At 32.6% G+C, this 144,179-nt stretch overlaps 9 protein-coding genes and 7 non-coding genes across 18 annotated transcripts; 9 read left to right on the top strand and 7 right to left on the bottom strand.

Annotated features, from left to right (window-relative positions):
- Positions 1–7,699: 7,699 nt before the first annotated feature.
- LOC105770715 (protein ZINC INDUCED FACILITATOR-LIKE 1) lies at positions 7,700–13,293 on the bottom strand. The gene is made up of 18 exons (XM_012592035.2): positions 13,176–13,293; positions 12,845–13,085; positions 12,565–12,605; positions 12,188–12,248; positions 11,983–12,085; positions 11,786–11,888; positions 11,639–11,692; positions 11,492–11,554; positions 10,993–11,042; positions 10,800–10,875; positions 10,332–10,547; positions 10,131–10,218; positions 9,444–9,529; positions 9,233–9,340; positions 8,866–8,910; positions 8,691–8,779; positions 8,518–8,561; positions 7,700–8,067 (listed from the first exon to the last, which is right to left on the bottom strand). The coding sequence occupies exons 2-18, from the start codon at positions 12,987–12,989 to the stop codon at positions 7,976–7,978; spliced, it is 1,464 nt and encodes a 487-aa protein (XP_012447489.1). The 5' UTR covers positions 12,990–13,085; positions 13,176–13,293; the 3' UTR covers positions 7,700–7,975.
- Positions 13,294–39,384: 26,091 nt separating this feature from the next.
- Positions 39,385–42,065, bottom strand: LOC128041019 (serine/threonine-protein phosphatase 7 long form homolog). The gene is made up of 4 exons (XM_052630301.1): positions 41,955–42,065; positions 40,768–40,952; positions 40,605–40,689; positions 39,385–40,487 (listed from the first exon to the last, which is right to left on the bottom strand). The coding sequence occupies exons 1-4, from the start codon at positions 42,063–42,065 to the stop codon at positions 39,918–39,920; spliced, it is 951 nt and encodes a 316-aa protein (XP_052486261.1). The 3' UTR covers positions 39,385–39,917.
- A 22,313-nt stretch (positions 42,066–64,378) lies between these two features.
- LOC105770707 (serine/threonine-protein kinase CTR1) lies at positions 64,379–70,746 on the bottom strand. 2 transcript variants are annotated; one of them, XM_012592024.2, is made up of 15 exons: positions 70,298–70,738; positions 69,467–69,768; positions 69,237–69,378; positions 68,975–69,078; positions 68,508–68,716; positions 67,760–68,176; positions 67,568–67,608; positions 67,187–67,255; positions 67,001–67,101; positions 66,816–66,900; positions 66,209–66,307; positions 65,655–65,723; positions 65,445–65,576; positions 64,756–64,850; positions 64,379–64,616 (listed from the first exon to the last, which is right to left on the bottom strand). In XM_012592024.2, the coding sequence occupies exons 1-15, from the start codon at positions 70,691–70,693 to the stop codon at positions 64,517–64,519; spliced, it is 2,361 nt and encodes a 786-aa protein (XP_012447478.1). In that variant the 5' UTR covers positions 70,694–70,738; the 3' UTR covers positions 64,379–64,516. The 2 variants fall into 2 exon arrangements, with proteins under 2 accessions (XP_012447478.1, XP_052487405.1); XM_052631445.1 differs by lacking the exons at positions 64,379–64,616; positions 64,756–64,850; positions 65,445–65,576; positions 65,655–65,723; positions 66,209–66,307 and adding an exon at positions 66,316–66,716 and having other exon boundaries at positions 70,298–70,746.
- Positions 70,747–75,434: 4,688 nt separating this feature from the next.
- LOC105770709 (nicastrin) lies at positions 75,435–86,682 on the bottom strand. Of its 2 annotated transcripts, XM_012592027.2 has the most exons (16): positions 86,488–86,680; positions 86,087–86,200; positions 85,842–85,956; positions 83,886–83,968; positions 83,705–83,781; positions 83,494–83,571; positions 82,542–82,613; positions 82,356–82,429; positions 80,311–80,443; positions 80,151–80,222; positions 79,936–80,055; positions 79,638–79,706; positions 78,713–78,853; positions 77,046–77,130; positions 76,511–76,949; positions 75,435–75,822 (listed from the first exon to the last, which is right to left on the bottom strand). In XM_012592027.2, the coding sequence occupies exons 1-16, from the start codon at positions 86,555–86,557 to the stop codon at positions 75,558–75,560; spliced, it is 2,007 nt and encodes a 668-aa protein (XP_012447481.1). In that variant the 5' UTR covers positions 86,558–86,680; the 3' UTR covers positions 75,435–75,557. The 2 variants fall into 2 exon arrangements, with proteins under 2 accessions (XP_012447481.1, XP_012447480.1); XM_012592026.2 differs by having other exon boundaries at positions 76,511–77,130; positions 86,488–86,682.
- Positions 86,683–88,670: 1,988 nt separating this feature from the next.
- LOC105770704 (uncharacterized) lies at positions 88,671–91,633 on the top strand. Its single transcript, XM_012592022.2, has 5 exons — positions 88,671–89,004; positions 89,104–89,238; positions 90,209–90,313; positions 90,849–90,953; positions 91,278–91,633. The coding sequence occupies exons 1-5, from the start codon at positions 88,858–88,860 to the stop codon at positions 91,440–91,442; spliced, it is 657 nt and encodes a 218-aa protein (XP_012447476.1). The 5' UTR covers positions 88,671–88,857; the 3' UTR covers positions 91,443–91,633.
- A 1,118-nt stretch (positions 91,634–92,751) lies between these two features.
- Positions 92,752–97,920, bottom strand: LOC105770702 (ribonuclease H2 subunit A). The gene is made up of 8 exons (XM_012592019.2): positions 97,676–97,920; positions 97,486–97,557; positions 96,838–96,961; positions 96,660–96,747; positions 94,195–94,332; positions 94,024–94,111; positions 93,806–93,926; positions 92,752–93,118 (listed from the first exon to the last, which is right to left on the bottom strand). Exons 1-8 carry the CDS (start codon positions 97,758–97,760, stop codon positions 92,941–92,943), a joined length of 894 nt encoding a protein of 297 aa, XP_012447473.1. The 5' UTR covers positions 97,761–97,920; the 3' UTR covers positions 92,752–92,940.
- A 101-nt stretch (positions 97,921–98,021) lies between these two features.
- Positions 98,022–98,095, top strand: TRNAI-AAU (transfer RNA isoleucine (anticodon AAU)). The gene has a single exon. It is a non-coding gene; the product is annotated as a tRNA-Ile (tRNA).
- A 91-nt stretch (positions 98,096–98,186) lies between these two features.
- On the top strand, positions 98,187–98,264 carry TRNAI-AAU (transfer RNA isoleucine (anticodon AAU)). Its single transcript has one exon. It is a non-coding gene; the product is annotated as a tRNA-Ile (tRNA).
- Positions 98,265–98,357: 93 nt separating this feature from the next.
- TRNAI-AAU (transfer RNA isoleucine (anticodon AAU)) lies at positions 98,358–98,431 on the top strand. Its single transcript has one exon. It is a non-coding gene; the product is annotated as a tRNA-Ile (tRNA).
- Positions 98,432–98,524: 93 nt separating this feature from the next.
- On the top strand, positions 98,525–98,598 carry TRNAI-AAU (transfer RNA isoleucine (anticodon AAU)). Its single transcript has one exon. It is a non-coding gene; the product is annotated as a tRNA-Ile (tRNA).
- Positions 98,599–98,691: 93 nt separating this feature from the next.
- Positions 98,692–98,765, top strand: TRNAI-AAU (transfer RNA isoleucine (anticodon AAU)). Its single transcript has one exon. It is a non-coding gene; the product is annotated as a tRNA-Ile (tRNA).
- Positions 98,766–98,853: 88 nt separating this feature from the next.
- Positions 98,854–98,927, top strand: TRNAI-AAU (transfer RNA isoleucine (anticodon AAU)). The gene has a single exon. It is a non-coding gene; the product is annotated as a tRNA-Ile (tRNA).
- An 88-nt stretch (positions 98,928–99,015) lies between these two features.
- TRNAI-AAU (transfer RNA isoleucine (anticodon AAU)) lies at positions 99,016–99,089 on the top strand. Its single transcript has one exon. It is a non-coding gene; the product is annotated as a tRNA-Ile (tRNA).
- Positions 99,090–99,790: 701 nt separating this feature from the next.
- On the bottom strand, positions 99,791–105,363 carry LOC105770703 (nifU-like protein 4, mitochondrial). Its single transcript, XM_012592021.2, has 6 exons — positions 105,068–105,363; positions 104,798–104,959; positions 102,922–103,097; positions 101,088–101,191; positions 100,861–100,972; positions 99,791–100,105 (listed from the first exon to the last, which is right to left on the bottom strand). The coding sequence occupies exons 1-6, from the start codon at positions 105,276–105,278 to the stop codon at positions 100,037–100,039; spliced, it is 834 nt and encodes a 277-aa protein (XP_012447475.1). The 5' UTR covers positions 105,279–105,363; the 3' UTR covers positions 99,791–100,036.
- Positions 105,364–112,379: 7,016 nt separating this feature from the next.
- Positions 112,380–116,547, top strand: LOC105770701 (ALA-interacting subunit 3). Its single transcript, XM_012592017.2, has 9 exons — positions 112,380–112,537; positions 112,779–112,886; positions 113,284–113,342; positions 113,446–113,520; positions 113,621–113,734; positions 114,062–114,132; positions 114,728–115,025; positions 115,323–115,612; positions 116,224–116,547. Exons 2-9 carry the CDS (start codon positions 112,799–112,801, stop codon positions 116,276–116,278), a joined length of 1,050 nt encoding a protein of 349 aa, XP_012447471.1. The 5' UTR covers positions 112,380–112,537; positions 112,779–112,798; the 3' UTR covers positions 116,279–116,547.
- An 11,993-nt stretch (positions 116,548–128,540) lies between these two features.
- On the bottom strand, positions 128,541–132,976 carry LOC105770705 (uncharacterized). The gene is made up of 2 exons (XM_012592023.2): positions 132,676–132,976; positions 128,541–128,755 (listed from the first exon to the last, which is right to left on the bottom strand). Exons 1-2 carry the CDS (start codon positions 132,955–132,957, stop codon positions 128,633–128,635), a joined length of 405 nt encoding a protein of 134 aa, XP_012447477.1. The 5' UTR covers positions 132,958–132,976; the 3' UTR covers positions 128,541–128,632.
- Positions 132,977–144,179: the final 11,203 nt, after the last annotated feature.

The following is a 144,179-nucleotide window of genomic DNA, read 5'->3' as shown; positions in this document are numbered from 1 at the left end:
AAATTAGAATTAATAAAGTGAAATTCCTAATATAGTAATAATGTGAATTTACTTTGGACTTGGTTAATATTATTTTATCTTAATATGGGTCGGGCCAAACCCAAGTTAACATATTAAGTTTTTAATAATAAGATATTAAATTGAACATTAAGTTTAACTTGAGTTTTATTTAAAGTTGTATTAAATTTTAATTATGATGATAAAATCTTGTTTGTCATGTTATCATATTTGAAAGAGTATACAAGTTTAATTTATTTATTTTAAACTTACTTTGAATTGTATGCTTATATATATGTGTGAGTGTGAGTTGAATTTATTTTTAAACATGATTTATTATGAATATATATATTTGGATTGGTTACGGGCCCAAAACAAAATTTCAGAAAAGAAAAAAAAAAAAGGAAAATTATTTTGTGTGTGGTAAATCAATAACTAGTTGCTAGAAATAATTATGATGTTGTGCAAGTGTATGTTTAGGAACGATTCTAGCTAGGAAAGACTTGGTACTTAAGAATGTCATGTACACCACCTCTCTTTCTTAGAAACCTACTTAGTGTTTTATTCATCTATACTCATTATTTTAGTATCCAATTGTGATGGGCCACTATATAACTTTGTGCAAAAATTAAGGGCACGTTTGGTTCGCTGTATTGGATTAGAGGTGTAATGGAATAGAGGTGTAATAGCAAATCAACTGTTTGGTTGAATGTAATGGAATAGAGGCGTAATAGTAATCTTGTGTTTGGTTGAATGGAATAGAGGTCTAATAGCATAATGGAAAAAACTAAAATGACTAGAATACCCTTAGCATAAATTTGCTTGGGTAAATGATTATTGTTATTGTTATTTAAAATTTAATAAGATTATTAATATCAATAATAAATAATTTAATCATATTTAAACATAATTATTATTAAATATATTATAATTAAAATATATAATTTAATAAAATTCTTAATAATTAATATTCTTATATGAATTTACTCAAATCATAATATAGATAATTTAACATAATTATTATTAAATATATTATAATTAAAATATATAATTTAATAAAATTCTTAATAATCAATATTCTTATATGAATTTACTAAAATCATAATATATAATACTGTAAAATATAATTTGAAATAATTAATATTAAATATATTTTAATTAAAATATATGATTTAATAAAATTTAAAATAATTATAACTAACAAATTTTTCTCATTAGAAATGCATTGTACAAAATGCCGGTCAGCTCATTTCAACCTTCCAGCTACCAGCTAATATGTTTTCCAATTTTCTAGCCCACCCAAACTTTACAAAATGCTAGATAGCATATTAGTCACAATCATATTCACATCACTAACTATATCCGAAAATGAATGACCCTGGGAAAAATTACAAATATTACATGGATTTCATTCAATCAATGTTGATGCGTACATCCTTGCCCTCTGCTGAAGTTGAGTCAATGACCTAATACAAGTGCCCTCCTCCCATGTCTTTAAGCGTGTAAGGTTGATTAGTTCCGAATAAAACTACCATTTCGTCAAGACTACTTTGCATTGGCAACTTGTCTTCGATCCCTTGCTTCGTGTTTCCGTGATCTGACCTCAAATTCTCTAGACTTCTTGGCAAATTGTCAGTAGTAATCGAGTCGTGGTGCCTGAAATGATTACCGGTCGGTGACATTCATCATAGCAGATGCTAAAATTTTGCAATTCAATCGATTCTCTATAAACAAAGATCTAGATATATTCAGAATTAACGCTCATAATAATAGTCTGATGAATTAACGCTCATAAAATACATACCAAAAACAAAATTATGATAGTAAGGTTCCATCACCACCTATCCATATTGGCCTTACACGATGTTAATAATACCACAGGTATATTATGAATAAAAGTATAATCATTAATGTAATTCACAAAGGCTTTTACTTAAGAATATGGATCATGTATAAGAGTGTACCATAGGAATTCTCTTTGTTTCAAAAAAACTTTACATATCATTAGAAAAGAATGGCTAGAATTTGGTTGAAATTTACTCCTTGTTAAAATAAAAGTTTGAAAATGAAAAAATTGAGCAACAAAATTTATTCACACGTGCAGAGGTAGCAAGTGTACACCCCAACCATTTGCATGCACATACAAAAATAAACCCTAAAATATATAGGAAGAAATTTGCTGCAGCAGTGTGAGATAACTCTGGTTAAAACTCATTTAAAAATCATAGAAAATTTGATAAATAATAACTACTAGAAAAACAAGCCAACAAAACTCATTCATACATGCAGAAGTAACAAATGTACACCAATCACTTTTGTCTATTCATTTCTTATCTCTCTCTTTTGAAATCATTGCTCATAAGTCATAAGCCTGCCACTCATTGCTTGAGCTTTAGACTGTTATTTTCAACCTCTTAAGCAATTAATAGAAAGAGCTAATTTGTGGTTAATCTCTACTTAAAAATTTGATACACCATGGTAGTACATCAAAATCTTTGAAAGATAGATTCCGTTAAAAGGATTCTACAATTTTTGGTGGAAAAGACAACAACAACAACATTCAGTAACAGTAAAGAGTAAGACTAATTACTCTAAACAATATAGAAAATAGAACTTGAGATCTCTCCACTGGAAAATAAAACCTCACCTGCACTATGAAGGCATTAGGAGGAAGAACTTTGAAGCAAAGAAACCAAAGAAGTATTACAAACTGAATGATTGGCTTCAGCAAGAGCATTAGTGGATAAAGTATCTTTGGTAGGCAATGAGAGTGCTTTTGCCATTGTATCTGTGAATTAATTAAAAAAATTAAACAATAGATATTGATATCCTAGTAATAATACCTTAGCCTAAAGATGCTCCTCCAAACAAGTACCATTGTGTGAATATGAAAAGATTCATTCTCTATAACAAAGAGTGGGGTTGGAACCTATCAAAACATTTAAATCCACATTCAATTAGTATATTTATTAATATAAGAAATTCTTAAGATAGTCTATCTAAATTTAGAGTTCAAACAGAATAAGCTTTCGTATATGGTGCATAATGTAAAATTTAGGTTCACAAAATCTCCCATCATACAGGAAAACATCTCTTTTATCATAATTACTATCATAATTTTATTCATCAATTAGTATCAACTACTTCAGCTGAATAGTCTGAGCAGAATTAACGCTCTGCATCCCCAAAGGATAACATCTCTTTTGCCCAATAGAAACATAACGTTTGTTTCTCCATTGAAAATTCTCTGGAAAATTCAACACCACCAAGGGAAAAAAGGAAGCGTATGTAATAGTTAGGTAATAATCTCAAATATACATCATCTCAAATTCCCCCAAGAACAGAAGAGTAAAAATACTCTACAACAACTATTATGAAACAGAGATATTTTAGAGCCATCACTTGAAAACGGTTATTACACAAGAGCATGACACGGCCAATGAACATATTGATGAACTCAGATATTGCACAATGCATGGAGATGCCTAAAATAATACGATGGAATGGTACAAGATTAGCAAAAGACTTTAAAACCAACTAGCTATGGATCTTTCCGGATTGCAAATTAAAGCACAAGCACTTATCTTTTATTGCTTCACTTCCTTCCCATACTCCTTGAATTTATATTCATCTTGTTTAAAGTTAGGGGAACCTTACCTCATCAGTAGCATTGATTACAAAGACTTAAAATGAGATTTTACTTCTTTAGAGCGAGAACCAATAATTGGGTAACGCAAACCGAAAGGCACATGGCGTTCATGACGATTCCTATCTCCGTTTCTAGCTTCAGGAGAGTGGACAAAATACCAAAGCCCCAATCAGGATCATTGAACATGATAAGGAACTCATTGAAAGATACCATTGAGGTATCTGTTTCTCCATGAACTTCCAGCATTTCACTAGCTCCATGAGAAGGGATAAATATAACCCTCAACAATTTGATGTGCTGAACTGCATCTACCTTTCTAATATGAGAACCACCTTCATTTACAGCCCTCAACAAAATATAAACAGATAAAAGAGTACCGAAAAAGAGAGAAAGAGGTGAAAGCAACCATAGATTTGAGCGAAACAAAACAACAGCCCTGAGAAGAGAAGATATGCGACGGACAAAGCTAAGGAAAATTGGAAATAAAAGATGAAGAACGGAAGAAGTAAGAGGAAAGTTACTTGGATGAAGAATGAGAAGAAGATGAAGAACGGAAGAAGGAGTAGGAGGAAAAAATAAAAGAAGCGATCAGGAGGTTAAAACAGGGAGGCTAAACTTAAGCGGCACCTAAATTGAGCAAAAGGAGGGGATTAGAAATCGGTGGATTTCACCGATTAGGTCAGGAATGTATTAGGGGTGTATTACCAATACTATGAACCAAACAACAGAATAAAGGGAGATTAGGTGGGGCCCACCGATTAGGGGTGTATTGGCATACCCAATACACCCAACCAAACATGATGTAAGAATGGAGAAATGATAAGCTTTTTTCGTGTGGTACCATCAATGGCAATAGCAATTGGTCAATTCCACTTATTTTCAATAGCTTCCCAAGCTACTTTATTAATAGACATGATAAAAATACTTATATGAGCCTTCCAATATGCATAGTTTTTCGAATCGAGTAATAAAAGGGTTCGAGTAATTAAACTCCCTTCAACATGATGACAAACCAAACTTAGAATTTCCTTCACATGTGTCTAAAGCCCACTCTGATACCAATTGAAAAGCCTTGGTTTGTCGTTATCCCAAATTATTGTCCTAACTTCAGTTGGAACAGAGAGTGGAATAATGAGTTGGAACAAATTGCTTATCAACAAATTAATGAAAAGTGCAAAGTAAAGAGAGAAATAACAAACAATATTTGTTAATGTAGCTCAGATCAACAATTCTACTCCATGAAACCTTACTTAACAAATAACATTATTTAACAATTGTTTTGGATCATCTATTAGCTTAAACACAATCTACCTGTAATGGATAACTGTAGCCCCAATAATGAACTCAATTATTACAATTGCTCACCCCAAAATATCCTCACATATAAATCATAAAAAATTTCTCCAATAAAACCTATAAAGTGTCAAACAAATTTATCAATAAAAGCACAAAGTAACTATCGAAATAAGCACTCCAAAAACTATATTTTGCAAGTCGACAATGTTGCCTATTTATAAGCTTCTTCAAGAGTCCCTTCAATAATGTTTTGGTAGACTTTAAACTATCATTTAAAAGTTGAATTTATCACTTAATTATCTTTAATAATTACCTCATAAATTCTATTCAAAGCAAATCTTCCAGTAGCTTCAAATACTTTAATCAAGATAAGGATAGAAATCTTAGAAAAGACAAACTATTCTCCTCCCTTAAGTAAGCCACTCAAATGATCTAAGAGTCCTCACATGGACTTGGTTTTCATTATCACCAACCACCTACTCATTTGTTGGACTAAATACAATTATACACAATCAAATCTGTCAACAATCTCGCAACCTTTGACAGTCCCAACTTATTATTTCAACTATTGTTCCGACATATGATGGAACAAATAGTCAAAGCTTTCGTTGCAATGTTGATGATAGTCACATTAGAGGCAATGGGTGATGAGTGAAGGGCTCTAATTACCATAAAGAGTTTTAATAAATGAAGAAAGATTGAGATGATTTTATTCAAATTGTTTATATACATGTTTGATGTAATCATATGCTAAAGGAATCTAGATAAAAGGAGAATTATTCAAATAAAAAACAACCAAATTAAAATTATTCAAATAAAAAATTACCAATATGAAAAATATAAATATTATAGATGAGTTAAAGCATAATCACGTTATGCGCTAATACCTACCACTCTTTGGTATTATTGGATATCTTCTAGAGATTTACCATGTGATGCAAGCATTTATTGTGCACCCACTATAAAAATAGGAACATGATGTACTTCATGTATAGAGGCTTTAATTAACAAGTCCATGATATGTGTTCTTTGATTGAGAAATATAGGTGTTGCCGTGTGTTGAACCTCCACACTAGGAAAAGGAATTCAGACTATCCTAGTCTTTAAGAAAAACTCACCATTTAGTTGTTGAACTAAATTGTTAATCTCAATGTTAGAATCCCCAATCTCAATTATATCAACCACATACACCATAACCTATATCTTGGAGTGTGGAGTGATCCTTATAACGTGAATGTATAGACTTGGAAAGATGTAAATTTGAGCTATGATGTGAGATAAGTCTTTAGCCTTTCAAACCGGCCGGCCCTTGGTGCCTGTATAAGGCCACAAATGCCTCGTGAAGCCTATAATCTAGTTGTTGACCATCAAATGTTTCAACATCGAACCTTGGAGGTTGACTCGTGAAATTTTCTTTTAATAATGAACCATTCAAAAAACCATTGATGACAACAACTTGCCTTAATGTTCATCCATTCAATACTGTAACAGCTAGGATTATTTTAGTGGTACCTTCTCTTTCTATAGGACTGAAATTCTCATAAAAATCATATCCAATTGAGTGTATCCTTTTGCCACTAGCCTAGTCTTATAACAATTGAGCCATCAAGATTTTTCTTAATTTTGAACCCTAATTACTTTTGTAAGAGGGAGAGGTTGTAGGATCGTGCCAGTTTTTTTACCATGCTTAGTTGAATAAGAAAAATCGAAAAATTAAAAGATTAATCTGAACTAATGTGTTTGTATAATTTATGAAATATATATTAAAAAAACTATGATTATTTGAAATCGACCAAATTTTATATTTATTTACTTTATAATTAATTTAATTTATTATAATATTAAATAAATATTTTATATTTAAAATAATAAAAATAACTTAAAAATTCTATACAATTATTTTAAAATCATATAAAAGTTATTTTTTATTTACTTGAAAATTTATTATTTAAAAATATTTATGAAACTTTGTTAATTAATATTCAAAAGCTATAAAAAAAGAAGAAGCTGAAAACTGAACCAAATCAGACGCGGCAAGCTGGATATTTCATTGCTTCATGAATAGAAATTTCATTTGAGATGATGTGGCCATATAGATCTTTGGTTTAAGACCGCCTGCTTTACTCCTAGTTGTTATGGGATGTGGATGATTTCTAGTGTGCTTTACTGACTTGTGATGAAGAGTTGGTGGCTGTGATGGTTTGAGATATGTAGTGAATTGGCTGTTAATAAGGTTGATGCATTAGATAGGTTGTTTGGTGCTAATGATTGTGTATCAGCATGTTGCATATGATGTATTATAGGGATGATGTGCACTCCTATGAATCAAAAGGATGAGGTATATGCTAAAGAACATAAGCCTACTTGGTTGCTTGATGTGCTTCAAAACAAGGCTTGACATTTTGTAAGTTTAATGCTTTATGTAAGTTGCACATACAGATTCTTAGGTAACATGCAGAGTAGTACCTTTGGATATTGTTCAAATTTTGGATATTATTTTTTGTTAAACCATGTTGTTATGTCTAAGACTCTAAGTGAATGGTAATTAAGTCATGTTTTCACGTTGCTGATAAAAAAAAAAAAAAAACCATGACTTTGGTTGCATTGGCAATTTTCTAATAGAGCAGAATAAATATCAAAGCAGAAGCATACATCAAAAACTGCTAAACAGTCTTTATATTAAAAGCAATCACATTTTGCCAAAACCTTGTTGGGAGCAATAAATGACTAGATATCATCATTAGACAAGAATGAATATACTTATAAGCTACGTTATTCAGATTCAGTGGTAAGTACACGATACAAATATGCCTTGACATAGGTGTGTTCATTTTTGGGGGGGCTGTTATTTTCATACCTATATTTAACATAGTGTCGTACATGAATATTCAAAAAGAATTAAGAACCCGAGTGACATAGCTGGTATCTGGATACTTTGTTGACCAAGATTTAAGCCTTTGGAGTATTCTCTTCTTTTTTGCATTCTTAAAATAAAATAAAAGATCATTATCCCAACCATTGGGATCCCTTGTTTTATTGCCTACGTTGAGCTAGAAATGGTTCGAATGTCAACAAAAATCCAACTGCCTCAACTATATTCAAGACGAAAAATACCATCTGAGTACCTGTAATCAAATAACAATAATTAGATTCTAAATTCTTGTATCTATACAATGTAAACCTGCTTATGCTATAAACACATTCATGGAAACAAGCAATAGTAAAGCCATGCGCTACAACCTACGGTGCGTGAACCGAGCATGGGGTTTAAAGACCCTACTGCTTTCTTGCTACCTAGACTATCCATTCCCCCTAGAATATCCTTGTTTCAAGACATGATCAAGAAAATCTTCAACTTATTGATGTCAGCATTCGTTTTTAATCAAGTCTAAGTTGAAATGCTTGAAGGTCACTTTCACTTTGATCAACACTCTTAAATTATAGACGTGCGGACTGATACGGACCTAACGATGAAAGTTTCCAAAGATATGCTAAAAGTTCACAACATGCTTCGATTCTATTCTAACCAAGCCTTCCCCGAAATTTCATAGTGAAACTTAGTTGATTTAGCATACCTGGCAGAAATGAAGCGTCTAGACGCTTTTCCGACCAAGAAAACCTGTGAAAAAAAAAGATTATGAGATTTGATTATTATAGAAATCGAAAAAAAAAGAAAACATTCAACATGATCGAAAAATGGTGAATACTAGCTTACTAGCAGCAAGGGATAAAATCTAGAGGAACTTACAATGCACCACCTCCTGCAGGGCCAACTGCTTTGAAAAGAGACATTCCAGTCATGGCAATGCCATTAGCAGCTCCTCTTTGGTGCTGGTCCTGTTTTCCCAGATTTAATCGTATTAAGAAGAGGTGGATTCTAGTTCTATAATTAGAAGAAAGAATAATCCAGAGTGAAGACTTACCACAGCTCGATTTTGCAGAATGAATAATCCGGTTATGACCGATACCTAGTTGTGTCGAAAACTTTATAATTAGAAGTCATATAAGTCCAAAAATACAAGTTCTGAAGAAATTTAAAGCACCAGTGAAATCTAACAGTTAAATGATCATTTCTAAAAACGAGTTATATATTTGTTGTTAACCATTGACTATTGACAGACTTGTATTTATTTATTCTATTTATTGTGAAGATTGTATTTCCTTTAAGTAGTTCAACATAGTTGTGTATATATATCCATGTAAATACTCAAGTTAATGGACAAGGAAAAAGAATTCCTATTTTCAACATATATATACATTGATATAAATGCCTCTCAATATTTCACTTACTGATAGAACATTCTTGAGGACTGATGCACAGTTTATCACCAAGGTAAGAGTGAAGCCAGATAACATGGCTATCCAAGGATAACTTTGCAAGAGAGGTATGGCTAAGATCTGCAAGTAGGAAATCATGTAACCAGGAAAAAAAAATATTATAAACCAACAAATAGATAAAACAGGGAAATACGATAAATGTAACGAGGTTTTGGAGACTTACACTTCCAATCCGAGACACCATTACAGGTCCAAGAAGCCTCTCTATAAATGGATATAAGGAAATTTGAAAGACAAGAAGGCTGAAACCTAAGATAAATTGAAGAATTGATCAATTTAAAACTTTACTCCATAGGAAGCACATGTTTTGCTCGGACACGATAATCTCAAAACTCTTTCAGCTATCCATATTTACTAAGTATATTAATTCCATTTTCTTGATATAAAATATATAATCATAGATTTTATGGAATTTAATGAACTACTCGTAATTGGTGGAGACTCCAAACCTAAGCACGAAGACACAATATATGAACTTAATGGATGTGGAATAACACCGCTTAACAAATTGAATAGTGGAGTTATAGTTGTGATTGCAGAAGTTTATACTTTTATTTTGCCAAGACATGGCAGCTTATATGAAGTGAAGAGAATACAGTTGCGGGAAAAAGCTATATTGCTTAGACTTGGATGTGAGTGTTGGACATAGGTCTGTTTCTGACACGGGAATGTTCAATTTTTTTTCCAGGATTTCAACCTATTTGGAGAGTCTTTGGAGGATCATATCCTCATACACAAGTGTGCATAAGCGTCGGGTACTTAAATAAAAATGGAGAGTTAGAGCGACATCCGAAAAATGTATTACGATGATCTTAAACATGCGGAACATTAATATGATCAATATTAACACCTGAGACTGCAAGAACTTCCCCGACTTGCTCCGTCGAATAACTCAAGCCTCCATACTTCCTAGGGCTAACAGCCCATAGAGAAAATATCTGCAGCATGAAGATGAGTCGCAACAAATTTTGATTAGATTGATTATTATAGCTTATGGAACCATGAAGTTTTCGACAAGCTTGTATGAATCTAAGTTAAATATGATCAGTACCTCTGTGTAGGCCATATCATGAAGGGAGAAAACACAATAGACGATGACAGATGACATTAAAGGCCAATTCTTTAGGAGGCTTTGCTTAGAAGTTGATTCTCTTCCTTCATCCTTTTCTGTTATATCTTTTGTGTTAGATTCATTAGATGCAGCTTCCAAAGCATCGTATGAATCATCAGATGATTGATCATTGTCATTGTGTTTATGAAGTGTTTCCTGCAATAAAAGGAGATTTTTGTTTTTTAAGAATCTGCAATGGAGTAAACTGCCAACCATATCAAGCCATTACAAGAACAAGCAAATATTTTTCTTACAAATAAAGATCCAAATAACTCATGGTTGTATGCTCATTTTTTCCCCTCAATATTTGGAGGTTGCTTAGAGGATTACATCCTCGTACTCATATCCAGAAATGTTTTGGGGCATAGGTTTGATGGAAATTAGGGACTAAACCGAATGAATACGTACCGGAAGCCAGCAGGTAGCAATGGTTACTGCCAAGGCAAAAATTGATATGGCCAAGCATGGTAAGAAATATGGAAATCTGCAACAATGAATATCATCATATTTAAACAATATAGAGTTAGTACTAATACAGAACGTGAAAAGTTCTAAAATCTTACAGTGTAGGAGATAAAGCAGAATATGTTCATTCACTTACCTTCCAAACAATGAATCTCTGGAAAAGAGATTTGGATACTTCTCAGCTGGCTGAATCATAAAATTTAGAAAATGAATACTTTGAAGTGCAGGGGAACGTATATCAAAATCAGGTGAGAAACTAGTTGTATAGACACAATTTCCATAAAAAGTTTCAAAAATTTTAGATTAAGCATAAAACTTTTTTTTTTTCTCAGTTTTAACATGATTACAATCTTGGCTTCTGAACTGTGAGTTGAAGTTAAAGATGCTATGGACTAATACCATGATGACGTAATTATAGAATATGTTGCTCCAACTCACATCTGTATCCAACGTAAATCCAGATATAAGTATGGGGATATATATGATTATGAAAATCATTGAAAAAGTTGAACATAACCGGTCACATTTCCATATCCAACAGTAACACTCAAGTCCGAGTAATATAGATTATAAAAGATCATTTATAGAATTTAATAAATGGTCTACACTGTATTTGAAGCCTTAAATGGAAGTACCTGAGCTAGAAAACCTCCCAGAGCAGGGCCAATGATCAATCCTATGCCCCAAGCTGTGCTAACCTGAGATCGAGTAATACTTCTTAAATTGATGCAGAAGCAAAAGTTCATGCTACCAAAGCATGTAAAAAGTCAATAAAAGCTTACGGTTGATAGGCCTAATGCTTGGTATTCATCTCGAAAAATTTCGACTGCATATGCCTGGAGGTTGTGAGGGGAGTAGTCAAATAGTTATCGAGAAACAAATGCAATGAAATTTGGGTTTGAACCATTTCGTGCTGAATGCGAACGAACCTTTATTGGTCCAAGTAAGCCATTCAAACTTCCAAGAAGAAATCTTGTAATTACAGCCATCCAAAAATTTACACTAAGGCCAAAAAGGGTGTTGAAAATAACCCTGAGAAGCATTTTCAATGAAAATTAAGAAAATTTCCACCATTACTTTAGAAACGTCAACTAGAAGTATGAACTATGATAGAAGTTTCACTAACACTGAAGTAGTTCCCATAATTATTACAGGCTTTCGACCATAACGATCGGCAAATATTCCCCATGATACGGATGTTAAAGCTCTTCCAAGCATAAATGCAGATCCTTCAAAGATATTGAGCATTGTGTTAGGATCATATGTTTGATTGAAAACAAAAGAAAAAAACGAATGCAGCAATGAAGAGAAAGCAGTGAACATAAGCTCACCCACATAACCAGCATAGGAGCCAATATCTTCCTCTCTTTCAGCAATATGAAAGTCCCTTATCTGGAAACAGAAGAATGAAAGGAAAACTACTACAGTAAGCAACACATTAACTTAAGTAAACCTGCTTTCATTTTTCTTGAAGTATACGTGTCTGACACTCTTGATTCATACATGGGTACAGGGATATGACTTCTATGAACCCTCCAACTACACTGAGAAACTTTAAAAAATCTAACCATACCCATTTGGATACATAACTGTATTGGACACTTCCACTCTTGAACTGGGTTTAACTTAGTGCACAATCATTAACTTTTTGCTTACATAAACTTGCAAAAAGATAAAAGGTCATAAAGAAGAAATTATCCAAACTCACCATGAAGTATAGGAAAGGAAAGAGAGATGATATCGGCAGAGCTGGAAACATTTTACAGTAGGAAATTAGGACCAATAAAGATAAAAGGAAATCAATGAAAGAGGCATTCTACATAAAATCCCCTTAAAACTTATGTTGCTGTGTCCGACATGAATACGAAGATATGACTTCCAGCAAATCTTTCATACAAACTTTTAAAGAAAAATTGATCATATCAATGTCAGACACACCCGTATCCGACTTTCAAATCCGAGTCCCGAACAACATAGGTTGTCCTTACCAGTGCATAAAACAATAATCCATATGGAAAGCAGTGGCCGAATTGGGAGGCCTTGCTCCAATTCCTTCATTTCATCAACCTTACATCCAGGGCAGTTCTTATAGTGCTTCTTCTTTAAGAGGGGCTCTCTATACTCTGCAGCCATACTTGGTTCTTTGAGCTGAAGTGAATGACTAGATACCTATATTCAAGCTCAATAAACTCTTTTTTTCTTCCTCTTTGATATCCAGCTATCCAAGCCCTTAAATTTCATCAATGAAAAGCAATCAATCAAAACAAAGATAACAAAAGAATATAAAATATATATATATGAAAACGACAGAATAAAAACCTAAAATTGCAGTATGTTAAAAACCATGTGCTCTCTATCAAATCTCGTTTAAGAATAAAAGGGGTGCAGACGTCAAACCTACAAAGACGACAGCATGTATATACATCGTATATATATGGACAATAATTAGATGCAGGAAAGGTGGCTTTTCGAGAAATTACCAGGCAAAATCATGCCAGCGAGGTAATTCAAACGGGTCTCCTTAAAATGTATAAAGACAAGAAAAGAAACGTATGAACGGGTTTGAGACAGAGATATGGCAAGTTACGTGCATTGATTTGCAAGACTACAAAATCACGAAAACGGACAAGGATTTGTTGTTTTCAATGTTACACCAACTTGCTAGTTATTCTAATACTTCCATACTTATGCCTATCCGGTCAGGAAAAAATTTCCAATTTGTGGCTCTCGGCTTTCGTCTACAATTTGTATACTTCCAATTAGATTAAGGTTTTGATCTTCCGGATTTATTGGACGAAATGGTTCACCACTTTTTAATATGATTTTATTTTGAAACATTGTTAATGGAGCTAATTAGGACGAATGACATTATCATTGGAAATAACTTTTATTATCAAAAGTTTTAATTTATAATTAAGAATTTTATATTTACTTCTTGTGTTTCATAAATTTTGATTTTATAAAAAAACAATAAATTATAAATTTGAATTTTAAACAAACTTTAGCATTTATTAATTTATATTATTTATAAAATATAAAATTATATATTTTAAATATAAATACAATAATAAGCATTTATATACAAAATAAGCTTTTTAAAAATAATTTGACTCTTTTTAAATGTTGATGGTCAATTTTAATTCAAAAAGAAATAAGAACTAAATTGACAAAAGATATGTTGAGGCTAAATTTATCATTATGTCAACAAAAAACTAGGCTTATATTTCAAAAATCCCTTAAAATAGAAAAAAAAATCAATTAAGCCCATGTATTAAATTCGCATCCAATTAAGCTCCTATAGTTCACTAAAATAATCAATTAAACCCCTCCATTAATGACTTCCCCCATTGACCATACTGACCCCTAAAATAAATTAACGAATCAATCAAATGGTGACATATGGCAGCTCCTAGTTTAATCTAATATGTTTCTCATCAAAATATTTAAAAATCTTAAATTTTATTTAAAAATCAAAAGAAAAAATCTGAAAAAATACAAAAAAAATATTAAAATTATTACAAATTACAAAATGAAAGTCATTAGACCGAAATCGGCAAGGGTATCTGCCCAAAAAAAGTCATTAGACCGATTTACCTGAGAACTTGATGGTTGAACCATTTTTTTTTATTTTTCAATATTTTTCATGTTTTCATGTGTTATTTAACTTATCTGGACGGATCAATCGAATTGGCAAACCAACAACCTAATCGGTTTGACTATTAGTCCAGTTTCTTAAAATCTTGGTTAGTATATTTCATTTAGACATATGCTAATAGTTGAATAATGAAATTTTGGTTTGATAAAAATATTAAAAAATGAAAATTTAGTTTAACCGCCCAATTTCCAAGTCAACTGGTCTAATGACTTTCCCCAGACTGGTACCCTTACTAATTTTGGGCTAATTGGTCTAGCTCAAGTTTTTATGATTTTTTATAATTTTTATAAGTTTATATAATTTTAATAATTTTAATTTTTTTTTACTTTTTGGTTACTTTCAAGAATTCTAATAAATTTTTTAATTTTTTAATTTCTTATAACTTATTATATATTTTCATATTTTATAATATTTATAATTTTTATAATTTTAGTAAGTTTATATTAATTTTAGTTTTTTATGATTTTTTAATCGTTTTTATGAAGAAAATATTAAATTAAATCATGTATCACCATCTGATTAGACCATCAATTTATTTTAATGTTCAACATGGTCAATGATTGATAACCAAGCAGTGAACTATCAAGCTGTTAAGCTAAGGAAACAAGAAGAATGCATTGAAATATTATTGAAGAAGAAACCCCCCCTCTACAACGTTTACAGAGACAATTATTTATAATACTGTAGGAGAGGTGGTAAAACAGACGGTAAATGGTAATAACAGTGTACTATGGATGCTAACAACCTGGGAATATTTTAACCACGTAGTGTAACTGAATTTGGATTTGAAAATCATTTGTTTGTTTCTAATTCTTCCTCTATCATTCACCCTGCTTCTTTTCCTTCCTTCTTTGCGAAAGTGGCAGCTGTAGTTGAAGGAAGCACACGTAGTTTCGAGCGTTGACTGCAGAAGGCAGATAGCAGCAGAGGTTTTGTAAGTGCATCTGCTATTTGACGATTTGCTGGCATATAGTTGACTTGGAATTTGCCTGCCATAACTTTTTCTCTTACAAAATGAAGGTCCAGATCCACATGTTTTGTTTGGGAATGAAGAACCAGATTTGCAGCCATAGCAACAGTGCTAGTGTTGTCACACCAGATTTTTGACACATTGGCTGTATGCACATCAAGATCAGCAAGAATTGCTTGGACCCACATGAGTTCAGAAGCAGCATCAGCGAGGGATCTATATTCTGCTTCTGCAGTTGACCTGGAGACTGCCCTTTGCTTATTGGAACTCCAAGAGATGATATTTGTACCTAAAAAGAGGCAATAGCCTGAGGTAGATCGTCTGTCATCTGCATCGCTTCCCCAGTCTGCATCTGAGTACATGGTGAGATTCATGGATTTGTCTACTGTAAACCACAGTCTATAGTCAAGAGTACCTCGCAAGTATCTTAAGATTCTTTTAACTGCGGTCCAGTGGGTATCTTTGGGTTGTTGCATGTACTGAGCAGCCTTGTTGACACTGAAATTAATATCAGGACGAGTGTGACATATATACTGTAGTGCACCAATCACACTCCTGTAGAGAGTTGGATCAGAAAAAAGATTTCATTCAGCTTTGGAGAGTTTAGGATATGCTGCCATTGGGGTACTTGCAGTGTTAGCTTCATGCATACCAGCCCTGCCAAGAACATCCAGAATGTATTTCTTCTGATTAAGAAGAAGACCTGTGGTGGACCTGTGAACTTCTATACCAAGGAAGAGTTTTAACTCTCCGAGATCCTTAAGAGAGAAATTTGCATGAAGTTGAGAGACCACAAAGTCTATGAAGGCAGGTGAACCACCTGTAATGAGAATATCATCCACATAGACAATGAGTAAGGTTGTAACACCAGCATGTTTGTGCAGAAATAAGGATGAGTCTGCCTTTGACGAGGTGAACTGAATAGAGGTCAGAAATTGTTTGAGTTTATAGAACCAGTTTCTTGGTGCCTGCCTTAACCCATACAAGGCCTTGTTAAGTTTGCATACTAAGGTTGTTCCATTTGCTGCCAGTTTTTCGAAGCCAGGTGGCTGAGACATATACACATCTTCATGAAGTTCCCCCTTTAAAAAAGTATTATTTATGTCTACTTGTCGGAGAGGCCACGAATTGGAGACAGCAAGAGATATGAAGATGTTAATGGTAGGGGTTTTGACAACTGGACTATAAGTTTCCAGAAAATCAAATCCTGGAACTTGAGAGTAGCCTTTAGCTACAAGGCGAGCTTTGTATCTGAAAATTGAGCCATCAGGGTGTCTCTTGTTTTTGAATAGCCATTTGCATCCAATAGCTTTCCTATTGCTTGGTAGATGGACAAGAGACCATGTGTCATTGTGAAGTAGAGCATTATATTCAGCTAAAACTGCTTCTTTCCAGTGAGGAGTATTCATGGCAGCATAAATATCAGATGGTTCCTGATCACAACTAGCAACTGTAAGGATTCTAGGTTTGAAGATACCTGACTTGCTTCGAGTGGTCATGCCGTGAGTATTAAGGTTAGTTGGTGCAGAATGAGCAGTAGTAGTAATGGTAGGCTGCTCAGAGGGATAAATAGTAGGCGGAGTGGGAGAGGGCAGATGGACAGTTGCGGGTTGAGTGGGCTGCCTGTGATCGAGTGATGTAGGAGGTACAAGTGGCTTAAAGGACCCAAAAACAGGTAATGCAAGAGATAGATATGTGTCAGTTGTGGGTTGAGTAGTAGATGCTGGGGCAGCAGAGAAAGGAAAGACATGTTCATTGAACTTGACATGTCTGTTGATGTAGATTCTGCCAGATGGAGAGAGGCATCTATAACCAAGATGGTTTGGGCTGTAGCCAATGAAGGTACATGGCTCAGTTCTGAAACTCAGCTTATGATTGTGATAAGGCCGCAAATATGGAAAGCATTGGCAGCCAAAGACTTTGAGGAAATCATAGTCCGGAGATGTAGAGTAAAGTGTAGAGTGTGGAGTATCCCCTTGAAGAACTTTGGTGGGAAGTCTGTTAATCAGATATACGGCAGTCTGGAAGGCTTCTGGCCAAAACTTTATAGGCATGGAGGCTTGAGCAAGTAAGGTAAGTCCAAGGTCTACTGTGCTGTGTTTCCTTTCAACTATTCCATTCTCATTGAGAAGTATGTGGACAGTGATTCGATGTTGTATGCCATGTTGAGCAAGGAGTTGGAGGAAGGGTCCGAACTCCCACCCCAATCAGCTTTGTACAAAGAAGAAGGTTGGTGTTTAGTTGTTTTCAACAAGTGTCTTAAACAACTGGAATGCGAAGAGTTTCATCTTTAGATTTCAACAAGTATAGCCAACAATTTCTCAGTATGCATCTATACAGACATATAATAAAGAAAGCCATTAGATCGAGCAGTCTTTGGGCCCCACAGATCAATTTCAACAAGTTCTAATGGTTTGGTATAAAAAATGGTAGATGGTTGAAATGGAAGTCTATGATTTTTACCCGGTGACAAGCAACACAGAGTAAGTTTTTCTTCGCCTAGGTAATCGGTTTATTACAAACTCGCATAGCAAGAGCAAGTGATTCAAAAGTGTGGGTGTCCTAGTCTACGGTGCCATAGCCAGTAAGTGGTATCGTGATCAGCAACTTCGGACTGAAAGGTCGCAGCAGAGACTGAGAACACCTTTGAAGTTGGTTCAAGAAATCTGTACAGGCCATCTTGCTCAATGCCATGGAGTAAAGTGGCTCCTGTGTGCTCATCCCGAGCCAGGAGAGGAATTCCCAAGAGAAAGATTGGAGAGGTCATTTGTTATGTGATGCGTTGCGCCTGAATCGGGGTACCAAGCCTGAGATGAGAGATTCAAGGTGGGGGCTGTAATAGTGTTGGCTTGAGCAGGTAAAGAAGTCTGCGACATACTGGGAGGGTGAAATGAAAGCAATGTAATGACGACCCAGTGAGCATAAGGAGTGTACCCTTCGGAGGAGTACATATTACCGTCGCTATCATAGAGGATGGTGTAGTTGGCAAAGGGATTTGGAGGAGTAGGACGATTTGGTCGAGGTTGGTACGAGAGTGAGTCATTATATCGATCCCAGCAACGATCGGCCAAGTGACCTCTTTTCCCACACAATTGACACTGTGGCCGATTGTTAGGGTTGGAATAACGACCGCGACGGTCGCGAGTTGAAGAGGACGGGTTAGATGGGCGAGGAGGAGCCGGGGAGAAAGTAGTCGAGGGATAGGATTGTTGATTGGGAAAGGTTGGGTTCGGTGAATAATGGGCTGAGTGTGAGGAGACGGGTGATGTAATATGGGCTGTAGTGGATTGAGGGTAGATTTGAGCTTGGGAATTGAAAAGTGAGGCTGAGATAGCTGGGTCGGTGTGGGTGATAGGGTTTGGGGAAGAAAAAGGGTGATACTGAGTTGTGTTGATGGAGATAGGGAATCGAATGGGATCTCTAAGGCGAGTATCAGCGTCGGTGAGAACGGAAACAACACTATCAAGAGTGTACTGTTGCTGGCTGGCGGTGATGACGGCAACAAAGGAATCAAATTCTGTGGGTAGGCCGTTCAAGATGGTGGCGATGTGCTCAAGTTCGGAGACTGGGTTGCCACACGCCGCAAGAGTGTCGGTAATATCTTTTATCTGGGCAAGGTATTAGGCCATTGAAAGGTGATTCTTTTTCATAGCACGGAGTTTGCAGTGCAAGTGCATCATCTTGGTGGTGGAGAGCTTGGAGAATAACCGGAGGAGACAGGCCCCAGATGGCGCAGTCGTATGTCCGCCCGACAAGACGAGGGAGAACATCGTACGACGTTGGATGAAGCCAAGAAGCGAGGCCAGAGTCCTGCTGAAGGTAGTGTTTATATGCGGGGTTACGAGTTTGTTCACCAGAGGCAAGGGTTAAAAACTTTGGTGGAGGAGGAATGGTACTGTCAAGAAAATCCTCCAAGTCATAACTGCGAAGGGTTAAAAGAACTTGTTGCTTCCATAAAAGGAAGTTGGAGTCGTCGAGGCAGATGTTAATCCGTTTGTTGGTGAAGGGTTGAGGTGGGTTGGCTGGGCGAGGGGTGGGAGCGAGGATAGAGTCCTCATTGTCGGTGTCAGACATAGTGCGAAGGGTAAGAAAGGACCGAAGGTGCTGCTAGGCAGTGGCTACTGATACCATGATAACCAAGCAGTGAACTATCAAGCTGTTAAGCTAAGGAAACAAGAAGAATGCATTGAAATATTATTGAAAAAGAAACCCCCCCTTTACAACGTTTACAGAGACAATTATTTATAATACTGTAGGAGAGGTGGTAAAACAGACGGTAAATGGTAATAACAGTGTACTATGGATGCTAACAACCTGGGAATATTTTAGCCACGTAGTGTAACTGAATTTGGATTTAAAAATCATTTGTTTGTTTCTAATTCTTCCTCTATCAATGATGAAAACCGTTAAGGTAAGGGTTTAATTAATTATTTTATTTAACAGTAAAAACTTAATTAGGTGTGACGTTAATACATTTTTAAAAAATTAAACATATTAAAAAACTATTATAATAAACTAAGATATTTCAAAAAAAATGAAACTAAGATATCCAAAAGTATTCCCATATAATAGTTTCATGACTCAACCCAAAATCGATTTTGAGAGAATATTTCAAATTTAGATACGTTGACCCAAAATTATTATTAAACTCTAAAACCTTTTATTTAATTTAATTTATAAAATTATATAACGATTAATAAATAATTCATTTATTTTTAATATTTTTGTCTCGAATAATCAAGCATAATGCCCCAATACATCAAACTGAGATTTACTTAATTGAATAAAATCATATTAAAATTATGAGACATCATCTCAGCAATAAATATTTATCATTTTATTAATTATGTATTAAAATTATTGTCAATATAAATTCAGACTTATTTTTCATTTAAAAATAAATAAAAATTATGAATATTCTTAAAGCTTATATAAATAAATAAAAAATTATCATTCTTTTCAAAAAGAGTAAAAGAAGAAAACACAAATGGAATGAACCTAAAGGAGTCCTATTCATTGAATTTGAACTAATATGATTAGCTTACTTTTAAAACCAGAATTATTTTAATTAAACTTGTGCATTATGAGTTTTGACTTTTTATAACTTTCAATTGAGATAATGAATTTTAATTTATTTTAAATTTATGAATTTATTTTTTTAAAAGTAATTATTTGATACGTAATTAAGAAATTTGTATAATATTTTATATTTTTATATATTATGATCATATTTATGTAAATATTGAAATATAAATATAAATGTAAATATTTTTATTTTTATTTTTATTTTTATTTTTATTTTCAAAAAATATAAGCCAGCAGAGAGAGAGAGAGAGAGATTGTCATTGAAAAAGGACACGCAGTAGGTCCCAGTATTTGTTATCCCCACATGTGGAACATGCGTCAATTCTGCCAATATCCTTCTCCCCATGCCACCAAAAAATAGATTAATTAAAATTAAAAGATTTTTTTAAAGGAAAATAAATGAGTGATTATCTTTTTTTATATATAAAATAATCTGAATTTTTTTATTAATATAAAAATGAGTTATTTTTTTATTATCTACCTAAATGACTGAAATAAATAGTAAAAATGGTGGAGCTAAAGAGATGACGTCACTCAAACCTTAATCTCTCAATGGCTGCTAGAATTAAAAAATTAATTTTTTAGGTGCTACCAATTTATTTGATGTCACCTATAGAAATACCACCTCCAATACCAATATTTTTGTGTATTTTGTGAGACAAAAAATAAATTTTTGGCATGATCAATGATAGAACAGTGGTGGAGCCAAATAGATTAACACCACCACTTTTATTGTGTCAAATTTTTTAAAGTGAATTTTATTTATTTTTAAAACTTAAATTATTTTTTATTTGGTGGTGTCATAGAAAATGGTGTGACCACCATGCTACCAATATTTTTCCTTTTACTTTTTGAGTTTTTAATTTGTTTTAATAAAAATAATTTTTTTATTTTGGTGATGCAATTCTCTTTAATGTCACCAAATAGCTATATATAACCTCAATTGCACTTTAGTTTAAGGTGAAGAATTTTTTTTTTGAATTTTATATGTTAGAGGATGAAGGGGAGGGAGTTCAGGACTGATTTTTATGTTTTTATGTTTATGTTTATTTAGAAAATTTTATAATTTAAATGTATGTTTTATTTAACGATAAATCGGTGGAGCTCTGACACTGGCAAATTTAATGGTCCTTTTTAAAGTGTAGATCTGATTTCTTAATTCATATGCAGTGATAGTTTCAAGTAAAAATAAGAGTATTGGTTGCTAGTGATTTATTGGGTTTAAATTGATTACGCAACTAATGGGTGAATTATTTAAGATTCTCTAGATCAATGGGATGTTTAAAGGTCCACTGAAATCCCAAATCAAACCGTCAAAATAAAAAAAAAATCATTATTAAAAACAATTTTAAAAAACACAAAAAAGTAAATAAAAAAAACACGGTACTGTTGTTTAATAGATGTGGCCCAATCCCCCATAAAGTCATATGAAATTATACACCAGAAAAGTAACTTTGAAGATTAATATTGGTCAAACCGTAGCCAAACATATTTTCACAAATAAGGAATTGATTTGAAAGAAAGGAAAGGCGCGGATAGGAACAGAATAAAACGGAGGGAAGACAGGCATCCCAAGAAACAAAAGAAAATCCAATATTTATATTCAATCTTTAAGCTTATATCACATTATTTGTATTTTCAAATATTTCGTTTAAATTGTCATCAAATTACTATTTTTTAAAGAATCATAACCTGCTCAAATATAGAATATGTATTTATAATCTATATATAGGAGAGAGATTCATTTATACAATATAAAATTAAAGTAATTTTATATATTTTTAACTATTATATCGTTAAAGTTTTAAAGATTTAACTCTTGTGTTTGTTAATCGTCCTTTTATTAAAAAATATATTCTTCTGAGATTATAAATATATTATTTAATAAATTATAAATAAACACATAAAATTACAAACAACACATAACATATATATATATATATATATATAAGAGCTAAAAGATGCGCGTATATGGATAACAATGAAGTAGGGCAAGGGCGAATATTACTGAATCTATCACCTCTCCACAGTTGCCATGCCTCGTTCCACCATGCCTCAGCCCATCTCTTCTCACCTTGCTTCACTTCGCTTTAACTTAATTTTTGCTACTTATATTTAATACTTTCAATCTTTCTAAAATAAAGTAAACATTTAAACATAATTTCTTAAAAATATTTAAACATAAAATTTTTTTTCTACAATACTTTATTACATTTTTACCTTTTAAGAGTTTATATAGATATGGATAAAATGATAATTTCACATATTGGAACAGGATAGGATGAGACAGACAATTATCATAATCGTTCTATACCCACTATCCAAAAGAAAAAAATCAACTCCACCTTCATCTATTTTTCAAAGAAAAAACTTAATTCATTTGAAACGAATTGATTCAAAAATCATTGATTGATTCGAGTCTTTCCATCTCTATGCATATAAAAATTTAACTGAAATGACACATTGGTTATAACAACAACAACAACAACAACAACAATAGGAGGAGGTGATATTTTGTTGGTGCTACTGATAACATTTTAATGAATCAATCTCTCAAAAAAATAAACAATAATATGAAGAGAAATCCGGCTTTTTTACTAAAATAATATTTTTTTTTTTACTCAAAGGGGATAGGGTAGAAATTATTTATAGGAATAGGCAAAGCCAACAGTGGCTCACAATGCCGTCTGACCAACCGGCGACACCACTCTCACCTCCCCCAATCATTACAACATGATTGAATTAAAAAATAATTGGTGTCGCCATTGTGTCAGGCGGCACCTGTATGTATTTTCTAGCTAAATACTCGTATTTTTTTAGTATACAGGATTAAAAAATATTTTTTTAATGGTGCCGACAATTTAATAATATGCTTTTTAAACCATTTGAAAAAAAAATCTAAAAAAAGTGAAATCAGAAAGAAAAAAAGGCTTAAAAGCTTGAAATTACATTGTCCTTGTGACCAATCGGTCATGTCAGGTGGCACCGGCCTGATGGCCTGCCACCGAGGTGATCGGTTAGTCACAGGGACACCAAAATTTTGGGCTTTTCAATTTTTCCTTTTTTCTTTTTATTGTACTTAATTGAATAAAAAAAGAAAAAAAAACTTAATTGGTGCCATCGACATGTTAGGCAGCACCACCAGGCACTATATATACCCCAAACCCGAGCAAAAATCAACAAGCTTTGAAAGTTTATTTTGAAAATTTCTTTTTTTTTTTTAAGTTCTTTTAGAAGAGAAGAAGTTTTTTTAGTAGTTTCAGAGAAAAAAATGGAGAACTAATTTTCCACAACTATTTATTTCGATGGTGTTATTTTAAAAACAACTATTGGTTGTATATTTGAAACTCGCCAGAAAATAAGAATAAGGTTCAATAAGAATTTGTTTGTGGATGTTATGAAAGAAAATATCAAAAACAACTATTATTTCATGAATATCTTGTTTGCACCCGAATTGTCACACCACTCGGTCCCCGTTGTATCACTCAACTATTGAAAAATTCAACACAGGTGCGTTAATGCACCATACGAGTGAGTGGACGTGAGCCGACGGAGGAATGACAGACACAACATCCGACGCAATATATGACATCTACATGAATTGCACAAGTAATAAAATAGTTACGGTGACATGATTAAAATACTTAAAATAACATAAATAATTAAAGTAATTACATGACATTAATATAAATTTATTTTATGAAAATAAATTAGCCCTCCTCGGCGTGTGTCTTGATCCTCTGTCAGTAGATAACGAGGGTTTCCGACTTCCCGATGCTCGAACAAGTATACCATCTAAAAAAACAAATTTCTAAGAACATATTTTCATAATAAAAAAATCTTGATCCAAGTCTCAATTTTTTTTTACCTATTTACAAGTGATAACACATGTGTTTAGTGACCCACTGATGCCAAAAATGACATCTTGTACAGCGCCCAGGACTGTAGCAGTATCAGGCACCCGCCTATATCTTGTGTATCATGCTTTGTCTCCCGACAAAGCTCACAATACAACATTGCTAATATTGTTAAGCTCCAACAGTACGAACGGGCAACTTCCAAATCAGATAATAGAGGCAAGTACATGAAGTAGACTCTATTATTATTTATGTCCGACATAAGTACCCATTATCAGCTGCAATATATATGCCTGAGCAATGCACATATTCTCCCACTCAGTGGCACTACTCGATAAAATTTCAAAATTTTCCTTCAACCACGAAAATTTTAAACTCATAAATCTAGCTTCACCATCACCGAGCGAGCGTCCAAGCAAGTCATAACAGAGTGCCGTAGGTTCGAACAATTTGCTTGAACTCGTGACCGCATCAGTGTCAACTGGGAGCCCTAGTTGCAGTGCGACATCTTCAAGTGTGATGATGCATTCCCCACACGGTAAATGAAATGTGTGTGTCTCTAGGTGCCATCGCTCAACCAAACATCCGAATTAATATCGTTGATCCAAATCCGTTGACATCTAAGTAGGGTATAATTCGTTTGTTCGACCAATAGCTCGGACCATGGACATACACCCTTAATGTGCGGTACTTACCCTGCCCATATTAAATTACCACATTAGTTAAAATCTTCCAATTAAATACAAAATTAAATGCAACTTTATAAATATATTCGTGAATAAAAAAATGTTTTACCGGCACAGTAATTATCATTGTTATGTGATCATTTGCTCTAATCAAAGAACTCATTTCGATATTTGCACAAACAATAAAAATTTAATCATTGACTGAACAAATAAACAATATACAAATAATGAAAACAATCTTTTTTCCTAACCCATTTTCGTAATTAACTTTTTATATATTTTTTGAAAATATAAATTATATCTTATTATTAAAATATACAAATTATTATTACAATATATAAAAAAACATACACCACCAAAACTATCTTAATATATCAATAAACCTTTAACACAAATCTAATCATTAAACTAAAAATATAATGTTCAAAGTTATATCTAAAATTAATAATAATCTAATCTAAAATTAATAAAATACTTATTTTTTCAATTTCAATATTACAAAAAAAGTTAACATTACCTTAATAATCCTTATTTTTCTCTCTTAAACCTATAAAGAAACCCTTCTTTTTTTCAGTGTTGTGGGGGGCTTTTTTTCAGTGATGTTCCCTCTTTTTAGGCTTTTTTACACAGATAATATAACATAATATATTAAATTTGAAAATGGGTTACATGTTGGATTAATTACTAAAATGGTATAGATGGGGTGGTGGAGGGTGGTGCTGCACCACCCTTTTTTCTGACAATTGTCCCAGACAGTTAAAAAAATATTTTAATAGGTGAAGCTTGTTGATGGCCGGCACCTAAATATCGGGTTTAGTATATACCGGCTTCTATACACGAGTATAGTATATATTTGGGTTGGTGCCATATCATTAGGCGACACTAGTGACCTCTAGCTGATAGGCAGCACTAGAGAAGAAGCAGATTTGGGGCACCTTATAACCATGGTCCCCCTTTGTAGTTTTAAAATTGGAGAAGTAGTTAAAAAAAAAGCAGAAGAGAAGAAGAGAGGGAGAAGAAAGAAAGGTAAAAAAAAAACAAAATTAGTAGAGAAGATTAAAGGAAAAGAAAGCTAAAAGAAAGAAAGGAGAAGCAAAAAGAAGAAGAAGAAAGAACAAACATTATGAAAATCAATTAACAGGGATAAGTACATTAAATGGACCTTATTGTTATTTACATTCGGCATGAGTACACCCCCTATAATGTGCATAATGTATGCTCAAGCGGCGCACATCACCTCCCACTCAATGGCATTAATTGGTAAATGCTCAAAATTAGCCTTCAGCTATGAAAACCTCAAACCCATAAATTTCGACTTAGCATCACCAGGCCAAACTCCTAGTAGGTTATCACAAAGGGCGACCGGCTCAGAGATTGTACTTACGCCCATTGCCGCACTCCTGTCTATTGGGAGCCTGAATTGTAGTGCAACATCCTCCAGAGTAATAGTACACTCCCCACACGGTAAATGAAAAGTGTGGGTTTTCAAGCGCCATTGTTCGATCAAAGCAGATATTAAGTTGTATCGTAAATCAAACGTCTGAATCAATGCTGCTGACCCAAATCCGGCTAACTCAAAGTATGACATTAGTCATTCATATGGGGGATATCCTAAACCATTCACATGATCCCTCAATGCGCGGTACGGGCCCTGACATTATTAAATTATAAAAATAGTTAATATAACATAATTTAATTCTATAAATGACATTGAACTTTTTATAAGGGAACCCGTAAGTAACAAATAACAATTTATTACCATCTTATTAATTTTGTTTGATATGTGGTCATCGTTATTAATCAAAGAACCCATTTCAATATCTGCAATTTTAAAACAAAGAGTTCAATTAGTTTGTTGCAAAAACACATTTCAATAATTAATTTGTATTTGGGCATTTTTATCCCACTAATAGAAAAAATATTATTAAAATACAAATGTCCGACACCCTAACACGGAGTTGCGAGTAGCACATTTCGATAATTTATTTTTAAGGTGGTCCATTTTAAATATTTATCAAAATACCTAATTGTGATACAATAAATTTTAAAATAAATACAGTACAAAAATTTCATTACAAAAATACTAAACAGTTTTGTCCACATCACATTTTTAACACCTCAAACGGCCTAGACGTTATGGCCAAATTTAGAGTTGTTACATAAAATGATTGAAAATTTGGTTTTCGTGTATCTTGAAAATCGTCGCAAACTCTTAAAATCCCAAATTATTTGAAAACATATCTTATCTAACAATTTTATTGAAAACAATTTTTGATTATATTTTCTAAAACTTATGATTTTGAAGCGACAATGTTTTTTTGAAAACACAGTTTGTTATTTGAAACCCATTGTTTTTTAGAAAATAATCGTTGTCGATAAAACGTTTAAACAATATTATACGGGAAACGAAAAATAAAGTCTAAAACCCGAAACAGTCCAAAAGTCTAAAATTTACAAAACACTTAAATCCCAAATTAAAAATATTTGAAATGAACACAAAACTTTAATAGCTAAGCTCCTGTTGCACCGACCCGCCTAAGTCTGAGGATTACTTGAAAATACCAATCAAATTGCATATGAGTTTTCGAAACTCAGCGTGTAACACATAACTTAACAGATAATTTATATAAGACAGATTTTACAAAAATCGAAACAAAATCATATTAGAGCAGAACAGATACAAACATGCTTTCTTACCCCTATCTCCTACACACCATCTTCGACCATCCCAACACACCATATGGGGTATGAAACATCCTTCCAACCCTGTACACCACTTAGTGTCATTAAGTCACATTTTAGAATATTTATAGTTGTGCTGCCAGTATAATGGGCGAGATATCACCTCTCACAGAAACACTTCCTCCACATAATATAACCTGACCCAGTTGCAGATATAATTAGAACATAAATCATACATGCTACAGCTATACACGTATGCCATAACAAATAGCCTATTACAAGATTAGCTTATCATATGTTCTTTTAAATATACATACATATAACAGAATTGTACTAATAGATGACTGGATTTCATGTTTTATAGATTCTTTGATCACAAACCAACCCCACAGAAAGCCCACGATTGATCGAAACGATGTGTACGACCCTAGGGAAAAATTTTAAATTTTGGGCCGGCACACTGGTGTGGTCACACGGCCCAAATGGTCAGCCCGTGTGGCTCACACGACTTTACACACACTTGTATGGTCTACACAGCCTAAATTTCCCAGACCGTATGTCACACACGGTCCAGCACATCGCCGCGTAGTGTCAACAATGCCCAATTTCGACTTTCGTTGTTCATTATTTGTTTAGGATTCTCGTTACACACCTGATCCGATTTTGATGTCAAAACTCTCATGAGCCGTCTAGAACCTAGATTTGTCCAATAGTTCACCAAATCAACCACATTTACTATTACCAAATCTAACTCACAAAATCATTACAATCAACCTCACAATTCTAATCGAAAATTTTTTCAACCTAACATCTCAAATTAACCTCTTACCTTCAAGCAAAAATAGTAGCCCACCAACGAGATTAGGTTGTCAAAGAATCAATTGCCTTGCCAACTTTCCTTAAAACTCAACGATTACTTATACGGTACAAAGTTACATTACGTACTAACAAAGAGAGAAAAAAACAATAAGAATAAATTCACTTACCATTGAAAGAAAAACTTAATGGCACAAACACAAGTAATTAATAAAATGATTACTCTCTAATGACGAATGAATTTTGCACAAATAAAAATGAGTAACAATTGTTTCTTGATAACTTATGAAAGATAAAGAAAAGAAAAGAAACATAGTATAGAGTGACTCAAGAAAAACAAAAGAAAGAAACTGGCCAAGTGGGAAAACCAAGAAATGTGGGAATTGAAGGAGAAGAAAGTGGAGAAACAAAATTGAAAAGGAAAAAAAAAACAAGAAGCTCAAAATGCAAAACAGAAGGGAATGATAGTGGGATGTTAGTTAGACTTAGGGAAATACTTTGACTAAACTAATTAATTCAAACAAAAAAACAAAAAGATAATATAAAGATACAATAAAAAAATTAACCAAAATTAACCAAAAGAATTGAGAAATAAAAATGTAGCTTCAGTAAAAGTTCTTTGGCAACGACACGGAATTGAAGAAGCTAAATGGGAACCCGAGGAAACTATGAGAAAGCAATATCCAAACCTCTTTACTGGTAAGATTTTCGAGGACGAAAATTCTTTAGGAGGAGAGTTGTAACAGCCCAGTTTTAGTGAAATCAGAACAGTGATTTCAGGAACACAAATCTGAGGTCAGAAGAAATTTATTTTAATATTATTTTATGGTGTACAGTATGATAAGAATATCGTAGAAAAATTTTGTTAAGAAATTTTACCGATTACATACATGTCTAATCTGATAAAAAGGACTAAATTGCATAAAATGTAAAAGTTAAATTCTAGTAGCTAAAGGTATCAAATAGCTATGGAATTCAAAATTGTAGGTCCTTATATGGCAAATAGACCATTTAGAGGAGTTAGTAGATAAGGATGATTATTCATCATTGGAATTTAGTAAATTATTAAGGTTAATTTTGGAAAGTAAATGATAAATTGATGATAAATAAATAAAATAAAACAAATTTTCATCATTTTCATCATCTTTCCTAAAATAAAACATGGAATCCCTATCCATGGAAACTTAAGTTCAAGCAAGCTTATTTTGCTTAATTAGGTGAGTATTCTTGTCCCCTTTTTAACAATTTTTGTGTTTCCGAGATTGTAATAGCTTAATCTAGCTATCTTGAGGATTAATTTGCAAAATTGTTAAAGTATTAGGGTTTTTTCATGGATGAGTATCGTTGAATTTTGAAGTTTTATGGTGAAAAATGAAAGGTTGTTGTTAGATAAATAACTTTTGTAAAGAGAATTTTGATGAAATTATTATTTAGGGACTAAATTGAAAAGATGAAAATTTATGAAAAAATTCTAAATTTTGTGAAAATATGAGCTATTATTGATATGCATGAAAATTGGTTAGGCTTGAAATAAGGATTAAATTGTATGAATTTCATTTTTCGAGCTTAGAGACAAAATCATAATTAATTAAAAATATAGGGTAAAATAATAATTTTGCCAAAGATGTGATTGAACTGAATTGAATATGAATTATATTAAATTGAGTTAAATTCATTCGTATAGATCTGGATAGACATAATACGGAGTTAGATCAAGAAAAAGAAAAAGTATCGGATTAGTAGCCTACGAATCTACGAACACTTGTCAAGGTAAGTTCGTATAATTAATTTATATATTTATATGTTTAAATTGAATGATATGTATGTGAAATTTATAATTTCCATGTATAAGTATTGATCACATATTCGACAAGTACTAAGTCTCGTTTAAACCTTGGAAATTCGATGGATACAAATGACATGTCATTAAGGGTTCCCGAGTTGGTTGTGGTTTTGCATGTTTTGTGAACACACCACAGCTCGCAAGAGTGTCCTGTTATTTAGCTCTTATAAGCATCCTGTTATATGGTTCTCACGAGCTTCTCGATATTTGGCTCTTATGAGCTTCCTGTTAATGGCTCTCTTGAGCTTCCCGTTTACGGCTCGTATGAGCTTCTTGACAATTGGCTCGTAAGAGCTTCCCGTTATACAGCTCACATGAGCTTTCCGTTACATGACTCGGAAGAGCTTCCCCTTTATATGCTCGTATGAGCATACCTGTACATGAATTGATAGATTACAGTTTTGTACACTTCGTGTGTACAACTCGTGTATCCAACGATATTTTAAATGTTCAACTGGCAAAGTTCTAATATGAGACAATATGAATTTGAGACGAATTATTACGGGTATATACTTGAAATATATGGATATGGTTTATACATGATATATGGACACATGATGTGGAAAGTATATGTATATGGAAATTTGATTATTGTTGAGCTCATACATGTTTCTTGATAGTCATATGAAATATATGATTAACATGGTTGATGAGGATATGTGTTGAGGCTATTGGCCAAATTGCTTTGGGTATATATCTTGTATGCTTACTTTAAATGTAATTAAATGATAAGTTAAATTCCATGTTATAGAAACTTACTAAGCTTAAATGCTTATTCTGTTTTATTTCCCCTGTTTTATAGTAACTCGGAAGCTCGTAAGGGTTGAAAACCAATCGGAGCTACAACACACTATCCATCGACCTTTTTGGTAGATATAGTAAACTAATTTTGGTTATAATGGCATGTATAAGTTAATTTGGCCTAATGTTGGCATGTAAATGTTTTGTTGTGATTAGCTATTTAAATGGCTTGTGTTTGATATATATATATATGGCTTATCATGTTTGATGTGTGTTTGATATGTTTGAGTGATGGTGATTTCATAAGCATTAATAAGAGGTGAGGGTGGTATTGTCGGTTGGTCAGGCGACACTCGTAAGCTACTGTTATAAATTGAGCCTCAAACTTTTATGATTTTAGTCAATTTGACCCTTATCTTTATTTTGACTTTGTTTACTATTTAATTTTAAAAGTGCTTTTCAAATTAAACTAGTTTTTCAAGTGGAAAGCAAATGTGAAGATATAGTTTTTAAGTGAAATCAACTTTTCAACTCCTTTTTCAAGAAAACGAAAAGTTTTTATCTTTTCAATAGTGGTTTGGTGCCTCCTTTATTTATAGTAAATATACACCATAAATATAATTTATTTTTCAAATTAAATTTTTAAATAATTTATATTAATTATTTAAAAGTATTTAAAATAATAAATTAGTCGGTCGAAATAGTTAGACTTAGAATTAATTGGGGGATTGGTCCAATTAGAGATGTAAAATAATTGACTTGTAAATTAGTATAGATCAGTTGAACTGAACTAAAAAATTAGTCGAAACGGTTGAATTGAGTATTGTTAGTTTTTAATATATTTTTTATTTTTAATAATTTTGTAGCACCCTGGATTTTGGGGTTAGAAGTTTTGTGATTTGTAGGTAGGGTCAATGGCTAGATCTGACATTTGAAGTCGTTTCTGCGTTTTAGTGTTAGAATGGTCCTGCTAGTTTGATGGTTGGTTGTGTTAGTTTAGTTTGGGGTTTTGGGTTTGAGTCCTCATGTGTGTGTTTTAAGGAAATAATTTTAGTCTAGTTTTGTTATTGGGTTTTAAAATACTTATTTTATTTTATTTATTATTTTTTTTGGAAAAAGGGGAGTGATTACGGAAACTTCCCAAAAATTCAGTTTCACATTCTTTTACTTTCTTTTCCACATTTTCAAGACAGTTTTTTTTTTCTTTTCTCTTTCTTTCTCTTTTCTCATTCTACTTTACTCTTCTTTGGGATTTTTCAAAAAAAATATCTTGATGTTTTCTCTGCCATTGAATTCTCTGCTTTAATTTTTGTTGTTGATGTTTAAGTAGTTCAAGGAAATCGAGCGGAGGTAAGTGGTGTTCTTGGTTTTGTAGAGCAATTTTTGGTTATTCATTTGGGTTAGATTGGTATGATAATAATATTGGTATTTTTGTGTAATTGAGTTTTCAGAATTGTGTTGATGAGGCGATTTGGTCGAGTTCTGGTGCTAGAGAATCCGTTTTAAGGTGTGTACCTGAACTCATGGTAATTAGGGATCTTTTTGTAATTGCTAACTCATGATTTTTTGGTCATTTCGGTGTGATTTCGTGACCACATAGGCGGTTCACACGGCCATGTACAATTGTGAATTAGGGTTTTTGGGCAAATTTTGGTGCCATACGACTGTGTGGCCAATTTGGGGATTTTAGTTTACTTTCACATGACTGTGTCTCGTGGGCACACGGGCGTGTGCGTTTGGGAATTAGATTTTAGGTGATTTGGTGCTACACGATAATTTGGGGATTAGGGATCCCACACGGCTGTGTCTGGCAGGAACACGGGCGTGTGAGGCCTTCACACAGCCGTGTCTGCCCTACACCCTAATTTAGTACAAACGAACAGAGAATTACATGGCCTGTTCACACGGCCATGTCCCTGGATCACACGGGCATGTGCCTTTACACACGGGCGTACGTCTCCTTCACATTGGCGTGTTGACCCCTACACGGCTGTGTCGCCCTGTTTTGCAAATTTGTTACTTTGAGTTGTAAATAGACTTGTTTCAAATATCTGTGCATCCCACTCTCGGTTATGACTCTGTATCCAATTTAGATTTGTGTATGTATTTGCAATTACCAGGAATACAACTAGTACTGCCACTTTTGATAAATGTGTGAGAGACGTTTACTCATTAACGTATTTTGCGGAAAGTGTACAAACACTAATGATTCTGAATCTGGTTAAATGATTATGTGCACTTTTGATTCCGTCTATTCGATGTATGACTGTTTGTATGTTGTTCCTGTGAGATTTTTTGCGTACATGCATTTGCATAAACTAATTTTTGAGGATTGGTTGTGAAGAGAAGGAAGTTTGTATTCTATTCTGGTTTGGCAGTTTCAACTGCATTACATTAGTATAGCGGTTTATTGCACAGTATTGCACATATGTCAGCTTTGCTGCATATTGATATCTGAGTGGCTTAGCCCACATACCAGGTGTGTAGGGTTGGATGGGCCTTTTGAGGTCCTATAGGGTGTGCATGGTAGGTTGAGCTTCATATAGGTCTTATGGGGTGTGAACGTGGGGCGGAGAGGTGTTTGGTTGGATGGGTGGGATTGTTTTCTAACATGTGACATATCATCTGAATCTATGTACATATTGTTTGTCTGATTGTTGGAAGTTCTAGTACTATTAGGTATTAGCAATATTACTCTGTTTTTGTGGTTAAGTATTATATGTGCTTGAAATTTTGTAAGTGCGGTCTATATGATCTGAGGTATGATTCGTATATATATATATGACCGTATATAGGTTGGATCTTTAGTTCCTTGTTTTTACTTCGGTTTAGACTCACACTGAGCTTGTGTAGCTCACCCCTTAGTTTTTCATTTTCTTTTTCAGGTACGCTCGTTTTCTGTAGATGGATATAGCATGTGGAGGTCTCAGATAGCCGCATTTTAAAACGAGCTAATAAATTATTCTCTAATTTTAAAGTTTTAATAAATGGTTTTGGACTGTAAGGTTTTACAAGAACTGTGGTTTAAGTATCGTTTTGAGATTTCTTTCAAATTTTTTAATTTAGACTATTTTCTTAAACTGCAGACTAATGTTCATGAATACTTTAAACATAACTTAAATCATCCGATTGGAATTTTAAATGATTATACGTTGTGTTCTGAAATTTGGCAACGGAGTTTGTCACTAGATTTTGAAATGATGCGTTTTTGTAAAATTTTCCTACAATCACTTCGCGGATCAATGTAACTTCCGAGGTTCAGTCTAAACTCCTAAACCTATATCATAATATTTATTAAATATTATTTAATAAAGTAGTTTTAATAAATTTATTATAATTGAAGTTTAGACATTTTATATATAAGCACAATTGTGATTCTGGTTTCATGTCTTGGATGGATTTAAATACATAATTTTTATTTCACAATTATGTTTTTAATAAATATTTAGCACTTTTTAATTTTAATGGTAAATTGTCAAACTTTTCAAAATATTTTTTAAAAGTAATTTTGAAAAACTAATCTTTAGTTAAATTAGATAAAATTTAAAGGAAAGGGGCTAATTTACCAAAAAAAGCCCTTTTTTTTCTAAATTTACCGAAATGGGTTGATTTTTTGATTATTTACCTGAATGGTCCATTTTCAGAGAAATCGCGTCCACGTCAGCGCGATGTCAGGGTACGTGTCAGGACATCGCGTCCACGTCAAGGGCGCGATTTCCTTCCACGTCAGTAGGTCGCGCTGACGTGGACGCGATATCCTACCACGTAGCGCGTTCCCGGGGATGCGATTTTGACGTTGATTTCATGTTTGGGTTTTCTGGCTTTTAGGGTTTAGGGTGTAGGCTTTTTAGGGTTTAGGGGTCCCGGAATAAATTATTTCGAGTTGATGTTTCTGGTCAAATAGTATAAAATCGCTTCTACCAGGATGCTATTTGAGAAGAAATTGTGAAATCGTGCCCTCGTGGACGCGATTTCGCTACAGTTGGTCATGTAAGAAATAATTTTTTTTGACGTTTCTGAGCAAATAGTATAAAATCGCTTCTACCAGGATGCTATTTGAGAAGGAATAGTGAAATCGTGCCCTCGTGGACGCAATTTCGCTATAGTTGGTCATGTAAGAAATAATTTTTTTTGACGTTTTTGAGCAAATAGTATAAAATCGCGCCCTCGTGGATGCGATTTTGCTACAGTAGCAAGTTTGGGCTGAGGCTATAAATTAGGCAGAAAATGTTCTTAGAATGCATAAGTCATAGCAGAAACATTTTAGAGAGGCTAAGAAAGTTAGAGTTTCAAAATGAGTGAACGTATTAGTGTTGTTATTTACTGCGATGGTGAGGTTTGCCACACCGAGAATGGTGTTGTTTTTTTCTCGGAGAATACGGTGCGACTGGCATTTAACCAGAACATAGATTTGACAGAACTTCGTAAAAGAATTAGGCGTAAAATATTCGAAACGACGCCAATGAAAGTTCTGTCAATCACGTATCGATTTTGTTCTTGAGTTGATCCGGTGACATATGACTCATTCGACATAAAATGTGCTCGTAGCTTGGAGGCAATGGTGCAGACTCATCTTGCTAGCGGAGCAACTTATATTGAGTTATATGTACAATTTACGTCGCCAACTGATGTACTTCCGTCCGGTGTTCGAGATGTATACACGACCCCTGGCCGACACTCAGTTAGCGGGTTACAAAATACGAAACAGCTCGTGTTCGGTAGCGGTGTCGAATGCACATCCCCGCAAGACACTCTGTCAGTGGATGAGACATGTACGTCGGTGGCTCGACGTTTGACGCTGGAAATACGTACTGGGGAACTGCATCAAGTTTTAGTGGATGGCAATCTACATCCAATTGGGGACGTTATCAAATGCCCAGAAGAAGGGATGACGTACTACCTATGACATTAACCGGTGAGGGGACGTCGTACGCTACAGATGATTATGGGTTAGAAGATGACTCCGATGTGGATCCACCTCGAGAGCCCGGGCCGGATGGTGCAGAGATGGGATTATTTTCTGAACCGGAGCCTATTCCAACAGAAGGTGAAGATGGTGAAAAGAGTTCAGATGATGAAGAAAATCCACGATTCAAATCATATTCACCTCTAGCCCACAGGCATAATGTCGATCTGTCAGCGGATGATGCGTTAGAGTTTCCAGATCTACCACACCGGATGCGCGATCGTACAAGTTCGGGGGTAGATTTCGGTGAACTTGAAGTTGGTAATCAGTTTACCAATAAGGATAGTTTTATTGGTGCTTTGAAACAACATAGCATCAAAAACAGCGTTAATTACCACGTCGTTAAATCAAAATTTGATAAGTTTGAGGCGAAGTGTGCGGTGCAAGACGACACATGTTCATGGAAAATCGTCGCCTCGTTAAGGAAAATGACAGGGTTGTGGGAGATAAAAAAGTACAAAGGTCCACATACATGTGCTTCAGGTACAATATTAAATGTATCTGAATAATAATTTTATTTTGCAATGTTGTATTATTTAATGTACTCCCTCTGTAGGTGTTTTACAAGATCATCCCAAAATGGATTCAGCTATGTTGGCTAGCTTGATACTGCCCACAATAAAAGCAGATCCTAGGACTTCAGTGCCGGTGATAATTGCCAATATCCGTAGCCAAATAGGGTACACGCCCTCTTACCGCAAGGCTTGGATAGCTAAGCGAAAGGCGTTGGAAAAGCTGCATAGTGGGTGGGACACCTCATATAATGAAATATGGCAGTGGTGTCAGGTGTTAGAGAGATACGTCCCAGGTGCCATCACAGACCTTGAAACGGAACATGCGTACTACAACGGCTGATTGCTACGTGGATGCCAAGTGTTCAAACGCCTATTGTGGACCTTTAAGCAATGCCGAAACGTATTTCCATACTGCAAGTCGTTGGTACAAATTGATGGTACCTTCATATTCGGTAGGTATACTCATCGGCTATTGGTTGCAGTGGCACAGGACGGTGGTGGGAGAATTCTTCCAATTGCATTTGCAATAACACCGGGGAGTCGTTTGATGACTGGGATTTCTTTCTCTCTAGGTTAAGGAGGCATGTGTGCCTCCAACCTGATATCTGTGATATTTCAGATCGGGGCGTCGGTATACTAGCTGCATTTGATCGAGGGGGAAGCTTGTGGCAGCGCACACACCATAGATATTGCCTAAGACATGTTGCTTCAAACTACTACAGGCAATATCCATCTAAGAGCGAACGACGACAAGTGACCAACATGGGTATTTACTTTATAACTGTATTATTTCGTTTGTCAATTTGAATTAGTTTTATTGGTAGAAGTGGTATAAAATATTCGCTATGAACTTATATTGGCAGGGTATGAATTAAATAAATATCGTTTTCACGAGATGTTGGCAATTTTACGATCCCAAAATGAACAAGGGGCGGACTACCTTTGTAACATACGCTTCGAACAGTGGGCATAAGCATACAACGGAGGCCTACGATATGACCATATGACGTCGAACCTGGCAGAATGCATAAATTCTTTTCTTAAAGGAACGCGCTATCTACCGATAACATCGGTTGTGCGAGAGACATATTTTCGTTTAGCGGCGCTATTTCCAAAACGAACAGCAACTTATGCAGGCCAGATGCAGGGTGGCCATGTATGATGCAGTAAGGTAGTTCAAGAAATTAACAATGCGAAGGCGATGGCAAACATCATGCACACAGTGTGTCACGATCGAGCCAATTTATGGTTTCGCGTGACGGAGTTTGACAGACCGCACCAAGGTGTTGTTGGCGGGCAATATCGTGTACACTTGCGAAACAGGACTTGTGACTGTGGGAAGTTTGATGCACTTCGTTATCCATGCACTCATGTTATTGCATCTTGTCAGAAACTCCGTCTGGATCCGCTGAGTTATATGGACGAAGTGTACAAATTAGAAAACATGTACAACGTATGGAGACACGTTTTCCCACCGGTCCGAGATGAACATAAGTGGCCGCCCGTATCTCTTGCTCCTTTTAAGCTGTTACCGGATAGAGAATTACGTCGCAAACCAAAAGGTCGACCTTGCTCCACTAGAATACGGAACAATATGGATATCCGAGAAAGAGCTAGTCAACAGAAGTTGTGCGGATGGTGTAGGAACCCAGGCCATACAAGTCGATCATGCCCTAATCACAGTAGTTGAATGTAATTTTAGAAAAAAATATCAAATTAGTTTAATTTCTTAATTGTTAGTACCAGTCAAAACATTTTACCAAATATAACATTATGTAAAACTATGTAAAATTATTAAGCCCAAAAACTTTTGTTAATGGTTAGTAAAATTATCAAACTATGTAAAATTATTAAGCCCAAAACTTTTGTTAATGGTTAGGGTTTTTAATTAAATTAAGTTAGGGTTTAGGGTTTTAATTAAATTAGGTTAAGGTTAGGGTTTTAATTAAATTAGGTTAGGGTTAGGGTTTTTAATTAGATTAGGTTAGGGTTTAGGGTTTTAAAATAAATTAGGTTAGGGTTAGGGTTTTTAATTAAATTAGGTTAGGGTTAGGTTTTTAATTAAATTAGGTTAGGGTTTAGGGTTTTAAAATAAATTAGGTTAGGATTAGGGTTTTAATTAAATTAGGTTAGAGTTAGGGTTTTTAATTAAATTAGGTTAGGGTTTAGGGTTTTAAAATAAATTAGGTTAGGGTTAGGGTTTTTAATAAATTAAGTTAGGGTTAGGGTTTTTAATTAAATTAGGGTAGGGTTAGGGTTTTAACTAAATTAGGTTAGGGTTAGGTTTTAATTAAATTAGGTTAGGGTTAGGGTTTTTAATTAAATTAGGTTAGGGTTAGGGTTTTAATTAAATTAAGTTAGGGTTAGGGTTTTTAATGGTTTTTAATTAAATTAGGTTAGGGTTTTTAATTAAATTATGTTAGGATTAGGGTTTTAATTAAATTAAGTTAAGGTTAGGGTTTTTAATTAAATTAGGTTAGGGTTATGGTTTTTAATTAAATTAAGTTAGGGTTAGGATTTTAATTAAATTAGGGTAGGGTTAGGGTTTTTAATTAAATTAAGTTAGGGTTAGAGTTTTTTATTAAATTAGGTTAGGGTTAGGGTTTTTTATTAAATTAGGTTAGTGTTTAGGGTTTTTAATTAAATTAGGATTTTTTTACATCAAATAGAACTTATATTTAATTAAATCAAATAATATCAAAATAACTCGGAAAAATTTTTATGCGTATTACATAAAATAAACTTCTATTTCATTACATAAAATAATAAATTTTAATACGATAATCAATGTCTATGCCCGGGGGATTCGGTTCCACATGGCGGCCGTCGACGGTTACGCGCTGGATTCCTCATTCCTCTAGCTTTAGGCGACGGTTGTTCTTCCTCCAGTGCTGATTGTTGTTCTTCCGGTTCGGCATCTGGTTGTCGGACTTGGGACGATGATCCACCTTCAAAGAATAGTGTATATGGAGGTGTTTGCATCCTGAACGGCGACGGTGTTTGAAAGCCATGCGTTGCTAGCGATTGGTAAAAAGGAGAGCTCTACAACGGCCCCCCTTGCGACTCCTCCTGCGCCGCTGGTCTAGTTATCGGTGGTCCGCTTGGCATAACAGGAAATGAATCTGATCCGGGCATTTGACTCTAACCTGCCATAGGATTCAGAAAAGGATACATGTACGAGTTAGGGTACATATAAGGGCTAGGAAACACACCTGGCATCATAGGGAAAGGCGATTGCGTGGGTATCATCTGTTGAATTGCTGCGTCAGGTGACTGCGTCGGTGCTCTCGTTGGGGACGGTGATTGCATGGCTGCTGATCATGAGCCGTGTGAATGTCTGGGCCTCGTTGAGGGGCTGCCTTTCCCTTTCGCCTTGGATTTAGAGGCCCGCGCCTTTCCCTTCCGCCACGTATTTGCCGCTGCCTCTCCTCTGGTGTAAGTAAATACGGCTTGCCATGGATCCTAAACCATGGCATGTATTCTGGAACGCACGCTAACTCCAGAACGATGATTTCTTCCCGAGTAGGTAGATATTCATGCCGATTTTCCCACATTTTCGTGTACTTTAACCAGTATCTAGGCCAATCCGTACCTAATAGCCGAAGGTCGATTTTGTGGTGATCGTCAAACACCTCAGGGTCCTCAGGAATCGGTTGTCTACATCCAAACTGTCGTAGGACTCTGTCTGTCTGGTGGGGCTCCACGGTTGCATAGTTGATCAACACCACTTTCGCGTGCCAAGCGTTCGGATTTTGTAAAAACTCTTCCGGGATTATTGGCCGGATTACCGGATCCTCGTATGGTGTCCATTGAAACTACATGAACATGATAGAAATATTAGTTATATACATAATACAAAATACAAAATAATAAATACTAAATATCAATCCACTAGCGAATGTATGGAAATATCTATTTGCAATAATACTTACTTCTGCTTCCGACCGTTGCTCCAATAGAAGCCGTATATCTTCAAGTTCAGACGGTAATCCACGATAACTTGCCGGATGGTTCCACCTAATTAAATAAATTTTTAGCATACGTTTATTCTTACAAAATCTACATAACAATTCCAAAATGTAATATAAAATTTACCTCGTTACGAGTGGGAATGTATATGGGTGGTTCACTCGAGGACGTCGAAATGGAAAGCGAAACCGTGCCCATGATTGCAGTAATGACAGGCAACCTCCGATGTTTGCTCTCCTCGATCGCACACCCCGCACATCTCCCGATATAATGTTGCCAAGACGGCATACCCCACTAAATTCAACGCTCCTCTAAAATCAACGAGTTTTAATACCACCTTAGATGTACGGCTCGGCGTGACGTGTCCGCATCGATAACCTCCAATTATTTGAAGAATGTATGATCGAGCATATCGGATTCTTTCAATTTCGGTTGAATTTGCATTCGAATCGGGGAATGTGGCACGTAACCAGCCCATCTCCACCTTACCTCCATCCATTTTATCTGGAACAACGCCCAAAAGCTCGTAGCACACCGCCTCCCAATTGCTAGATTGGGCAAACCTGGTGACTGGGTGCTAGTCCACCGGCAATCCCAATTGCAGATGGACATCTTCTAGAGTGATAGTGCACTCTCCACATGAAAGACGAAATGTGTGCGTCTCGGGTCTCCACCTCTCGATCAACGCACTGATCAGTTTCGGCTCCAACTTGCATCCTCGGCCTACCGTCGCCACATGCCAAAAACCTACTTCCCGTAGGTAGTTCTCTACTAACGGTGATGGTGGAGCATGCATATTCCGGATATTGCATTCCAATACCCGATCTTCAGACTTTTATAACAAATAATAAATTAATAATTATCTAAAAATACGTAAATAAAAATATCTTAAATAATATTTAAAATTTAAATTTAATACTTACCATTTTTATTTGCTCCACCAATATGTGATTGCTATCAAGACGAATCAATGATCCGGCCATTGATGAAAATATAAAAAAATTTAAAATTGTTTTTAAAAAATATAAAAAAATTTAAAATTATTTTTAAAAAAATGAAATTGAGGGGAAATTGAAATTTAATATGGATTTGAGAGATTTTTGGAAGGAAATTGAGAGGATTTTGGAAGGAAATTGAGAGTTTGAGAGAATTTTGGAAGGAAATTGAGTGAATTTTAGAAGGAAATTGAGATAGGATTTGTTTGTGGAAAAAAAAAGGGGTGGGAGTTTTTATAGTTTTTTTTTTGACCGTTGGGGGTGGGGGGGCAACGGTCAAATTTTTGACCGTTTGGGTACTGTTCACATGCGAGGGACATTGCGTCCACGCCGGTAGCGACTGCCGACGTGGAAGGAAATCGCTCCCTCAAGGACGCGATTTTGCCCACGCCGCCAGTCGCTACCGACGTGGACGCTGATGTCCGACATCGCACTTCGACATTCTTATTTGTCGTGGACGCGATTCTCGGAAAATAGACCATTCCGGTAAATAATAAAAAAATCGGCCCATTTCGGTAAATTTTGAAAAAAAAGGGCTTTTTTTGGTAAATTAACCAAGGAAAGGAGCATAAAAATAGAAATTTTGTCGTGTTTCAAATATCTTTGATTTTTTAATATTATTTTAAAATTCAATAAATTAATGTTTTAAAAAAAAATTAAAGTAACTGCCCACATAATTGCCTCTCGCTACAGCAAAATTCATAACTCAATTCTTCGAAAAATTAAAAGAAATGTTAAATTTCGAGTTGATGGAATCGAGTTCTTTGAGTTACTCAAATTATTTGAATTAAATTAAATATTTCGATTAGAGTTTTGAGTTTGAGTTGAGTTGAATTTCACAATTCAATAACAAATTGATAGAAATACATTTTTGGTTTTGTTAACTTTGAAAATAAATAAATTGATCTCTCTCATAAAATTAAAAAAATTCAAAAATTCAAAACATTTATCAAAATTTCAAATTTTATATTTTAAAAATATATACAAAATTTTAAAAATTTTCTAAAATAATAATTTTGGGTGCTAATTAATGATTCAAATTTATCATACTCAAGTGTCTTATTTTTATTATTTTGCTTTGAAAAATTGTAAAATATATATGGTTTCAATTTCATGTGCTCTAACATGGAATTAGTCATAATGTAACAATATTTTTATTTGACATGTTTAATTTTTTTTAATTTAACTCGAATAATTTCACTCAATTCAACTCGACTCGAATTGAATTTCACTCGACTCAATTCGAAAATTTTTTAAATTGAGTAAGGATGATAAAATAGGACACGTGAACTAAGTTAACTTGAAACTTTTTCACTTGATTTGATTGAACGTTCACCCTTAATTCTATTATTCAATTTATGAGAAAGGATTCAAAAAGCGAAGTTACTTTTAAATAATTTGATGCGATAATGAGATTAAAGTTATGCATGGTTAGGTCGGGTCGGGCCAAGTAAAAAAAATTAGGTTCTGGCTTAGCTCGAAAAAATGGGTTTAAAATTTTGTCCAAGTTTGACCCGAATAAAAATGTTAAAATTCGAGCTCGATTCGGCCCACCCATATTAAAATTTTATATATTATTTTTTTATATCAAAATAAATTTTAAAAAATATAATACATCAAATACACTAAAAAAATATTAAAACAAATATTTCTCAATAAATGGAAAAAAATTAAAAATATATAAAATACTAAGATAAATACAACTAGCAAATACCTCTAAAATAGTAGCAAAATTAATAATAAAACGAGAGTTACACAATATCTAAATAATAACAAAAAAGTAGTAGAAATATAATAATGAAATGATAACAAAATAATGAAGAAAAAACAACAATTCTTTTGTTTGCAAATTTGGGCTGGACCAAGTCTGGGTTCGGATAAAAAAAAACTTATCCGAGACCCAATCCATTTAGAAAATAGATCTTATTTTTTTGTACAAACTTTTTATTTATTTATATTTTTACCTAAACCTTTTACATTTTAAACAAACCTTCAGGCAGCTCTAAGAGTGTTCAAACTTCTGTTAAAATCAAATTCACCAACCGAACTGATCTAATTCGGTTCGAAATTGGATAATTAACCGAACTTAATAAATAATATTATATATTATATGTATTAGACTATTACTAGTTCGGTTAATTCGATCAAATAAATATTATAAATTTATTTATTTTATATATTTTATAATTATTTTAAAAAAACAAAATATAGAAATTTTAATTAATTCAGATAATTAACTTAAATAATTAAAATATTTTGACTCAATTAATTTTAAAAAAATTAATTTAATTAATAATTAAAAAATTAAAAATTCGACTAATTCTATACATACTAATTCAATTTAGAAATATATTTACATGTGCAGAATCGTTCACGTGAACCACGCGTACGAGTATGGAGTGACGTGAATTTTGAGGTGATATGAAATTTCAACAAAAAAGAAGTGAAAAGAAGATTACAAATCAATGGGTGACAACTTCATTAATTATGAAAGTGACTACAGTGGTAGACCTGACAAGACCGGCTGCCACATTGCTAGCTGCTTCTCGATTAAAATGCCTCTAACAGTACGGACAAAATAATTGGGTGATACACATGAGTTATGACCATCGTCCTCTTTTAGTATACACCAAAAAATTTAACCATTTTAAACTTTTTCTTTTAGAAATTTTAATATTGATATAATGTTAAAAATTTTAGTAAATAAATCAGTAAAAGTATTGTAGAAATCTTATATTAAGAGTTATATTGTATTTTATTTTTATTTAAAAAAGGTAAATCAATTATTGTATGTTAAATTAAGAAACAAATATGTCATTTCGTAAAAATTTTATTCATTTTATTATTAAAATCGATTCATGTATATCAACATGATATACACATTACACGTTAAGAGTCACTGTTTATTATTTTGTCTGTTAAATCAATTTTAACAATGTAAATAGATGAAATTTTTAATGAAATGATCGTTTAATATTTAATCTAACATATATTAACTAATTTATTTATTTTTGAAGAATTATAAAATTGGAAATATCTTATCCTCGATGAGAGGTACTTAAAACTTGAAATGTTTACTTAAAAGATAAAACTGTTTATAAGAAATAAAATACTTTTCTCATGATTTCAAAATTAATTACTTCCATAAAAAACACTTTAGGTTTTAAGTACCCTTAAGAAAGTATTTTTTGCATAATTTAGGAATTATTTCATTTCTTATAGTGCTTTTAAGGTTTTAATAACTCTTAAAAATATAAGTAATTTTCTAATGATTTATGAGCTACTTAAATTTTTAAACACCTTTCAAGGTTTTAAATATCCTTTAAGAAATTAAGTAATTTTCACATGGTTTAGGAATTATTAATTTCTTAATGACGCATTTATTCATGCACGGAAGGGTTGGAATACATTAAATTGATTTCACCAAAGTTACCTATTTTTAAGTCTAGAAGAGTAGTCATTTTGTGACTCATTTTTTAATGATGCCTAGGCATTTCTAGGATGAGATGTATTATGACCAATGAAAGAGTCATCTCTTAACTTCGAAATGCACTTTGAATCATCTTATTTCGACTTCAGAAGCTCAAGATATGGTTGTTTTACTAAAGACGTCATAAGCAAAATCTTCTATAGGTGAATAAATCTTGAATTTTGAGTTCTATATGTTAGATAAGCTTTTAAATCATATCAAGTTCAATTACAAGGCTTTATTTTTAGTATGTATGAGCCTAATAATGTATTTATTAATTCTTAAAATTTAAGGAATTATTAGTACAAATTTTAAGTATTTTAGACTAATTTAGCTTAAAGAGTGAGATCATGACTTGGTCAATTGCTTGGAGATAAAGGAATTATTGTTTCTTTGTTTACCAAGTAGTTTAGGTTTGCGGAGAGATCCACTTACACCAATGCAAAGCTATTCTAGTTTTACATCCTTTCTTATCTTTTTGTATGATTAATATTTTAATAATCAAATCGTTGAATTTATTGATATGATAAGGTTTATAGGTTTGGATTGGATCAAGCAAATTGACTTCCCTAGTTTGAAGAGATTGGATTAGAATTAGGGACGGATCCAAGATTTTACTCCAAGGGGGTGAACGACATTTTTTTTAACGCAAAAAAGTGTCAATTCTTTTCAGATACTTTTTTCTTATCAAATAAATCAATTTAATATTTCTTAAAAAGTATGAATGATTTAACTGTAAAAAAAATTAAAAGAAAAAAAATCACATTATATAAAGTTAAATATTTCTTTCCTATGTACCAAAAAGAATAACTAATACTATACTACAAATTTACTCGCTCGTAACTCGGACCCGACCATAACACTAATGTTGTGAAACCACACCTTGAATTTCACAACCCTGAAGGAACTGTGATGATTGACCTTGATTAGCAAAATTATGATAATTCACACTCAACTGCATCCTTTAATTCATATCAGACACACCAGAGAATGTTTGATCAAAATGATAATAACATTTTTGCACCAGATGTCCAATTCTTCCACATAGTTGACATTGAAATCGATTGTGAGAAAAACGACTGCCATGACCTCTACCACGATAGTAACCTCTACCATTTTGAAAACCACCTCTAGATTGTTGACGGTTTCCCTGATTATAACCTTTGTTATAGCTATAACCTGATTCAATATTCTTTGAACCGCACCAGCATTCTTCTGTTATTGAACCATATTGGCTTGCATAGAAACACTAGACACAAACTCTAGTTGTCTTGACTCATAATCAAATAACATCTCAGCAAAAAAGATAAAGAGAAACACTAGTAGCTGATGCCATTGCAAGAACTGATTCATACTTAACCAAGAGCCCTTCAAGAATGATACTCACCTTTTCTTGTTCAGAAACAAGATTTACTATTGCAGTTAAAATATCACAAATGCCTTTAATCTTGGACAAATATTCTTTAATGGTCAATTAACCTTTTTTTCTCAGAATGCAACATATGCCTTAAACTTAAAATCTTGGTATTGAACCTGGTAGCAAACCTTTTCTCAATGGTTGTCCATACATCAAAACTAGTATTGGCACTAGTTAGATATGCTAACACCTCATAACATACTGTAGATAACAGCCATGATGCCAATTGTTTGTCTTGTTGTCTATACATTAGAAATTCAAGGTTATCAACCAATTTATCATATTTATCAACTATAAACTGAGGGGGAATATTAGTGGTACCCAAAACATAACCTTGTAATCCATATCCTTCGAGAATCAACATTATTTGATGCTTCCAAATAAGAAAATTACTTTTACTGAGCTTAATAGTTTCATGTTTTGGAAGTTGCTGAACTCTTTGCGCAATCATACAAGAAGATGAGAGTGGTTCTATGTTGTTAGAGTGCACTTGTTCATCAACATTTGAAGAAGGACATTGCTGGCCACTATTGTTTTCTGAGCTGATTTCAACTTCTTAAGTCATGGAGGAAAAAACTACACTTAAAAACTTGAAAAACACACACCTTAACAGCAACAACCTCTCACAATAACAAAACAACTAGCTCTGATACCATGTTAGAGCTCACATAGAAACAACAAAGAAATAGAAAAAATGTCTACTTATTTTATTTATTTTAGCTCTAATAATCTAAAGGGTCGAGCTATGGTATTTATACAAGAATGTTAATGAATTAGCTAAGTATGATCAGTGCTAACAAGAAACCTAACTGATATTCTTAGCTTTGTAACACCTCTTACTCGTATTCGACACCAAAATAGGATACGAGGCATTTTTGGAGTTTACTAATTAATTTACTGACATTTCATTTTTATCTAACATTCATATTTATAACCAATCAAAATCAAAACATTAATGAGCTAACATTAACTAATTTGACTTATACACACCATTACAATCAGAATCAAATCATCCAAAATTACCGATAGAACCAATAAATAATGTGATATATCTCCAACAAGCTTAGATAATCATTTCAAAGCTTCTAATAATTATACATATTACCAATAATAATTCGGTTCAATATAAAACACACATATATATAATATTCATTACCAAATAGCAATCACTTCAATTGAAATTAAACAAAATATAGTTCATACGAACTTACCGAGGCTAAATTGCGAAATACCAAAATTTAGGGACATTTTAGAAATTTTCTATTTTTCTCTAATTTTCACCCAATCTTGATCTAAATTAATATTTCATTCAATTTACTAATTTAAATAATAAAACAATTCATTTCATGCAATTTGGTCACTTTTTGACATTTTGCAAATTTACCCTTAAATTTTCACATTTGTTCAATTTAGTCCCTGAAACATATAAATTGGTCATTTTAATAAAACTCATGCTAGTTGGATAATCATATGTGTTCATCCTCCTCCTCTCCATTCCACATCCTTTATATATATAACATGCTTATATGTAACATTATCTATAATTTCACATTTATTTATATTCATTCAAAGTTGTCCACTTGAGTCATAGTCACTAAATTATTTATATCTTGAGTTACAGAACTCCAAATTGATATCTGTTAATTTTCTATGAAACTATACTCACATATATTATTACCATAAAATTTTCAGAATTTTTGGTTTAGCCAATAAGTACAGTTTATTCTTTAAAGTCATCCCTATTCTGCTGTCTGACAGTTCCGACCCTTCTTCACTAAAACTTAATTTTCTCCTCATACAGAATTCAAATGATGTTACCGTTTATTTTTATTGAAAATAGACTAATTAAGGATTTAAACATATAAATTTAAAACTCTATTTATTTTTATCCAATTTTTGATGATTTGCCAAAGTCAGAACAGGGGAACCCGAAATGATTCTGACATTATCTCACAAAACCTATTATATCTCATAATTTACAATTTCATTGCTTACACCGTTTCTTCTATGAGAAACTAGACTCAATAATATTTAATTTCATATTTTTTCATACTCTAATTAGATTTCCACAATTTATGGTGATTTTTCAAAGTTAACCTACTGTTGCTGTCCAAAACTGTTTTAGTTCAAAATGTTGATTACTAGGTGTATAACTCTCTTTCTCTATAATATTTTTCATCACTTTCACTTATTTCTCTTTACTAATATATCAAGAACATAAGACCATATATAAGAAAGCTCTACTATAACATTATTTCCATGCTTTTTTTTCAATAACACCAAAATTAAAAATATATTGAAATCTTGATGTTCTTACCTTGTGCTATTGATTTCAATCTTTAACTTGATTTTCTCTCTCCTCCAGCTTCTATTTCTTGAATCTAACTTGATATTCTAGCTCCCCATAGTCTCCTTATCAATTTTCTCTCTTGGTGGCTATGGAAATTTCTTTGATTTCTAAGTGAAAATGGTAAATTTTTGGTAAAAAGGACCAAATTGTAAAGAAAGAAAACTTTTTTTCTTTCTTCTTCTTCTCACGTTGGTTCCATGGAGAAGAGATGATTTCTCATCATCTTTTCTTCCTTTTATATTAATCATTTATTAATAAAATAATACTAAAAACCTTAATAAAATAATAATTAAATAACATTTATCTAATTAATTAATTAAAAATATCACCAACATATCATTACCTTCTAGAATTCTCTCTCCTTCTAATTGACCATTTTGCCCTTCATAATCTTTTGAAATTCCATCCTTGAGTCATCACTTAATTTGGTAAAATTACGATTTAGTCCCTCAAAATTCTTCACCTTTCCATCCATTTTTCTTATTTTCTAGATCATTCCACCCTTAAAATATTTACACTATTGGTCCTTCAACTTTTTCATATTTACACTTTAACCCCTCAAATTTTTAGTATTTACTCTTGGATAACAAAACTTTTCTCACTTTTGCAATTTAATCCTTCCTTGAATTAATATGTCATAAAATACTTTCCAATGTTGACATAACTCAATTACCCTTTTTATCACTTTATTTCCTTATTTTACCATATCAGTATTTTCATGCAACCTTCCTATCATAATACAACCCATGTCATAACTTTAAAATAAATTTTTCCTTGTCGGATTTGTGGCCCCGAAACCACTGTTTCATCTAGACCCAAAATCGGGCTGTTACAAGCTCATTCACTAACTACCTAGAAAACAGTTACAAACTACCAACTACCTATCTAACAGACAAACTGAAAACAATTATATAACTCCAGCTTAACAAAAGCTAACAGTTAACTAATATACCTATACCTTAATAGTTAGCAGTAAATTATTCCGTTAACAGCCTTAGCAGTCTTCACTTTTCTGTACATATACCATTTTCTTTTGCTATTTATTGTATTGTAATGTGATAAAGTATCAATATACACAAAATTCTCTCAATTTCAATCTCTAATACTAAGTGACCAAAACCAAGTTGAGTTCGCATCTTTCGTTGCCTTGAGTTAGAAATATTAGTTCGATTTGGTACGACTTAATTTTCGTTTTTCATATTAATTTTTATTTTGGATTTTAAAACTTAATTTTATTAAATGAGGTTTGATTTAAGACTTTTAATATTATTTATTAAAATTTTAAAGTTGTTTTCATAAATATATATATAACAAAAATATTTTTCTTCAAGTAAATAAAAATAATCAATATATGCTATTTTTAAAAATATATATTTTATATAAAAAATTTAAGTTATTTTTACTGCTTAAATATAAAATATTTATTTTTATATTATAACATTAAAAAAATCTAATTTAATTACAAGGTGTATTCCATAAATAATTTTTCAGTATTCGGCACATGTTAGAATCATGGTGTGCCGCATTATGCCAACCTGTGCTTGTACTTGTACTTGTACTTGTGGGGGCATTTGGGCAAATAAAAGAACCTGTTCTCCTGTTTCTTTCTTCCCATGCATTCCAAGCATTGTTAATAAGCATACCAACAACATACCCGTTCACAGACTTGTCCATTAGAGGAACATTAGAGTCACTTCCCCCAACTAAATTTACCAACAAAATCAAAATTTGTAGACATGCCATGAACCAAGTTATTAAACTTGTCTAAAAATAACATTCCTCATGTCATGTATATGATATAACTTTGGCATATCGATCCAATTACTCAACATTTGCATTAGCATTCGGAGTTGATTTGATAAGTCTTACCATATGAATTTCACCATATTCATCAAATTCCTTCTCCTTGGAAGGAATAGCAACCAACATCGAATATAAAATACTATAAAATATTTAAAAATATCAAATAATGAGATTAAATAAATCTCAAATATAAAATATTATAAAATACTCTCCAATCAATTGCAAAATAAACTCAAAATAAACAAGTAAAAAATATTTCATAAATTAAATAATAAGATGATCTCATACTATACATATAACAATCCATTATTTAATAAATCCAAAATAAATAATAATAAAAATAATTTTAAATTTTAAATTATATTTCAGAATTCATTTTTAGCACATAACAATTACATGTCATTCATGCTAATTTTTTTTGAATTTTTTGAACTTTTTATAATATTTTTAATTATGCATTTTTTTGAATATTTTTATAATTTTTAAACTATTTGTTGGTGTGTCGTATAAGACAAAAAGTGTTATGTTAGCATGAAGTGCATGTGGATTGTCACAAGGGTTGTTAGGCCAACATCAGTAAAAATAAATAAATGTTTTAGTCAGCATTTTTGTTAAAGAAATGCAACTTGATTATTTTTTAAAGGTTAATAGCTAAATTTAACTAAAAAGGAATAAAAGTTAAACTAATAGAAAATATAAATCTTGAACTAAATTTATCAATATGCCATTATTTAATTATAAAAAATGCCACATCAACATTAGTTGTACGAGGCATACCACGTGTCATTGTCACAGGCCGCGGATCAAAGCCAATGACTATTGCGCACAAAACACCCCATAGAGATCAACTTATTAAATGGGGCTCATTTGACCCACATGAACTGGCTCAATTCGTGGAACCTTTGAAGAAACCCATCTACTTGAATCATTGTTGAGTTGAAACACTCCAGTAAATTGTATTTTACTAGAATAATTATTGTAAAATCCTAAAAGATAAACATGTATAGAATTTAAATCCCTTAGGACGCTCTTATTATAGATGGGAACTAATCTTAGTCGTTGATGTAAACCGATCTAAACGTTGGATTTAGGGAGCTCAATTATAAATAGATGTCTCATCATTCATTTGTAATCACTTCACTTCATTCATAGTTTGAATATATTTGAGAGCATTTAATCAAACATTTGGCGTGCTATTTTCCTTCGAATTTTTTGTTATCTGTTGCTCTTTCAGTTCGAGTTTTCTTCCGCTATAATTCGGTGACTTAGAAAAATTCTACGAGAATTCTCACCCTTTCGAGAGTTAGACTGGCTTAGGTAGATTCAAAGCAAAAAAATATCACTTAAAGCCGTGCAGTTTGTGAGACTAAAGTTCTAGTCTTGTGACATTTGGTATTAGAGCTAAGGTTTGAAGACGTTTTTGAAATGACACAAGGAGGAGACGAGTAGAATGTCTCGATGGAGACCCATGAGAGGTCCAAGAAAAATAACAGACCGATGGATATATTGTCAACTTTGGATAGTCGTATGGTCCATCTCGAGGAGCGATCTGTAGTAATTTATTTTAGCAGATTAAACTATTTTTCATACTTAACGAGCTCGTAGGAAAACAAATTAGTTATGTTTTTGTTTAGTTTACATTTGTAGTTCGTAGATAATAAAATGAGCAATTTTGACTATTTATATGTTCGTGTAGGATACCATACGGGGGGCCTAGAGACAGTAGACTACCTACGATGTTACAACATGTAGCTTCGATGTCGCAATACAGTGAACAGAATACTCAAAAGGAGCATATTGCCTTCGGTGTCATGATACAGCCCTAAAGACAAGCCCAAGACTAATAGACTGCCATCGTGTCGCGACACAGACCATAAGGTGCTTTCGTCTAGACAACAACTTTATGGGAAATAGTCAGCCAAATTAGGTCAATGACCGATGACCAACCCTAGGCTTATAAATAGGATTGCTTTGCTTAGTTTATGGACAGTTTTTTTCCAAGTTTAATTTTTCGTTTTCTGCTTAGTTTATTTTCATTTGTAATTTAGGTCTCTTTTCAGTCATAATTATAATTTTAGCTATATTCTATTCTTCATGGAATTTAGATTGTGGATCAATCAAACTCTTCAAAAGATTATTGTTTGCACATTATCAACATATCTATCAGGATTTTTCTAAACTCTTTTCTTAATCTATTCTTATTATTTATGCTTTTAATCAAGTTCATGATGTTTGTTAAATCTATGGGGAACTAATCTGGTAACGGGACAGTAACGAATGGATGTGGGATTAATTAGCTTCTATATAAGGGTTTCTTAGCGGATTAGCTGGTTGGGATAGGAAGAACTTAAAACCCTATGCTAGATGACCTTAAGAAGTCATATAGGTGCGAATGAACCCAAAATGGGTATTGCCTATCTTTGAAAACCTTACCCCAATCTGGTCTGGACTGTGAGGTCAAGAGATAAGTAGTTCTTACTGACTTATTAGGTTAGTGGAAGGCCGAGAGGCACTGCTAGGTTAATAACTAGTTGATTGGATAGAACCCGAAATATGAGTTAATTATGAACACTGAAGCGAGTTAGTCTTCTATCGTTAGATCTGAGAAAATCCACAAATTATTCTCATTAATTATTTTTTTATATTCTTTTAGTATTTTAATAAACTATTATTTTCTATCACCTTAGGAGTAATCGTAATATAGTTTAATTAAATTACTAATTAGACCTATTAGCATAGAAGTTAGATTAGTTTAGTCTAGCCTCCCTTGGGTATGATCCTTGGAGTACTTCCATACTTTGTTATAAAACTATATTACAACCCGGCCCATATACTTGCGGAAATTTCCAAATGTTTATATTTTGGTTGCAGCATTCACACTCTAGACGTTAGTACGTTCAGAGGCAGTCAAGGAGTCTATAGGAGACATGAGGGAGACGCTTGAGATAGTGGATTCATACACTGATTGTTGTACTCGATAAAAAAATAGTTCAAGGAATATATGGTGGAGGCCCTTAGTTCCAATATGGATGTAATAAAAACACTACTCAATACTACTGTGGGTAAGCTGATTGAGAAAAATGATGCTCTTGAAGTTAAGATGACAACTATGAAGAATAAAAATGAAGCCATAATGACGAATTTGAATGCAAAAGTCGAGGAGCTCGAAGGAGAGATTGTTCTTTGTAGAGCTATTGTGGGTAAAGGGGTGTTGAGTGTAACACAAAACCGAGAGATTAATGTCCTCAAACCAGAGAAGTTTAAGGAGGCAAGGTCTGCGAGGAAAGTGGGCAATTTCTTGTGGAAGATGGAGCAATACTTTTATGTCGTGGGCATCAAGGATGATAATGCTAAGGTAAATATTATTGCTCGATAAGTTTACTGATTTTGCTCTTTTTGGTGGAGGCGTAGGTCAACAGATGAAAAGCATGGTCAGGCTGTGATTGGGACTTGAGTGGAGTACTAGAATGAGTTCAATGAGCAATTTTACCCTCAATATGTCGAGAACAAGGCTTAGACTAAGTTGTATCAATTTTCGCAACGAGGCACAATTCGGGAGTATGTGAAGAAGTTCAATAAACTGGTGCTCCAAATTACGGATCTGAGTGAGAATAAGGCATTCTTCTTTTTCATGGATGGTTTAAGTCGTAGGTTAAGTAGAAATTAGAACGTCGAGGGGTTTAAATCTGTCAAAAGACATGATCGTGGCAGAATATTTAATCAAGCTTGTTAAGAGGAAAGACAAGTTCGAGTCTTCCAAACCCAGAGAGAAGTGCGGTGATAGGGACGATAAAGGTGGATAGGTTAAGTTTAGTAATGGTAATAGTGGTCATAATGGTAATGGGGAACCATAAAATTGGAAGAGGAAACCTGACAAATCGTGGGAAAAGAAGAATGGGCCATTGAAATACTTCATTTGTGAGGGCCTATATATGGTGAGAGACTGTCCAAAACGATTTGTGTTTTACACCATCAGAGAGGATGATGATCCAGAAAAAGCTTCAATGAGGCTGCGTGGGGTCAAAACCAAGAGGGGAAATGAAAATAAGAATAAACTAGTGAAGTGTTTATTATGTTGTGGTCTGCATAGGATGCGAGACTGTCCAGAGCGATCTAAGTTGTCCGTAGTCACTAAAGAAGTTGAAACAGAACATATTGAGGTTAATGTGTTGGAGCCTGGATCAATGATGCTCAAATCTGCTAAGGAGAAGAAGGATTATAAGCAGAAAGTTTATGTATGTGGATATCAACATTGTTGGTTAGAAGAAGAGTGTTCTTATTGATACAGGGGCATCACACCTGTTCATATAAGAGAAAGTCGTGGGTAAACTTGGTCTCTCAATTAGTGAATCAACTAAAAGGATCAAGATTTTTAATTCTAAGAAGGTCTCAATCGTGGGAATAACACAATGAGTTCAGCTACAGATCGGTCAGTGGAAAGATAATGAAGACTTTGTGATAATTCACTTGGATGATTATGACTTTGTTCATTGCTTAAAATTTCTTGATAAGATTAATGCTCTATTGGTTCATTTTGGTAACAGTGTTTATGTTCTGGATACTCGAAAAAAACAATGCGTTGTATCGGTGAGTTGAGACATGTAGAGCAGAACGAATGTATTGTCGACAATCCAACTAGCTAAAGATATTCGGTATGGGAGGAATATTTACTTGTTAAATGAGAGTGTTATGAATACTGTAACACCCCTAACCCTTATCTGCTATCGAAACAGGGTTACGGAGCATTAACGGACATTTCCCAACTTTTGTTACACATATTAAGAATCAATCATATAACACTCATATTGCTCATTAGATGGATCTTCAAAGCCCAATATTCACTTTAGAAGTGAATCAGGACTAAACCGGGTACTCAGGGAATATTTCTCAAAATTTCAAAAATTTTCTTAGAAGCAGGGTCACATGCCCGTGTCTCTACCCGTGTGAACGAAAATAGGTCATTTTAAGGCCACTTTCTCACCCATTTTGACATTAACCTGTACTCAACATTCACATACACCAATATATCCAAACCAAGCAATCAATACAAGCTAAAACATGTTCTCAACATGACATAACATCACAAATATTTCATTTACTTATACCTACCTATTTAACTCATTTCATTGATTTATCAGATTCTACTACTAATTACATGCATACAAACATTTAATATTCACAACCACAATTCAAACTATTTCTTTGCCAAACCAACCCTATACATGCCATATAAACCAAAATTTACGTTGCAAAAACTACTGGAATAAACTGGATAGTGTAGCTTGTTGTGTTGGTTCGATCTTCCGACTACATGTTAATCAACAAGAATATTAAACAACACGAGTAAGCTTAATGAAGCTTAGTAAGTTCAATAGGTAAACATTTATCTTACCGAACATAATATAATAAATTAAATTAAATTATAAATAAATCATATAAATTTAATTGTAAATAAATCATACATTTTCTCCGTCAAATACAATATAATCAATAAACACACTTCCTTCAGATCAATATCAATAATAATTTATAAATCTTTCAATTCAATCACATAAGTCTCTTACCATTTCTTACTGAATCGAAGAACGGCTTCCAGATATGAGTACATCATTCTTTTTGTGACATAGTCCAACTATGGTCTTACACATACATTATCATGGCCCTGCCGTGGTCTTACATTTGTAATGCCATAACCTAGTTTTTACAATTTAGTCCCTCACCAATTAACTCATCAAATGAGATAATTTTTCTCAATTAACACTTTATCTAAATATTATAAGCTATTACACAGCCCTTAATAAAAATAATTTAATACCAAACCCTAAGATTTAATCTTTTCACAAATTGGTCCTAAAATCAATTTCTATTGAAATTACTTGATAAAATCTTCATATAACAAAATTAAAACTTCAAATCCATGTTAATTCATCATAAAAATCTAGCACTCATCAATGGTAACTTTTAAAATTACCCATAGAATAAAAAACTAATTAATTAGATAGTTAGACCTAATTGTAAAAGTCTTAAAAACACAAAAATTACAAGAAAAGAGCAAGAATTGAACTCACATGACGCAAAAATATGAAAAACCAGCTTATAGGACCTTCAATCGCATTTTTGAACTGAAAATTAGAAGAAGAATAGCCTAGAAAAATTTAAAATTTAATTTATTTAAGTTAATTTAATAAAATTACAATTTTACCCTTTAATCACATGATTTTTCTTTTCTGCTTATGCCGCCTCATGTCTTTATTTTAGGCATAATTTCTCCTTAAGTCCTCCTTTGTTTACCATTTATACTATTTAATCCTTTTAGCAAGTTTGCACCTTTTTTAATTTAGTCCTTTTTAATTAATTAACTATCAAAACGATAAAATTTTCTAACCGTAAATATTTATAAAAATATTTATAGCTCAGTTTATAAAATATAGGTCTTGATATCTCGTTTTCAAAACCAATTAATCGAACAAATATTTCTAAAGCATAATTCACTAATTCATAAGCCTTCCTAAATTCACAATCGACTCATAAACACTATATAATAAAATTTATGAGCTCACTTGTCGGATTTAGTGGTCTCGAACCACTATTTCTGATCCCACTGAAAATTGGGCTATTACAACTCTCCCCCCTTTAGGAAATTTCGTCCTCGAAATTTGTTACCTAAGAAAAAGTTCGGATATTATGATTTCATCGATTCTTCTATTTCCCAAGTAGCCTCCTTTGAACCATGACGGTGTCATAATACTTAACTAATGGTACTCGTTTATTCCATAGTTCTTTAACCTCTTGAGCCAAAATTCTTATCGGTTCTTCCGAGTACGTCATATCCGATTGTAGCTCAATTTCACTATGAGGAATCACATGTGAAGGATCTGGTCTGTACCATCTCAACATTGATACGTGAAACATGTTGTGAATCTTCTCAAGTTCCGGAGGAAAAGTTAATCTATAAGCTACAAGGCCAATTCTTTCAATAACTTTATACAGTCCAATAAATCTTAGACTCAATTCCCCTTTCCTACCGATTCGTAGTACTTTCTTCCAATGAGAGACTTTTAAAAACACTCGATCACCAACTGAAAATTCTATATCTCTTCTTTTTAAGTCTGCATATGATTTCTGATGATCAGAATCAGCCTTCAAACTGTCCCGGATGATTCGAATTTTATCTTCAGTTTCTTAGATTAAGTCGACTCCCACTAGCTTAGATTCACTCAATTTAGACCAATACAACGGAGTCTTACATTTTCTTCCATAAAGAGCTTCAAATGGTGTCATTTTTATGTTGGATTGATAACTGTTGTTATATACAAATTCAGCTGGCGGTAAATACTTTTCCCAGCTACCTCCAAACTCGAGTAGCAACACCTCAACATATCTTCCAAAATCTGAATCACTCGTTTTGACTGCCTGTCAGTCTGAGGATGAAACGCAGTGCTGAAATTTAGCTTTGTACCTAGAACTTCTTGCAATTTACTCTAAAATCTTGATGTAAACCTCGGATCCTGATCCGAAATAATGGATGTGGGAACCCCATGTAAGTTCACACTATCTGATAGATACAATTTCGCTAACTTCTCAAGTGAAAAGTCTATTCTGACTAGGATAAAATTTGTCGATTTAGTCAATCTATCAACAATCACCCAGATTGAATCTTTCTTTCTCGGAGCCACAGGTAATCCAGATAAAAAATCCATCGTGACATGCTCTCATTTCCACTCAGGTATCATGACAGGTTGTAACAAACCCGTTGGCACCTGATGTTCTGCTTTGACTTGTTGACAAATCAGACACTTTGTCACAAACTCACAAATCTCTCGTTTCATACCCGGCCACTAACATTCTTTTCAAATCACAGTACATTTTTGTATTACTCGGATGAATGGAATACATGCTACTGTGAGCTTCAAAAAGAATGTCATTTTTCAAATTTAAATTATTCGGAACACAAATTCTATTGCGATAACGCAACATACCATTATCATTAATGGTATACTCTAAACTCAACTTGTCCCGAACCATTTGTCGTTTCAACACCAATTTTGGATTATTATCTTGCAACTCCCGAAATGGTTGAAGGAACATAGGTTTCGTTCTCAATTCTACTAATACAGAACCGTCTTCATCAAGAGACAAATGAGCGTTCATCGCTCGAAGTGCAAACAATGACGACTTTCGACTAAGTGCATTTGCAACCACATTAGCCTTCCCTGGGTGGTAGTCAATAACCAATTCATAATCTTTTAGTACCTCTAACCACCGTCTCTGTCTCAAATTCAGCTCTTTCTGAGTCATCAAGTATTTCAAACTTTTGTTCAAACTTTTGTGATTTGTAAACACATAACATTTCTCGCCGTATAAATAATGTCTCCAGATTTTCAAAGCAAACACAATTGCAGCCAACTCAAGATCATGTGTAGGATAATTCTTCTTATGCGATTTTAACTGCCGAGAAGCATAGGCCACTACTTTTCCCGACTACATCAGTACACAACCTAATCTATTTAAAGACGCATCACTGTAAACAATATACGGTACACCCGATTCTGGCTGAGTCAAGACCGGAGCTTCTGTTAGCATTTTCTTCAACTGATCAAAACTCTGTTGACAGTTATTAGACCAAACAAATTCTATGTTTTCTGTAGTAATCGAGTCATCGGTGAAGCAATCATCGAAAAGTTCTTGACAAATCGGCGGTAATATCTTGCTAAACCCAAAAAACTTTGCACTTATATTATATTCTTTGAAGCTTTCCAATTCACCACTGCAGATACTTTACTCAAGTCCACTTGAATCCCTTCGGCTAATACAATATGACCTAAAAATTTGACCTCATGAAGCCAGAATTCACATTTACTAAACTTTGCATACAACTGTTTCTCCCTCAAGATTTGTAGCACAATTCTCAAGTGCTGTACATGCTCGGTTTCTATCTTGGAATAGATTAGTATATCATCAATAAATACAACCACAAATCTATCTAGGTAAGGTTGACATGAAGCCAGAATTCACATTTACTAAACTTTGCATACAACTGTTTCTCCCTCAAGATTTGTAGCACAATTCTCAAGTGTTGTACATGCTCGGTTTCTATCTTGGAATAGATTAGTATATCATCAATAAATACAACCACAAATCTATCTAGGTAAGGTTGAAAAATTCGACTTATTAAATCCATAAAAATAGCAGGAGCATTGGTCAAACCAAATGGCATTACCAGAAACTCATAGTGACCATACCAAGTTCTGAAAGCAGTCTTTGATACATCACACTCTTTAACCTTCAACTGATAATACCCGAATCTGAGATCTATCTTCGAAAATACTGTAGCACCTTTCAGTTGGTCAAACAAATCACCAATACGAGGCAAAGGATATTTATTTTTAATTGTAACATTATTCAACTGTCTATAGTTTATACACAGCCTCAAAGAACCATCTTTCTTTCTCACAAATAAGACAGGTGCACCCCAAGGTGACATACTCGGTCTGATGAACCCTTTGTCCAATAACTCTTGCAACTGTGTCTTTTACTCCTTTAACTTAGCTGGTGCCATACGGTATGGTGTTACCGATATCGGAACTATTCTAGAAATTACATCAATTACAAATTCAACGTCACAATCAGGTGGTAAACTCGGTAACTCCTTAGGAAACACATCATCAAACTCATTAACAACTGGTAACTGTTTGAGCTTTGATTCAGAATTCTGGATATCAAGAATGTAGGCTAAAAATACCTCATTACCTCTCCGCATTAGTTTCTGAGCTGAAAAAGCTGAAATAATTCTAACAATTTCCTTCGGATTCTCACACTCAACAGTAATCATTTCACCTGTCTGACATTTCAGATCAATCCGTTTTTCTCTACAATTTACTACAACATTATGCTTTGTCATCCAATCCATTCCCAAAATAACATTAAATTCCCGAAAGGGTAACAACATCAAATCAGCAAGAAATTCACAGTCTTTTACTTTCAGTGGACAATTTTGACACACTAAATTAACTATCACACTTTGGCCTAATGGATTAGTGACTTGAATATCATAATCAGTAAATTGAACAAGCATTTTCTTTTCTGTTACTAATACAGTGCAAATATAAGAACGCGTTGATCCAGGGTCAATCAATGCATACACAATAGCATAAAAAAAGATAGAATGCACCAGCTATTACGTCCGGAACCATAGCTTCCTCCCTCGCTTGGATGGCATAAGTACGTGAAGGTGCCCTAGCCTCTGACTGGGCAGCAGAATCTCTCATACCCGAACGAGTAGTCCCAGCGGTACTGTTTTGGCCTGAATGTTTACTTTTTTGGGAAGTGGCCATCTGTTTCTCTTTCTGTTCTTCTTCCTCTCTTTGCAACTGAAGGCAATCTCGAATAAAATGATCGTTGGCTCCACATTTATAACAAGCTCATGCCTTGCCTTTATATTCACCGAAGTGATTTTACCCACAATATTTACATTTGGGCTTAGGAACATTTTGCACACTACCCACACTAGCTGTAGGTCTAATAGTCATCCCGTAATCTTATTGAGTCGCCTTATTCTTATTTGATCGTTTCAGCATTGGAGTGGCTCGACTAAAATCATCTCTATAATTTTTAGCCGAAATTGTTGGAAATGACTTAACGGAATTTATCTTGTAAGATTCTTTATTCCTTCTATCTCTCTTCATTTTTCTGTTATATACCTCTTCCAATTTCTGAGCACAATCTAACAAAACGAGTAAATGCTACGAGCGAGGTACATCTTAAACACTTTGGTAGTGTTTTACATTTTAACTTACTATTGGCTTGACAATGGCACAGGAGTCCTTTTAGAGTCCTAAAGCGGGTAAGCCAAAGGACTTACAAACTAGAGTTAGTAGCAAGACTCAAAGTGAAACCGGTGTTTAATGTAGGCATGCCTAAGCTTATTGGTGCGGATCAAGAAGATCCCAATCGAGGCAAGTCACAATGGGGACAAGTAAAAGCGGTGACCTCTTACGATCGAAATGTACAAGAGAGATATAGTTCAAGTTAGGCGACGGTGGAGACATAAACTGAGGCAAATGTTCTGAGGAGCAAAACTACCCAACAGAGAGACTAGTTAGGAAACAGCCCAGGCATCGAGACCGTTCCAAAATGAGTTAAAACAGTGTCATTCCCAAGGACACAACGAGGGCATTGCAAGAATGGGTGGCGGAGAATGTTAAGGACCGCAGATCAAAACCTGTGACCATTGCGCAAAAAATGCCCCATAGAGGTCAACTTGTTAAATGAGGCTCATTCAACCCACATGAGTTGGCTCAATTCGTGAAACCCATGAAAAGGCCCGTCTACTTGAATCCTGGTTGAGTTGAAACACTCCAGTAAATTATATTTTACTGGGATAATTATTGTAAAATCCTAAATGATAAACATGTATGGAATTTACATCCCTTTGGACTCTCTTATTGTAGATGAGAACTAATTTTAATCGTTGATATAAATCGATATGTACCATTGGATTTTGGGGAGCTCAACTATAAATAGAGGTCTTCCCTTTCATTTGTAATCACTTCACTTCATTCATAGTTTGAATATATTTGAGAGTATAACTCAAACACTTGGTGTGCTATTTTCCTTTGGTTTTTCTGTTCTTTGTTACTCTTTCGGTTCAAGTTTGCTTCCGCTATAATTCGATGCCTTAAAGAAATTCTGCGAGAATTCTCACCCTTGCGAGAGTTAGGCTGACTTGAGAATATTCAAAACAAAGAAATCATCTAAAACCGCGCAAGTTGCGAGACTAAAATTCTAGTCCCATGACATCATTGTCTCTTGTCATTGTTTACCACGTTAATAAAATGTAATGATCAACCTTAACATAGAGACTTAATTGATTATTTCTTTGTCAATAAAAACTCAATTAAGTGAAAATTTTCAATAAATGCTTAATTGAATTTTTAAGTTGACCCTTATGCATTTCTTTCTTACTTGAACTTTCTTTCGTGTTAACAAATGAAAGTATCAAATTTTATACTCATAATTTGTTATATGATTACACGATATTTAAGTACAAATAATGTTAACAATGACAGGTACAATTACTATAAAAAAAGTTGTATTCAAACCTTTAATTAATACTCTATCTCTCATAAAAAGAAATATTGTTCCTGATCCTGAATTTTTAAGACCAAATTCATGTTTTCTTTATGATGTAAGGATTGAATCAATGTCTAATTTAAAAAAGCTAACAAATTTCTTTAATTTATGTGTAGATGTAGAAGCTTTCTTTTCTCCTCAACTACCATATATTTTATTTAGTGTCAACTTACTTGACTTTGAAGATTTTGAGAGATTGTCGTATGGAGGGGATTGGTTGTGGACGTGATTAACACATATATGTTGAGGCATTAAAAGGAAAGACAGAAGGTCGGAGAGTTGGAGACTGATAGGGACAGTTGTGAACCTAACCCAAATTATTGTGGTTCGGATGGCGACAATCTACAGATCTTCTACCGTCAGGATAGGATACGTTGCGTTTTTCTTGTAATAATTTAAAATAAGAAGAAAATGTAAAATTATATTACTCATACTGGCTTATATTTTCATTTAAACCATAAAATAAACAAAATGTGGCATATAACCTAAAATATTTAAATAAATAAATAATAATTAAAATAATTAAATTTTATTAGATTATGACACATCCACAGTGAAAAAATTACGTAAAATGTATTTATAAAATTGAAATATAAAAATAAAAAAATCCTCATAATAATATCTTTACTTTGTAAAAATAATTTTTAATCTATTTTTATTTGAGTTGATATTCAACTAACTTTGTGACACCAACTTAATTAACACTTAAACATAATATAAATTAGTGTTACTAATAACTACACCGCAAGGTATTTTATACAAAGAAACAATAATAGATAAAATTTGTTTAATAATAACTAATTTGAATTTAATTTACGCATAAAATTGCCGATTGAGTTTTAATTCGATTGACATTGGCATTGTTGCTGGTGTAGGAGGATCTGAATTTGAGTGTGCTAAAACGCATTGGGGAAATGTTATAAATAGTTCTAGGCATTGTATCAAAAAGAGCAGATATAATAAAAACCTATAATGAGATTAATGTTTAAAAAAATTTGTGCATAAAATCTTTACTCGAGTTTCTTTTTGTGTTTTGAAGCTATTCAATAATTAAATTTAGGTATAAGCGTTTGTAATTATTATTTTGGGTAAAAGATTCATAATCCAGGTAGTAGGAGTCTGATTATTATATTGGGTAAAGCAAATTTGGCATTATTTTCCTAACTTGAATTTTTATTGAATTAATCCATAAACTTGGATTCCATCAAATACTTGAATTATTTTAACACCATTAAAATGCAATATCATGATAGTATGAGATTATATTTTAACCCTTAAAAGTGATAAAAATAATTTAATATTTTAAAATTATAAAGATATAGGCTATTAATGATGAAATTACATTTTACTATCCAGAAAAAATTCTAACTTCTTCCCGTTCCGAATAACCTCAATAATAAACAATCCGACAGCTACTAGCAAATAATAAATTATATTATACTAATTCTTTTTAATCGAAATAACATTTAGAAGAATCGCACATTTGCTCCCAAGACTACATGCATTCAACCTTATTTAATGAACTAATCCTATCAAAGATGTTTGATAATATTTTAAAATAAAATTGAAAATTAGGAGGATATCACCCATGTGATTTGGATTAGGGCAAGTCTTTAATATGGATATGCGTTAATACAATTATGTTGAATTTTGTCTAAAGTTTTCATATATTTGCATGAAAAATTGGACATACCCATATATGTTGTGGATCAAAGACTTAGTCCATTAAGTTCTTGAGATGCAGTATTTTGGATGACTTGCTGCAAACATTGAATGACATGGGAGAAGGGAGGGCGTTCAGAAGCCTCACTGCAGGTTAACCAAAAAAGATATTAGGACCAAGAAGAGAGGGGGGGGGGTCCCAAATAAATAATAATGTTAAACTCAAATGGTTTCCCAAGTTTTGAGATTATGATGTAAACTTTCGGCTGTAAGAAAGCCTACTTACCGAGCCCAACACTGTTCAATCAAGGAAGCTACAACTCGGTTTACATGGCTTGGGATCTCAAGCCTTTCACCTTTGAAACCTACAGCCGCCACAACCTACAGAAACAGATCAGCAAGATTTATATTTATATATGCTTTGGCCTCTAAATTATATTATATAACATCATCCGCAGCTACCTTGCAGTCATTAATAGGTCCAACCCAAAGTCAGACCAAAATTGGCTTAACCGACTTTAATTGATGCTGTTCGAATAGTCATTTTAATAGGTTAAGTTAATCGATTATTGGTTCATAAACTGTAAAACCAAACCGACTGAATTAACTGAAACTATTCTTTAAGAACACAGTAGTAAAGAGCAAAAACTGTTCTTAAGAACACTGTTTCCCCCAACTAGATTTTTTTTCCCCTTAAAACCTACCTTCAGATCTCTTTCATGAAGATACCTTCTATTACTAATCATTTCTTTTCCCTATTTGTGCACACGGGTAAGGCAATGTTACCTGAACTTGGGTGTGTGGGATACAGACATGTCGTCTAACATGTCCTATGTATTTTAAGGATCCTCAGAGATCACATCCCCGTATTTATATGTCAGACATGAGTATTTCAGAAAAAATGAAAAGCAGGAGCAACATAGATGCATGGACCTGTAGATCAATTATTTCTAATTAAATAAAAGATAGATTGACCTGTGGTGGGTTTAAATGCTTCCATGGTTGCTGGAGTGTCATAAGTTCCCACAGAACCACTCCAAAGCTATAAACATCGGATTTCTCATTTGAATTCTCATTGCATAGAACTTCAGGTGCCATCCACTCCGGCTAGACAAAGAATAAGGAAATCTAACTTTTAGTACGTAAATCATCCAAGTGCAAATAATGAATCCAAACAAAACTTACTGTTCCGGCAGCTGTTTTCGATGAAAGAAATGTATTTGCCTTAGAACGTGAAAGACCAAAATCACAGACCTGCATGACCAAAATTGCAGAAAAATATCCAGGTCCTTCTTATCAATGCTGCCCTCTTGCAAAGCATATGAGAAAGGCAGTGTATCACAGTTCATATCAGTTCTTACAGAATTATCACATACAGCTGACTATCTATTCTAAAACTATACAACAAAAGAAATTACACCGGTCCTATGCCCTCTAAGGGTGAGTTTTGATGAAGGTTTCAAGAAGACATTTTCAGAAACTATCCAATAAAATTACCTTGTGTAGAGGTTCTTTTTCAAATAGCATTTCTATTGTAGCTTGAAACATTAAAAGAACAAATGGTAAAATATGATCTTAGTATCTAGATTGTCATATTAAGTTGAAGAACCAAATTGCGCAACAACTGGCTTAGGAAATCTATTCATTGAGCCATTAAAAGAAAAGAAAGATGAAAGAAAAGGAAAAAGAAAAACAAACAGGTATGTAGCATGTAACATGAATTGAATTTTAACACTTACTTTAACCGTATAATTACTGTCTACCAAAAGATTTGGGGATTTCAAGTCCCGATGAACAATGGGAGGCTTAAGTTGATGAAGATAATTCATTCCCCTTGCCTGTCACCAGAAAAAATGTCTCAGCATGTGTTGTGGACGCTTTTATAGGTCGCACATATGAGAGGAAAAAGGCTTTAGTTAAGTCTTTAAAGTAAAACTATTTACTTCGGTTTAGTTTACTTTAAGCTATTTTTAATTATTAAGGTTAAATTGTTTTATCTCCTAGAAACATCTTTCTATGTAACTAGTCTCTATTTAAGAGTCCTATGGTAAAATAAAATAATAAGCAGAATTTCTATCTAATATTCAAGAGATATTGGTTTCTCTCTAAACAAGTCCTAAAGGTTTCAGTCTCCCTTTGACGAGCTGATCATCAAGCAGCATAGGTCGTTCTAGGAATAGTGATAAAGGGAAGGCCATCACTTCCAGCATTCCCGTTAATTGCCTGGTGACTCAATCCTATTCCCACCTTCTCAACGGCATGCAATGGAAATATGACATAATTTCAAATACCGCAAGTTAGAATTCCTGTGAGATTCAATAAAGTTACTTCTTGACAACACATTACCACATCCAATGCCATGTTCAAGCGAAGCTTCTCATTTAAAACCTTCCAAGCATCAGGCATCTGCAAAAGTCGAAAGAGACTCCGTCTAGTTCCAAAGAAACATTCTGTGTATCAGAAGGGCCTCAAATTTAAGATGAAATGCAAGGAAAGCACATAAGAATGATATAAGAGGGAAATCTTGGTACCTTGACAAATATTCAGTAACAATGGACAACTTTGGTGGTTGAGTAACAGCACCCATAAACAGAACAATGTTAGGGTGCCGTAAACATTTCATGATGGAAACCTAGCAAGTAGCAATGGAAATGAGAAAATGGTGATTTAAAACATTAAAAGGGAAAAACAGATGGAAAACAGTAGACTAATCATACCTCCCGTAAAAATTCCCTGAAGCGTTCTATATGAAAATCTTGCTCCATGAGAATTTTGACAGCAACTTCCTGAAGGCACATTTTGTATAAAATAAGTTTAACAGTTCATACACAATGACAGTGGATTCATAAGTTAATTAGGAGTAGTAATCTGATATAAACAATTGAATTGGGTGCCTTCAAAGACAATCAAATGAGGAACCATGTTTTAGAACGGAGATTTAGGATTTTCTATTTAATTTCACAAGTTCTGAACCTCCAAGAAAAGCATGAACTAAGAAAAAAACTCAATTTATGAGCTCCCTCCTTCATACAAGGACAAAAGGGGGAAGTTACGAAAACAAGTAGAAATCCATACAAACACGAGTAAAATGTGCTTACGCAACCACGAAATTCAGCCCGATGAACAGTTCCAAAAGAACCTGAAAAGCATTTATTAGCATCCTTAATGTATGACCTTTGAACATATCATAAGCTAAAATACAATGCACATCTTGAATGAGAAATGAGCAGTGCCCAATGTTACTAAATCATGCAGTTTTTATGTTCTTCAGAGTTTAAAACATCATATACCTGCTCCAATTCTCTCTTTTAAAACAAGTTCGCTCCAAGGAATATTCAGATCTTCCTGATCAAAGCTCATTACTGGATCATCTGATTGCTTGAAGTTAACAGTACATTGCATTGGATCTGAGTATGGAAAAGCTTGATAAACATCTTTGTGCATGTGAGAAGTAACAGAACTTGGCAGAGGAGGACTTCTGATAAAGTGTGTTGAGTTGATGGCTTTTGGCAACAAATTTGAAGAGTTCAGCATCTGAAGATCTTTATCACAGCCAATATTCCACAAAATGCTCTGGTGCAGAGGTGAAAGAGAAGACTCTTTGTTGTTGCTTAAGGTGGAAAAGGGTTTGTTCTTGTTAAAGTAGTTTCTATCAAATGCTTTCCTAGGCTGTGGACCAGTTTGCTCATTTTGATTGCTAGCATTGTCTGCAGTAATCAAAGACCAGAAAAATTGTAAAAACCATGTATTGGGCGGTAGTTAATTTCTCAAGCAAGCTCAATTTATCACTTTTTTAGGTCGTGTTTGACATGCAATTCTAAGAAACCATTTTGAACATCAAAACTATTGATTTTTAGCAATCGCAACGTCAGGGGGTTAAAGAGTGAATGAGGTAGCAAATAATAGATAGATAGATAGATGTTTGACTGAAAAAGCACTTCTTCAATTCAAGTACTTGTCCTAAAATATTTGACTATAAAAAAAATACATCAAGAACATCGTCTTTTCGTAAGTGCACGAATAACTTAAGAGAATAACCTGAGGAAGCATCAAGGCAAGCATGTTTATGGGATTGATCATCAATGAAATAGAGTTTGGCCAATGTCTTGATGTTTGTAGCAATCTCAACCGGTTTAAATCTTGGATGACACAGCGGTGAAGAAACTAAAATTGATGAAGTACCATTGAGTGAGGAATCAGGCTGACTTAAGGCTCCTGGCTCCTCAAACAAATCAACCAAATATTCCCTGGAAATTTGTATGTTAAAGCATGGAATGAGAGGAAAGGGGGCTGGATCTTCTCAATAATAGCTTCATAGAGTTCTAACTTCAAAATAAAATGCCAACAAAAAAGTCTAACTACTATATAAGGATCAATTTGAGACATTAAAAATTCATCATTCAAGAAGCTTTCAATTTGAAAAAATTTGACACATAACCACCTAAATAAAACCTATGTACATTCCAATAAACACTTGTGAAGCGTGAGAGTCAATTACAATTTACCTGTCAGGACCCAACTGCACAAGACAGGATGAAGCATCTTCCCTCCTGCAATATTTGCAACCCTTTGTGATGCGACATGGTAGATTAACCAAGTCTGCTAATATCTGCAAAAGTTATAATTTGACAATGTTTCCGTCCTATAAGCATTTTGATCAACAGTCACTCAGAAATAAAACATCGACTGAAATTAACCGATACGTACTCAAATATATATATGTATACACATATTGAAATGACAGCTAGCTTGTATTCAGAGATATACCTTAAACAGTAACACACGATGGACGCAAAGGCCAACAGATAGGCTTCCAATTGGAAATACGATAGAGCCTGAGCAGTTTTTCAGAACTTCGGTGCACTCCTTCCATTGTCTATAAACATCTTCTTCAGAAGAAGCTGCACCCCTGTCGGTGACAACAAAACTTTATTCCTAAGAGATATGACATAAAACCATTGAATCTAAAACTGATGCAAAATGAAGAACATGCATACCCCATTCGGTTACAGACAAGACATGCAAGCTGATTAATTGCATCTTTTGTGCTGATCCAGCTGCTAGATATTTTGAGAACCCAATTTTGAAGTTCCTTCAAACTAGGATCCCTTAATCTATCAATCAGAACAACAGTAATAGACAAATCAGCATGCGGATCAATGGCCCTCAATGACTCGATGGAGGGCATCAGGCCAATCTCTCCTTGATCAGCACTTATAGTCCATGCATAAGGATCCATCCCATTGACTTGGTAAAATCCATCTGGAAGTCTATCAAAGTAAGATAGAATGCCATTTACCTGAACCAAAGGAACTCAGAGTACCTTAGAAATTCTTCATATGAATCATTAAACTTGTTTTCTGAACTTCTCCAGTCATTGGGATGTAAAATTCATCAACCACCAAGAAAAATAATCCAGAACTACTTTTTCCTACATAAAATACTATTTGCCTGCTTAAACTTGACGAAAAATGTTTTTATTACCATTACAAAGAATACGGTTTCATAGAAATATTCTAAATATAAACACATTGTTCAACCAACAAGAGATAAACTTCACAAAAACTATGAAGGACATGGTCACTCAGATTTTTAATTCCAAAAAATTATAAACATGAAAACTTGAACAAAATGGCCAAGTGAAATTGCAGAAACATTATAGATAGAAAACCCAATATTTAATGTATACGACACAGACATTATCCTCATAATCATGGAAAAATTAGTAACATAAATTCAATCATCAACCATAAAGCATAAAACCCTTTACTAGCCAATAATTCAAGGACAAAAAGAAAATCAAAGAAACAGAAAAAATGAAGTGATACCCAGAATCGATGAGACACATGCTGAGGTGAAGAAGAAGAAGAGGAAGAGGAGGAGGAAACTCTGTTGGTGTTAGTATCAGAATTGAAATCCAAGAAGTTGGAATCAGCAGCAGAAGCAGCCAGCGAAGAAACCCGCAAAGCCAGCGCCAACTGCAATTGGTAACTCTCTTCGGTCTGCTGAGCCCAGCTTCTATTGAAGGAGGCCATCATTTCCGGCTCCAGATCATTCAGTTGGATTTGTAATCTGCAAGTGTTGTCAGATTGATTCCCATACATTGTTTTTTCATTCTCTGAAGAGAATTCACAAAGGAATGGAAATGGAAGTTCGTAAGAAAAGGACAAGTCTGAAACAGGGAATTTGGTGTACGGTGATTGGAGAGGGTAAGGGACGGCCATTTAATATAATGGGAAGTGGGGAGATTCACTGAACTTGGGTTTGTTTTATTACAGGTGATTTTGGTTCGTTGAATGTAGATTCCCGGTAATCTGTCCGTATAGTTTGGATTTATAAATAAGGTTGAAATTTAGGAAACATTGCTTTCATGGCATAGTTAGATATATGCCGTTTGGCATCTTAATTAATATTTCCCATTATTTAATTCTAGAATCAACCTTTCATCCCATAAATTAAGTTATGTTTGATGAAATTAAACAAAGTACATTAAAATATATTTTGCTAATATCCCACAATTTTGTTAACCAAATACCAAAGACTTACCAAAATAAATATATTAAATATTAATATGGATAATTAAAAATCTTTACGCGGTCAATTTATATTTAAATAATTAAAGATAAATAAATCGGATACATGATTTCTTAAAGGTACATTGCATTCTCAATTGAGAAAATATAAGTTCAAACGTTGAAGGTACTATTATTGAGTGAGATAACCATAAACTTCAAATATAATAAAATAAAATAAACTAATTTTATATAATTATGATAAATTATTATATAGGAAAAATATGATGACACAAAAACAATTATGATAAAATTGATATTAAAAATCACGTACAAATCAAGAATACATACTCATTTTAAATTGAATTATCGATTATGTTTTATCAATAGTTTCACAATAATACTAATTATATATGCAAAATATGCTATAAATTGAAACGTAAAAAACAATTACAATACAAAATAAAAATAACATAAATTTATATGAATATAGGATTGTTTTGACCCTTTCAAATAAAATAACATAAAATTAATCTATACTTATATAGGGGTGTTCAAACTTCGGTTAAAATCGAATTAATCGACTGAACCGATCTAATTCGGTTAATCAATCGGTTATAGGATTTCTGGAATTTCGATTAATGGTTAATTCGGTTCGAAATCAAGTAATTAACTGCATTAACTGAACTTAATAAATAATGCTATATATTATATGTATTAGGTGATTACTAATTCGGTTAATTCAGTCAAGTGAACATTATTAATTTATTTTTTGGTATGTTTTATACTTGTTTTAACAAAAACAAAACAAAACATATAAATTTCGATTAATTCGATTAACTGGTCAAATTAACCGAAATATTTCGGTTCAGTTAACCGCTTGAACATCCCTGATTAAAGGAATGTTCAAATGATGTTTCTTCTTAAGACACTTGGGGCATACCCATCACCTCCTTCTTTTGAGTTTTCATTTTATGAAAACTAATTAATTTTTAATTTTGGTCCTTCTAATATGTTTAAATTTGAGATTTAATCATATACTTTAAGTTTTAACATAATTTGGTCGCTATATTTTTATAATTCTATTAATTAGTTGAAATAGTTAAAATTATTAGATTTTCGATTAAAATATTATGTGGTTATATATAATTTGAAAACAAATTTTAAATCCATAAAGTGAGAGACTAAATTCTTGAAAATAAAAGTTGAAGGGCTACATTCCAAATGTACAAAATATAGAGACTTGTTTGAACCACATAAAATAATATGGGCTAATCCTTGAAATTAGTACAACTTAAATACATGAGATAAATAAAATTTCAAATAAACAAATATATGGCATAAGCACAACGTGTAATATATGATTAATATGCAAAACCAACATAATACAAATAAATATGTCAAAATGTATTTAATTTATTAATACGTAAAATATATATATAAATTTATAATAATAAATCTGCAATATTTTAAACATACAAAAATTTTAATTTTATTAAATTGTATGTTATATATATATAAATATTAGCAAATATATCTTAATTAATTCATATACATGTTTTAAATTTATTAATTAGGTTTTATAACTTAATTTAATGATTACATCTTAATTTTAAATGTAATTATAGAAGATAAAAAAATTCAAAGTTGGTATTTGTTTATGACATACCAATCAATAGTGTTACCATATTGACTGCTATGATTGAAATTCGAGTAAAAGATATTTGTTAAATTAAATTAAATTATATATTATTTTCAAAATAAAAAAATACACGTATTATTAATATTACACACATGAAAAGTGGAACAAAGAAACAAATGTTGAATATAGAGTTTTAAGTTGCTTCAAAGAATTAAAGTGGAAGTCATTTTTCTTCTTAAATTACTTCTACAAGCACTAAATTGGCCTCACCAGCATATTTCTTTTATATATGGAATTTTTTTATAGAATTATCAACTAAAATTCTACTATTAAACCAAGAATAAAAGACTAATTTTGAAATTAAAAAGAGGGATTAAATTTTAAATGCGTAAAATAACACAATTAAACATTTCCTTACATTCCTCCTTTCTTCCTCAAAAGTAATTATTTACATTCTTTTAGAATTTTAATTAACATTTTATTAAAGTTATGTTAAATAAGAACTCATTTGAAATTGAAAATTACAAAAATGCAAGTGTTCCTTATTTATATATACACATAAGTGATTAGTATGTTTAGCGTTGAATTGATTATTTATTTGTTTTAAATTAAAGAGTAAAAATTTAAATGTTAAAATATGATTTAACTTCTTTTACACCTCGTACGTTTGGAATTTAATTTATTTACTTTTATTTTCAGAAATATAGTTTGCTTTTCAATTTTAAAAATTTAAGTCTAGTTGTTATCATCATTGTTTTTAAAATTTCTTGGTAATCATGTAACAATGAAAATAACATTGAAAAGACTTATTATGATATTTTATTAAAACACATTTGAAGCGCCACGATAAAAAATTCCATTGAAATTATCTTGCTTTTAAGAAAAATTAACGTCAACATTGAAATAGTTAACAATATTAAATATTTATACTAATTAATTACATTATAAAAATAGATAGACTAAATTATGCCAAAATTAAAGTATATAGATTAAATATCAAGTTTCAACATAGTCTAAAGGCCAAAATTGAAATTTGACCATTGTCTTATGACGTAAAAAAAAAAAGACGAAATCTAAAAAAATAGAAAACCATGTGTCGATCAGTAAGACTATTAAAGTATTCAAATTATATATAGTCACGTAATGTTTTAATCAAAAGGTTAACAATATTGACTATTTGGACAAATTAATAATATGATAAAAATATAAAAACCAAATTATATTAAAAATTAAAATATATAGATTAAGTCTTAAATTTAGATATATTAAAGAGACCAAAGCTAAAGTTTAACCATTTTGATGAAATTCCCCCCCCCAAAAAAAGGTCAGACTTGCCACGTCTATGTCTAAGTGTCACGGGGCTAGATCTTTCGTCTCGCGATCCGTTCGTCCAAACTTGCCTAAGTCAACCTTTACTCAAATGAGGATTCCTTAAGAACTCCTCCAAGGCACCAAGTTAAAGAGCGAAAACGATTTATGCCAAAAGAAGCTACAAAGAACAACAAAAAGAGCGCACACAAAGTGTTTGAGTAAATGCTCTCAATATTCTCTTATTCACAAAGAATAATGAAACATGAATAGAGTACGTACAAATGAGGGGTAGGCTCTCTATTTATAGTTGAGCTCCCCCAAAACCGACGATCAAGATATGTTTACATTGACAGACGAGATTGACCATATCCCTTAATTTTAGGGATTTACAATATATGCTATATCAAATCTAATCTAATCTTTACAACTCAATCTTCTAATATTAGTTACCAAATTAGTCTAAGTAGTCATATCTTCATTATCGGGCCAACCAGGCTTCTCCAACAACTTCTTGAATCGGGTCAGTTCTTACGAGTCAAATATCCCCATCTAAACAATAAACCTCCATTGAGTGCATTTGGTGTGATGGTCACAAACTTTGAATTACAGCTCATGAAAGAAGGAAGGTTTTTTACCTTCTTTCATCCATTTTATTGTCTAAGTCAAGTCTTGTATGGGTTGAGGTTGCTATACATGTAATCCTCTCAACAATGTCAACTTCATGATTAGAACTAGATGCAAATACTTGAAGAATTTCATTTCCGCTTCTTCCGACCACTAGTTGATTAGTAATAGATATTTATATGAAAAAATTTATTATTGAGAAATGGACTCTTGATCAATATTGTTTGAACTAAACCAAACCGAAAGTAAGCTAAGCACGAGAATGACTTTGAATCGATTAAACTGAAAACCAATATAAAACCGGTTGAGTCAATTAAAATACTAATTAAATCGACAATTGAACAAAATTTATTTTATCACTTAATCTTAAATTTTTAATATCTTTTAATTAAATCAGTTAAACCAAATAACTTTGCAAATTCAACTACAAGTCCAATTTAAAAAACATTGCTATTGATAAAAAAAACTAAAAGCATTTTATGGATGGGGTGTGCAACACAGTCAATTCAGCCCAACTCAAAATATGTGCTATAAACTTTGTCTAAATCCATCCATATTTTCAAATGAGTAAACCAAATTCATTTAAACTCATCTATATTTTCTTATTTTTAAAAATACAAACTTTTTATTTAAAATTTATAATTATATATCTTTTACTCGATTATATATAAATATATACTTTTATTAAATTTCTAAGCATAAAACTTTTTTTCTCCCAAAACGGGTTTTACATCCATAATTCAGAAAATTTTAGATCTAAAATTTTGAAATCCAAATTCAAATCCATCTTAAAAAGCTTTAATCTTATAGAACCCAATAGCTTTTACCCTCTAAAGAACAGCTCACAGGGCAACTAGAATTTATGCAATTCTGATATAGGTTCAAAATCAAACTAATTTATGCAATGCCATCCACAATTATCATACTTGACATTTGGTACTATCAATTTTTGGATGTTTTTCAAAAAATTTTGTAAGACATGAATTCTAATTTCATCTGTCAATCTTGCTTCAAGGCCTTTGTTATGTAGGCTCTTGTTAGTACTATTGCTAAATAAGCCAAGACTGTGACACTTATACCTCCAAGCAGAACCAATCGGTCATATGCAGCTTCCTGGACGGTGTATACCCGGAGACCAATCGTATTCCAATTGCTCTCCGTCCAGACAGGGTCCAGCATCCCCATAGGATCTGAGGAGTTCGGAGGCAGCACTTTCCATGTTCCAGAGTCCAACTTCAAGCGAGTTGAATATGCCGGGACGTACCTATGATGAGGAATAACATTCGTTTACAATTCTAGAAATATAACAATCGCATTGTCCAATTTTAATTAAGGATACTAATCAATCATTTTGCAAGCCGTATAGCTAATTTTCATACAATCATACTTAATAATACGAACTGCTTCAATTTGTACAGACAATGTACTGATAATATGGTAGTGGTATACAGTTAGTGCAGAGCTTTGTATCAACCAGACAAATCATACTCTAGCATCAGAGAACACCGAACCATGTATATATATGCATTATCTACTTCGGTAAAAGCAAATGAAGCAGATTTAATCATCTAAGGCATCAGAGATTATATTACATTTTTTAATTATTGATTCTCTTTGACAGAATGGCAATAAATTCACTTGCCAGAACGAACACACTTGCTCTAAAGTGGGTATCGGAATGTAACTGAAAAAGAAAATGAAGGAAACAATGCTTGGTAGAATGATTGCAGTAATGACAACTTAAGTTGAAATTATCCAACATAAGTTGAATTTAAAACATGCTTGAACAAAATGGAATGTTCATGGGCTGCAAATCCAGAGCATGGAAGAATGGACAAGGTAAGACAAGCAACAAGCCATAACACGCACTGCTTCTCATAATGCTGGCTCAAGACAATCCGTTCAGGTCTTACTAAGACGAAGCTTTTAGAAACTTTAAGCAGCAAAGTTACCTGGTTGTGGAGTTAACACAAATGCCTTTCCCATCGGTTTCTGCTCTAATGCACACTCCACCATTGTTGCTACAATCCTTTGAGCAAACAGTAGTATTGCCCTTTAGAGTTGATGTTCTATCTGCCAGAAAGTTCCACACGAACCTGGAAATGTCATCCACCTGATTGGGAGAAGGTGTTGAGGAAGGTTCTCCAAGAGCAACACCAACATAATAGCTTGGGCATGTATCAACACTTGTAATATAGCTGCTAACCAACTCACATGACAGACCAGGATCACAGTCCAACAAGCAACTAATTAGTTCTTCTACTAGAGAGGCATTCGCATTAATTGAACTTAGGGCTGAACTGGTGGAATCCTTTTTATCACTTGCAAGAACATAGAGAGTCCGAGCAACAAGAGAAGCAGCTGCAACTATTGCTGAAGAGTTTATATTTGCTGCAACATAGATGATGCCCAGTGTATTTGCAAGTTTGAGTAACATAATGAAAAATGAAGAGCAGAGAAAAACAAACAAGAATGAAATGAACTCACCTGAATCATCAAGATGACTATGGTAGAACTTGTTGGCAAAAACGGTATCAAAATCCTCTAACACAATCCCAGAAGTTGAAGAGTTCTACTAAGAGATCAAAAGCAGATAATAAATATGGTTTTGCTTTGTGATGTATTTAAATAAACAAATAAAAACAAAAATTCCCCGCATATAGTGGAAGATCTTCTAATAACAATGATTAATGTGAAAAGCAAAGTTAGGCAACAAGAATGGCAAGTGGAACCAAAAATATTTCTTAGTCTTAATGGGTTAATAATAGAGGTACAGTTTGTTAATCCTGAAATTTACATATACAGATTAAAAGGTCTGTATTTTCAGGAGTGCATGTGAGAAAATCCTAGAGGGAAAGTAACAACCTTAAGATCTTACCACGCCTAAATAGTAAATCAAAAAGTTTTCCACCAAAATAAATCAAATGTTTCTATTAAAGTAATGTTGCATGGCCCCAAGCAAATTCCCAACAGTTAAAAATTCCACCTTAGAGGTTTTGCGCTCAAATCCTGAAATGTTAGGTAATGGAGGTGGGTTTAACGGATGGAGGTTGCCTCTCAAATGTATGTACCAAAAAATTAAAAAGTTTTAATTACCTTTATCAAATAATAGTATGCATTACTCTCAATTACTAGTTTAAGGTTTGGGCTAACATTGCCCATAAAAATAATAAGTTGTAATTTTAATTCATAAATCCATAAGAATATATGGTATTACTTTTATGGCAAAAGGGTAACCTCTCAGAAAACCTATTTATATGTACAAGAAGTAATAGGTAAGGTGAAGAACAGAAATACAATCGAAGTCGTAGATTATATGAATATATCATATATTTTAATTAGGTAAAATAAAAGTAAGCCTGTTAAGTGAATCTCATCTTTACTCCTATCCTAGGAATAGCCATGGAAATGAACAACTAGAGAGTGAAGAACATGAGGAATTTACTTTTCCAGGGAAATTGACTACCATGGGAAACGACTGAAATAAAAGTAGGAAAGGAAATCAACAGGGGCAAGAATTTTTCAATATTAAGGATCCAGGATATGTAACCTCATGTCTCAAGCCCTCCAAGATGTTTTAGCAAAAGAGAATCTCCAGGGAAACGACTAATCTAAATTAATCAAAAAGAGAAATTTTCAGGATTTCTTGTTCTGAGAACTCCCAATCCCTCTCCAGGGGAGGCTTTCGTCTTAGGGCAAAATGCAGTCAAATGAATTGCAAGATTAGCGTTGTTTAAGACTTGATTTGTTTCTCCTCAAAGGGAAGGAGTGATAAGCATGCTACATTCCTACCATATCATATCATAATGTCATACTGCTGTTAAGTTATTATCGACTCTAAAAGGCAAGGTATTTCCTGCAAGAAAATTCTTTGAAAAGAACATGGGTTTTCCTTTAAGAGGGAAGGCCTAAAAGGCAAGATTTTTTTTAACAAGAAAAATCAGTTAAGAAAAGGGGAAAAATCATGTGGTCATGCAGACTACGAATCAATATATTTCTGACAAGGAACAGCTCTAATGAGAATAAACTAAAATTTTAAGGTTTCTTAAATTTAAAATGATTTGCAGCTCTAGTTGGAAAAAAGCAGCATGCTCTGCATCATGTATATGCTTGACCATACACAAATGTAAGAGTTAAAGTTTACTCCCCAAAACCTTTCTCAGAAATGCCATCAAGGATGATGGAGGAATTCCAGGATTAGAAGAGCTGGCATTTGAAACTGTAACACCTTCAGATTTAAGGGACTCTTGAGCAAGTTTCAAGGCATCCAAAGCTTCATTTGTGTCAGATGAAACCTACAGCAATAACCAGCAAACTTAAGTGAGAGTGGAATATCAATTAGTTACCGAAGGATAATAAATATTAATTAGTGGCATAGTATCGGGCATCTAAGAATGCTAGCATAATAACTATCTCAATCAAGGGAAACAGGTGGATCTCAGAAATTAAGAGCAATTATCATGGAAACTATTCTTCTTCTGATCATTATTATAGTGCTAATTTAAAGCAGCACAAACCAGGATAAAAAGAAAGTGGTTAACACATGTCCATGGTTAATTGCTTATCAAAAAGAAGATTCAGACATTCTTCAACAAATTCTATGTCTATCTTGGCTCCACTCAATTTTAAAAATGTTTTAAAAGTAAAACTTTTCAATTTGCTCAACGACCATTTTGTAACCAACATGGGTGGCTAGCTGCATTTACATTTTAAACATTGCTAACTTTCAACAGGAATACTAAAAGGGGCCCCAACAATGCAAAATGTTTTCATTGCTACCCCCATTGTAAATGATCCGCCATTAAACAGATTAATGCAGCAGCCATATATAAAAGCGAATAGCATTAATGCCTCAACACAAGCTGCAATAATAAGTCAAATCAACAATTCCTTCTATCATCTCCACCTTTCTAACCTATGGCACTATGTTGTATTGCAAAGAACAAACACCTGCATAGAATGTTTAAAAATAAAAGAACACAACCAATCATGTGTAGAATGTCTAAGAAAATTTTTTGGTGTTACTGTACACTTCCGATATACTATTAATATTAATGAAATAAACAAGCCATTCACTACCTGTGTGTGAGCAAAGAAGGTTTTGTTCCCTTGACTGAAGCCCTTTCCAGTTGATCCAATTTCCATGACCTTTTCCAAGCAATCAAAAAAAAAATTGATATTTATATCTACGAAAGAGCAAACTTGACATGATCACAGGGCAACTACATAACACAGAAGAAGCAAAAAAGAAGGATCGATTACTTCACAACATACACATCCACACAGGTAATCTTAATTGATCAAAGTAAGAGAATAGCCAAAGAAACCCCCTCCAATGACATAGTGAAAAACAAGTTCAACCAAAGGAGAAGAATACCAACTGAATCAGTGAGCTATTGAGACCACGAACAGCATCTGACTGCTGATCAAGTTCAAGTAAAAATCTTCTGCTACCAAGGTAACCCCAGGCCTCACCAGTGAAAACAAGAAAGACAAGCTGCATTAAATTTATAGAAACATTAACAAACAAAAAACTTATCTTGGAGATTGACACCTTCCAGAAATGTAGCTAGGGAGAACGCCATAGAAAACCTGTTTATTAAGGTTGTCTAAACCATCTACATGAGAAAGGGCATCAACTGCTGCCAACAATGATATCAGTCCCTGAAAAGTATTGTGAACCGAAGTTTGTATTTATTTGGCAGAAAAGACATAAATGAAGTAAATATTACCATGAAATATACAAACTTACAGATATAGGTGAATCTGCACCAAGGCTTTTGTCCCGAAAAAATGATGCAGCATCCATAGAAGCCACTGTTAGTATAATGGGCTTGGACTGATTTGAAGATGAGTTGTTAATGGGTGGGACTGCTGACCAAACACTGCCCTTCATTATTAAGATAAATAAAATTAGACACTGATGTAAAATTTCAGAAAACATAATAACCCTTGCACCTCAATAACGTCATACAGCAGTTTTAGGTCATCAGAAAACATGTTTTACCATTTCCCTTTTTTTAATTTCATTTTGTTGGGTGTTTAATCACATTTTTTGTAATATACATTCCTGGAAAAAAAAATGACATGATTTCTGCACATTACCCATCCCTTTAAGAACATAAGCCGTAAAATTATCAGATACTACTACAACATGGAGAAGTGCTCTAAATTTCATCAAAATCCAGTATCAAAGAACTAATCACAATTCAACTATCTACACTAAGAAAAGGCTAAGCGCCGGCTAACTAAAAGAAGCTCAATAAATAATTATTTTGAAATTCCAAGGAGAGATGCCATGTAAGGTAGAAATTAAGGGGAGGAATGAAGCAAACAAATATATTAAGGGGTGAAGAAATTGTGGAGCTTATAAAGCAGGATGGTAGCCTAACTTGATGGGCGTGTCTATTGGGTTGACAGCATCCTCTGACAATATGGTACCAGATTGACTCATCAGGGAAAATAAATCTGGCAGAATTGACTCGAGCTGTACAAAAGGGAAGGGAAAGTTTGGTGAGAGACACAAATTCTAATTTGGATACTGAAGATTAGAGCTGACATGGGATATTGTAGATTTACTCCAGGTTGAGTTTAGTTTAGTGAATTTTGAAAGGATTTTCAAGTTAATTTTATAGCAGTGTTGCATTTTCACTTACAGTTTTCATCTAGTCAAGCATCTTATGTGACTTCCAGCTTGGCTACCAACAAGTTTTACTTCTGTGTCATGGTTATCAAGTCAGTCTAACAATACTGTGGCACCTTAATGGTAGCCCAAGAACATGTTAAGAATATATCTTGTGGCACAACTCTACTTATCTGTTTCTTTACTCTCCTTATTCCAACAGGCCTAGTAACAGCTTTCTCCCGCATTAGTCATTACTTATAACAGGGCGATTGCCAAATCTGTAGATGTCCTAAAATCCCCTTCACATCTGTTGTTTTGCATCTCTATATCCTAAGTGAAGGCAGAATAGCCCAACTACTAACAAGGTTCTCAGATGTTAAGTGGGAGAGAATGATCAAACCAAGCACTAAAACGAGATGCATCAGTTCCACACTAGGTACAAAGGAAAATAAAGGAGCTAATGAAGTGATATTTTCCTCACCCAGCAGGCTGTTCGTTTTTATTATAGCCATCACATGACAGGGGCTAATGGAATTTTGGCTATAGATGTTTTCCTCACCTAGCAGGCTAGTCTTTTTCTATTATGGCCTGTCTAATGACAAGGGCTAGTTAAATTTTGGCTAAACGAAAGGGTTATAATGCCAAAACTAACACTGCAAACATTTGCCAGATGTGACTCCATAGACTAGAATTCACAAATTGAAGCATAGAAGTCTAATGCAGCATAAGACTCACCCCTCTGATCAAGCCACCTATCAGTAGAAACATTATGTCACCAAAAGAATAAACATCACTTCATCTTGTATATTCGAAGCTTAAATTTTTTGTACCAGTCAAATTGAAAACACCGATAAAACAAAAATAAATAAGGAAGCAATTGTTAATTAGGAAAATAGCCAATCAAATGGTGCAGCAAACTCATTTCTTATATTATTCCTGAAGATATTAATCAGATTTTTCCTTCTTTTTTTTGGCTAAAGTGGTCCAACTCTTCCTTTGCAAAGTTAATAATTCTGTAAGGACAGGAACAAAGAAGTAACCAATTGACGAACTTCATACTTCAAATAGATACCAGACAAAGAAGTTTATATTTATTTAGAACCCAAATAGATTAAAACCAAACTAACAGATTGCACCATGAAGTGGTAACTCCACGAGAAAGGAAACTTTACCTGTATCCTCCTAATGGAAGACAAGTCTCTTCTTTCAAACATGATTCTGAATCATGGGTCCCAACCTTAGTTGTCTAACACAAAGCAAATGCATCAAAAACTAGAATGTAAGTCATAAATGGTGCAAGAAGTTACATCATCAACAAAATCTTGCACGACCACAATTAAACTAGTAGTAAAATATACCTGCATCACCACGTCAAATTCTGCAACATTTGTAGTATAAGCTTTCTCTGTTTTCTCATTCTTCATTGCAATCTGCATGGTAAGGGAACTCATTAGGATATTTGCATCTAAAAAAGGACTAATCTAACTAAACAAGTAAGCTATCAGTCATGATGCTTCTGTGGCCTAAAATATTACATACCGGGACATCTTTGCTTCTGATCTTAAAATTGTACTAACTATGCCTTATACACAATTACATTGGGCACAATTTGAGACGTAGGAGCATCTAAGCACCAATCTAGGGCCAAAAGGGCAGCTTTATTTCTTAGCCTCTTCATACTTCCTTCTAATACTGTTGTTTGATTAAAGATTCATGTACATATGAGTTGTCATGAGTTTGGACGTCTTAAAATTAGTAGTGAGATCAAATGCCATGATTGTAGAGCAACCATAAGTCTCTCCTAAATATCTAGTCAGTGGCCATTGTGTTATAGTTTTAGACACATTTTTATCCGGTTGGCCTTTTGTTTTGGGCACATTCATCTGCTTGTTTTCTCTGTTTTCATGTGTCCCACTCATATTCTGTTCAATTCTTCCAGCATGACATAAATGTTGCTTGAGTAACTGCATCATATATTGGTTTTTATTTGAAATAAACCATGCCCAGCAAATCAAAACTAGAAATGAACCAAAAAGATATAAATATTGTATCAAAATCAGAAAACTAGCTGTCCAAGAAATTTAACAGTCTCTTAATCTATTTTCATCAAACAACTGCAATTAGACTTGACAAATCAAGAGGATAATTAACTGTAACCATTGTATCAAGCTGACAAAAAAAATCTAAGACTCTTCTTTCATTTCTTGAATGCAAGAGACATGATCACTAGATTAGACTTAATTTCATGTTATAAATCAGAGCAATAACATCATACTAAAAGATATTGGAATTGGAAGCTGCAAGATTTACCTCTTGCAAGGTTGATGTGCTACTTTCAGAAAGCAAAAACACAGGAAAATTATACGATTTCCACATGATTCCAGATCCCTGAAAAAAAGTATGAAGCCCATCATAACAGATATTGATGACAAAAACCTGAGCGTATGTACAATACGAACTAGCTAACAAAGAAACTTCAAAACTCAAAGGATCTTTATCCTACTATAGACTAATGGCATACAATTGGGTTCCACTCGTAAGTGGTGTTATGATAGGGTGCAAATTCAGCTTGTGGAAACTTTCGAGCAGGAGAGAATCCTGTAAGAAAAAGATTAATTTTTTAGTAAAATGAGCATATTTCCTTGACCCAGCCTAGCTCCATAAAGAGAAGACTAAAAGCAATAAGTAAAAGACAGGGTTACCTTTTAGCTTATGTTGGATTTCAACCCTCGATTCAACTAAAACACCAGCAACATTACTAGCAAAGCTTGAATCATTTGATATTCTGAAATACAAAAAGGTATTTGACGATAAGATTATTGAAGAGAATTATCACTTCAACAAACAAAATCATCAGAAAGCCACCAATTACAACATTCATCCCAAAGTTTGCCATCTTCATAACTTACTGAAAGTTAAAAGTGAGCACTTAAGCTATAAATTGCAATGAAGGGCTAGCACCTCTCTAATAGCAATCTTCAGAAAATTTCAACTTGGAAACATATAAACTGTGAATATTTACCAACAATCAAGCATATGATAAATACTTTTGGCCCCAAGAACCAATATTATAACACTAATATTGCAAACTTTCTCTATATTTATTCCATAGTGGTCAAACTCAGAGTTGAGAAACAGGTTCTTACATCCATTGTTAAATGAATTTGACCTTTGAATATGATCCTTCACATTGAGATGTTTCCTCAGAACCAATTCAGTATTGCTGCAAGACTTCCCCAGTTCTCATAGCTACCCAAATGTACAGAGATTACCTCAAAATATAACAATGCTACACTAGCTTTCCTTCTCCATATACTATTCTAAAACATACAAACAACACATTATTATCCTCCTTTTTTGTGCTCTAAATTAATACATGGAATAGAATAGTGATCTCAAATAGCTTTCTACAACTTCAAGAAAATTAATTCCACATTCACAAACAAGCCCAATCCTCGCTCATAATAACCCTAATTTCATCCATATACTATATAGCATTCTTCTCACATTTAAAACTGAAAAAGCATACATATTAAATCATTTTTTCTATAAAAAAAAAAGGGAAATAGCAAGTCTCTACACTGTCAGCAGCCTGCAAAGATGTTTAAGAGCCATGCTAAGGCTGGTTAGAACGCCCAAGCCTAGTGCATGAGGCCATGATGAGAAGCTGAGCTGGGACTAATTGCTTGGGCAGACTTTATTGGTTGCTTCTGAATTTAGTTTTACATTTCTTTATGTTAAAGTTAAAGGTTCTCATTTCATTTTCTGTGTTCTGAATGTTAAAGTGCAACAGTATTTTCTTAATTTCTGGTTTGCTGGAAATTCCTGATTTGACTCTAGAATCTTACTGTGGATAATTTTATTAATTTTCAATTTGGAGTCTTAAAGTACTTGTTGATGTCATAATAGGAATAAGAATTTTATTTCTTTTAGGATTTTCAGCATCATTGCTTGGTCTTTAGGAATTGATTTCTTCTCTGTTTTCTTTATTTATTTTTTCCTGTTCTCCTCAACTTTTTAAAATTAGAAAACTTTCAAAAATCCTAACTGCCTAGCAGTTCTAACTCTATATCTTGTCTGTTGCCTTGTTTGCAACATTTTTTTTTCTTTTGGTTCTGGTACATCTTAGTCAAAAGATACCAGTCCTTGCCAAAATGACAATATTTTAAGCTTTTATCCGAAGTTATTGCCAGCTGTCAAGAAACCAAAATTAGACACAAATTTGAAGTATCACAGTTAGGACCTTTTCAAAAGTCTAATCAATCTATTACTTAACGAATCAAAAAGAGAAATTTAGTTTAGAAGGCATTGTTTCAATATACTATATAATTACCTTTTTATGGAATATTTAATACATAAGAGAGTTCTATGGCAGGTTTATTCAAAGCATGTATAACATAAATAACCCGAAAGATTATATAAGAAATTAAAATGCATACATATACACCTAAAGAAAACAAATTTGAAATGAAAGTTTTGGTAAACAATTCCAGTTAATGAGGGAAACATATCTATATGGTATGGCAAATATACATACATATATATATTCCCTCAACTAGAAAAATACAAAGACCCAGGAAGAGGAAAAGAAATTTACATGAATACCAGGGAGACACTCCCAAGGAGGCCTCAAAAACATACTGATGGGCAGAACATACCTACTAAAGAAACCTTGCACATCATCCATTGACAACAAAATTGCAGATGGCAGACCCAACTCCTTGTTGTTCTTGTATTTTATAATTGGAGCAACAACCTTGTCTCGACCAGGATCTGAAGAACAAAACATTAGCAGGAAAAGCACAAATTGACAAACAGCAACTGAAAGAACTACTCTATGGAAACATTTAGGTACAACGATTCCACCATCATTGGGGTACAGTGAGGTGGGGGGAGGTCTTACTTGAGCAACCAATCTCTCCAGAAAGATTGACTAGTCGTACACAAGGGTATCCATCAACAACCATATACATTGACTTCTGAAGATCAGGAACTGATTCCATTGAGTTCGTTTGTCCTAAAATTTCCAAAATAAAGAGAAATGCTAAACTCAATACAGAAACGCCAAATCAACAATGTTAAAGAATAACAACAAAAATGAAAACTGAAGTAAACGAAAAGATATCAAAGTAGTTATTCAAAAAAAAAAAAAACTGAAACAATCATAAAACGGAAGTCACAAAAGACAATTGTGTTCAACAAATTTGAATATATTTCCCTTTTTGTAAGTAATCAAATCAAAAAAGCATATTCAAATTTAAGAAATTAAGAGTTAGAAATCGCATGTGCAAAAGAAAAGCTTACCATTACCAGACAGAGAGAGACGAAACCGGAAACTAAAGAGCAAAATGAGAAAAACGATTTTTAAAGCCATGACGGAGAATTGGACGGAAATCAGAAACCCTAGGTCATTCTGTATACAATCTTCAATGGTAAAAGTTCTTCGGTGAGAGAAAAAGGAAGGAGGGAGTGGAATCGATCGGTAAGAAAACAATAATAATAATAATAACAATTGATAAGGACAAATTTTGCATATTCGATACTAAAAATTGTAAGTGTTTTCCCTTTTTTTTAATTAATAATTCAATTTTTTATATAAAATTTTTATTCAATTTCAATTTTATTCCACTTTCAAGTTCCAAATAAATGTTTAAACCCTATTATATATGTTTTCAATTTTTTTAGTTTAATCATATATATCATTTTCAAATAAATGTATTATTTTGCATTTTACATTTAAAAAATTAGGTATTTATAATAAAATGATGTTTTTATAATAAAGATATTTCAAGAATACTAAAATTCGATGAAGGTAATCTTGAATTTTACTATTATATATATTTTAATATTTTTCAACATAATTTTTCAAAATTTTATTCCATATTTTTCCTATGTATATCAAATTTTGTAATATTAAGAATTATTGTAAATTGATTAAATTGATTCCTATTTTCTATAAACACATCAAATTGTTTTGTTATAATGATTAAAAGTATTAATTTATTCAATGAACTGTTGTCACGTGTAATATTATTAAAATTTTTGTTAAATTTAAATTTATGTAATTTTTTTGTTATATATAAAATTTTTTTGTTAAATTTAAATTTATTACGATATAATTTTTGTTATATGTATGCTTAATATTTTAATAATTTAATAATTAAGCTTTAAATTTTAAATTTAAAAAGTATAAAGATTTCTTGAAAATAAAAGTATGATATTAAATTTTAAATGTGTGAAAAATATAATGACTTTGAACATATAATTTATGTAATTTTTTATATATATATTTAAATTTTTTGTTAAATTTAAATTTATGTAATTTTTTGTTATATATAAAAAATTTTGTTAAATTTAAATTTATTACGATATAATTTTTTGTTATATGTATGGTTAATATTTTAATAATTTAATAATTAAGCTTTAAATTTTAAATTTAAAAAGTATAAATATTTCTTGAAAATAAAAGTATAATTTTAAATTTTAACCTTCATATTTTTACTTTATAATTTAGTCCAAAGGAGAATTAACTAGGGTGAGTAAAATCCGATTTGATTTGAAAATTTTGATAAAATAATCAAATTTTGAATTAAATAATTGAGTTATTTGAATCAACTCGAATAAAAATTATTTTTTTGTTTAACTCGAATATGAATTACACAATTCGAGTTATTCAAAATCCGAATAATAAAAGGTAAAATTACATCGTTTTGATAAATGTTTACCTTTTCTAAAGTTAAAAGTTAAAACTATTAAGTTAAAAGGCAAAAATATGTCGTTTTGATAAATGTTTACTCATTAAGTTAAAAGGCAAAATAATTATATTGTTTATGTAGTTAAATAATCTTATACTTCGTCTACTAGTTAAATAATCGGTCAATATGAACACAAGATTGAGTATAAATAATAGGATTCATTAACTCGACTTGACTCGAAATTTTTTTACTTGATTTGATTAAAAGAATTCAAATTGAGTTCGGTTGCTAAAATAGGATTCGTCAACTCAACTAACTAAAAATTTGTGGACTCAATTCGATTCAACTCGATCGAATACTCATCCCTAGAATTAACCCATCGGAATCACCTCAGCCAAAAATATTGCAGAGAAACTAAATTAAATTTTGGTTAGACTATAGGAACCAAATGCAGAATTTACCCAAAAGACAAGAATTTGAGATGTTAGTAACTCTAAACAACGTCGTTTCAAATAGGGTGATTTAAAACAAAATGAAAAAAAAAGAGCTTAACTATTAAAAAAGCCCTCAAACAATAGTAACTTATTTAAATAAGCCCTCATAGTATTTTTGTACCTAAATAAGCCCCTTTTCCGTAATCTATACTCATAAAAGCCTTTATCTCTAATTATTGGGATTTTTTGATGAGATGAAATTTATTAATATATAAGGGCTTATTTAGGCACAAAAATACTACAAGGGCTTTCAATAAGTCATTATAATTTGAGGGTTTTTAAATATATAAGCCCAAAGGAGTACGAGAAGAACAGATGCAGTAGTTTTAGCCTTTTAGGCTTTTAGCTTTTTCAGTCCACTCGAAAAACCCTAAACCCATCTGAGTTTCCCACCTCGCCGTGCGATCCATTTTCCCGCTCGCCGTTAGCCGGCGATCCATTTTCCCGCCCCTCCGCCAAATCAGGTACTTGAAGTTAGGAAATTAATGGCTTATATCCAGTATGGAAGACATGCCCTTCGGCAAATTATCAAAGAAACGAATGTCCAGCAAAGCCATGATCGTTTGATGCAACCTCTGTTCTATGCTTGTCAAGGAATTAGATACAGAAAGTTGGATGTGATTCTTACGACGGTGAGTCATTTCGATCCAATAATCTTTTTCTTTTCTCAATTTTTTGTTGTTTCAGATTGCAAAATATCATTCACGTTTGCTTTTGCTTCCATTTTTTAGAGCATTGAGAAACTTGGCAAAGCTGGTGAGACTGTCAAAGTCGCTCCTGGTTATTTTCGCAATCATCTGATGCCGAAATTGCTTGCTGTTCCTAATATTGATAAGTTCGCTTATCTCATTAAGGAGCAGCGTAAGGTCGCTTTCTTCTCTCTTTTAGTTTGTGTTTGATGCTTGAAACATGTGTTCTTGCAATGCTGTTTGTTTATAAAAAAAACTTTTTCAGTTGATATTAATCATAATCGTATTGTTAATTTACAAACAAATATGCATCAATTTGTTTTCCCTTAAACACACACATCTGTATGCATTACCTAAGTCTCTCATGAACCTTTTGTCATGACACGTTCAAGGAAAAACAAGCTTGACATAAAGGTAGAACGTTTTCAGTTTGTTGCTCGGATTATGGGGTAAGCTATGTTGGCTGGACTTGGGAGTGGATTTGGATATGTGAATGTGACCGATATGAGTATATGTTGCTTTTAAGGTTTTTTTCTTGTATTTGGAGGAGTATATCTCTATACTATGTCTGTATATGTATCAGACAAAAATATATTAGGGAAATGAATAGTCCATCTAACATAGGGGGTGAGTGCTAGATACAATTAAGTGTTCGACACAAGTATACTTGTTTTTTCTAAGTTTTCTGTATATTTAGAAGATCATACACATATTTATATCCGAATGTGTCTGACACAGGTTTTTTAGGAAAATGAAGAGTCTGAGTAACAGTGTTTTCATATTGCTGTTGGTTTTTGGTTAGATTTTGCTTGTTATGATATAAGTAATGCCTTTTCTTAGACATGTATTATCTGCTATTTCATCCTTAAGGAGGAAACATGTCTCCAACTGCAATTATATTAAATCTTGCGTTCTCTCTCACTCTCTCACTCTTATTGAGGATTCATATGTTGCGTATGGATATTAGATATTGATGAAGTAAAAATCCATTCCTTATTTCAGATGCACATTCTGCTTATGTAGTTTTGTCAAATTAAGTTACTGTTTTGAAAGTCTTTATTTGGTGGAGTCACTTCTGATATGTGGGATATTGTGCTTTTCATTTTCAGTTAAATGATAACTTACCAGTGGTATACTTCCTCATCAGATTTATCAACCCAAGGAAGAAGAGGTTCAAGTAGTTACAAAGAATGTCGAAGATAAGAGCAAAGTATATGAAAAGGCTGCATATCGTCTACTTAATGGCCGGCTGGTTAGTTCCCATCTATGAAGCCCTTAATTTCGTAAATGTTTTTTTCTGGTTTAAATGTCTGATACTTTATCTGCCTTCCTCCCAACACATGGAAATACACAAAAAACAGCCTCTCAACAATGTTTGTATGTGTGTGTTTTTAAAGGGTTTGGGGAAACAAGGTCAAGGTGTGTGGGACTGAAACATTGGACCTGCCTCTTCTATGGTTAGGCTAACAATAGTGGAACTAGGCATATGTGGGATAACAATGGTGTTAAAATTTTAAATTAAGACTTGTTTAAATTCTTTTTTGGTACAAGCAAAGCTTACATTACATTCTAAGTGGGAGGAGGATGGGGTTTCACAAGGTTCAAACCCTAGATAGCATGCCAACACTTGAACCTACATACAACAAGTTGCCACTAGACTAGTCATAATTGATTCAACTTGTTATTGGTGAATCTTTTTCAAAAGTTTGTTGAAGCTTGAAAACAGTAATTGTATTTATGTCAGGCTCTTTGTGGTACGAGTGTGTAACTTGTATTGCATTTTATAGGTATTGAGGAGATCTATCAATGTTGAAAAGTTTCGTGCCCGATCGACCAAAGATGACCCAATTGAATTGCGCTCACCTGTGACAAAAGAAGAAATTGTTGCTGAGGTATGGCCATGATATTTATTGATAGTAATAGTTTCTCTCACGTCACTACAATAGACAATCTCCTTGTGTTATATGCTATGTTATTCGGACTCTTATTTTTCTGAAGTATTTATGTTCAACGCGTATTTAGATATGTACATGGTTATATCCTCCAAATATGTGAGTAAACTTGGAGCAAATTGAATAAACCCATGTCAAACACTCGCTTCAAGTCCAAGTGACATAGCTTAATCATAAAACGTTTAAGATGTGGACTTGGAATGTTATGATTTCGTTATTTCCATTTACGCACTCGATTAATCTCCTCCTTTTATTCCATTTCAGGTTGCAAGGCAGCTTTGCGTTCAAATTGATCCTGAAAATCTGCACCTTCCAACACCTTTGGAAACATTTGGACTGTTTGATGTGCAATTGCGGATGCCAAAATCCATACCGCTCCCAGAAGGAAGGTATAATTGGACGCTTAAAGTTAAAATCCGAGGTAAATAAACGGACAAGAGGAAATAGGAGGTTGACTGAAAAGAGCTTTCAAGCTTGAGGAACCGTCTTCTTTTCGAATTAGCTTGAGGAATCAAATGTTGGATGATTATTGACCTTTGTTGTCTGATTATGCTATTTACCATCTGTTCCAACTCTTTGTTTTACCAAAAAAGAGTAATAATTTCAATTTTTTAACTAAATCACAATACCGAACTAAACGTGCGCGCGAGACGAATATTTAACGTCTCCAAATTCATCAAAATAACAACTTTTATATCTGCACTTTTTAAGTAGACATCCTTAAAAAGATTAATTGTTAGAATCAATTTTTGGGTAAAATCATTTTGAATTCAAGCTGAGTTTATTTGGATCACGGCTATTGTTATCGGGATTTATTCGATTCAACAAATTTACGCGTATAAAACTTCTACGTTCACTCTTCACCACTTTCATCATCTTATTATTATTTAGTGCACTTACAGTCCAATTTCACAAACAAAGCTATATCGATTTTTTTTTTAAAAAAAACATATGAATTAAGAAAACTTAATGATTTATTAACCCCAATATGAAATTAAAAACTTCATTATTAATACACCAAATAAATAGTCATGCATAAAACTTTATGTTACATCTGTATCTAAACTTGTATAATTATATAATGTGAAAATTTATTATATAGAGATAAATCTCAAAATTATACATGAAATTTGATTTTATGTAATTTTATACATAAAATTTTAATTTAATCAAATTCTCACAAGTTATTAACACAATTATTGATGTAATATCATTTTATGTTTATATATTACATTCAGAAATAATTGTATTTATCCAATATAAAAATAAATTGAAATATTTATTTAAATGTATATGATTAAATCAAAATTAAAGTTTCATGCATACAGTTGAACCACAATCAAAGTTTCATGTATATAATTACACCAAATTAAAATTCATGTATACAATTACACATTAAACTAAAATTTATGTAAAATTTTAAGATTTATCCCTATAGAGAGAGATAGAATGTAAAAAGAAACTTGAATGTATTTGATGGAAAAATAAAATACAAAATATTATTTTCACTTTTATTTGCAAAAGAAAATCTAGATAACAAAAAGAGAGTATGAGCAACTATTATATACTTAAAAATTAAACATGTTAAAGTTTTATTTTTCTTTTTATTTTAACTTATGATGCTTGAAACATATATAGTTTTTTTCTTTTAATTTTACTCTCTCTCTCTCTCTCTCTCTCTCTATATATATATATTCTATTTCCACCATTTTCACTTTTTCTATCCAGCACACCATAATAATAACAAAAGAAACAATACAGTACGGCAAAGTTAAATGTTCTACAATCTTAATTAGGAATATATATTGCATAATCAAGAATAAGATGCATGGCCAAGGAGTTCCATCTAGAAATTTATATATAATAAATCATAAAGTAAATCAAAGGATTCAACCAAGAAACCAAGTCATGGAATCAAAGTGCATTCCTAGAAATGAGTGAGTTGCTCAAGCTTACGAGAATGGAAGAACTTACATCTCCCTTTACCACTTGATTCTATTTCTTCAATTTTCCGCTTCGCCGCCTTGCCGAAACCAACATTACTTAATTTCAATTGCTTCCCACTGCTGCCATAACCAACATCTTCATCCACCTTATCAGATTCCCTAACATATAGAATAGGATGCAATTCAAACCTTCTTTATTTTATATTAAAGACCATACCATTAAGCCAAATATGTATTTTTATCAATGATTTAATATATCTAGCACTTACTTAAAAATAAAGTTATTTACTTACTACTAGAATTTTTTAAATTAAACCGGCTGGTTCATATGGTTGAACTAATTAGACTGATGATCGAGGTCTTACCAGATTGACCTCCGGTCAAGTTTTTTTAAACCTTGTATAAAGCAAACCAAATTCATTTCTACATCTCTGCTAAATGATCAACTTTTACAATAGCTAAAGCTTAATGCAATATGAAAAAAATTAATTCAGCTTAGCAGCTAAGGTAAAACCGTCTTTGCAGAATTCAACCAAACTCAAATAAAGGTCAATCATCTATTCTAAGCATTACACCAGTCAGTTCAGCCCATTTGTAGACCTATCCCTAAACATAGAGAATACATAATTCTAAAGGCATATCAAGGTAATAATGTCTTTACTTTTATACTAACCAGAGGATTGTCATTTATGCTTTTTCTTCTTTCTAATGAACAATAAATCATGGAATTTCCTTGATTAAAGCACAAGAACACTTAAGACTTCATAAACATTGTGAAGAAAGGGCCATGCACAATTATGTGGAAGTGTTAAAAAGTAAATAGAATTTGAGTGTTTGAGCAAATACCATAACACTTCAACCATATCCTTGTAATATGAAGTGCATGTACCCCAACTGAAGCGGACTAGTGTTGGGAATCCAAAGACTGAGTGTTTATGATGTGCCAGCCAAGCCTTTGTTTCAGGATCTAGACGAATCAAAGATAACAAGATTGAGTGTTTAGTTAACCTTCTCTATTAGGAAAAAGAAAAAGATGAAATAAGATAATGTCAAGCACTTTCAACCTCCTGGATATCCAGAACCAAAACTCCCATGCATGTTTTCAGAAGTTTCCTCCAGCACCCATTCTCGCAAGGCTCTGTCTCTGGTTACCTGCATAGTTAAATAAAAAATAAAATAAAAATGAAAGCAGTTCAAGATGAGCCGAAGGTGACGACTTGGAAAAGGGAACTGACCTTAGCCACTATGCTTGCCCCACTCACAACTGGATAAAGACTATCAGCCTTCTTTGCAACAACAAATTTGATGGATGGAAATCTTTCAGACAGTTTGATTCTATACTTGTCAGCATCTCCAACTGTATCAAGGTAAACCTGAAACAGGGACATGAAAATGTTCCCTTTTTTAGGATTCCCCAAAAAACCTTTAAACAAAACAGTGCAGCTAGATCTTCAAATCTTGCCTAACATTAATTTTTAAAAGGAAACTAAATTTGGAAGAACATCCGATACTGTCTTTTGCCTTTGCTACCTAAGCAAGGGTTTTCCATCCTCTCCTAGACATAGTGTCATAACAATATTTCCACTTCACTTAACACATGATGACTGAAAATAAGTTGAAAATAAGTTTGTGATTAATAGACTTTTAAGGGTAATCTCCAAATTTCTCCAAATCGCAATGACAGCAGCTGAATGGAGAGAAAATAAGGGATGCACACCTCTTGTGCAGCTGAGAGAATCAGAAATCTGGAAGATTTTTTTTATTTCGCTTTAGTTAGACAAGTGGCTAATTCTACTTAACAATCCTTGGGTTTTATTAATGCCTGCCTTCAATCCAATTCAAGCTTAGACACCCTTTGTTCTAATTAGATTCCACTGTATCTAATAATGGCAGTCATTGTGAATTCTAGGCGATATTTGATTCAACATTTATTTTTGAATTTTGCTTGACATTATCACACTGTTTAATTTGATTTTGCGGAAGAGACTGCTATTGGCCTCTTTGGGCTGAAATACAAATTTTCAGCGCAAAATAGCATGTTTCCAGCATTCAAACATCTCAACCTATTGCCAATCATGGAGGCTAGTATGTTCCTCAATCTAATGTTAATTGGCTATAATAGCTTAATTTAGTACATCAGATGTTTCTAGACAGTTTTGTTGAGATTTCCTGATTTCTATCAAATTAGTGCAGAATCTCATCATTCTACAATACGTTTTAAGGAGCTTTGACCCATCCAGTTCACTTCTGGGGACTTTAGAAAATGGTGTTTTGATTTTGAGCAACTAATAGTCGCTTATTATAGGAGTTTGACCAGTTTACATGCATCCACGTGAGTTTAAGTTCCACTATGTTACTTTGAAGAGAAATAATGAACGTTTAGATCTTTTGACTAGCTAGATCATTATATGACATCCAAAACAGGATTCAAAACAATTTGCTAAGAAAATATCCATCTCTGTTCTTATTAATAAGAATGTTATGCTAATTCTATTTTAATACATTTTCAGTGCTGTAAAATCTACAATTGTCATAGTGTACTTTCAGTATCTGAATCATTAATTTTGACATCTGTTCTTAACTGCCTGAAATGATATCCTTAAAGCTCTTTTGTTTGTCTTGTTAGTGTGCTGAAAATACCTTAGTTTGGCTTGCTTCCATTCATGCTTATCTGGGCATATTTAATTAAACATTATCACTAGCTTCCTTATTGATCGTTATAGCTTACTAAATTGTTTCTCTTTCAATATTGCAGCTTAGATAGCTAGGTTGCAATTGTTCCCTTTTTCATATCCATGCTTGTATGTTATACCAAGTTCATGAATATAAATTTACTGTTGATACGGTAATGGTGCCAAGTTTGCATTTTGTAAAATTTCTTGTACATTTTAGGTATGACCTAATCTGAAACAACTTATTTTTGTTGTAGCTTACTGAAATTTGAAATTGCGTTACAAGGCTTTTCAGCAAATAAAATAGCTAGGCATGTTTAAAACAAGTCAATATTCTTTCCAAAATGGTTTCAGTTCTAGCTCTATACAGTAATGTTCTGCTTCAATCATTTATATCTCCAAATGTTTGACGAATTAGGTCAATGATTGTTTTGAATCTTGGGTGAGAACTGAGAAGCATGCATCCATTGCTTGAGGTATGGCTTATGCTGTACTTGGATGCATGAAAGAACAAAGGTTTAAAGATGTTAATTATTGCATGGTAAACTAACTATTTTTAACTGCTTGTGCACTGACACTCTAGGAGTAAATCAGAATATTCAAGCAATATTTACCACCTGAGCATTCAAACCCTAGGAATAAAATCCTATTACCAGTCCCCCATTTTCTTTCATTAACCTCGTTATACCTTTAGATTGATCAGAATATTCAAGCAATATCTGCCACAACTAAAAACAATTAGAGTTTTATGACTTGTTACGCAGTAGAGTCAGTATTTCTGCCTAACTTTCCTTGTATATAATCATCCAAAAATATTCTGACATCCATTCCAACTGAAAATTGATATTACCTTACAGCATTGAAAAGCAAACAACTATTCGAACAATGTAATATCTCATAACAATAACATGTCATTTACTTTATTTTGTTTTGCTTGTGAAGCACCAAAAATACATGTAAAATTCATATTAAACTAACAGATGCAATCAACAGCCAGCTCATTTTAGAAAGGTTAAAAGGAGTTGTACCTCAGTTAGAAGAATTCCCATATTCAATACCCTATTGATGAGACCGATTGCAGAATCATGTGATATCTCATTCAGGTTCACCTTATTCCTATTGATGATCAAACGTGTGAAATCTTGTAAGAGAAAAGAAAAATACACAAAGCAAAAGCTAAAAGATATTACAATTTGAATAACTGACTTCTTTAGCATTTTAGCTGAGAGCTCCCTTGGATCTATAACATCAACAGACCACCCTATCGACTCATCAGCTTTTAAATTCTCAAACAATTCTTCCCTCTTCTCTTCCTTTAGAGTCTTTGAATCTATAAACACAAAAGGATGCCATAAAACTCATGAAACTATACAACTTCTTTTAAATTTACAAGTAACTTTTCCATGAAGTTAACAAAGTAGACGCCTTATAGCATGAGATGAAGAAAGGAGGACAATCCTTTTATCAAAACCACAACTTCTTTCCAAATTGCAATTTTGTTTACATGAAATTAACAAATTAGAAGCTTTATAGCTTGAAACGAAGAAACAAAGACAATCCTTTCATCAAAACCACCTATCAATTAAATTAGGATTTTTTTACTGCGAAAAAAGCTTTTGAAAGAAAATCAGACCAAAATTTCCATACTCAAGTGCTAATTTCCTCAAAGAAGCTCTTATCTTCACTAAATTTTATATGCTTACACCAACCAAAACAATTGAATTTCACATTCTACAGTATGCATTTCAAGTACATAGCCGCATAATATATCATCATATAAAGGTTTAAATTTTGAGACAAAATTAATCTAAAAAAGGGATTAAAAAGAAAAAAAAAGGAAAATATATTCCGAACCAGCAAAATTCAAGGTAGCAAGAGTTTTCTGATAAGAGCGAGCACAGTAAAGGCAACCATATACCATGGGTCCTGAAACAAACAAAACCGAAAGAAAATTGATGGACGAAACATGGGTAAAGTGAGATGGTAAAAACTGGGGAAAATCAAATGAAATCGAAGAAAAGGAAGAAAAGGGAGAGATTGAAACCTAAAACAGGGCCACGCCCGGCTTCATCAATGCCCATAATGCAAGGAGTAGATGCCCACTTGGGGAGAGAAGTTTCGGATCCCATTTCTCTATTTGTATTCTACAAAAAATAAACTGAATCACTCAAACGCCATGGCTGCTTTAGCTATTACTGAAATTTAAAGACTTCCTCAGTTTTTTGTTACTATAATAATTTTCACAATTTTCCCGCCAGAAATCGTAGGGATCTGGTTTGCTTCTCTGCGCTGTCACAGAATTGTTTCCTTTAGTAAAACAAATCCAGCAGGGAACTTTTTAGTAAACAAATACTAGGCTATATATAAAAAACTTTACAAGGGTACACAACGGCCTATTAGCTCAGCTGGTTAGAGCGTCGTGCTAATAACGCGAAGGTCACAGGTTCGAAACCTGCATGGGCCATTAATGGTATTTTTTCTTTATTTTTTGTTTTTTGGAAAACGGAAACCTGTTATAGTATTTATTAAAACAAAATTTAAGCGGGAGTATCAACGGCCTATTAGCTCAGCTGGTTAGAGCGTCGTGCTAATAACGCGAAGGTCGCAGGTCGGTTCGAGACCTGCATGGGCCATTTAATGGCTTTTTTTTCTTTATTTTTTGTTTTTTGGAAAACGGCAACCTGTTACAGTATTTATTTCAACAAAATTTAAGCAGCAGTATCGACGGCCTATTAGCTCAGCTGGTTAGAGCGTTGTGCTAATAACGCGAAGGTCGCAGGTTCGAGACCTGCATGGGCCATTAATGGCTTTTTTTGTCTTTATTTTTTGTTTTTTGGAAAACGTCAACCTGTTACAGTATTTATTTAAACAAAATTTAAACAGCAGTATCGACGGCCTATTAGCTCAGCTGGTTAGAGCGTCGTGCTAATAACGCGAAGGTCGCAGGTTCGAGACCTGCATGGGCCATTAATGGCTTTTTTTTGCTTTATTTTTTGTTTTTTGGAAAACGTCAACCTGTTACAGTATTTATTAAAATAGAATTTTAGCGGGAATATCAGCGGCCTATTAGCTCAGCTGGTTAGAGCGTCGTGCTAATAACGCGAAGGTCGCAGGTTCGAGACCTGCATGGGCCATTAGTGGCTTTTTCCTTTATTTTTTGTTTTTTGGAACACCGCAACATGTTAGTATTTAGCAGAACAGAATTTAGGTTAGAATATCAACGGCCTATTAGCTCAGCTGGTTAGAGCGTCGTGCTAATAACGCGAAGGTCGCAGGTTCGAGACCTGCATGGGCCATTAGTGGCTTTTTCCTTTATTTTTTGTTTTTTGGAACACCGCAACATGTTAGTATTTAGTAGAACAGAATTTAGGTTAGAATATCAACGGCCTATTAGCTCAGCTGGTTAGAGCGTCGTGCTAATAACGCGAAGGTCGCAGGTTCGAGACCTGCATGGGCCAAATCGTAACGTTGTCGTTTGCCCTATTTAAAGATTCCAGGCTCCTGCAAGTCCTGTCTAATTTTAACATTCCATTTTTGTTATTTCCAGTTTTAATATTTACCCTTTTGGAAATATAAAGCACGAAAATCTTTCTGCACAACAAAAAGATTGAAAATTATTAATAAATTTCTATTTATAACATTTATTTCATCTCTTGCTAGTTAAGAGTCAGAAAATGAAATATCTAAATAGGAGAGTATAAATTATTTTTCATTAAGAAAAAGAGTACGAATTTATTTAAATTTTTCCTCTTAAATTTGCTATTAATTAACTTTATTTTGAGTAGCTACTATACTATTTATTTCAAGTGATCGGTATTATAAAATCGATAGCCCGTTAAACATTTAATTTTTTTTCTAATAATGTTAATATCACTCTCTAAGTTTTGGATAAAGTTTTTATAAATTCAGTTAAACTCAAATTATTATTTAATAAAAAATTATTTTAATATTTCATTATATTTCGTCATGGTTGGAACTTGTAATTTTTTATTTCCAACACAACTGTCCATGTTTTCTGGTAAAATGAAGCCAGAAAAAGACTTGAACTACAAACTTATTGGACATTATCCTTTAAAGGTAACTATATGAACTAACAGGATTAAATTCGTGTTCTAGGATCAACTTAATGATCATCTCAACTGGGAACAAAATCCCGAAATTCACGAGAAAAGATCATTTAAATCATTTCATATACTCTTAAGTAGTACAATGCATGTATAGTTATTAGCATCGGCCTTGCTCTTGAATACATGTTACAGCAACTAAATCAAGGAATGGACATGATTCTCTACCAACATATAATAATATGTTAATCCTACACAGGAGAGCCGCCAGTAGTCCTTGAACTCGTTATTTCATCCGATTACCCTATGGGCAGAGTAAAAGGAGATGATTAAGCTTTGAACTATTCCAACTTACCAGCTAATGCAGCATCCTCATCTTCAGCATCAAATTCTTGCTCGACGCCCTTTACCTGTATCAGGATAGTCCGTAAGGAAACCAGTTAGAAAGGATGCTGAGTTCTAGATCTACTCGATAATTCCCTGACAAATTAACAAGCAAGCTACATGTGGCTATCTTTGGGGAAAATGACTTGCTCGAAATCAATAGAATAAGCTAGTAAAGCAATAATATACACTTTTACGTCCTAGAACAGTGTATGCTTTGAAATTCAAGAATGGAATGAGAGACAAAGTCAATTGTCTGCACGATTATTTAAGTCAAAATAGAGCACACGCATACTTGTTAACAGATTGTGACGACTGAATCCCTCAGAACAAAGTTTCACTAACTAAAAGATAACAGAATATCAGATATATGACAAAGATGCTGCCATGATATGCATAGACATCAGCGAAACCGTCATTATTCAAATTTTGAGCACAACCAAAAACAGTAGACCCGCTATTCACCAACACTATGGCTGCATTCTGATAGGAATCTGCCTACAACAGATACAGCTAGACAGTGATATGGCACAAACAAGGTTAATTTGACCTATAAAACTTATTATCCAATCATTTTTAAAATTTTGATCATATTAACATTAGCATGCACTACCCGAATATTTATCCTTTTCTATTTCCATGATTCAGTGTGTATTAAACACAAACAAATTCAAACCAATCACTCCCCTTTTTAAATATGGGTGAATTATGCTATTCTCTCCATCCATATTCGTACCAAATAAATTCTGAATAAAGTATAAGGACGGTCATTAGATATTACCTCAGGAACATAATGCATTAGCATATTTTCAATGCCGGATTTCAAAGTGACGGATGAACTGGGGCAGCCACTGCATGCTCCTTGCATTTTCAATTTCACTATTCCTATGTCTCTACAAATGTGAACAGGACACGTTCAATCAATGATAGTACAAAAAAGAGAAAAAACAAAGAATGCGTAGATATCAGAAAATAATTTAAAACAAATAAGGATAAAAGGAAGTTTACGGATCAAATCCCCGATATTCAATATCCCCACCATCATCTTGTACTGCTGGTCGAATTCGAGTCTCCAACAATTCTTTGATCATTGCAACTGTTTCAGAGTCATCCTGCATCATGCAGTAGCATTTACATGATTGGTTCACAGACCTTCATAATTCTGAGGTAGTGTTTCTGATAAAAAAAAGATACTGACGAAGCAAGTAAGGAGTGATATTCTCCACAAGTAGAGAAGATAAACACATCTATTTTATTTCCCAGTCAAACAATGTTCGATAACTGATATTACTCTTCCATATTTTTTCCTTCCACACTAGTACATTTTCACTTCCTTTCATCTTCAAATATAATTCTTCTTTTGTTCTCCCACTAGCTTATTCTAAGATTAAAGATACATATGAGAATAAAACACCAAATAGGGGAGAGTATCTGGTCATTTTGGTTTATTTGGATTAAAAAAATGCAAAACCGAACGAAACGACCAAATATTCATGATTAACCAAACTGACCGAAATCAATCTAAGGAACGAAATAACCAAACCAAAATCAAATGGTTTGATCTGTTCAGTTTTGTCTATTTGCAACTTTGAGAGAGCTGCTAGAAAATCTTTGGGAGTATGCAGTGAGAGACAGAACAAGGGCAACAGAAACTAACCAAACAGAACAACTCTACCAAGAAAGACTTGTCTAGGTTTCTTTTTTTCTTTTTTTTTTAAATCAGGAACATAAGAAAGCTCTTAATTGCTGTCTTTTGTAATTTTACAAGTATCTATAACTTGACACTCTTAAGCCAAGTAGGAATATCCAGATTCCAGAGAACACAGATACAAAAAATGGCCATAAATAAGACAACGAACATTTAGAAATGCAGAGGCATATAAAGTATCGCAATATGAGAAGCAGGCCAGTGGGCAAATGAGGCAGAAGGCGTGAAGGAATGAGTGAGGTTGAGGCTGTGAAGTCGATGCACTGGCCAAAGAGGGACTGAAGGTGAGGGCATGAAGAGGCAAAGACAGCTAGGCAGAGTTTGGAACAGAAAGAGAAAAGAAAGAAGATAGAAGGGACTATAGACGGGTTTTTTTTCTGTTTTAGGTACTAATTAGGTTTGGGTTGAATATGGTGTAGCAGTTGTATGATTATGTGTTGGTCCGGTTGGATATGGGTAGCACAACAATTCCATTAATGGGTTGGGTTTAAGAACATAAATAAGATATACAATTTTTTTTTATTAGGTGGTGGTTTGTTTGGTCAGTTTGGTTTTAAAAATAGAAAAGAAAAATAACCAAATAAACCTATTTAACCCGACTTAACAAACCAACCTCTACCCAAAACGACCAAACCAAAGCAAATGAGCCATCTAGGGTCTGTTTCAGTGTTTTATTTGGTCATTTTGTGTTTTCTATTTTTTAAACCAAACTGAAGAAAATTAAGTAACTAGGCTCCAGTTCAGTGTTTTAGTCAATCCAACTGACTTTTGCTCAGTCCTACAAAAACCTATAAAACATATGAAAGGAGAGAGAATGGTTTTGCAGCAATTGCAGAAGGATCATGCCTAAATAGTGCAATTTGAAACTTCTTTCATTGGCTATGACATAAATTTTAGACACAAGATAAGCTCAAGCTGAAAAGCAAATGCCTATTTCATTCAATCTGTGCCTTCTTCAAAGCTTTGAAAACATGATAGCACAGCACAAAGTTTCAAAGAAACCGCCCATCTTAAAAAAATCAGATAGAAGGTGAGAAAAGCAAGAAGTTATGGCAGACCACATCAAACAGCCACAGCCAACAAATAGATTTAAACTCTTCAAAACATAGGAAAAACTGAAATTAGAAAAATTACCTCATGGATAGCAGTGTCCATGGATGATGCAGTTTTTGAGTCTAGAAACAATGGTTGTCCGGAGGAATAAAAGTCCATAATAGCAGCAAAAATTTCTGGCTTGAGGAGATCCCAAGAAGCATCATCAGATTTTGTTACAGTGATAAAATCAGATCCAAAGAAAACTCGAGTGATACCTGCATTTCAAGGAAACGAGATTAAATTCATCCATTCACCAATCAAAATATAATTGAATATTCAATTCAAGTAATTGCAAAAACACTTTGATAGAGTTTGAAACATGACAGATAAAAAATAGTAGCATCTTCATCCAACTTTTAATTTCTAATTTCATTTCAAGTAATACCTTAATCAATTAATTAAACAAAAGAAATGGTTCAGAAATTTTGTTGTGATGGAAGCCAACAGAAATGAATCAATTTTGTTTCTATTAAGATATCCCCACTTTCCTGCAATACACCGTTATATGATACTCCTTTAAAACATTTTACAATGGTTGGGCAACAAAAAAGAATCATGCAGCTATTCAAAACATCTTTCAAAGAAGACTAGCATTCTTCTTCACAACTTTTCTGATCACATGCTCTATCATAAATCAAACCTACGTGACCTATACATTATAGTTATTACTCACAAAGCCTGCGACTTTTCCTGTGGTTCTTTCTACACCGATGACAACCTCCAAAATGGTTAAAGAAAACATCAAAAGAACAGAACTAAAGTACTATAACTGGAAGAGGAAAAATAGGCACAACAGGATTAAACCAGATTCACAGCAACCTGAAAATCCCAATAAACATGAACAGACTCGATCAAAATCTTCAACTCAAGACTAGAGTACAATTCAACTAAAGACAGGGAACACCAAAAAGCCAAATGTTTCTAAAAGCTCTCTTTCCACAAACAGGCAAATCCCTCTATATGATGCTTAGTAACTCATTCTTTTCTTTTTCGAAGTCCAGTAATGGAACTAAATTGAGAAGAAAATAGCCAGGTCATTCCTTTTCCAAATAATTTATAATATATTTACTTTTGATTGGAAAATTAACCATTCACAATATGTATGTTCTTGCCATTCATCCCCCTCCAATCTTAAAACATTCATTTACATTTCAATTTGAACCTTAAGAGTTAAACATTAAGAAAGGAAGAATAAACATATGAAATGCAAGCTAATGAAGCATAAGCTAGCAATTCTACGCTCAAAACCATCAGGAGAACAACTATCATTTTTACCCTTAAAACTTCATCTGGGTATAATCACTTGAAAGTTAGTCTAGATTACAAAGGTGTAAGCTAGTCACTCTTACTAACTACATGCAACATTCAAATTCGACTCAACAACCATCAAGTCAAACTGAAGATCACATAGCTTAGTATTCTAGAGAGCTGATTTTGAGCAATTTAATCTAGTTTAAAAGCAGCTAGCAATCCTAAATCCATCATGCATTTCTATTTAATATGATTCTTACAAATAATGTATAAACAGATGAATAAGAGAAATAGAGCTCAAAATCCCAAAATAAAAACCAACCCAGGTTTTACTTTCAAGATAATCAAGCTTAACCAAATGATCTCGGGAAGCTTTATTAGTTCACCAACTGTGACATCGTTGTAAGATTTAAAACCTGATTGACCAGAAGCCAGTTCACCTTGGCCCTTTCCATTCCTTTTCGATATTTTGGTACTATATGAAATTGCGTCACACAATGAGAGGTAGCCCTCTCTCATCCCATAATCCGTAATATAATAGCCATAGTTTCATTTCTACTCAGACAACATGACATATATAGCGGTACAATAGATTAGTTCTTGCAGTCTAAGATCCTCACTCTCCCTCTCATTCAACTGCAACTTGACAGGGTAAGCTTCTTACCGTCAATTCCATACAAGGCCTTGGCCAATGGTGAATTCATTGCAGAACGGGCATTTGGGAAATCAGCACTCCCGACTTCCATCACCGCTTTCCCTGGATAAAACATCAAAGAAGAAGGATTGGGTGTTGATTGAGTTTGAATAAACATGCTTCTCCTTTGCCCTGCAACCCGAAAATAAAAAAGTGAAAAAACCCATCAGATTACTGAGAAACAAATTCGACCCCAAAGGCAAAAAGGACAATAAGCAAAGACAAAACAAACAGATGAACCTATAAAATGGTTCCACTTGAGAGATGGCAAAGATGCTAAAAACTCAGAATTGGAGGCAAGGACGGAGCTTGGGTTTCCGACCGCCAGCAAGGACGGCGTTCTTGAGGAAGAGAACATGAGGCGACGAGAAATTAACTCGGAAGGGGCGACCGATCGGCATGTTTGCCGATGAGATAGAGCTCGACTAATCAATCTTCCCACTCCTTTCATGGAAACTACCCTCTTTCTCAAGTAAAATTCGAAAGGCGCCTTCGGCTATCAAGTTGAGAATTCGAGACCTGATAATGGCCGGGTCGGGTTCAAAAGTATTCTAATTTTAATTCTAATATCTAGAGCTGTGCATGGGCCAGGTCGGGTCGGGCTCAACTAAAAATTTAGGCCCGTTTTTTAGGCTCGGTCTTAACCCGAAAAATAGGCTTAAAATTTTGTTTAAGCCCGACCCAGATAAAAATATTAAAACTCGAGTCTAACCTGTTCCGCCTATATTAATTTATATATTATTTTCTATATAATTTTAAATATAATAAAATAAGTTTTATACAATATCCAAACAATAATAACATAATAGTAAAATGGTAGCAAAATAGAGAGAAAATAATAAGAAAATAATATTAAAAAACAAAAAAATAGATTTTTTTCCTTTAGTGAATTCGGGTCGGGCCGGGCCCAAACCAAATATGTCTTACCCGAGGCCCTGCCCTTTTTTTAAACGGGCTTTTTTTTGTCCAAGCCCATTTTTCAAGCTTATATTTTGCCTAAATCCTTTCACATTTCGGGTGGGCCTTCGAGCTGGGCCGGGTGGCCCGACCCATGAACAGGTCTACTAATAACCAAGTTTAGTTGGCCGAGTATGAAATTACTGTCTCTTGTATTTGGATTTTAACATTCTCATCATTTTTAATCTTATATTATAATAAAATATAAATTTTAAGATAAAATTATATTATATTTTAACACGCAAATAAAAATATTTCCTTTCTTTTTTCTCTTTTCCTCTCATAAATTTGAAAAATCAAAATTCGTAACCTCTCTTCCCAATTTTAACTCTATGTCTCTCCTGTATATTCATTTTCTCTCCAGTTAGTTTTTCAACTTCTAGTTATATCTTCATATTATTCTGTGGTTTATAGCATTGAAAGTTTTTTTTCGATATCTGTTGTAGACTTCATATTTGTTAATTGTTGTAGATTTTTTAAAATTAAGGTTTCATGTTGTTAACATTCGTTTTTGTTTTATATAAATGTTGTTTCAATTGTTATGAATCTTTATTTAATTAATTAAGGAGAATATAGAGAGATAAGTAGAAATTAGAGCTCTTGTATAATAGCCATCATTGTCATCTCTTCCTTTGTGTTGCATTGTTCGTAAGTTCAATTAACTTTTAAATCCCAGATTTCTTTTTGTTATGAGTTTAATTTATTTTGTCAATAACAATTACTAATGCTTATCCGATTAATCTAATATCATTGCTATAGATTGAAGTTTGAAGCTTGTTTATTTTATTGTTTGTGATTTAAATTATTGTTTCGATAGAAAATTTCACTAAAGTCATTGCTTTCAACCAAATTCTTTTTTTCTTTACAGGATTTTAGGTTATTCTTTTCAATTATTAGGATTATATTAATTTGGCGAACTAACTTGTTCTTTAGCATTCTCTTAATAGCTAATTAATTATTCGATTAATGGGTCCATATTTTATAACAAAGACAATATAGTAAAATTTGCTTTTAGGTTTTCTTATATTCAGTTAACCAAATATCTGAATCTTACATTTTAATTAAATGAACCAAACAAGGTAATCTCACATCTCACTTGCAATCTTACATTCTCGTAATCCTTTTGCAGAATGTAATCTAAGATTCAACAAACCAAACGTTCCATAGTGTATTCAAATAGGCATTTTAGGGGTGCTAGAATCTTCCTACAGATAATCATACTCCTGAATCCATATTTGATAATGAGACCAAGCCATAGTTTTAAGGTTTATTCATAATTACACTAGTCCCTATACTTTTTTTTGGAACAATTTAATTTTTTTGAGTGAGGCGAGCTTGTGGACTAGTTTTAACAAATGTAAAGCATAGAAAAACTACGTAAAAGAAATGAAGAAGGGAGAATAACAAAGGGAGAAACATAAAAGAATGGAAAAAAATGAAAGTTAAAAGAACATAAAAGAAAAAAAAATAAATTGCTCAAAATTAGAATTTAACCTAAAATTTTCATTTGAAAAGATGATTTAACGTGCCACGTTAACTTATCGTTACATGGTTAAAGGTAATTAACGACTCAGTGACTAAAATGTTACAACACGATAACGTAAGTGACTAAAACATAACATTTCAAACATAAGTGACTAAAATGTAACCTGAGACAAAATAAAAGTGACTATTTTGATAGTTTATCCATTTTGGAATTTTGGGAAAAGCTAACCCTAAAGAAGAGGAAGTTTAAATCAATCTTGAATTTTAGCAATTAAGGTGAGTTTTGGTTTAGATTTTTTGAAATCTTTATGTTTTAATCTATTTTTCTTAAAACTCGTCTATTTTATTTGGGTTAGCTTTATAGTTTGTCAAATTCCAACAACTTTTGATGAGATTCCGATGACATTGCTCACAAATATTACGTCGAGGAACATGTTCATGAATAAATAATGTTCATGGATAATAAACAAGCAAATAAAACATAAACATATATCTTAGGGTCCGTTTGATTACATGTAAAAAGTTTTACGGAAAATGTTTTATGCATTTTTTTTGTGTTTGTTTCACTGAAAATAGTTTGGTTAGCAGCAAATGACTTACAAGTCAATGTAAAATAAGCCATTTTTCTTGTAAAATGACTTACCCTTTTGAAAAACATAAGTCATTTTCCGAAAAAGAGTTCATCTATAAATAATTTTATTTTATATAAAAATTAATTTAATTCAAGCTTAATATTATTATATTGATAATAAATTTTATTTTATTTTTAAAATATTTAAAATTATTAAAATATTATATTTTCAATATTATTAAACATACATATTTAATTGTTTATATTTATTCATATAATAAATATAATTTATTATAATAAATTGTTTAATATTTCAATTTTATTTTAATAATAAATTTTAAAACAATATTTTTAAATAATATTATTCACGTATTATTGAAAATATTCAATATTAATATTTTAATAATAAATATTTATTACAATTATAAATATATTAATAATAAATGTCTTGTAGTGTAAATGTTAAAATATGTCATAAGTCTATGTACACTTCATAGATTTGCAATTTAGTCATTGTACTTTTATTTTTAAGAATTTAGTCCCTTTACTTTTTAAATTTGAAAATCTAGTCCAATTATTGACATCGTTAAATTTTCTTGTCAATTTTGTTGATGTCACATTTTAAATAAAAATACTCACTTGGTAGTCATGTAATTAAAAATAACATTGTAATGAACCTGAATTTAACATAATATTTTTAATATATGTAAAAACAATGTAAAATATAAAATTATAGATAAAAATAAATTCAATTAAACAATAAAAAATCTCAAATGTATGTTTGTTTCATTGAAAACAACTTTTATGAAATATTTATATGAAATCTACCAAACAATGAAAATATTTTACATGATTCATCCAAACACCAAAATATTAAATTTTCCATAAAAATAAATAATTTTCCAGAAATTATTTTTCAAAGTCATTTGCAAGTGAAACAAATTGAGCCTAAATTTTTGATATAAAATAATCAAATACAAGGATTAATAATTATATTATAAATAAAATAAGCACACAAACAAATAATTGAATAATAAATGAGCTTTAAATGATTTATTAAATGAGTTTAAACAAACATAAACGAATTTATTCATGAACGTAACTGAGCTGAACAAGCTTTATTTGTGTTCGATTTGTTTAAGATACATGCCTTAAAATAAACGAAAATAAACGAACAAAAATCGAATTGTTCATAAATTGTTCATCGAACACTCTATTCATTTATAGCTCTGCATGGAACTTTTTTAACGAATATAGTTAGGGGCTAGCATGATAGATGGAATGAAAGTAGAAGGACCAATGTGGCCAAAGAGGGAATTTCATTATGATACAAGGATCACAATAGATATTAAAGCAACTAAAAAGGGTTAAGAAACAAAAAATAATTCAAAGTTGAAAGGATAAAGAAAAGCGGTATGATTACATTATAGATTTTTTTCTTGTGTGCTAAGGAAATTGTATTATTATTATTATTATTATTATTATTATTTGTGATGGATTGTAAGCATAAATAAAATTTTATGAATTTAAAATAACTGATCGAAATTGTGGATAAATTGATGTAATAATCAAATGAAAATAATAATAACACGTGACTAAATATTAATCACATCCAACCACTTCTATTGCTATTGAATTAAATAGGTTAAATTCTTCTATTAGTCCTTGTACTTCACCAAAAATGTAGATTTAGTCATTGTACTTTAATTTGGTCATTTTAGTCCCTATATTTTTAAGTTTTAAAATTCCAGTCCTCACCAAACTAGAATTGTTAAAATCATTCAATTAAGTTTTGCTATTTCCTAAATATGAAGTGGAAACATATTATAATATGTGTAATACCATGTCAATTTGTTATTTCCTTATATTACTCATTAAAATTTAATTAATGGATTAACAATGGTCTTTTGCATCAATATCATAATTTTAAAATTCAAAAATATAAGGACTTAGAATGATGTAATTAGAGAATAATGACTAAATCTATAACTGTGCGCACAATACATGACTAGTAAGTAGTAATTGAACTTAACCAAACAGATTTAACATCCACTGTTTGGGTCAATACTTTAAAACTTCAAAATTCAAAAAGTACAGGGACTAAAATTGACCAATTCAAAAAGTATAGGAACTAAAATATATCAAATTAAAGTACATGGACTAAATCCATAACATTTATAAAGTACAGAGACTAATAGAAGAATTTAACCAATTATAAATTAGCTTGTATTAAGCTACCTTAGGTATATTCGTATCCTAATGAGTGAACTGAATATAGGCTACGCAATTCAACATCTCATCTTATCTTAAAAAGAACTCACCTAATCTCCTATTTCCAAGTTGCTATTTGTATAACATAACTGTTGGTGACCAACAATTGATTGCACAAGTCAGAGGTGAACAAAACTTTTTTTTAGGAATCACTATTAAATTATATATTTTTATGATAATAAAAATATAATTTTATTATTTTAATAAAATTTAAAGAATTAAATTAAAAATTTATCATTTTTGAATGATCAAGTGTAATTCTACCATTACAATTTTAAAATTTTATAAATTATAAAAAATTTTAAATAGAAAATCTTTCATTTTAGAAAGACTGGACCTGTCAACCCTTGGATTCACCACTGTACCAAGAATTACATAAATAAATTAAGAGATATTTTAGGGAGAAAATCAATGATAGATGAAGAATTCACGAAAAGATTAATTACAACTGGAGATAGGAAAATGTTTAGTTTTCAAATCATAATAGTTATGTTTGTTTTGAATTTGATATTGATTTGGGATAACAAAACTTTTAATTAAGTAGTTTAATTTAGGTTAAGAGAAAGGATGTAGACATGAGCCCAACCCCTTTTTATCTTTAAAACAAACAAACATTTATTACTTAAAAACAAAACAATATGATAATAAAAGGGATTTAAACATTCAATTCTAGTATAGATTTATATAAGAAAATAAAAGATGAAAGCTTAAATTCTGCCATTATTTCTTGTATTTTGTAAAAGTTGTGGATTTAGTTTTTATATTTTTATTTGATCAATTTTAGCTCTTGCACTTTTAAATTTTTGAAATTTTAGTCTTGAAGAATGAGTTAATTTTAATTACTAGTCTTGTACTATTCACACGTTATAAATTTAGTCCATTGCCCTGTACTCTTCAATTTTAATGCAAATGATAGTCATTAATTTATTAATTAGATTTTTAGTTAGTAATATGTGGAAATAATAAGTTAACATAACATTACACATATGACAAAATGTTTAGCGATCAAATTTTGGAAATAGCAAACTTTGCTTAATAAATTTAACAAATTATTGTTCAAGTGATGACTTAAATTTTAAAATTTGAAAAACACAATGACTGAAAATAATTAAATAAAAGTGTAAGGATTAAATCCATAAATTTTACTAAGTATAAAGAATAATAACAAAATTTAACCAAAATAAAAGAAACCAAAAGTAGAGTCCTTAAATGAGGATTTGAAAGCATATAGTAAGAGTATTGCACACTTGTTTCTCTTCCTAAACATGTGTTTGCAATGGTTCTCAAACTCCTTAATGAGAGTCCCAAGGCTAATAATTGCAGTGACAGCTTAACTTCAAGTTTTGTATACAAGTGAATAATTATAAATGAAGAAAAACAAACTCACGTCAATAACTTTGATATCAACACTAATTTATTACTGAACCAATGGTGTGATCCACGATTCAAATTTTACTATGTTTGCATTTTTATACAAAAGAAGTCCATCATGTAGGGCCTGTAAATTTGGCATCAACACTTGTGGTGCAGGGGATTTGCCTATACGAGCCGGCGATCCAGCTATCAATTTAGTCCCTCATACTTGTTCCCCTCCCTAAATTTCTTTACGAAGAATCATCCGTTTACCCTCAACCGTCGCCGAGGCTAGCACTCGTTGAATGCATGGAACTCACTTCCCCGCTAGATGATTGCCCCAGAAACACCCAAATTAGCCTCTAAGCCTAACATTGAAAATTCAGGCATTTATTTATTTATTGATCTGTGTGTACCTACTTGTTCCATTTCTTTATTTTTTTAAATAAAAAGTCTAATTTAAATATACGAGTAAATATTTGATACATTATTACTATATTTTTTTTGGTAGATTATAATAACAGAGTAAAGCCTGAACAATAAATACGACTAGTAAGATTCAAACCCAAGTCATATTTGGAACGGTAAACACCCTTAACCATCAGACCATCACATAAAATTCAATACTGTATTTTTTATTCCATTAACAATTTTAAAAAGATTATAATATATTTTAATATTTTACTATACTCCGTAGAATACTTATTAACTCTTATCTTAATTATAGTCTAAAACCTAACTTAACCCCTAAATGTATACATCCATTTGGTTTATCATATCTTAATTCTTCTGGAAATCATAAGAAGAAAAAAAATTATAAAGAAAAAAAAACCTAAAATTCTATTAAAAATATAAAATTACTGCATTTTAAAAATATGCAGGATACAAAGCACGTTTTTCAAACTGATGTAATGAGCGATAATGGCAAAGCAGAGGTTTGACCAAGTAAGCTGTGTTTCGACAAATAATTTTAGTTGTTTAAGTGTTAACACAAACGTCTTCTAGACGATCCCCAAGAGTTGAAGGAGTTAGACATCAGGACGCGTACAATACTATTTGGTGCCGCCCCCATCGTATGAAGAAACTTCCTTTTCTTTTCTCTTTTCAAAGTCAAAATTAACCCCAACATTAGTATATACTTTCTTCGAATTTTTCTTTTTCTTTTACTTTGATTTTTCTTTTCTATTTTCTTTCCTCTTTAATTGCTACTGCCTAGCAATCTTCTCCCAAACCCCCATCTACAATTATCTATTCTTCTTTTGCTTTTTTGTTCGTTTTTTTTTTCTCTCAGATCATAAATTATTTTTTGTTTAGAGAAGTAAAAGGTTGATCCAATGAGTTCCAGTACGCCATCATCTAGCGCTGGAGGTGTTGGATCCGCTGATTCTGCTGCTCCTAGAAGAAATTCCAAGCGACCCAAATGTAATCTCCTTTCTTTTCTTCTTATCGCCTGCGTAGTTTGACTTTGCTACTTATTTTAGCTTTTCTGCGATTTATCATCTTTTTTTTTCTTTTTTAAATTCTTGTATTTGCTCTAGTTTTGCTGCGTGATTGTTTGTCTGTTTTGTGTTTTTTGTTGTTAGTTTTGTGTTATAATTTGTTCCAAAGTTAGATTTCAAATCCTTAGATTTATAATTAGGGCTTATTGGATTTACTGGTATTATTAATCAAATCTAACTGTTCATCAGACCCTGATATTGCCTTTTGTGCTTGTAATTTTAGATATTAGAACTGAAGAATAAGTTATCAAATCTTTTGTTTCAGTAGCTCTTGATTGTGATAATAACCCCTTCTTTTATCTGTTTGATTTTCATCTCAGACTCTAAGTTCACTCAGCAAGAGCTTCCAGCTTGCAAGCCAATCCTCACGCCACGATGGGTGGGTTTTTATTATTTCGAGTCCATAAACAATGGTTTCGTTGCAATTCGATGGCATTTCTGGAAAACTGTTTTTGTTAAATATGGCTTTTCTTGTTATGCAGGTCATATCAGCCTTTATGCTTGTTAGCATTGTCTTCATTCCTATTGGAGTGGTCTCTCTGTTTGCTTCTCGAGATGTATGATTATAAGATAAAAAAAAAAAAAAAGAATCTTGCAATATTCAGTTGTCTTCCTTTTTATATTGGTTAAGCGTTCATTTTCATTTTTCTTTATCAGGTCGTCGAAATCATTGATCGGTATGAAACTGCATGTGTACCGGACGGCTACAAAAATGATAAGGTCACATTCATACAAAGTAATTTGACCAAACAATGCAACAGAACATTGACAGTAAGTTTCTTATACAGCTTCTCTCATCAGAACATCAAGTGATGAATGCATGATATACACAAGCAAGCGCATATTAAAGAAATCAAATCCTGGAAGTAACTCGTAGTTATCTAACTATGGTTTTAGGGAATAAATTGACTGCTTTGCTTATGTCCTTTATGCAATCAGGCATATATAAAGAAATTAAATTCTGATAAGACACTCTCTTCCAAGTCCCAACCATGGTCTCAGCGTCATTATATTAGCATATCAATAATCAGAATTAAATCCTGCAGGCAAATGAAAAATAAATATATCTTCTTACCATTCTCTTGTTGCTTTTACTAGGTTAAGAAGCGAATGAAGAAGCCTATCTATGTCTACTACCAACTGGACAATTTCTACCAGAATCATCGGAGGTATATCTTTTCTACCTTCACTATAAGTTTTGCTCTCCATTATGTGCTCTATTGCATGCTGGCTGATCTTTAAAATGATGTTAAGGATATCCTTTTTTTCATTAGCAGACATCATGCAATGTTTTAACTAATGGACCAGAAGTAGTTTGTCAAAATGTATAATAAAAAAATATTCAATGAATGAACCACATTCTTCAGATTTTCTCTACCTGTAGTTTGAAAATATTACATCTTTTAAGGAATGGTGGGATCTAGGATTTATGAAGGAATGGTAGTAATTAGATCTTTGAAAACTTTATGCATTGATGGATTCTTTGATTGGTTTGAGATGTTCCCTTTGGTGCACTAAAAAAAAAAATATTTTGAACTATTCTCATGCTCTTCTTCTGGGCTTTTAAATTTGCTTGTGTGCATGATTTCGCTTTTCCATTGGTTTGATGACAATCCATTGTCTTCAGCCCTGCATTTGTTGTATTTATTTTGAGCCATGTCAACCTCTTGCTCCTTTTCCTTTTTCCTATTCCCATTTTTGGAAATGCATTTATTTATGATGATTCTTTCTCATCAAGTTTGATGATGGCTTTCTATAACTCAGGTATGTGAAGAGCCGAAGTGACTCACAGTTGAAAGAAAATAGCAGTTGGGATGATGTTAGTTCTTGTAAGCCTGAAGATACGTCTAATGGCCAGCCAATTGTTCCCTGTGGTCTTATAGCTTGGAGTTTATTTAATGATACCTATAATTTCTCCCTCAACGATCAGCAATTGGCGGTGAACAAGAAGGGCATCTCCTGGAAAAGTGATAGGGACAGTAAATTCGGGAAAGATGTATTTCCCAAAAATTTTCAGAATGGAACTCTTAAAGGTGGTGCAACGCTTAATCCATCTATCCCGGTAAGCTTTCATCTTCAAATCTGGCATAATTTAGTTTACTGTTTTATTTTCTAAACTATTTAGTTTCTTCAACTAGTGATGTAGAATTCGAAAAAAAAAAAATTGGAATAAGCACCAAGGAAATACTATGAACTTTCAAATGCCAAATCCCGGAACTCAAATCTCAATTTTCATGAAAAAAAAACACCCACGTGGTTGCAATTTTTTTTCATTGAAGGAGTATTTGTTTTATTGTTGAATTCCTTCCTGCATACATTGAACTACTGCCTAATTTATCCAGTTCCTTCTGTATAACAGTTAAGTGAGCAAGAAGACCTCATTGTTTGGATGCGAACTGCTGCGCTGCCAACATTTAGAAAATTATATGGGAAGATTGAACAGGATCTCCAACCAAATGATCAAATACATGTGACATTGGATAACAACTACAATACTTACAGTTTCAATGGCAAGAAAAAACTAGTGCTTTCAACTACTAGCTGGCTTGGTGGAAAAAATGACTTCCTTGGCATTGCTTATCTCACTGTTGGCGGGCTGTGCTTCTTTTTGGCTTTGTCTTTCACTGTTGTCTACCTTGTCAAGCCAAGGTAATTTCTTTGGTCATTTTCATAGGGTGAGTTTAGATGGGCGGTGCGTTTACTTACGTTTTGTGTAAAAACAGCTGTGGCGGTGAGATTAGATACTGTAGCGATATTGTAGCGTGAGACAAAAAATAAGCTAAACGCACCGCACTCAATCGCCCATCCAAACCCACCCATACTACCCATAGTCAAACGGCATCTAGACTTCAAAATATTATCGAAGGTTGCTGTTATCTGTTAATAATTTCTAGTAGCTGAGGAGGTGAAGCTAACATCTTAGTGATACAAATGAGGCTAGGATGTTTAGGGTATTTGCAAGGTATCATAGCATCTAAACCCTAAACTTGTAGAATTTTTTTAGCCATATTTTTCTCTACAATTTAGCATAGCTTTGTCCCCAGTCTTTTAAGCAGCATTTTCAAGTCTACCTTCTCTTTTTTCCTTTGAACTTGAAGCTAACATGTTAGCGATGTAAATTAGGCCAGGATGTTCTTTTTAAAACAAGTGAACTGTATCCATTTCTGACATTTACTCATATCCAGCATTCACACCCAAGTCCGAGTATCATAATATAATATTGGGTAGTTGTAACTGATGAGGTATTGTGATCATTTCAGGCGACTAGGAGACCCATCGTATTTGTCATGGAACAGAAATCCAGGAGGACATTAAGCAATTCAAGAAGAACCTGGAACCTCTTATCACCAATGGTTACAGTTGGGTTGATGGGTTGATGTATTAAAATGGCCTATATATATATATATAATATAGTTTGTGTTTGCCTGATACATTTGTGTATTTTAAACCCTAGGAACAATGACAGATTTTTATGTAAAATTTCAGCAACCCCCCGGCACAAAGATATTCAATCTTGCAACTATTAAGTTTCATGTTTGGTTCATTTTTTAAATGCGAAGGGAAAGTAAGGCATATTCACTAAATCCTTGTATTTTTCTTAACCCATGGAGGGACAATAAAGAACACTCGATTAAGCTCGTGACTTAAATTTGTACAAAGATGTTATGTTTTGGGTACAAGCTTAAACGTTGAAGCTGTGCCGATATAAATTTTATTCACTTTTAGTATGAATCATTATAATTATAACATGAAAAACCACCAACATTGTAACACAAATCACTAATCTCAAACTTCAATACCAGTTAATTGCACTAAGAAAATTTCAAATTCAGTCCCAAACTTCACTATATTTCCAAACTATTGAAGATCAATAAGTTCTTTCTATTATTAAACTGTTCTAAATTAATCTTAAACATTAACGTGTTTTAATTACATTTAAAACCTTCAAAATCATATATCAATAATTTTTATTACTAAATCGTTAATTTAACTACTAAATTACTTTATGTGACATAATTTAAAATAAATTATTTCGACTATAAATATTTTAAAATAAAACATTAAAAAAAGGAAAAGTAAAATGTTGCCATTACTTAAAAAATTAAAACTAAAAACAAAGAAAAGTGAAGGGTGGAATTTCTTTTCTTTTCTTTTTTTGTTTTACGACGACGTTTTATTTTTCTTTTAATTTTTCATTTAACTTTTCTTCCATTTTAATGTTTTATTTTCTTTTAAAATTTCATTTTAATTTATTCCAAACAAGATTTAACGATTTTAACAATAAAATGGTCTAAATAATATAACCTTGATAGTTTAAATTGTAATTAGAATCTTTTAAAGTTTGATGACCAATTTAAAAGAGAATTATATTTTGAAAATATATAATTAACTCTTTTAAAGAAATCAGTTATTTAACAAAGCAAAGGCCAAAAGCAATTTGGTGAATAATCAAATATTGACACGATCGAATATATAATTTTGAAAGGATTGGGGAAATTCACCAAATTTAGACTTTTTTTTTTTATATAATTGGGGAGGAAAATGAGATTGCTCAGAATCAAATCCAAACTCTTATGTCTATAAGATATTATTTTTGTGACCGGATCAAGAGATTGTTGGGTAGGCTTTTATGTAAAATATTTTCTTTATGTTTATTTAATATTGAGAGTTGTAGGTGACATTAGTACAAGGAATTACAATTTTAAGTGTTAGCAGTCAAGTTGATGTAATAAACTCACACCTCCTTTTGCAGCGCCAAATATCTGAAGATATTTTGCCAAAGAATAAGTTAAAAGGAATCTGAAGATATTTTATGCAAATAAATTTGAAAAAGAAAAAGAAATCTGAAGACATTTTATAGAAAAGAACAAAATTTGAAACAAGTAATGCCAACTATTTCAAAATTGGTTAAAATAATTATAAAAATTCTCTTAAATTTCGTAATTTGTTCAAGTATGTTTCTATATTTTATTGCTCCCAAACAAACCATTTAATTTTTAGTTTGTATTTAAATAAGTCCTAAATATATATTTAAATGCCAAATACAACTCATATTTTAAATGAGTCTAACTTTTTGTTGAAGTTTATTTTTAAATTTAATATTTTTATCCCAACACTCTTAAATATCAAATTAAATTTTGGGCTTAAACAGTAACCCGTCCCATGAATATGTTTGTTATTCAGTAGTGAACTTAAAATAGAATTGTTTAAGTTCCAAGCAATCTGCCCCACTTTAGACTAAGCTTGGACCTAGATTTTTCAGCCTGAGCAGGCATGATTTATTTCATTATTTATAAAAAATAAAAATGATTTTACGTTATTATTTATAATTTTATAATTAAATTTAAATAAATAGATTATTATTTTTAAACAACTAAGTAGATCATTTGGGCGGGTCAAGCTCCAACTATGGTATGAATGAATTTTTTTTTAAAATTGAGCTTCAGCCTAATTCAATCATAATCTCTCTATGCCTTTACAGCTACTCTACGTTGTAAGACATTATTCTAAGGATCCACTTCAAACATCTCTATATAAGCTCCTCTCATAAGTAAAAATATTTATTTTTAAAAATACATGTAGAGAAATGAATTATTTGTGAAATTCTTGATTGATTGTATTGCTGTGAAAATGTTACAATTTATACAAGTGTTGCAGCCCGTGTAAGTTGCTGAAAATCTGTTGCAGAGCAGTACATCAAGCCTAGAAAAAAGGAGAATAAGCTGACTGAGTAACCATCTAACTAATTACAGAATTATTGACAAAATTAAAATAAGCAACGCTATTAGCCCCCTTCAAGCTGGAGAATGTAGCGAAGCTGTTCCAAGCTTGGAACGATTAAGCTGAAATAGGACAGCAGCTAAGGCCTTGGTAAAAATATCAGCCAGCTGATCTTTGGAGGTGCAAGGGAGAAGTTTGACAACACTTAATTTGACCTTTTCACGAACAAGATGGCAATCAATTTCAATGTGATTGGTGCGTTCATGGAAAATCGGATTGGCTGCAATTTGAAGAGCATATTTATTGTCACAGAAGAGAGTAGTTGGACACGAGGATGGTACATGCAAGTCGCGCAGTAGGAAATGGAGCCATTGAATCTTGCAAGAAGTTGAGGCAAGTGCACGATATTCAGCTTCAGAAGAAGAATGCGAGACCGTGCATTACTTTTTGGCTTTCCAACTGATAAGTGAATCACCAAGAAAAACACAAAACCCCGTAACGGATCGCCGAGTATCCGGACAACCAACCCAGTCAGAATTACTGAAAGTTTTTAACACGGGAGAAGTAGCAGAAGGAAAGAAAAGACCAAGGTCGGAAGTACCCTTGATATAGCGAAGCACGCGATGAGCAGCCTGCAAATGCAAAATTGTCAGACAGGCAAGAAATTGACTCAGTTGCTGTACAACAAAAGAAATGTCTGGCCGAGTCGATGTCAAATAGAGAAGACGACCAACAAGTCGACGATAGATAGAACCATCCTATAAGAAAACATGAGAAGCATCATGAGAAACTTTGGTGACCAGTGATGTTTGGACAGGTTTGCAATCAGAAAAACCAGCATCGAAAAGAATATCCAAAACATACTTCCGCTAACAAAAGTGGATACTACCCTAAAAATATCTCAAAACATTGAGATCCTTGATTTGAAAAGCATGATTCAAAAACTACTTGACACGAGCAAATTTAGATAGATCATTGCCGGTAAGGATAACATCGTCAACATAGACAAGCAACGCTATAAAAGAATCAGTAGAAGCACGCACAAACAAGGAAAAATCACATGAAGATTGCATATAACCAAGTGATAGAAGTGCAGAAGTGAGCTTTGAAAACCATTGCTGACCTACTTGTTTCAAGCCATAGATAGATTTAAGCAACTTGCAAACTTTACCGTTTGCACCATCTTCAAAACTTGGAGGCACACGCATATAAACTTCTTCATGCAAGTCACCATGTAAAAACGCATTATTAACATCCAACTGATGCAAATGCCATTGGCGAAAAGAAGCCAAGGCAATCAATAAACGTACTATAGTCACTTTAGCAACAGGCGAGAAGGTATCAAAATAATCCACGCCTTCAGTTTAAATGTAACCTTTGGAAACTAAGCGTGCCTTGTAACGTTCAACTGTGCCATCAGCTTTATATTTAATCCGATACACCCATTTGCAACCAATGACTGACTTCTGAGGAGACAAATCCACAAGAGTCCAAGTGCTGTTTTGCCTGAGTGCAGAAATCTTAGCTTGCATGGCTTCCCTCCAGTGAATGTGTTTATTGGCTTGGTGAAAAGTCTTAGGCTCTTGAGAAGTGAGAAGAGATAAAGTAAAATGTGAATGAGAGGATGATAAATTTGACAAAGGAAGCATGGATTTACCTGGATGTGGAGGCGCAAGAAGATTGGTAGCAGCTTTGGTACAAAAATAGTGATAGCCACCAAGACGCGAAGGAGGTTTCCTAACTCTCGGAGGTCGAGCAAGAGGAGGATGGGGTGAAGGAGGAAGAGGAGGTGTAGGACCCGAAGCGAAAGCATCATATTGAATGGGGTTTTCACGAATCATGACAGAAGAGGAGTCATGTGCAGGAGAAGAAATATGAGAATAAAGAAAAGAATGTTCATGAAAAATGACATGTCGAGATACAAAAATGGCATGAGTGTGAAGATCAAACAAGACATACCCTTTAACATTAGGTTTAAAACCAAGAAAAATACATTCACGAGCACGGGGAGTAAACTTTGTACGATGAGCTTGTAAGGTCGAAGTAAAAGAAAGGCAACCAAAGACCTTTAACGAATCATACTTTGGTTTTGTGTTATGTAATTTTTCAAAAGGAGTGGAATTGGATAGAAGCGGTGTTGGAGTACGATTGATAAGGAAGACCGAATGTAAAACAACGAAGCTCCAAAAAATTTTTGGCAAATGAGCAAGAAATAACAAAGCACGAGAAACATTAAGAATATGCTGGTGTTTACGTTCGACGAGACCATTTTGTTGAGGGGTTTCGACACAAGAAGTCTGATGCAGAATTCCTTTGGAAACATGGAACGAAGAAATTGCAAATTCATGACCATTATCGGTTCGAATGACCTTAATTTTAAGGGAAAATTGGGTTTCAACAAGAGAATAAAAAGATAGCAGGTGAGAGCGTGCTTCGGATTTCGATTTCAAAAGAACGATCCATGTAAAACGGCTAAAATTATCGACAATAGTCAAGAAATAACGATGGCCGGTAATTGAAACAATGCCATTCGGTCCCCAAATATCAATATGAATTAAATCAAAAAGAGCTTTAGAACTAGATTGACTAAGAAGAAAAACAAGCTTCTTTTGTTTAGCTAAGTGACAAGTCTTACAAGGAAAATTAGCAACAAAGGGAGAAGAGGAAAGATTCAAATATAACGATTTTAATCTGGAGTCAGACAAATGCCCAAGGCGATGATACTAGAGGGACGCAGGAGAGACAGACGTGACTGCAAACACCTTGGTGGAAGGAGATGGAGTGGGAAGGACAGGCAACTCAAGGAAATAGAGACTATTGAACACTTTAGCTGTACCAATCATCTTCATAGAGGGAAGGGCCTGTATACAACATGAATGATTAGAAAAGCGAAAAAAAATGGCAACTGGAAGGTAGCTTGGGTAATAGACAAGAGATTAAAAGAAAATTATGGCACATATAAAACATAAGTGAGATAAAAATTAGTTGAAAATATAACAGTGCAAGAGAAATTAGCAACAGCATGTGTACCATTCGGTAAAGTAATAGAGATCGGTTTAATTTTGGTATAAGAGGCAAAGAGAGACAAGTTATGACAAATGTAGTCTGTGGCTCCAGTATCGGCAATCCAAGAAAAAGAAAAAAGGGAAGAAATACCTTCAGTCGATTCAGGAGTTTCAACGAGAACCTGATTGGTAATATAGGAAGACTGGGAGGAGAGGGGAGCAAAGCCAAAAGCTGCTGAATTTGCACAGAAGTCAAAGCAACATTAGAGTCAATGGAAACGCTCGAGGAAGATTCAGAAGCCGATGTAACCTTCTCATCAACTGCAAGGTTAGCACATGAGGTTGGCCGCTTGCTCTTGTAGCTTGGAGGATAACCGTGCTTCTTGTAACAGATGTCAATCGTGTGGCGAGAGCCACCATAATAAGTGCACTGGCCGCTATCAACAGAGGATTCATTTTGAGGCTTGCGGACGGAGGAGGGCTGGCGAACAATGTTGCTGGTAAAAACCTGAGAAGAAACTGGTGTTAGCTGCCTCTCTTGTTGCATCACCATAGAGAAAGCCTTAATCAAAGAATGCAAGGGATCGATCAACATAATTTGAGAGCGAACGCCAGCAAAACAGTCATTAAGACCCTTCAAGAATCAAATCACGCAATCATTTTCGTGATAACGACGAAGGATAGTGAGAGCCCCGCAAGAACAAGGATGATGGCAAGAGCAGGAAGGAACAGGCCAGGATTGAAGCAATTCATCCCAAAGAATCTTTAAATCAGTGAAGTAATCGGTGACAGTACGATCACCTTATTTTAAAGTGAAGATTTCTTCTTGCAAATCTGAAATGCCAAACACATCGCTTTAAGAGAATCTTTCACGAAGATCTCGCCAAATCTCATAAGTGAAATCAATCCACATGATGCTCGTAACAATGGCAGGGGAAATGAAATGATGCAGCCAAGAAATAACCATGGTATTGCAACGTTCCCAAGCAGGAAAAAGGGGGTCGGTAGCGGTATGAGCTTGAATCGTACCATCAACGAATTTAAGCTTGTTCTTGGAAAGAAGCATCATACGCATGGCACGAGCCCAACAGTGATAGTTGAGACTTGTGAGCACGGGAGAAACAAGAACGAGGGCAGGATTCTCATTGGGATGAAGAAAATATGGGCTGGAAATGTTAGCCAGATCATCGAGACTCATAGCTTCAAAGAGGAAGAAGAAGAAAAAGAAAAAGAAAACATCTGATACCATGAAGAGAAATGAATTATTTGTGAAATTCTTGATTGATTGTATTGCTGTGAAAATGTTACAATTTATACAAGTGTTGTAGCCCGTGTAAGCTGCTGAAAATCTATTGCATAGTAGTATATCAAGCCTAGAAAAAAGGAGAATAAGCTGACTGAGTAACCATCTAACTAATTACAAAATTATTGACAAAATTAAAATAAGTAACGCTATTAATACGGAAGATTAAATACTAAATTCGTTCCGGTAGACACCTTGAAAAATAAAAAAAAACATATTTTCTCTATAAATAAATATCAATGCTTAGGGAAATGGAAAGTCTGCCTAAGTGGTTGGGTTTTGCAGTCTTCTTTTGGTTTATTTATTGCTTTGTCGGGTGTTAATATCTGTTTTAGATTTGGACTGATTTTATTTTGTTATTTTTGTTTGGACTTTTCCTTGTTCTTTGGGCCTGTTTAGTTTTTGGGCTCTGTTTTTCCGTGTGCGTTGGGTCTCTTCAATTTTTTGGGCTCTGTTTTAATTATGAAATCCAACCATTCTTCCTTAAAAAAAATCATGGGAGAACTAAGATGTCCATTAAAATTTTATTCATTACTAAAATAACAAAGACAAACAAAGTGCACAATAGACACTACTCAAAGCTACTAACAATCCTTGTGTAATAGGAATCAAATTTAATTATTTTAGCGTAAAATATAAAAGGCTATTATTTGATATATTTTCAGTGAAAAGTATATATTTATTGAATAGAAGATATGACTATATATTTGGATAGTTATGTCTTTATAAAGAGACATGAAAACTCCTTGAAATAGGAGTGGAAATTCATTTGTATGGTACATAAAAAAAACATTAAAAGTTTCTTTTTATCCTCATCCATCTTAAATATTTCCAGATTGTTCTATAGAAAATTACTGTAGAAGTTTATTATAGAAATTGATACTCTTGCTATGCTCCACTCAATGCTCAGTGGACTATTTTCGTCCTTGCAAAATGTCGATAACCATTGAACTTCATTGTATCATCAAGGTTTATTTGTCAGTAACTCTCTTGCTCACCAAAATATAGGTGGGGGCAAATAAAACCTTAAATATAGTAGAATGGCTACATGCCTTGAAGCTTTCGATTAATTTCTTATAAGTTCATTTTTATCTCCACCCGCCAACAATTTTAAAATTATATTTTCACAATTTATGAGAAATTAAAGAAGGTTTATTTGTTCACCACGCATTTATATGCCACTACTAGCATGGTACTATGAGGATGGCTATTGAAAATTGTGGTTGCATTAGGATTAGTAATCTTGTCAAATTTTGATTTAGAAGAAATCTTTATCACGAGGAAAGGTAAGTCAAATATATTATTTTACTTGTGTTGGATTTCAAAAGTTAAGTTATATTGATAGTAATCATATTATACAAAAGTATGATTGTCTCATGGATTATTTATTTGATAGAGATTAAATACTAGTTTATCATATGTATGATATTTTTAATATGCATAGTTTTGTTTGATATAGAATTATATAATATATATGATATGTATATATTTTTACAATCATGAAAAGAGAAAGAAATGAAGTCAAAGAAAATTTTAAGCAATGCAAGGAAATGATGTTTCGGTTGGTGCCTTAAATCGAAAACATATTCTTGTTCAATGATTTGAAATCCTAATAATCATGTTTATTTGGTAAACTTCCAAATGTGAAAAGTTATGATTTTTCAAAAGGTACTTATGTACTAATTGATACATTATATATAGATGTTTGGTAGGAGTTGAAATAATTAATCCATTCCATCCAAATTATGAGTTAAATTTTTCAATACAAAATTTTCTTTATTTCTCATGAACTTGAGATATTTAATGTTTTGCTTTATTCGGTCATGATATTTGTAACGGCATTTGAGACATTATTTAAGTGTATTAATCGATAAATGATACCTTGAATCGGAGGTTATCATATAGATGATCATATAATATGAATTATCTTGGTTGATTTAAAATAACCATAGACTAAAAAAATGTGCAATCATATATAAAACCATTTAGGTTATGGTATAAGGTTTGGACTAGAAGTGGCTTTGACAAGAAATGAAATAAGTCGATGCAATTTGCATGGTTAATTTTTCTTGTTAAAGTAGCATTAGCTTATATATATAATAAGATCACTGTTCTGATATGAATCTTCTAGTGAGAATGTGAACGTGATAATCATATATTTGAAACTGGGATCAGATTGTGCATATTTATGATGGTGCACATAGTTTTATATATGACTTATATATGATCTATTGTCTCATGATTCTCTAAAATTTTGAGATATAGTAAATTTGCTATAAATCAAAAGATCTCATGAGTATAAAAATAGCAATATGATTGGACATGATTTTGACCATAGTAAAAGATTGGACAACTAGTGGTCCTCAAATATGATTAGGATCTAAAATATATGAAACACCCTTATATGTATATGGTTTTAAAAAAAGCCATGTTATATTGACTATGACAAGAAGCTACAAAAATAGCAAATATGTTATCTTGTTCCATCAAGAGATTTGAGGCCTCTTTGTAATAACTTACTTGGTGAAAAGACATGATAATAACAATAAAGTGATCATTGTGAATTGATAATCATTCAATGGATATTCTTAATAGCATTCTTTTGCAAAAGAATGGATAATGAACATGATATGGATGTTGGTCTTATAAACTTTCAAGACAAATAAATATAAAGTTTCACCATGTGATACATAAAATTAACATAACTAGCTTAGTATAACGTTAAGGCTTAAGTTCAATGAGATAAAGTATATCATCATTATGTAACTTATAAGGGGAATGATGAGTATTACACTATTAATAGACTCATAACATAAATATATTAGAGTGTTATAATTACTGGAACATTCTCGATGAGATCTATCTATGTGAGTGAGTCAAGGTGTGGCCGATTCTAGGAGCTCAAGGGCTTGGCTTTAACAACACTCGTGAAAAGAAGTTACAAACACATGACCATAAATGTGTCCCTGGATGTTGTACATTCACTGATGTTCAAATCATTGTGTGAGATGTGTTCAGTTAATCAAATGAAATAGAAGGTTTAAAGCATAGTCAACCATGCAATTTCGATTAACTTTTAACATGTTTTCACTAAGTGAATGTTCAATCGTAAGACACATTTATTTATGCAATCGATTTTCAAGATTATCAAAATTTAGAATAATTTAAAAACGAGGGGAGATTGTTAGAACATTTTCAAAATATTTATAATGTTCCAATAGTTATAATTGAAAAATTAGAAGTGACCCAAAATTATGTCACTTGGTTATTAACCGGAGTTATCATAATTCATGGTGATGAGTTATGTCTCATGTTATCAAAATTTATGTCACTTAATTAATAACAAATGGTCATAATTATTCAAGTAGATATCTATTGAATAATTATGCTTATTGCTAAAACATGTGACTAACCATTTGGATAGTCATGTCTCTATGAAGAAATATGAGAACTCCTATAAATAGGAGTTTTATTTGTTGGACACACCAAAAATATAAAAGCTTTTGTTTCTTTTGATTCTTCATATTCTATTGTTTTTAGATTGTTATATAGAGAATTATTTTAGAATTTCTTTATAAAAATTAATATTCTTGTTATGCTTCGCGCAATTCTTAGTAGACTATTTTCGTCAGTGCAGAATGTAGACGGTCATTAGGTTTAATTTTATCCTCGAGGTTCATTTGCTAGTAACTCTTTTGTACACCAAATATAGTTAAGGGCAAATAGGACCTTAAAGAATGTGACATTGATACACGCATTGAAGCTTTCGTTAGTTTCTTATAAGTTCATTTTTTATCTTTATAGACCAACATTTTTTTAAATTTTACAAGCGAGACTAAAAAATATATATAATTTATTTATTTATTAAAAAATATATTAAAGACATGATGATTTTTTAACCCCACTTATGAAATAAAAACAATCGCAATGTATTAAATAATTATCCAAAAAATACAATAATATTAACGATGTTATTCAAGTACCTAAAAAAGATACCCACCTGATTAATGGAATTCAAATTTAGGTACCGATTAGATCTAAATGCTTAGGTGCAAAGTATTCAGGGACTAAAGTGTGCATTAACCCTTAAAAAAACTCATCATCATTTGGGCAAAACAACAAACACCTCTAATGCAATATGTTTTCAGTGATAATTTTGAGTCACAAAAGGTCAAAGTACAATATGTTTTCAGTGATAATTTTGAGTCATAAAAGGTCAAAGAGACAAAGTCCTCTTTCCTACAACATCAGAAATAAGGTGCACGTAAACCAATTGGAAATTCGCCTTGCTTTCATTGGCGAGTCTTTTAGAAGTAGAAAAACACTTTGAAACAAGTAAAGCCAAAGAGGATCTTCGATCATATTCAAAGAGTCAGAAGATTGACACAAACCTCTCTCTCTCTCTCTCTATAAATCATGGGCTGTTTACAAATATATATTATTTCTATTTAAAAAGCAAAAACATGTTATTACTAATTGGCTTTTTAAATTGTTTTTGGTTAAATTCATTTTTACTCACTCTCATCTCATTTAAAAATCTAAAATTTCTAATAATTTTAAAAATATATATTTTTCAAAATTTCTAAAAATTCACAATATAAATTGGTTTTCATAATTATTTTTGTTTAAAATTCTTTATTTGGTACATTGTGATTGAAATTTTAAACCTCACTAGGGTCAAGGGTTGATAAATGTTTTATAGAGATACTCTTTTTAGGGTGAGTATTTGATACATTGACAATGTAATTTTTTTATTCCATTAGCAACCTTTAAAAATGGACATGTGTCTATTTTTTTAAAATATTTTACTATATCCCTAGAAGACACTTGTCAACCCCCGACCCTACTTGTGAAATCTAAAAACTCTACCCATAGTGTACCAAATAATTTCTCCATTTTTTATACCTTATTCAAAAACTACATATAAAAACTCAAAATTTTATGTTAATAAATCATCCCACCACTGCACTCATCTATCTAGTACTGGTGCGTACCGGTCATTAGCACATCGCTCCAACACTGTAACACCTCTTATCCTATCGAACGCCCGATGCAGATAAATGATATCACAATAATGTTTATTTTGTTATTATAAAATTTCCTTTTTAGTAATTTTTTATTATCTTATCATTTGATCATAATACTTAAGCAATGCCCATCAAAGTATGAGTTGTGGAACTGTCCAAAGTAAGCCGAAGTCAAAGGAAAGGCAACATCTGAGTTTGATGAGTCATCGGAGGGGCTTCTACCCAAAGAATTAGATGTGAGTTTGTCATCAGACTTAGAGAGAAAAGTTGCGATGAAAACAGTGAAGCTGAGACCAATGAGGCTCAAATTGAGTGAAGCGTCGGAGTTGGCCAAGTCATCGACAAGGCTTCCACCTATGGGAGAGGTGGGTGGTGCATCGGACTTCAAGGAAAAAGAAGTGATGCATGTGAGACAATTGAACCGAGTAAATGCAAAGGTACATTGTATTATAATTGAGTTTTTAAAGTTCATAAACTATATATCAAATAATTATGCAAGCAACACAATATTATTGGTAGTGTTGAATTTTGATAAGCATGGGAGGAAGCCATGGCAGCTTAAACAAGAGCAGGGTCAGCTGGCTTAAGGGTTGCCTTCATTGTTGGTTTAATATCAGTGTGTGAGTTGATTATATCCCAATTTGTTATCACAGCTTTGGTTCCCAGAAAAGTCGAGTTGGAACTTAATTTTCACCAAATCAATGCCTTCTTTCATCGCAAGGATCTGAGTGTATACCTGCAATTCATACACTATTTGATCAAAGAGTTTTTCTTCATAAATGATAAGATTTAGTTTTATTTTATTTTACTATTTTTATCATTAATATGTATTTTTTTAGTAAAACAAAGGTGTTTTCAATTTTTTTACGATTTGAGTCTAATCTTATTCTTGTTGAGGTGATATACGAGTAAAATCCTCCAAACAATAATGATTCGAGTAATTGAACTCAATCCAAAATTCTAGAGAAGAAGCCCAAATTTGATTTTCATTTATTAAAAAAGAGCATTTATTTAAAGCCTTTTACTTAGTCGGTGCCACCCATTAGTTGGGTCTCAACTCAGTTAGGGAAATATCAAAAAATTATTTTATTTGTAAAGTAAGTTATATGATCATTTGGATTTTTTGACTTTTTTATACTTTTATAAATTAATAAAAAAATTTCATAATAAAATTTAAACAAAAAATCATGCATATAACTTTTTTTTTACCATTTAAACTAAAGCAATTTTTAGTTTTATATGAAACTTTAATAAGTATATATGTTATATAAATTTGTTATATATTTGTATATCTATACTATTATTTAAACTTATTTAGGAAAATTACTAAAACATCCTTTAATAAAATTACTAAAACATCCTTTCATATTTAAAATAAGTTATATTATTTGAGGACACTTTAGTCTTTTTATTAAAAATAATAAAATACAACTATACTATTATTTAAACTCTTGAGTGAGTTGGTGTCATAAGTCAACAGGATACCAATTTGGTTAATAAAATACTAAAATACCCTCGAGAGCACTTTAGTCTTTTTATTAAAAATAATAAAAATTTACAAATGGTAAGATTTGAACTCATGTCAATTTCATGAATTTGGTTAAATTTTAAATACAATTTGAATGTGTTATTTACATTAATAAAATTTTAAATATGATTTGAAATTTTGAATATGTATTATTTACATTTATTCTCCTCTCGATTTGGTTAAGGAAATTATAAAATGTCCTTTCATATTTAAAATTAATATTTTATTTTGGTTAAATTATGCTATTAGTCACTGTACTTAACAAAAGTTGTTGATTTAATTTTGTACTTTTATTTGGTCATTTTAGTCTCTTTACTTTTCAAAATTTAAAATTTTAGACCTCACCAAACAATAACTCATTAAATTCATTAAGTAAAGTTATGCTATTATATTTTCACTAACCAAAAAAAGTAAAAATAACAAAATATATTAATTTAGTTTTAATTATTTATATAATAGCTAATTTTATATTCCATATATAAAATTTTATAAGTAATACATTTATATAATCCCATATTATATAACATATTTATATTAATTATATATTATCTATGAACTATTATTATCAATTTATTGAATATCAAAAATGAAAAAAAGAAAGAAAATTGACTAGTGTAGGGTATTAATTTAAAATATATAATTTTTAGTATTGATAATTGTTTTAATAATGATTAATTTTATTTTATTTTTATGATATTTGAGTTATTAAAATAATTTTTATATTTTAATGATTTTAATTAATTATCATTTTGCATGAATTACATGAAATACAACTATATTATTTGATAAATTAGAAAGCTGTAATATATAAAATCATGGGCAATACATATTATATAAGGAATCTTTTAAACTTACAATACTATATTATAATTATTAATTATTACATTGAACAAAATTCTATTATTAAAATTTCAACATTAAAGACTATTTTATTAAAGTTGGATAGTGTATGTAGCATTTCAAATTTTAGTTAAACTTTTACTTGTATTTCATCAATACGTATTTTCATTCAATTAGTACCCAAAAATCATTAAAAGGTTAGAATTTCGTATTTGGAACATGAATTTAAGAATTTGGATTAAGAAATTATAATGAATTATGTGACATTTCTAGATAGCTTACTACCTAATTTACACTATTTTTAAAAAAATTTAAAATTTTAATTCCCAAATTCTACCTTATGCTTTTATCGGTGGATTTCCTGTATGCATGGTATTGTATAATGTTTTGGTCAAATCGCGGGTAATAGTAATTACTAACTAATTCCCTTGCCAATCTCATGATTAAGAGATAGGTGAGCAACTACCACGATGCTTAATATATTAATTACACTATTAGTTAATTGCAAAAACCGTTTTACCTAATTCCATTTTGTTATTTCTTTTACACGTTTTCCTTCTTTAATGCATGTTGTTGTACCAAAATAAAACCATCAGCTATTGTTTTAATGAAACCATTAGTTTATCTAAACCTTTTGTATAAAATAACCAGATAATATTTTCGATTAAGCTTAGCTGCTACTATTATTATAACAATTAAATGTATTTAAGTGCATTTTCTTTTCTAATTTATAACTTAGGGAGAATTTGTATTTAAAAATAAGCATGGTATAAAAAATAAGACAACAATGAAAATAATTTTAAAAAATTATAATTTCATCTATATGTTTTTAAGCTCTGATTGAGTTGGTGTCACAAGTCAATCAGACACTAATTCGATTAAGGAAATTACAAAATATTCTTTCATAGTTAAAATAAATTATATGATTCGGATGTACTTTATTCTTTTAAAAAAAGCCAATAAAAATTTGCATGTTGTGTTATTTACATTAATAAAATATTAATTTTACCCCTAAACCAAAACTTTATTTTAATTGTATTATATATGCATGCTTTATTACCGCCATCAAATGTATATATATTGACAATGTTGTTGATTGAGTAGGTGTGACAAGTCAGCTCGACACTAACCCAAAATTGATGACAACACCATGATAAAAAATTGTAGTGCATTTTAATATCGTACATGTTTAATGTATTATTATTAATTAGTTTCAGATCATACGTTTCATTAATGATTGTATGTTATTTTTGAACTAACCTTTGTGTTTTAAATATATTATTTCCACACGATACGTGCGTGATAGAATTTCTAGTTATATATAAAATAGCTAACTAAGTTAGTATCACGAGTCAACTTAACACCAACTCAATTGTGCAATTACTAAATGCCCTCACTTCAAAAGTTAATTAGTATTATTATAAGTGTATTTTTATCTTATCAAACTCTTATATAATCTTCAAATAAATAAAAACTAAAAAGTATTTGAGAATCAAACACAATACCAAAAATTCCTATAAAATCTGTTACCACTCCACCAATATTTTATACATATATTTTCAATATAAAATATTTTTCGCTCACCCACATCATAGATGTGATAAAATCTAGTATATATAATAGATTAATATTTGGTACACTAATATCTGTACTTTTTTAACCCTATAGTAGAGTTAAAAATTATCATGTGTCTCATTTCTTTTATATATTTATTTATTTTTATTTTAACCATACCCTATGTCTACTTATCATCACCTCAACCCTATTTGTAAGCTTTTAAACTCCACCAATAATGTACAAAAAAAATTCTCATATATAAATTTATACACCTACACCATATTAAATACTTTATTTAGAAAATGACAAATAATTTTAACAATAAATATAATAATGATATCTTTTACCAAGTGATGTCATCTAGTTTATTTGTTTAAATTTATTTATTTTTAAATTGAGTCTCAGCCCAGTTGAGTTCAATTTGTTGGTATAAAAGGATGTGAGCTTGAGAGCTTTAAAATGCGTATATTTTCTTATTTAAAAGTTAGGGAGGGAAAGTTAGTTTAATTCTAAAATATCAATTGACAGTAAAATTATTAAAAAAAAATAACTAAGATATTGATTGAGAGTTAATTCAAGTGGTATTACTGTTGTTGCTTCAACAAGTGGGTAATATCTTCCAATTTGCAGGTGAGAGGGAGTTAAAGATAGTTTAACCATTTTATTCAAAAAATTTAAGAAGAAGAAGAAGAAATAACTAAGATGAATGTATAAAAGTAGATTAGCAGCACCTTGTCTGGTTTTCCAGGAATATTGCTCCAAGCAACGACCCACTTTAGCTTATGTTCCAGAATATATTCAACAACTCCGACCAAACCTTCGGAATCGGGGAAGTGCTTAAACTCACCGGTTTCTTTATCTTGAATAGTTTTCTGGGGATCTCCATGGCCATGAATATTGAAAGCCTTGTACAGTGTTAAACACTGTCCAGCTTGATTCTGAAACAGGCACTCTGTGTACACAATTGGAATATCAACATCAGTATGTGAGGAGTTCTGCTCACAACAAGCCATTTCTGGTTTATCTAAAACCTTAAATATGATATTAGGGTTTGCTTTTGCTTGGCATAATAACACATGCTTATATACTAGTTTTAGAACATAACACGCCAAAAAGTTGTTTGTTACAATTAAAAATTTCATTTTCTCTATTTATGTTTCGTTTCCATTTTTATGTAATGGAACTTGGACAAAGTTTTTTTTACCTTTCTTTGTCGTTTTCAAATTTTATATTCAGTTTCAATTAATGGTCTGTTTGATTGCCAGTAAAATGTTTTCCGTAAAATGATTTCTGAAAAATGTTTTACTTTTCGTAAAATAATTTCTTGGAAAATATTTTCGGTGTTTGATTGAATCATGTAAAATATTTTCTCATTGCTTAGCGATTCCTAAAATATTTTCGAAAAAGTTGTTTTACATATATTAATAAATTTTATATTTTAAATTATTTTTACATATATTGCAATGATTTATTTATAATAATACTCAATTATTAAGCTACAATATTAACCGTTATAAATTGAAAAAAAAACTAATATCAAATAAATTATTTGTAATTGTGTTAAAAAAAGTATTGAATAATTAAAAAAATAAGTTACTGAAAAATCGATAAACAGAAGCAGTTTTCTACCGAAAATGAAGGAAGGAATGAAGGAGGCGATAGAGAGGAGAGCACGGAAATTGAAAGGGTAAGACATTTTCCTTAAAATGTAACCCATTTTCCCTTGTTTTGGAGTTCATTTTCTAAATGGAAAATGTTTTCCGCCAATCAAACGCTTGAAAAGTTGGAAATGATTTTCTGAAAAATCAATTCCGTCAATCAAACAGACCCTAAATTATTTTTAAAAAACCTAACATGGTTTTGTAAGTCAAATACAACTAATATGCTTCTAACCATCAAGCTTTTGTCCTTTTCTGTATATTTTATAATTTTATTGGATTTCAAAAATAATATAAATGTGGATTGAGTCTTAGCTCAATTGGTATGGACATTATTGTTAATATAAAAAGACGTGAGTTTAAGTGCGCTGAAACATATTATCATTTTTATCTTCCATTATATATAAAAATATAAATTGAATAGTAAATTATTTAAAATTGTAACATTTATAATAATTTCTCAAATTCATGCATTAGATACTTATTTAGCAATAAATTTAGAATTCTTAAAATACTTTGAGATTTAACAAATCCATATTTTTATCCTTTTCTAACATATATTGTTTTGAGTCTCAACTAATTTGCTCAAAATATATGCATTTTATTTTTGCCATTTTCTCTAATATATTAGATGTTCCCTTCTTGTATAAAAAGGGTAGCCAAGGACACCCAATTTTGATTTAAATAAATTTCTCCTATGCAATAAATCTTTTCTTGTTCTTTTTAGAACAATTTTCAACTCATTCTTCTCCGAGGTTGTTGGTGGGAGTTATTTACTATTCAATTTCTCAAGTTATCTAGCTTAGAGGATTCGATTAAAGTCATTAGTGGAATTTATTGAAGCTAGTTTGTAACGCCCCAAAATCGACTTAGAAGTTTTGGCCGAATTTCGGAGGTCACATTTATCACTGAAGTGGTCGTAGAAAAAAATTAGTTTAACAAACTGAAAAACATTACCGTATTTAATTTTGGTAAAATTCTCAGTTATAAAATCTTGATATTTCAAAAGAAAATGCAGTCCCAATGACACTTACGTGCGTAAAACACAAAATTCCATACCATAGTTTTCAAAACAGTACTTACAATTCAAAGTGTTTAATTATAAACTCAGAAATTATTAAAATATTATTAAAGCCTATTTTTAATCGTGCTTGTCTGAGACCTCCACATACCGAGTCCAGCATCAGAATTCGAAAATGTACCTGCAAGGGGAAACACTAAGGGGTGAGCTACACGAGCTCAGTGTGAGTTCAAAATGTATCTAACAACGAAATTACAAATCAGAAACCAAATAGTAGTTCGATAACGAAAGGTACTTACAAAGATACGCAGAAACAGAAAGCAACCTCGGAACCAATGTCCCAAAAATACGTAACATTCAAAGCACACCAAATCACACAGAATATTCAACAGTTAAACCCGTCAACGGGTCGATACAATAATACTTATCATCACAATCCAAAATGTTACTACGCTAACACCTCAATGCATGCAGAATCAGTCATAAATGTTATGACGAACAGACAGATTACAGACAAGTAGCTCACATCCATATGCATATGAACGCAGTCAAGTATTAAAAACCCACCCATCCAGCCAAAACACCTCTCTGTCCCCCGATCACACCCCAAAAGAGCTGTTTAAGCTCATCCAACCAAACACATCACATAGGACCTCAAAAGGCCCATCCAACCTTACACACCATGTATGTGGACTAAGCCACTCAGATAATAATACGCAGCAAGGCTGGGGTATATGCCGTACAGTGTATTGCGGTAAACCACTGTATAGACTTGTCTCAATTTAAATTGCCAGATCAGATAATAGTACGTAGCAAGGTTGACATACATGATGTACAGTGCGGTAAACCACTGTACCGCTAAGTTGTAGTTAAACTGCCAGATCGGATCAGAATCAGTCTTCCTTCTCTTCACAACCAACCTAAAAATTACTTTCTATAAGTGCATGTATGCTTACAACCTCATAGAAACAATGAACACATCGGCAGACAGTCAGACAGAAACAGACATGCACACACTCAGCTAACTAGATTCAAAATCAAATATCCCGCACAACAGTCACAAATAACACATAAGCCAAAGCCTAGATCAGAGTCTTAACTACCCTCATAAAAGCCTAGTCAATGGTCGGAACACACAAACACATTTTTAGATATAAAAACATACACAGAACTAAAATTGGTGGCTTAGGGCCACACGGTCGTGTGCTCTGGCCATGTGGAAAAGCCTAGGCCGTGTGGGGGTCAACATGCCCATGTGGGAGGAGGCACACAGCCGTGTGGTTAAGGCACACGCTCGTGTGAGCTAGGGACGTAGTCGTGTGAACAGGCCGTGTAACTCTTTATCCATTTGTGCTAAAATAAAGTACAGGGCAAACACGGCCGTGTGAGGGTCTCACACGCTCGTGTGTCTAAAACACATGCCCGTGTGGGATCCCTAAATTTCCAAATTATCTACAAGGCCATGTGGCCGGGCCGTGTAGCACCAAATCACTAAATCATTAATTTCCAAACACATACGCCCGTGTGCCCAGGGGACATGGCCGTGTAAAAATCGGTTAATTTCCCCAAATCAGCCACACGGCCGTATGACACCCAAATTAGCCTAGAAACCCTAAATCCCAATTACACACGGTCGTGTAAACCGCCTGTGTGGCCACCCATGTGGTCACGAAACTGCATTGAAATAGGCTATCGATAGTGCCTTTGTTGTCAGAACGTTCCCCAATCCTTAATAACTTAGATATAAATCAAAATCACACCCAGTTTCAAGCCATCCTTGTAACACCCCTTACCCGTATTCGATGTCAAAATTGGGTACGAGGTATTACCAGAACACATACACTTTTAACCATATTAAACCGAGTTGTAAAATTTCATCTAAACTAAAACTTTCAAATTGTTATTCTTGATTCGCTAATTAGGGTTTATGTTGCCCAATATACTCACAATCTTTCACTTCCTCTTCGTATGAATTTATAAATTTCCACTTACTTGTTGAATTCATCACGAGTACCTGAATTGATCCGTATCATTACAGATTCTCATGTCGTCACATTTTCCTATTTAACTATTGTAATATATCAATTACTCAATATCTCATAAGCTAAGTGTCACATATACATTATCCATTCATCTCCCATACAACTATCAATATTAGCCACAAAGATAGTACAAATTTTCTCTATTCGATGTTAAACCAAAACATGTTACTTCATTACCAACTAACCTTACTAAATATACACCTTATACTAGCCCAAGTGTTTAACCATTCACCCATGACATAAATATATTTTATCTATTATTGCAGAATATATATGTGCTACCCAAATCATAAGTCACCTCACATAGTAACCGACTTAATTTTTATCATTTGTCAAATAAATTACAAAACAAGTTATATAAAAAAATATAGATATATTTTAAACCTCACCAATAAATAAATTCTCATGGAATTAAATAATCATCACGCATCAAAAACAAACATACTTGACATTTCCATCACATAAACCGAAGTAATCAGTGCAACCTCAATGATGTAATCATCCTTTTAACTTACTTAACCAAGCCAAATTATACTATCATCTCACACATAGAATGACCCACCTATCATACTTCTCAATTATGTCACTTAATAGACAAAATATACCTAACCTTTATCATCATGATCAATCCACAACCAAAATACATCCATATATCAAAATTACTACACACACATATATATATACCATGACTAAATTTCTTAAACATTTGATCAATTGCTTTTCAATACCGCAATAATTCTTTCAATACCAATACGTATTTACCATTCAATTTACCATTGACCGATTAGCATATAACCATTTATACACAATTCATTCATATATTTTATTGTCCTCCTCCTCCTCTCTATTCCACATCCTTAATGTATATAACACGCTTAATAACATTATACATAATTTCATTACTCACTTATATGCAAATTTAAAGCTACCCATCTGAGGCAGAGTCACTAAATTATTTTATTCCGGAGCTATGGAGTTCCAAATTAAAATATGTTAATTTCCCCTGAAACTAGATTCATATATCTTTTTACCATAAAAATTTCAAAATTTTTAACTTAGCCAATAAGTACAATTTATTCTTTAAAGTTCCCCTGTTGCACTGCTCGACAATTCTAACCTCTCTTCACTAAAAATTGATAATCTCATTTTACAGAATTTGGATGGTATTCCCGTTTATTTCTCATGAAAATAGACTCGTTCCGAATTCTAAAAATATAAATTTTAATCCATAATTAATTTTTTACAATTTTTAATGATTTTCCAAAGTCAGAACAGGGGATTCCAAAATTATTCTGACTCTGTCTCACAAAATTTATTATATCTCATGATTTACAATTCCATTGCTTACACCGTTTCTTCTATGAGAAACTAGACTCAATAAGCTTTAATTTTATATTTTACTCATCTTCTAATTCGATTCCCACGACTTTTGGTGATTTTTCAAAGTTGGCACACTGCTGCTGCCCAAAACTGTTTTAGTGCAATATATTGATTACCATTTTGACCCTAACCTTTTAACACATGACAATTTCATCCCTAGGCTCAGAAAATGAAATTATTGCAATTTAATCCTTGATCCAAGCCTAATAATTCTCATACATATCAATAACTGCCCATGGATTCCATGAAATTTCAGAATTTTTCCACAATTTCAATACTTTTCAACTTAATCCCAAAACATGTTTTCATCCAAAATTCTTTAATAAAACACCTTTAAACATCCATTAACATATCCTTTAAATATAACTATCTAACCTTTTAAAACCAAAACAAAGATAAATCAAAATAGTTCCCTCAAAACACACTTAAGGACTCGAACCTGAGACCTCAGGCTAGATTAACACGCAACCAACCACTAGACCAGCAAGCCCATTCCAACACTAAAATGCGAAACCAAACACAATAGCTCAACCTACTAACTAACCCTAACCACAAAAGCTCAAACTTCTAACCCTAAAAATCAGGGTGTTACAATTCATCACTTCTTAAAGAAATTTCGTCCCCGAAATTTCCACTAACAGAACAGTTGTCTAACACAACTACACCATTACGCTTCCACTGCGCACTCTGATCTCGAAGCACTACCATACTAGACTTTAGAATTTTACACACGTATTTTCTAAAAATGTGACTTAAACTTAAGACCTCAAGCACACAATCAGAACACTTAACCACTGAAGCAGATACTTATTTATGTATCACACACAAAAATGTTACAATTCTAAAATTACAGAACTAATCTTGCATTTTCACAAGTTCCGTATGGACCGGCATCGGAGTCTCGGACATTTCATTTTTGCAAAAACTTATTCCAAAATACAAATAATTTCAAAACACTGTGGTATAGTTTTATGATTTTTTTTTAAAAGACGAACACACGCGCATACGGTTACGTAAAAACATAGGCCGAGTTTTTTGCAAACCTGGCTTTGATACCACTAAATGAAACGCCCCAAAATCGACCCAGAAGTTGTGGCCGAATTTCGGAGGTCACATTGATCACCAAAGTGGTCGTAGAAAAATTTTAGTTTAACAAACTGAAAAACATTATAGTATTTAAGTTACGTAAAATTCTCAGTTATAAAATCCTGATATTTCAAAAGAAAATACAGTTCCAACGACACTTACGTGCGTAAAAGACAAAATTCCATACCATAGTTTTCAAAACAGTACTTACAATTCAAAGTGTTTAATTATAAACTCAGAAATTATTAAAATATTATTAAAGCCTATTTTTAATCCTGCCTGTCTGAGACCTCCACATACCGAGTCTAGCATCAGAATTCAAAAATGTACCTACAAGGGGAAACACTAAGGGGTAAGCTACACGAGCTCAGTGTAAGTTCAAAATGTATCTAACAACAGAATTACAGATCAGAAACCAAACAGTAGTTCGATAACGAAAAGTACTTATAGAGATACGTAAAAACAGAAAGTAACCTCGGAACCAATGTCCCAAATATACGTAACATTCAAAGCAGACCAAATCACACATAGAATATTCGACAGAGAAACCCGTCAATGGGTTGATACAATAATACTTATCATCATAATCCAAAATGTTACTACGCTAACACCTCAATGCATGCAGAATCAGTCATAAATGTTATGATGAACAGACAGATTACATACAAGTAGCTCACATCCATATGTATATGAACGTAGTCAAGTATTAAAAACCCACCCATCTAGCCAAAACACCTCTTCATCCCCCAATCACACCCCAAAAGAGCTGTTTAAGCTCATCCAACCAAACACACCACATAGGACCTTGAAAGGCCCTTCGAACCCTAGACACTATGTATGTGGATTAAGCCACTCAGATAATAGTACGCAGCAAGGTTGGCGTATATGTCGTACAGTGCATTGCGGTAAACCGCTATATAGATATGTCGCTATTTAAACTGTCAGATCAGATAATAGTACGCAGCAAAGCTGACGTACATACGGTACAGTACTGTAAACCGCTGTACTGATAAGTTGTAGTTAAACTGCTAGATCAGATCAGAATTAGTCTTCCTGCTGTTCATTACCAACCCAAAAATTACTTTATGTAAGTGCATGTATGCTTACAACCTCACAGAAACAATGAACACATCGATAGACAGTCAGACAGGAACAGGCATGCACACACCCAGCTAATCGGATTCAGAATCAGATATCTCACACAACAATCATAAATAACACAAAAGCCAAAGCCCAAATCAGATTCTTAACTACCCTCACAAAAGCCTAGTCAAGGGTCAGAACACACAGACACATTTTCAGATAAAAAAATACACAGAACCAAAATTAGTGGCTTAGGGCCACACAGCCATGTGGAAAAGCCTAGGACGTGTGGGAGAAGGCATATGCCCGTGTGAGCTAGGGACATAGCCGTGTGAATAGGCCGTGTAACTCTCTGTCCATTTGTACTAAAATAGAGTACAGGGTAGACATGCCCGTGTGAGGGTCTCACACGCCCGTGTGCCCATCAGGCACGACCGTGTGTCCAAAACACATGCCCGTGTGAGATCCCTAAATCCCCAAATTAGCCACACGGCCAGGACGTGTAGCACCTAATCACTAAATACCTAATTCCCAAATACACACGCCCGTGTGCCTATGGGACGCCGTGTAAAAATCGACTAATTTCTCCAAGTTAGCCATACGACCGCGTGGCACCCAAATTAGCCTGAAAACCCTAAATCCTAATTGCACACAATCGTGTGAACCGCTCGTGTGGTCACAAAACCGCACTAAAACAAGTTACCTAATGTGTCTTTGTTGTCGAAACGTTCCCCAATCCTTAATAACTCAGAAATAAATCAAAATCACACCCAGTTTTAAGCCATCCCACGATATTCGACCTTTCGAATGGTCAATTTCACAAGCACATAAACAATGTCAAATTTCACCGAAACAAATAAAAAATTTGATAACGAATGGAAGGGTTTCTGATCACACACGCAAATATAGATTGCCACCGAATTGAGTCATCAATTCACAAATAAACTAAAAGAGTTTCGAAACCCACACCTTAATTCACGATAAAATGCCTCAACAATCAATGAACCACAATGCCTTCACTTGCTGCTCAATTGTGTCTCCCTTTAAAACCCGAAACCAAATCAAGACGACGAAACCACAACAACCAAAAAGAAAGAAAATTCGTGAGAAGAGAGGGAGAAGGGAAAAGTGGAACGTGCAGACAAAAACATGAAAACCTTTTGTTACTTCCCCTCCCTTTTTTCTCAAAACCAAAAAAAATAAAAGTAAAATAAGTAACACAAATAAAAATAACTATCTAACCTTTTAAAACCAAAACAAAGGTAAATCAAAATAGTTCCCTCAAAACACACTTAAGGACTCGAAACCAAAACCCCAAGCTAGATTAACACACAACCAACCACCAGACCAGCAGACCCATTCTGACACTAAAATGCGAAACTAAAAACAATAGCTCAACCTACTCACTAACCCTAAACACAAAAGCTCAAACTTCTAAACCCAAAAGTCAAGGTGTTACGTTGTTCTTCAAGGGGTTCCATTAGATATCTTTCTTCTTCACCTCACCATCATCATTTTTATCATCCTTCTATCCTCAATCTCTCTTTATTTATTATTGTTATAACTCTTGAATAGTTCTTAACTTATTTATCTTTTAATTTCAAATTCAACCTTGTCTTTTTAGAGAACAATATTCTACTTTTCTCTTTAAAAAATTCATCACGCATTGGCTAAATCTACCTGATACGAGCTGCTTGGTCCAATTCAAAGGCCATAATAGAGATGAGATTAGTTTCCCTCAAGGTCCAATCATGAGATCCGAATCTAATTAGCTAAAGTCAAATCTCAACTTATTAGTTCAAAACTTTATCACAAAAAAATTCAAGAAGAAGAGTTGAAGCTTCAAGACGATGAATTTTGGAGCGATGATGAATTAGAAGGGATTAATTTTGTTTGTGGGCCTAAACACTTAATCTATGATGACAAGCCCATGTGGAGAATGTTAACAAGCTTAGGCGTTGCATTTCAATGACCCTAATCAATTCCACAAGCTTAGGCGTTTCATATTTGGTTCGGGTCCTAGGGTTAATTTTTATTATACATGAGCCTAATATTGTGTTTATTATCTCTTATTATTTTATTATTTTATTATTACGATTTTTTTAATAATTATTAGGTATTTTAAATTATTTAGGAGTTTTATGATAACAAGAAAGTTTTGTTTAAAACTACTTCTTATTTAAATTAATTAGAGTTTTAGTATATTTTAGAGTTTTATTTAGATATATTTAGCTAGCTTATACAAAAGCTTCTTCATTGTTCATTAAGCAGACAATTGTTTTCATTAATAAAATTTTCAACTTTAGGAGTTTATTTCTCGTACAAGATTTCTTTCTTGTAGTTTTTAGAAGTAGTTTTCTTCTCGATTTTCTTCAAGGAGTCATGGGAATCAATTCTTCACCCTTCAATTTGCCAAGGATTATTTTTTGGAGGGTTGATTAGAGCCATTAATTGAGTTTGTTGGGATTTATATCTCAAAGGGTTCAATTGGATATTTATCCTCTATCCATCACAGCCATCAGTTTATTCAATCCATCTTCCACTTTTAAATTTCGTCTATTTATTTATTTATTTTTATATCATTATTATTTACAAATTTCTTCTTTTATTGTTTTCAACTTCTTTATTACAAAATTTGTGTATATATATATTTTTTCATATTAGATCCAAATCTTTCCTTTTCAAGTCGAACAACTTGAATTCAATCCTCTTTTCGCTTCCTCCACTTCATTCCGTATCACTATCTCCTCTTGTTTCAATCTCTTTCTTTTTAGTTCGCTCGATCAATCAACCGAAATAACTAAGAGGGGGTGAATTAGCCTTTTAAAAAATTGTGGAAGCAAGAATAAAAAAAGTGAGACAATGAGCACAAGAATTTAGAGTGGTTCAACCCAATTGCCTACTCTACTTCTTTAGCTTTTTACAACTAAGGATTTTCCCAAATTCACTAATTTGATCAACCTTTGAGGACAATGTTTAACCTTACAATTCCCTTAAGATTTCTCTCCATATCTTAAGACTTAAACCCTCTCAAAAGAGTAAACAAATGAGCAAATAAAGAAACAATCCTTACTATATTAGGATATTTGCCAATTAAGCACTCACACAATAAAAACACTTGAGTTGATAAAAATACAAAGAATTGCTCACAAGTGTTTGTAAAAAAAAAATATGAAGAATTGGAGCACAAATGATTGATAAAAGAATTGTCGATCTTTCTTGATAGCTTTTGATCTTCTGCAATCTCTTTTGTAATTGTAGAAGCTTTGGAAATTGATATTTATAGCTCCTAATTGATTTCCAACTGTTTGGGTTGATGGGAAATTGAATTGAACCATTGGAGGTCTAAAAATCAGAGTATTAACAACTCCTGCAACAAAAGGTATCGATACATTTTAAGGGATATTGATACTTTGGACATTTACTGTCTCAATTTAGTGACCACTAAAGCCTATATTATCGATACAATAGAGAAAATATCGATACTTGCTAAAGTATCGATACTCGAGCAATTTTTCTTAAAATTTTCAAAACATCAATCCTTAAAACGGTATTGATACTAGGCAGGGTATCAGTAAATTTTGAAAGGTATCGACTCTTTGTTAAGGGTTTTGATTTTTTTTTGTTCGATTTTTCTAAGCTTCGAAGCTCAAATTGATATCGATTCTTGGTATAAGGATCGATACTTTAAGTTAGGGAGCAATTTTCACTTGTTAAAAAAAGTTAGAAAAATTTGTTACTCAATTTAAACTTGTTCAAAATATTTTCTAAGGGTTTGATGAATAAATTTAAAAATTTATTTCTTAAAAATAATTTAAAATAAATTGTCACTTGAAATTTATCAATTTTTATTCAAAAACATTATCTTTATTATATCAAAACATTTATCAAATAAAATTTAAATTAGCATTTTCAAATCTGTTTTATTTTCCTTCTTTTAATAGTTTGTTTAATTTTCAAATTCA

Source organism: Gossypium raimondii, chromosome 5 (assembly GCF_025698545.1).
Source record: "Gossypium raimondii isolate GPD5lz chromosome 5, ASM2569854v1, whole genome shotgun sequence".
Classification (NCBI taxonomy): domain Eukaryota; kingdom Viridiplantae; phylum Streptophyta; class Magnoliopsida; order Malvales; family Malvaceae; genus Gossypium; species Gossypium raimondii.
The sequence above is the reverse complement of the archived record's forward strand: the minus strand, read 5'-3'. Positions and strand labels throughout refer to the sequence as shown.

Excerpts from the sequence above, each read along its gene's own strand:
- LOC105770709 (XM_012592026.2), bottom strand. The coding sequence starts at position 86,557 with ATGGCTTTAAAAATCGTTTTTCTCATTTTGCTCTTTAGTTTCCGGTTT. Across the intron at positions 82,614-83,493 it reads GCACATCAACCTTGCAAGAG|ATTGCAATGAAGAATGAGAA; the intron begins GTAAATCTTGCA and ends CTTACCATGCAG. Across the intron at positions 82,430-82,541 it reads AATTTGACGTGGTGATGCAG|ACAACTAAGGTTGGGACCCA; the intron begins GTATATTTTACT and ends GCTTTGTGTTAG.
- LOC105770715 (XM_012592035.2), bottom strand. The coding sequence starts at position 12,989 with ATGGCTGCAGAGTATAGAGAGCCCCTCTTAAAGAAGAAGCACTATAAG. Across the intron at positions 11,043-11,491 it reads TGGGAGGTTTTCTAGCTCAG|CCAGCTGAGAAGTATCCAAA; the intron begins GTACTTCCATTT and ends TTTATGATTCAG. Across the intron at positions 10,219-10,331 it reads ATGATATGGCCTACACAGAG|ATATTTTCTCTATGGGCTGT; the intron begins GTACTGATCATA and ends TTCATGCTGCAG.
- LOC105770701 (XM_012592017.2), top strand. The coding sequence starts at position 112,799 with ATGAGTTCCAGTACGCCATCATCTAGCGCTGGAGGTGTTGGATCCGCT. Across the intron at positions 113,343-113,445 it reads CAATCCTCACGCCACGATGG|GTCATATCAGCCTTTATGCT; the intron begins GTGGGTTTTTAT and ends CTTGTTATGCAG. Across the intron at positions 114,133-114,727 it reads TTCTACCAGAATCATCGGAG|GTATGTGAAGAGCCGAAGTG; the intron begins GTATATCTTTTC and ends TCTATAACTCAG.
- LOC105770704 (XM_012592022.2), top strand. The coding sequence starts at position 88,858 with ATGGCTTATATCCAGTATGGAAGACATGCCCTTCGGCAAATTATCAAA. Across the intron at positions 89,005-89,103 it reads TGGATGTGATTCTTACGACG|AGCATTGAGAAACTTGGCAA; the intron begins GTGAGTCATTTC and ends TCCATTTTTTAG. Across the intron at positions 89,239-90,208 it reads TCATTAAGGAGCAGCGTAAG|ATTTATCAACCCAAGGAAGA; the intron begins GTCGCTTTCTTC and ends CTTCCTCATCAG.
- LOC105770703 (XM_012592021.2), bottom strand. The coding sequence starts at position 105,278 with ATGAAAGGAGTGGGAAGATTGATTAGTCGAGCTCTATCTCATCGGCAA. Across the intron at positions 104,960-105,067 it reads CAAGTGGAACCATTTTATAG|GGCAAAGGAGAAGCATGTTT; the intron begins GTTCATCTGTTT and ends TTCGGGTTGCAG. Across the intron at positions 103,098-104,797 it reads GGCCTTGTATGGAATTGACG|GTATCACTCGAGTTTTCTTT; the intron begins GTAAGAAGCTTA and ends CTTGAAATGCAG.
- LOC105770702 (XM_012592019.2), bottom strand. The coding sequence starts at position 97,760 with ATGGGATCCGAAACTTCTCTCCCCAAGTGGGCATCTACTCCTTGCATT. Across the intron at positions 97,558-97,675 it reads CGGGCGTGGCCCTGTTTTAG|GACCCATGGTATATGGTTGC; the intron begins GTTTCAATCTCT and ends TGTTTGTTTCAG. Across the intron at positions 94,333-96,659 it reads TGGGAATTCTTCTAACTGAG|GTTTACCTTGATACAGTTGG; the intron begins GTACAACTCCTT and ends TCCCTGTTTCAG.
- LOC128041019 (XM_052630301.1), bottom strand. The coding sequence starts at position 42,065 with ATGTCGGACATCAGCGTCCACGTCGGTAGCGACTGGCGGCGTGGGCAA. Across the intron at positions 40,953-41,954 it reads GCTACCGGCGTGGACGCAAT|AGGAGCGTTGAATTTAGTGG; the intron begins GTCCCTCGCATG and ends CGTTGATTTTAG. Across the intron at positions 40,488-40,604 it reads AGCAACGGTCGGAAGCAGAA|TTTCAATGGACACCATACGA; the intron begins GTAAGTATTATT and ends ATGTTCATGTAG.
- LOC105770707 (XM_012592024.2), bottom strand. The coding sequence starts at position 70,693 with ATGGCCGTCCCTTACCCTCTCCAATCACCGTACACCAAATTCCCTGTT. Across the intron at positions 69,379-69,466 it reads CTTGTCTGTAACCGAATGGG|GGGTGCAGCTTCTTCTGAAG; the intron begins GTATGCATGTTC and ends TGTCACCGACAG. Across the intron at positions 66,308-66,815 it reads TGAACATGGCATTGGATGTG|GCAAGGGGAATGAATTATCT; the intron begins GTAATGTGTTGT and ends TTCTGGTGACAG.
- LOC105770705 (XM_012592023.2), bottom strand. The coding sequence starts at position 132,957 with ATGGCTTGTTGTGAGCAGAACTCCTCACATACTGATGTTGATATTCCA. Across the intron at positions 128,756-132,675 it reads TTCCTGGAAAACCAGACAAG|GTATACACTCAGATCCTTGC; the intron begins GTGCTGCTAATC and ends TATGAATTGCAG.